Consider the following 144,179-nt stretch of genomic DNA (forward strand, 5'->3'; position numbering starts at 1 on the left):
ATCCTCTAAAATACGTGGAAAAAGGTGACCCCAGATTTCAGCATCACTGGACACATGCTATGGTCCCATTTGGATTCAGCAGTGGTCACTGGTAATACTTGTATTGATTACAACAAAAGCAGAAGCCAGTCTAATTTTGCAGAATCCAGGGACAGTGCATTGGTCACCAGAGACAATGACAGCCTTTCTATTGACTTCACTGGGCTCAGGGTACGGCTATGAAAGCTGGTCTTGTGTTGCACAGAAAGGGAAGGGCTTTGGGACTGCATAGCTCCAGGGATTAGTAATAAACAAAGAGCCTTTAACTTCTAGGTCAATGCTCCAAACCCCTGCCAAGCTTCTGGTGAGTGAATGCTATGACCGTTTGTACAGAGGCAGCTGATGAATGAGTTTGACAGTTCTCGGCGTGGTCCTGGACAGAAAATATCCATATCGTTGCAGAGTCAGTCTTCTGTGCCTTCCTTTAAGAATCAAGGGGACTTGTGACATAGATCATTTTCCTGGTGGCAATATTCCCAGATGTATGGTACCTGCTGGCAGGGAGCACAGCAGTGCTTGACCTTTGAGGAAAGATGCCTCAATTCATTTGGCTGGCCATTGATGTGGCCGGGACAACATATTCCTGCTTAGCATCTGGCCCAAAGGTTTCAACTGGTGATAAATCAGATTAAATGAGCAGTTGTAAGGACCTGAATTTCTGACCAATCCATGTTGACAGCTGTGTCTCCTCCTGGACAATCCCTGTTGCTGTCTGTTTCTACCCCAACAGGTCTCGTTCAACCTGAGCTGTATGTACGTCCTTGCAGGGCTAGGTGAGTCCTGGCTCCCTAGGGAGCAGGCCAGCTCTATAGCTGATGGTCTTGGAGCTGGTATTCATTTTTCCTTGCTCAGAGACATTGTGAACTTCCATACTTTAGCCCTATTTCATAGGATCATCAGATAATTCCTTCGGGTTTGTAGCCCGATCATTAGATAATTCGGGTTTGTAGCCCATTCATCCTTTTCACTGGGAAGGGTTGGACATAGTGGAAGGACATGAAGTGCAATTGTGGTATCAAGAGGATTCACAGTCAGGCGATTAGCCCCTAGTGAATTGCTTTTTGGCAACTGAAAGTTCAAATGTGTACTTTTGCCACCTCTTTTCAATCCCATTTCAATCCCATGGTTTCAATCCCATCCAGGATTTTCCCTTGCTCGTATCATCTCATCTGTGGCACTAGTAAGAGAATGAGATGGGGCACGTATGGAAAGAGGCATGACTATCACAGCTCGGGACTCAAACACGCAGTGCCTTATTTCATTACTATATAGCTTGAGGGTCTCACCCTTCAGCATCAGCTTTGCTGTAATGCCACGATATGGGAGATTTCCAAAGCGTATTATTCATTCAAGGTCATTCAACATTCAAGGTCAGGTTGGACGGGGCTCTGAGCAACCTGATCTAGTTGAAGATGTCCCTGCTCACTGCAGGGGGGCTTGGACTGGATGACCTTTAAAGGTCCCTTCCAACCCAAGCTATTCTATGTTTCTAGGATTCAATGATTATGATCCCTCCTGTCTGTCGCTGACAAGCTGAAGTTGTACCAGTAGGTAACCCAGAAAAGCAGATGCTTTCTCAGCCACCAGAAGTTCTCAGACTTGGTGTGATTTGTACCCCAGCAGCTTTCCTTGGTCTACCTTTTCCTTTTTAAAAGCTGGTCACCTGCTTAACAATTTTTGAAAAAGATCCAGAGCTTAGGACTAGTGAGCTGTGTGGGTCTGCCTGTGAAGTGCTTTTTCTCACCACAGCCCCACTCATGCTACATTTATTTTAAAAGTATAAGATGTCACAGAAATAGGGACAGAAAAGAGGATGCATGTGTGACAGTGGAAAAGTATCAGGTAATTGCAAGCAGCCTTTTCAGGAGGGCAGGTCTCTCCAAACAAGCGACCATGAAGACAAATCAGCACAAAGAAGTAGAATGGCTATTACCAAGAGTCAAGGTAATTGCAGGGAAGGGTTAGCTAAGTAGAGCTCTAAAGAAGGATGAGGATTTGACCGTAGTACTCAAGGTCCACCCACTGAATTGGTGCACATTTGAGCCATACTGCAATTTTCTACTGCTTGGTTTATTCAGCTCCAACCACTCAGCTATTAACTTGATACACTGTCAAATTGCAAGTGAGCCTCAGAGCCTAGCCTAAAATTACAGGCACTTCCAGGGAAGGACTGACTTTTAGTAATGGGTGTCTATGCCTTGTAGGAGGAAACCTGGAGTGGAGACTTCTAGGAATGGCATCAAACCAGTTTGTGGGGGCTGAGAGAAGATTGGTTTGGTCCAGGTTGCTGTGCAAATATCAATAGCAGCTTGCCTGTCTTCCTTGGGTGGTTGACACCTACCTGGACTGCAAATCAGATGCTACCAGCATGGCAACATGAGGTACCTCCACTGATCCACTGGCACGGCTGTGTGAGGGGGAAAACATTCAGGTTTGGATGGGGAATAAAACCACCTGAGAAAATGTCAAAGCCACATCTCTGCAAGGCACAGCCCCCAGTCCTGCCACAGAAACCCCCATGAGAGTGGGAAGGACAGACGTGTAAATGATCTACTCTGCCCTGGGAAGCCAAGAAATTAGGAGTGGGAAAGGGCTGGTGCAGTGCTAGTCACTGCGAGCCTCGGAGTCCAAAAACACAGAGCGGCCCTTTCCCTCCTCGTGACAAGGACATCTGCGTTATGCTTTTTAAGCGTGTCTCCCCAACGAGGAGAGAAATCTCCCTTTTAGCCTCGTTTCCTTCGGAAAGAGGCTTACGCAATGCTGCATGTCCCACCGAGAACCATTGAACCAGTTGGCTGGTTTTAATCGCACTCAGCAGAGAGGGGGATGTCTCCCAGGAACTTACATTCCCATGGATTTTGCAAGCAAGTGGCTGGGTAGAAAAAAGGGTCTCTAAGGGCTTGTAAGAGCCCCTAATGAGGCAAGGCAAAGTCACTGGGCACAAAGAAGCCCCGTGCAAGAGCAATGGACACAGTCGTGTGGTTCATAAATGTCTCAGACACCTGCCCACAGGGTTTAGCCATGGAAGTTGGGTGAGGAAGGTTTTTGAGTCTGTGGGGAATTGGATTTCTGTATTCTCATTAAAATTTGTTAGTCTTGCACATCTTTTTCCCAGTGAGTCTCACGTAATCGCACCACTCTGGGAGCAGTGAGTCGCGTCTGCTCCATCTCCATAGTAGGTCACATCTCTTTTCCCTGTGTTGTTTTTGACGTTGGCTCAGCTTTGTCCGGTGGCTCAAGTCTCATATACATCGCTCATTAGCTTTTCCTTAGAGAGGGGCAAAGAGCTGGCCTGGGAATTTGCATTGCATCCGCAGTGGATTGAGAAGTCTTTCCCAAATGCTGACCGCGGTGGGAACACTGCAGACACAGCAGATCTGAATTTGGTTACAGTATAACCCTGGACAGTGCATTTTTTGTTGCTAGTTTTTGCTCAACTTGTATTGCATTTGCCATCTGGCACTTTCTGCCTGGACTAATGAGGATTTTGCTGGGCATTGTGGCATTAACCCAGCTCATCTAGGCAAGGGATGGTAGGTATCGTCTCCTACGGAGACTCCCGCAGTCTTATCACAAGCGATAACCGCAGCAGTTATTGTCCCCTGGGGAATTTTCTCCCCTGGGTGAGAGTTAAGATGAGTCCTTGAGAAATACATCATGGCATCTTTGCTTGCAGCTCTTCTGCAACATGGGTTTAACCCTGCTCGTTTGAGCCAGGCTGCCAGAGAGACAGTTTTAGCTTGTCCTTCTCAATATCCCAGAGACTTCTCGGCAAGCTTTATCAACAGAGGATCCAAAGGGGGTTTGTTTTAAACACCCCGAGAAGAGGAAACAGTGTAAAGCTACATGCAAGGCTGGCTATCGGTGGATGGCAGCACCATCTTGTGTTCACTTCTGGAGACGGGACAGAGACTGTTTTCATCACTCCAGAGTCTCAATCTCTTTGGCAGCTCTCCTCAGAAAAACAATAACTATTGGCAAACCCTGGATTGACACAACCCAAAGGCATAAAGTCTAGGCCAGGCTCCAAGCCTCCAGCACCCGGGGTCTCCAGCCAGAGCTTTTCTTTTGTTTGCACATCAGAATCGATTAAAGATGTGTGCCAGTCGTATCCCAGGGGGTCCTTCAGTTTTGTGATCATTCACACCACATATGCGCCGGCGAGTCACTAGAACCACCCTTTAAAATCAGGCACCTGAGAATTTATCCCACCTTGTAAAGTTTCAATGCATAGAAACTTTGCATTATCTAGTCTGATGGGCTATATCTGGACTTGATTATCACATTATTAAATCCAATCAGCAATTCCCCCCTAGAAACAGATCTTGGAACAATTAAAGACAGTTTCATCCTGTTTTAAAAGAGACTTTGTACACAAAAGCTTTTACCCCAGGTCATTGATATGGGACAATGAGGTTAATTAATGACTCCTGTTATTTCACATTTGCATATTTGAATAGATCTCCCGAGTCTCTTCCCCCAAGTTTGTAACCTCTGTGTATCTCCTGCCTCCAGGTTCCCCATAGGCAGGATCAAGTAGACACATCCGTTTTGATGCACCAAATCACGTAAGCATCTCTATATGATGACGGAAGGGTGATGGAGAAAGGGAGGGACTGAGGTGCTACAAGTGTGCAGGAAAACAGAACAACACAGGGAGGGAGCAAAGAAAGCAAGTATCTCCTCAGGGTGTGAGATTTCACCTATCTGGCCAAAGGTATCACCGAAGTGTTTTGACCACCAGGCTGTCAGAGAAAAGGACTTAGGGGAAATGGTGGTAGGAAAGATGAATTCACCTTCCACACAGGGAAAGAATGCGTAATTTTGTGGGTGCCTGGAAAAAGTCTGTAGGAGAGGAGGTGTGCAAAGCTCTTTTGTGGCTGGGCAGGGCTCACTAGGCAGGGCAGGGCACCTTCCCAGGCTCAGCCTAATGTTGGGGCTTTTTCCCCATCCCCTGACCTCACACATCAGTACCTTCTGCACTGAAAAAGTACCTCCATGAGAAAGCCAAGTATGTACCAGCTGGCCAGAAAAGTGGGGCACTGCCAGATTAAATTTTGTCCAGTGAACCTGCAGGTATGAGAAAGGTACTCCTAGCAATTTCTGTGCATGTCATTCTACGTAATTTCTACCATGCTCTCACTTAGATGCCAGCTTTTGGATCTAGACCTGTGCTAGACATTTGCAAGAGAAACCAGGTGACATTTGGCCAGATTTGAAGCAATGACAGATTTGCTGCTGGTTGCAAAATCTGTATGTCATAACTGTTGTTTGTGAAAACTGTGAGATTAGAGACCGCGGTTTTGAAACCATGATAAGATTGGCCACGTACTGTTATCATGTTTGTTATGTGAGCTGTTTTGAGGCGTAACTAGGAATTCCCACTGTGGACCAGGTGCCCCTGGACATACCTACACAAGTATAGACATACAGTCTCTATACAGCTATGTAAATAAAAACTGGTCAAGCGTGCTGGGAACATTGTTGGCCACGGTCCATGTTTGTGAAACGTTAGAACATTCCCTTGCACAAATTTGGCCCATTTCTACTAAGATTTACCCCCAAACCATTCCCACATTTGGCAATTAGTCCAGTCTGGGGACCATTCCCAGCTGGCAGCTTGCTCACAGCCTTGTTTTGGCAGCTGGCAGGTCTGCAGCACAGAGCCAAGCCACGGCATCCAAGATGGTCCCAGTATATAGGAGCATCCCCTGGTGTGCTTAGATTATTAGTGTGGATGGTTTTAACTCCAGTGCATTGGAAAGATGGGAAGTTTTATAATCCAGATAAAAGAAGGAGAAGAGTGTGTGCAAAAAATAGCAGCCCTGTTTTGGGAAAGACCTTGTATCCTCCTCATCTCTTCTTTGCATTTGCAGAGATAATTTCAGGCTGTCTAACCTGTCTCATTCTCTGTCCAGAAATCGTATCCTATGGGAAACCTGTGATAAACTGATCCATTTTCCTAATCAACCTTTCTTGGTGCAATCTGGTTCCACCACTGCATCTGCAGGCAGCTTTGGTCATTGCAACCAGGCAGAGTTTTGCCCTGCCTGCAGGCACCTTACACTGTGCTTGCCCAGCAAGCAACAAGGCAAAAATCCCCTCTGATGAGTGGGAAGGAGGTTTTCCACTGACATTATTAGCCCTGTTGACCACCAGGCCATGCCAGTCTGGGGGAAGATAAGGCAGCTGGAGAGCATTTGTAAAAGCCTCCCCTTTCATTCTCAGCCACACAGTTTGGGCACTGCATTGGAATGACCCTCAATTATTTCTAACCTAGCGAGAGGGCAGGTTGCAATTACACCTCTTTAAAAAAAATATCTCTGATGGTTTTGCTTCAGCTGAGATTTTTCCAACCAGCTTTGCTGAAGAGCTGCTACCAAATTCCCAGGACAGAGTTAACAACAACTGTTACTGGCTGGGTTTGAGCTCAGTGAGGGAATTCAGGGGTGGAGGCTGGGGCTGAACAGATATATCCATGAGACCAATCTATCAATCTGTGGCAAGGAGACCATTTCCATCCATGAAGGTGTTTGATGCCACAAGGGCCTCAAGGAGAAGGATAAAAGGGTATGGAAAGACGTTGGCTACGGTAAGGTTATGGGTATGGTCCTAACCTGAATTGGGGAGGATGAGCAGAAAGGGAACTGGCTGCTGGAAGACAAGGGGTACATCCAACCACCTAATGCTGATAGGGGCTGGGACCCCTCTTAGGGCAGTATAGCAAAACTTGAAGGTTTTGCTTCTAACCTGCCCAGTGTCCCTCATTTATCATGAGTCTTACCACTGGCTTCTGCTGGAGCCAGGCTTTCCTAGTCCTTTTAAGTCTGCAGGACAGAGATGACAGCCTTTTCCCATGCTGTGACCCTTGGTGTCATGCTCACCTGTGATATTAGCAGCTAGGGAATAGGAGGAAGAGGCAGTGTTTTATGATCCGGGAGTGTGTGGTGCTATTAGATAGGGTTGCAATATAAAGAAATTGTAGTATTTCCCAGCAACACAGCTCTTGCACACACAGCAAGGGAGGCTGGGGGAAAAAAAGTCAGTTGTGGCCTTCCTGTATGAGAGTGCATCATCATGTAATAGTTCAGAGGGTTGTGAGCACCCTGTTGTCCTGCCCTGAGCAGGGGTGGCAGCTCTTGCTCCCCCTGAGCTCAGAGGTGACCTAGGAGGATGCATGATTCCCATACTATGGGACTGAGGAGCGATCACCCTCGCTCGTCCAGCTTCAGGCTTCTCTGCAGGGAATGATGTTAAGGTTGGCAATTATTGGTATGGTCTCTCAGCAGCAGGAACTTAGCTATGATTGCCAGCTCATTTTGTTTAAACCAACAAACGGGTGTCAGATGGAAATGACTTTCTTTCATGTCCAACCTTAACTGCATTCAGCATCTGTACAAGTGAAGTGGATGTATATAACAGACTCAGACACCTTCAGTACTCAGGAATCATGGTTCCAGGCATAAAAATACCCCAGATTTACTACATCGTGGCAATTACTGTCAAGTAAGCACCATGGATACTCACTCTAATTTCAAGACACACTCACAAGTGATATCCTTTTGCATTTACCTTCCATGCATATGAGTTTGCTGGCAGAAAATTCCACTCAAATAGCTAATTAAAGCAACATACTAGGAAAGCAGGTTGCAAAGTTGCAAGCACAAAACACAGCCTGCTGGAAGTATGCTCTAAGTGTAACAGTCACCCAGGTGGGCACAATAAAAAATGCTGTGACCTACCTCAATTGGGCTTACAGTCTCACAAGGATGGCCAGCCAGCAATCACAAATCAGCAGGCTTGGTCACCCGGAGCAACAAAATATCCCCTTAACTTCCTTGTTTTCTCAGCAAAAAAACTTTGCTAAAAACCTTTAGCAGAAGGTCACGAAGTTAGAGCTATTTCCAACCAAATGGCATCAGATCACAATTCATATGATCCACACGTCCAGTCAGCCTGAGTTTGTGACAGTCGGAAAGTGTTGCTTCTGGAAGAACTACAAATGATTCAAGGGAATTAGGCAATAACTGACCACCAGCTGGGATTCAAGTTTGAAGAAAAATCCCCATCTACTGATTTTCTGAACACAGAAAAACACAGAAAGAAACCATTTGCGAAGATTATTGATCTCATATTCTCTGTGTAGTTAGTGCTGTCCTCCACGTTAGAGCAATTTGGTAAGGACCAGCGTCTTTCAGAAAAACTCCCCTCTTCAGTATTCTGTGACTCTTTGAGGCTCTCATTGGCCAAAAGCAGAGATATGAAGTAATCTGGCAATACAGATACACTTATGGACTTGCCAGCCCGTATTTGCTAACTGGCCAGTTGGTTGCTGCAAAGCAAAAATTGCAATAGCTGAGCTCTTATTGCCTTTGTCATGAGTGAGCACATTTCGTTGCATCTGTGTGGCTGTGTCCATACTACGAAATTAAACGGTAAAAGACCTTCCTGGGCACTGGACTGCAATGGCTCAGCTATTAGAATGATTTTTTTTTTTATTTTTTAAACCCTTGCTGGCTGGCATTCTTCCAGACAACTTCCATCATCCAAAACTTAGTATGGGTCAATGGGCAATTCAAAAGTCAGTTTTGATGGGACCTTTCTTGAAGGTGAACAGGTTGAGCTTGACGGAGACGGCCAGATTGTTGCATGGCACCTCAGGACCACAGGATGGGCCCTGACCATGGTGCCTTTCCTTGTAGGCACTCTTTCCCTTCTGTCTATTAATTTTGTTTTAAATAGGCCCAGAAGTTGAATGGAGCATGAAGAAAGAGATAAGGAGAGAAGCAATCAGAGAACAGGGTTGTAAGCCTTATTTCGCTAGAAAAGGAGGAGGAAAATGAAGACTGAAATCCTTCCTTTGCTCAAATTGGTTTCAATACGGTATCTGGGGTGCTAATTTTATGGGCACATTGCATTTCACGAAGTCTGCTGAACATTTCTGCAAAACCACCCTGCTGAATCTGAGGAGTCCCTAAGTTTGGGCTACATCCTGACTTCAGCTCGGGTGCCTGAACTTTAATTACTTCTTTTCTCTCAACTGTAAAGGATGGCAGAGTCTGTCAGACTTGTGTTTTAGGTGACTGTAATCACTTACCAGTGCTTTCACGCTAGAAGTATAGAAGTCCTGTTGATAGAGTTGGATCACAGAGTTTGACTTTAGGAGAAAGGTAATTATCCAAGTGACTGAAGTTAGGCTTGGGATCAGGGTGCTATCCTGAACTGGGGTCATAGTCCCTGCAAGTCATCATGGGTTTAAGTCACATGTCTAACTGGGATTTTCCTATTTCTCTCTGCCTCACATGGAAGATGCTATGGGTTGTGTTAGGAGGACTGAAAGCAATAACCTGTCAAAGCTTCGTCTTGCAGGTTTGTTCTGATAAAGAAGAAAAATAGTTCTTGAAATAAACTGAAAATGAAAAAAAAAAAAAAAGACTTCATTCCCCTTGTGAGTCAGAGAGCAACAGCCTTGAAGGAAAGGACGGGATTTGTTTCCTTGGGGAGGTGTGACAGGAGTGCAAAGTAAAAGGTGGCAAATTGAGGCAACAGGGGCTCTTTTTCTGTGGGCGCATCCCTTGAACCACCAGGATCTGCTGGGCTTGGTCTGTCTTCTCACATCATTTAAAGTATATGTATTGCCTTCTCATCAAAGGACTCTATCTGGACATCTCAACCTTATGTGTTAGTTGCAACCACACCGATGACCAAGGTGCTCCTTCTTCCCCAAATAGATGGGACCCTCTGGGATTGGAGATGTGCTATCATAATGGTGTTATACTGGAATTAGTCTAATTTGACATCATGGTCAAAGATCATCCACCACCCCTGTCCTGGCTGCTATCTGTGGACCCCTTCTTTCTTTTGTCAGGAAGGCACTGACACAGCAGTGTTTTGAGGAGGAGAAGACAACAGTAGATGGATATTGCTGGATCTGCCCTTTTCTATGCAAAGGGGTTAAGAAGGGAGCTATTTAGAGCCAGTACAGTAGCACCAAATATGGTTGAGATTAGTCTCCTTGAATGCTTTCTCTGAAATTGTACTGGAAATGGGTTGATTATGAGCCAACTCTGTCTTGGAGAGCCTTCTTTCATGCCATTGTTTGGTTTTGGACTTGTCTGTTCTTCTTTTTGAATCTGTCTTACTATACGTAAGGGTGATCTACTTGTAATGTGTTTTGTGTTTTTCTGTTTCAGAGAAAAAAACATCTCTGAACTATGAAAAAAAAAAGGCTGGTGCCATTGCCATGTGAATAAGTAGTTGTAGTTACAAGGAAAAGGAGTTCTGAGAAGAGAGGACGTTTCTCTGCACGTAATAACTAGAAAGTTCATAAGAAGTTATCTGCAAGACCAGAGTTCAGAGGTGCAGGAACCTTCCCCTGTTTACAAGCTCAGACTGACAATGAGCAAATCTCTGCAATTTTAGCTGGTTTAATACTTGTTTTGATTTCATTGTGTTCTCAATTTGAGAAGAACAATTTCAGGAGAGACAAAATCCGTAGATGAAAGTACACCTGTACCAAGCCTCAAATCACTATCCACCAGAACACTACGGGGAAGCTTACAGTGAACATGAGTCTTGGATTTAGGTTTACCTCTATGCTCAGGCAGGGCTGCAAATAAAACCAAGAGTTTTTAATTGCTGAACACTGGGAATTCATTACATAAATATATAGTACGTAGTTATTGCTGTAAATAGGGTACTCCATTTAACCAGAAGAGATGTTAGTTCCAGTTTTTGGCTAAATAGGGTTGCCTAGAAATGAAGTGTGTTATGGACCCAGAACCAGTGAATGAAGAGAAGATTTACAGTGAGACCATCACCCAACCAGGCTAATAAAGTGCAAATGAAGACAGCTGTTGCGGAAGAACAGGCTACAAAGATAAACAATGAGATGGCTGCACAAAGCACTCCTCAAATAACTGTGACTGACAAATGAGGTGGTGAAAATTAAAAGCCTGTGCACAGATAATTCTTGAACAGAAGATGCTGTGGGTTTTTTTTCCAGTATTTCAATTTTTTAGCTGGCTTCAAGGCTTCAACAACCAGATGCTGGACATGCAGCTCTGGAGCTTCTGTCCTTGCAGGCATTAGTTACCATGCATGGAAAAGTGAAAAACTAATTTCCAGTTACGTCTAGAGAGTCCATCCAAGTTCTGAGTTTTTATAGATGTACATACATGGAGTGACTAGCTCTGTGCCAGAGAGCTTGGGGTAATTGCATTTTGCCATATCATCTAAGGTGTCTTCAGGTTTCCCGCTTCCACTTAAAGGAAGTTAAGCATCTCAATATCCTGGAAACACAAGGCAATGAGTTACAGTCTGATACCTAAATTCTACCTAATTACATGAAACTAGTCTTTCTGACCAGATAGCATCTCTGAAGGCTTTGAAACACCACTGGGAAACACTAGAAACATGGGCTGAGGAGGACTTAGGCTGTCTAATCCTGTCTTGAGTGACTTTGATCCTGTGTTTACCTGGGGCCTGGATATCTAGAGGATTCAGTGATGGGTTTTGTGGGTCACAGACTCTTCCATTGTCTAAGCACTGCTGGAAACACAACTGCAACAAGCCAGCCATGCACGGGGAAGGCAAGAGACACGTGAGAAGGGATGTGGTCCACAAGAAGTCAGATGGCATTTTGAGCTCTCATGTATATTTCCTTGGCTGGGTTAAAATCTGGCTGTGATCTTCTGTGCATCCGTAAGGTGTCTGTCCTGTTGCTTTTCCATGGCTTTACATGCTTTTTGTAGTTTTGATTTGCTCTGCATCTTCAGAATTTGTTTACAGACATCCACATTTAATGAGATTAAAAGAAAATACTGAATAATTCATTTGAATGAATAATTGAACTGCAGTGACCTTTATGTTAATAAAAGTGCCCCTTTCCTCTGTGCAAACACTTTAGCCTTTGCAAAGCAGGGAATTCACTGCATCTGTTGAATTCACAAGTGGTTTTTTTGTTTCTGTTTGTTTTGTTTTAAATAACTGCCTAATAGCTGGAACCAGCATTGTGTTCCTCCTGCTGACTCACTGGTTTCCAAAAGCTCTGCAATGAGTGTGACATCTTTAAAGACCACAGAATATACTGTTTCCTTTCAACCGGGCATAATCTGCAATGATTCAACTCACGTAAAAGAACCATGTGGGTAGAAGTATCCCAACTGAATATGTCACCCTCCATACCTCTAGCCTCTATGGCTTGCACCCGATGTGCTATGCCATTCAAACACTATTTACTATGGCAATCCATAAAAAGACTTTGCCTTTGTTTCAAAAATCATGTAATGAACGTGGAATTTGGCTGAGACAAAAAGTCCATGCTCATTAAAGTGAATAATTCCAATTCTTGCCTCTACTAGGATATGAAGCGTATTGACACTGACTATAAAGTAGTTATATAGGGTACCCTATATAGGGTAGCACATTGCATGGAGTTATGAAAGAGTGTAAGGCCAAAAATCCATGCACTAAAAAATCCCTAAATCACTGCTTGGTAAAAAGTGTCTAGATCTGAACATTGTGCAAGGATGGGAATTCAGAGAGAGTAGAGGTTAATTCTGTGATTCTGCCATTTGTTATCTAATTTAGGGCAAGCCTCTCCATTGTGGTCAACATCAGTTCCTCATCTGTACAATGAGGACAGTATCATGTCATTTTTTTGTGCACTTAGACCAAGCTCTTCAGGAAGGAGATAATTTTTCATCCTTGCATCTAAAGAGTTGAACACAAGAGGGCTTTTCTTCTGCGTGAGATTTCTAGAGAGTGCTGCAGAATAATCTGTGAGCGTTCTTGTGTTTATGTGCAAAATCTTTTTATTTGCTTTTTTGAGGCTGTTTGAGTGTTTACTTGTAAGAATGTCTGCGGAAAGTTAAGTTGTCAGGAGAATCGGTGAGAATAAATATTCATGAGAATACTCTCGTTGCAAATGCTTTTGTGGCCATCTGTAAAAGCTTTTTTATTTTTCAAACAATGCTGAGCTCTTTGCAGATAATTTGCCAACAAAAAAAAAAAGGAAAGTTTTTTTTCTTCTTCTTTTTTTTTTTATGAGACAGCTGATGCTGTAGTGGCACAGTCATCATCACTGGTGTGTGATTTAGTATCCAACATGTGGCACAAATAGCCAGGAAGGAGTAAGGAGAACACTACTGCCCTGCTATCAGAGAGACAAAAATATGTTTACACCAACTATTTTGAATAAAGAACAAATTAGTAAAACTACCACCTGTTTGTGAATAATTAAGGCAAACAAACAAAAGATTCTCAATTTATCAAAAAACTTGTTTATAGCAGCAATTCCCTCTAATGTTGGTGTGATGCCTTAGTGTTGTTACACAGCACCCTTCTGCTCAAAAGGAAAATTCTTCATTGTGGGAATTTCCCTCTTTTTTTAACATGAATCAGGAGTAGCATGACTTAACTTTTCCTTTATTGGTCTTTTCATCTGGAAGTCTGTGTTTTTCATCACCATATTAGCAGAGCATGTGGTAAAGAGTAAAGAGTTATAGCTCTATACTTACAGCACGTCCTTTTTAAAGAAGACTTGTCATCTCTGTTTTATAGGAAGGGAAATGTGGTGTAGAAGGAATAGTCACCTTTTGTTAAGATCATCCCAGAAATCTCTGGCAAATCTGGGAAATAGAATTTTACACAAATCCCTCCGGTATTGCCATCGTCACAAAACCATCTTTTCTGTTGATCATTCTATTCCTTCTTTACTTTATGCTTGGGAGCTGAAAGGGAAGAAAAATTGGGAGGATCACTCTGTTCTTAGACTTCTTCCCTATGCAAGGACTTCTCACCATGGTTGGAGAGATGTTTGTGCACCACGAGGGCTATAGATCTGACCAGCTATGGGTTTTCACATTATTTTTTTTTCCTGTTCCACAAGTGTTTCACCAAAAATGACTAAAATATTTGGTGTGCTGTTAAATTCCTTACTATCCTTCAGCAGCAAGTTCTACAAGTCAGTTATTCATTGCATGCAAAGTTATTTCACATTTTTTAATTTTTTTTTTTTTTTTTTTTGCTAATGAGAGTGTGTAGGAATTTTTGCATCACTGCACTGATCTGTATTCCAGCCTGTCCATATCTCAGATTCCTAGGTTGTGGCTTCTGCTGAAAGTCCTGGGGCCAGATATTTACCTCTACATTGAAAGTGTAAATCTGCTTGAAAAGGCAGTCTTTTGGCATCTCTTTTACTTTTTCTTTAAATGGGGACTTTTCTAAAACACCTTGAATCTGTAAGAAATTTCAGCTGAAAACATCTCAACAGAATCTGTTTACGGTATTTCAGCTTCTCTGAAACCAGTCGTTGAAAATTTTCAAGTTGTCATAGAGAGTTTCCTCCTAGCTCATTGCATCAGGGTGGGAAGAAATAGGGGGCTTCTTCATGGTGCCCAACCCCACATCGTGGATGAAAATCAGACAAATGGCTCAGATCGTTCAGCAATTAGGGGAGCCCTGTATGCTTTTGTTCAGGCCGTTGTCTCTGGGGAGATGAAGGCAGCACGATCCCAGCGTATTTCCTTCTGCAGCAGCAGTGATGAACACTTGAGGGAAGCAATGTCCTTCTGGAGGAGGCATCTCCAGCATTCCAGGGGAATGGGCCAGCCCTGCCATCAGTGTGGGTGCACGGGTGCACCTGCATGGGTGCATGTCCTTGTGCTTGAGTGTCTGTGAACGTGGCTGAACCATGTCTTGGTTATTGGTCGAGATGGAGCTAAAATAGGTTAATGTGAAAACAACAGGGAATTGGTCCCCAGGAAAATTCTGTCTTCTCCCAAACGAATAGTTTGCAAGACCCTCTTTTGTAAAAATACCCTGTTCCCCAGCTTGAGCTATCGTTATCATTTTGAACACTCCTCATGGACTGACTCAGTCTTTGCTGCAGACTTTGTCCTGATTCTGACCGATCGGCATAGACGTAAATCAGGAAAGCATTGCATTTACACCAGTGGTAATAGTAGCCGAAGCTCAAAATCATTTTTCTTTCTCCAAATCTCTTCTTTGTTGCCTAACCTTAAAATCTCAATCTATCTTTCTATCTAACACAACCATTCGGAATCATGACCATTCGGAGTAGCCGGGTACTGTGCAGTTAGCGGATGGAGGGTGTCCTGGTTTCGGCTGGGATGGAGCTAAATGTCTTCCTAGTGCTGTGTTTTGGATTTATTATGAGAAGAATGTTGATAACACACTGACGGTTTTAGTTGTTGCTAAGTACCCTGGTTAGCAGGGCTAGTCAAGGATATTCAGCTTCCATGCTCTGGAAGAGGCTGGGAGGGAGCATAGCCGGGACAGCTGGCCCAGCTGGCCAACAGGGTATTCCATACCATGTGACGTCATGCTCAGTATATGAATGGTAGGCGTGTTCCAGGAAGTAGCGGTCGCTACTTGGTTATCAGTCAGCACGGGTGGTGAGCAATTGCATTGAGCATCACTCATTTTGTATATTCTATCATCATCATCATCATCATCATCATTATTATCATCATCATTATTATTTGCTCTTTTCTGTTCTATTAAACTGTCTTTATCTCAACCCACGAGTTTTTCTCACTCTTACCCTTCCGATTCTCTCCCCGTCCCCCTGGGAGGGGGGCAGTGAGCGAGCGGCTGTGTGGTGTTTGGCTGCCTGCCTGGTTAAACACGACAGAGGGACAGATGGATTTTGAGCATGGGCTTCACAATGCTCTCAGTTCAGAAGGACTTTATACATCTCAAACATGAACCAAAATCAATAAGGATACATTTCATCCATGGCTTTATACCATGGCCTGCCTTAGACCCCAATTTGAATGTCACACACAACAGAGTGAGTTTGGGCCCAGACTCTGAATGTATGACAAAAAATAAATTTCCCTCTCTACCCTGAACAAAACTGGCTTGCACTCTGCAGCTCTTGTCCTCCTGCTCTCTCTCCCTCATCAATTCTCTTTTCCCTTTCACACATCAGCTGCAAACATCTCATTTGGCTGGGATGTTGAAGGCAGGCTCATCTCTAGCAGTTCCAGACTGTTAATTCAATCAGCTCTCATATCAGCACTAACATAAGTAAGTGAAAAAGGCTCTTGAATTTCATCACCTTGTTAAAAACTCTGATAGATTTCTGCAAGTATTATTTGATTTGCTTCACTAGGTTTTATAAAGGTTTGTACACAGCATTTAAACTATTATTATTTACTTTTAACAAGCTATTTATGTCCTACTCTCAACTGCATAATCAATACTGCTCTCCCATCTGTTCAGAGATCCTGACATCAGCAAATTTCAGTTCTCCGCTGACTGAGTAAAAAGGAAGGAATAATTTAAACACAGTGAGTGAATGAGAGAAAAAGAGCCCAAGAGAGACTGATATGAACTAAATCTCCATGTCCAAAGATGGCCAGGCGTTCAGGAATCGTGGATCCAAGTCCTAAACTTGCTAAGGACATTGCTGAGAGCATTGAAGGAAGATGCTATGCCTGGGAGTAGATTAAAGTCACTTCTATCCCTGACAAGAAGAATATTTTGATAGCCATTAAAGCTGCTTGAATGAATGTTCTTCAAAATTAATTTATTGAGACTTCTGGAGGTTTTTTGACTTTGCCCTGGAGCACACCAAGGGGCCTCACCTGGGATTTCCAGCCCCTCCGCTGCATGGCTGGCACAAGTTCACTTCTGAAACCGTTTTGGCTAGATGAAATCACCCCCCTGTATGGCGGAAGGTGAGAGGAGGATGAACATCTGCTTGTGCAGAGGGATGCAGAAGTGCAGATGGTCGATACAAAAGGAAGAGGTCCCAGTCCACTGTTGCCTTGCCATTGTCAAGGCCTCAGGAGATACCCGAAATGACGGGGGTCAAAGGATTCTGCTTTAATTTACAACGGCGTAAATCTGGAATAACAGCACTGAAGTTTTTTGGATGAGGTCACTTCAGGATGGGCTGATTTCTCCTTATTCCGAGATTGCAGGCCTAGGAAGTATCAGATTGGGGTGATATCTTCAGGCTGTTGGCATTATCACCAGCAACTTAGCTGAAGACAGCACAGAGATCACAGCAGCTGGGTTTACTTCACAATATTTTTGGTGGTTGCTATCTAGCTAATAAATAATTAGCACTCTAGGGGGAGGCTTAGTCAGTCCACATGGACTATAAAGTCCATGCAGCCACTCTGCTGCCTCTACAGCTTACAGTTTAGTTAGTGCAGGTTGTGATCTTTTTGTTCTGATCTCACCTGGAAGGGGATTCACCTCTCCTGACTCGAAGTGATTTGACTTTAGGCACGTGCCTACATGGGGAACTGTGATAGTCCATGGACACCTCGTCAAAACAGCTGATGAAGTTTAGGGTACAAATAATGCGGGTATCTACTTAAAGATGAATTGGCTTGTGTTATAAGTTCCTCTGACAGTAATAATTAGTCCTCAGTGACTATAGAGGGAGCTGAGGTTGTACTTGTTCAGGTACAAACATCTATACTATATACTCTTGTACATATATAAATCGCAGATCTGATTTCTATGGCATTTAGTTTCACATTAACCTGGACTGCAAGTGTGTCAGAGACACAGACAGTCTTGCCTAACTTTTGGTGTTTGAAGGGCTTTTAGGATCTGTTAGTCTTACAGGCATCTGGAGAGTGTTTCATTCAACTTGTTTGTTGATCCCCCATTTGGGATGGGATGAACCTCCCTCTACATGTGCCTCCACTGACGGCGCGGGGAACCTACCTGACTTGCTAGACTAGACCCTAACATCCGGCTGAACATGAGCCGGCAGTGTGCCCAAGTGGCCAAGAAGGCCAACGGCATCCTGGCCTGTATCAGAAAGAGTGTGGCCAGCAGGAGCAGGGAGGTGATCGTGCCCCTATACTGGGCACTGGTGAGGCCGCACCTCGAATCCTGTGTTCAGTTTTGGGCCCCTCACTACAAGAAGGACATGGAGGTGCTGGAGCGTGTCCAGAGAAGGGCAACGAAGCTGGTGAAGGGCCTGGAGCACAAGTCTGATGGGGAGCAGCTGAGGGAACTGGGGTTGTTTAGCCTGGAGAAGAGGAGGCTGAGGGGAGACCTCACTGCTCTCTACAACTACCTGAAAGGAGGTTGTAGCGAGGTGGGGGTTGGTCTCTTCTCCCAAGTAACAAGCGATAGGACGAGAGGAAACGGCCTCAAGTTGCGCCAAGGGAAGTTTAGATTGGACATTAGGAAAAACTTCTTTCCTGAAAGAGGGTCAGGCCTTGGAACAGGCTGCCCAGGGAAGTGGTTGAGTCACCATCCCTGGAAGTATTTAAAAGACGTGTAGATGAGGCCCTTAGGGACATGGTGTAGTGGGCATGGTGGTGTTGGGTTGATGGTTGGACTCGATGATCTTAGAGGTCTTTTCCAACCTTAATGATTCTGTGATTCTATGATTCTATGATCCTGATAGCTAAAGTCAGATGAGAGAAATACGGCTTGTGCTATCATGGAAAATAGAGTTCAGGGACCTAATATTAAACTCAGGTCTGCAGACCCTTAAGAAAAGAGATCGTCACCGTATTAAGCAACGTTTGCATGGCCTGCAGAGCCACACTCAAATAAAAGCACTTTCCAGACTGCTCTTCCACCATTCTGATTTAGTGTCTGGCCAAGGTCACTCTGTAGCAGCAGTCTCAACTGAAGAAACACCAGGTTAATTCAAAACTTCTGATCAAAGGAATAGGCAGACGTTTGCGTCCGATTCCCTGGTATAAACTGGGCATCCTACTAGGGACACTAAGAGTTATACCTGTGGTAAGACATGGTAGAAAGCTGCCTCCATCTGAATGCTTAGTTATTTCTTCCAAGACTGAAGAGCTTGATCCTAGCTTCACTCCAAGCCTTCTGTGTCAGGGTCAGTGCTTGATCGAGCATTGACAGCAAGGAAGAAATGTGCATTTCAGAGAGCTACACCATAGGGATCAGAGTTTGTTATCTCTCCATACCAAGAATAAATGCATCTTTCCTCCTGCAGTAGTCCTCTGCAGTCCCAGCCTGTACCTTGAACTTTCCTAGTCACCTTCTCAGCTATGTCTAGACCCAAAATTTTGGCAGACTTTGGGTGCAGGAGATCTTATTCTCCCATATGCTCCTGTGCTGATAAAGAGCCACTTCACAGTTCCTAAGAAGTCCATTGAAGACCCTCCATTTGGAAGATGAGAGCTGCTTCAAGGTGGTTGCTGCTGCTAAAAATAGTGGCTTGAGCTGATACAGCTGTCTCCTTTTAGTGGTTAGTCCAGATAAGCATGTGAAAGTGTTGCTGCTTTTCAGCCAAGGCATTTAATTGAAATCTTAAGGCAATGGCTCATATTAGCAGGTTCAAGCTGTGCTTTTGATGCAAAGATGACTGGTTTTCAGCCAAATCTGCTGTGGTTTTTTGTGGAGTCTTCCTATTTTTTCCTTTATTTTTTGTCCACCCAAAGGAAGAGAAGCAAATGTATGATTTGGTGTGGAGACAGCCCAGAACAAAGATACAGCTAACGTTCCTCTTCCCATCTGAATTCCATTGTCACTGGATCTCCTGAAGAACTAAAATGCATTATTACGTTTTAACACCATCCTTTTCAAGAAAGGTCACTTTGTGTCACTGCTGACTCCTACCTCACTATTTCAAAAATGCTACTGTGGTCTGGGATTTATTATCCTTATGATAACAGCGTGCTCTGTTTTCCCCATTTTGTCTTTTTTTTTTTTACTCTTTTCATTATGCCTAGTATGACCAGAACTGAGTTGATTTGCTGGGTGGATCATTGCTTCTTTTGAGTGAGGGTTGCTATTTTGTCCCTTTTTCTCCACTACTTTGGCCCTATGACATTTTGGGGGGAAAGGAGGGAGGCAATGAGAGGTTATATCTTGAAGAATTTCACCCTGCTGGAAAATACCAATGACTTAAAATAAATATATGTTCTGAGACATCACATTACCCTGCCAAGCTCATGTACAGCACAGATAAAATGGCTTTTTTAGAACTGATTTTTCTTTCCCCACGAGCTGAATGGAATATCAAAGTACACAATTTAAAGTAACTGTTAGAAAAAAGGTTATACACAATGCTATCAACAGAAAGGAGCTGAAAATTAAATGGAAATGATTACCAGAGAACTCATTTCCTTTGCTACTGGAAGGATAACAACAATAATAAAAAAAGAACTTAGAAGTGAAAGCTGAGATTCTCCCTTTGATGTCTGAACATCTCTGTTTACGTTCCTTTAAAATAAAGCACCACATCATAAATTAAATGTAATGCTTAATTTTTACTTTCTTTCCGCTCAAACAGCATGTTTTCCTCTAGGTGATATTAAAATAATGGTTCACCTCTCCAGCTGCTCTATACTGGCAGGTTTTTGTTTAGGCAGTGGAGCAGCACGAGTCGAGTGATAGCTGGATCCCAGACAGATAGATCCCAATTGCCTCTTGGAGCAGAGATTAAGGGGGTTTTTATTTAACATGTGAAAATGTAGAATGAGAAAGAGCCTGTGCCCTTAAGCGTTCCTGTAGGTTCTTCTTAACTGAGCATCTTCTGCGATACCGAAGTTTTTTAACCAAGCTTTCAACCCACTTGAGCTTTGGAGGCAACATCATTGCTTTAATGAGAAATCTCAGGCTAAGTGATTGACCATACTGCAGGGTGCCACATATCGGTTATACAGGGGTCCTGGATGTCTTTAAAGACCAGTGCCATCACTCACTACCCACAGTCACCCTTGGGTGCAGTTGCAGGTTGAGCTGCACTGAAGCTGGAGAGCCCAACACACCCACCATGTTAGCATGGACCCAGGCTCTGTTCAGGCAAGGCACATACGGGCAGAGTCTTGCTAGATCCCAACCCACCAGTGGCTGTCCCAGGACCTTACCAATTACTCCTAAAAGGACTACTCCTGAATGGACTGTGGGAAATTTCTGTGGCTTAATAGGTGGGGCTTTCTAAGCTAAGCTGCAGGCAGGCTATTACCGGGCTATATCCAGCCATATAGACAAACATGCAGGAGCTGTTTGTTTTGAAGTGATCAAGCCCTGTAACGTGAGCCTGCTTTTCAACTGGAGTGCAGAACAGAAGAAAGCAAATGTCATTCCTATCTTCAAGAAGGGCAAGAAGCAGTCTAAGGGATCTACAGGCTCGTTAGCCTCACCTGCATCCTGGAGAAGTTGATGGAGAAAATCCTCTGGGAAGCAATTTCCAAACTTGTTAAGGACAAGGAGGTGATTAGGAGTAGTTACTATGGATTTATGAAGGGGTAATCACATCTGACCAACCTGCATAAAGGCCTTCAACAATGAAATTACTAGATTGGTGAAAGAGGGGAGAGCAGTTGATGCTGTTTATCTTGAGTTTAGCAAGGCTTTCACACAGTCCAATAACAGTCTTATAGAGAAACTGATGAAATCTAGACTAGTTAGGTGGATGGTGAGGTGGACCAGCTCCTTGACCGTTCCTAGTTCTAGTTACCAAATCAGGGTGAAACAACAGAGACCTGAGTACCACGACACTCCCAGCATATTCATTCAGCACCAGTCTTGGGAGAATCAAGCCTCATTCACAGCCAGCTGAGGCATTTTTATATTCTCCGCATTTACTCAATGCCCCTATTATACCTACCTGAGAGTAAGGCCCCACTGAACCCCAAAGTGATGCACAAGGTGATGCACAAGTACACACAGGGCAGGACTTGCCTACTTTCTAGAAAGTGAAAGGAGAGAAAGTTCAGTGGACAACTCTGGGTATCTGCCTTAGGATGGGATGAATCATACTCTTAGACTCTTTCCACTGATAATAGAGGAAACCTAGATGATTATCTTGGATGAAGCTAGTTAAATTTTAATGAACTTCAAAGATGACAAACTTTTAGGCAACTCTGGATAGTTAAGCTTGAATCCCATTCCAAGAGCCTCTGCTCTGAACAACTTAGAGCAACAGAATATGAACTATGCCCATACAGAGGAAGAAAAATCAAAGCCTCGCAAGATAGCTTGCACCAGGTCACAGGAGATATGTATAGCAGAACTTGGAAATAAAGCTAGGTCTACAAAGACTTAGCAGCACCTTAACCACAGGATCGTCTTTCCCCTATGTCTTTTTGCAAAGTTGTGTTGAATATTGTTAGTTCAGTTTTGCTCCAACTTAAGCCCACTGAGCGATCAACTAGGCCTTGTTGACCATTTGAGGAAATTTCCAAAAGTGTTAAGAGTTTGCAATGCATTTCTGCACGATTTTCATGGAGGTGCCGAAGTTTTCTGGCAGAGCTTTACTTTGAATTTTTGACTCACCAGATCCTCAGATTCAAAATGAAACTGAGTGTCCTTCTGGAGACTGAAAACAAGGACAGTTCTCAAAAGACCATAAACACTGAGCTTTGTGCCTCTCTGATTGTCACTGCTTTAGCGTGGAGAAGGGAAGATGCTTGTCAATGGGAATGGGAATGCAGTGTCCTCTGGTCCCCCTTAATGAGATGTACCAGGAGGATCGAGAATTTCCTTCACGAAGTTTCTTTGGAAACTACAGAAAACATGCTGATGACTAATTTTTGACTTCTCTTCTCACAAGGCTCTTCCTTGACAGGGTCAAAACATGATGACATTGCCAGTCTTTAGGTCAGGCTGTTTCAGTATCTCAGTGTCAGCAAATGTCCCACAAGCAGCTACCGCAGCTACTGGTTGACCCAGCCTGCCTCCCACGGGGCTCACGCCATTTGCTGCCAGCAGCTGCACATTTCCTCTGGCTGGGAGGCTGGTGAGCACCATGGCAAAGCCTATTTGTTTCTGGTGCTTTTCAGGAGGTGGGTCAAGGAGATGGTATTTTTGCAACCCTGTGGCAAAAGCAAAAAAAAACCAACCCAGAACAATCGTATGTGTTGAGCTGTGACATGCTGTCCCCACCACCAGGAGTGACTCGGCTGTGGGATATGCCACAGGTTGTAGGAGAGACCCATGTTCAGTGGAAGTCCTCCAGGATACGCCAGGGTGTCTCAGAGATGCTAGACGACTAACGGTGAGCAGTTAAACTGCACTGCTATGCCATAGACAGCTGAATTCAATTATTTGAATTGGGACCTGAATCCAGATTCAGAACAGAAATGCTTGGATTTCTGGGGGAGATGTCAGGGTGGGAGTGGCTGCTCTGTGTTACCCGGGAGGCCAGATTAGAGCCATTCATCTGCTCTAGTCTCAGGCTGTCCCGTCCTCTGAAATCTCTGAAAATCCTGTGCTTCAGCTACAAAAGCAACTCTAGGATGGTATTGGTGGCTTTGAAAAAAAACAGCAGAGTTGTAATTGAAACCATTGAATGAAGGGAAGTGTTGCATAAGATTATACCAACCTGTATCCCTCCGTTCTTCCCTACTTTCCTTTTCCGAGCTTGTTTCATCTTCCACAACTCAATGATGTTTTTTCTTTGTTTCACTTTCCTTTTATTTTTCAATTATTTCATATCCTTGTGTATACAAACATTAAGGTAATATAGAGGATAAAGGACTCCATCGTGCCTGTTACCAAACAGTAGAATGGACCCCATCACGTCAGGTACAGTCACAGCTGTACAGGACCACTGGCTTGCAACCGGTCCCAGTTACAGAAGAGCCAGAAATACATTAATTCCTGTATTTCACCAGCTCTGCATGCGCTGTCTCGGCTGCTGTGATACAGCAAAGATAAAACTTCTTTGTAAGCAAGGAAGGTAGAAAAGCTTCCTGTGGTCTTCACCGAGACCTCCGCTGGCTTCACAACACTGCAAGGCACGCTTTGGGCCAGGTATTATGATCTTAGCTGCTGTAGGTGACATGCTAGCTGAGCTGGCATCTCTTGGAGTGAGAGAGCAGTTTAGGTCCCAGCTGTGATCTCTTGCTTGGGTTTTAAATGTCTAAGGAACAAATACAATAGTAAAGGGAGGAGCATACCTACTTGCAGTAGCCGCTATTTGGAGCTCTACTGGCAGACAGGGACTTTTGGTGATACCTCTCCACTGCAAGATGTGCCTGGTACCACTGGGCAAAGTTGCCTTTTCTTTCTGCATGGGCAGCAACGAGCATGGTGAGGTGCAGGAGCTTGGTCTTCCCTGTGGGAGAGGCAACCATACCCCTGGGCTGCATGCTGAGGAGATGTGAGACCGACCAACCCTCTCTAGAAAGCAACTTGGAGGTCTTTGCAGGAGGGTTGACATCAGGGTTATCACTCTCTGGTGATTCCTACTCATCCTGACCTGTTTATCAGCCTGAGGTTTGATTTGGTGAATGCCAACAAGTAGGAACTTGTGCATCTGTCAAGTGAAGCAGCAAGACTGGGGAAGGAGCTGTTGGGTGGTGAGGACTCCCAAAACTTGAGCTGAAGCAGGTGGTGCTGGAGGTCAGACCCTGATGTTTGCAGGTACCACGCTCCTCCAGCAGGGCTGTGATCCCATGGGGCTCCAGAACATGATTGGGCCTTCAGCGAATAAATAACCAAACCTGGCAAGCCCTATCTATTATGCCATAAAATGAACATTTTATGGAGGAAGGGAAAGAAAACAAACAAACAAACAAAAAATAGAAAGAAGAAAAGACAAGATGGGTATGGAGGTGCCAGGTTCAGTCAAGGCAAAGGAGCATCTCCGTGAGTACCTGGGCTCCTCATTTCCGTGCGAGTGTTTGGCTTTCAGCCCTCACCGGCTCCTATCTCTCAATCGCTGCCACCACAGGAAAACGCTTGCTGCTTACCCCGTCACTCTTTGCACACCACAGGCACAGCTGGGAGGGTTTTCAGGCTGTGGTACCGGTGAGACACGCAGCACGCACATTCGTGGTAGCTCGTACCCACCTCTCCCCGTCTCCCTCCCCCCATCCTCAATGGGTTTATTTGGTTTTTAAGCTGAAGACAGCTTGCAGAGAGAAGCAGGCACTTCTTCTTGTGGTTTGCGTCAGAAGCCTACAGTAAGCCTGACACCGTGTCTGCTCTGGCTGTTACTCAAATGTGCTCCTTTACAAGTCACTCTTACATTTGGCCGCTTTAGCTATACAGGACCACAGCTGGAGTGCAGAGAGCCCTGCCTCTGGTCACAGAGGTCTTAAACCCTGTTGCTCTTCAGTTGCTTAACCACAAGAGGTGATTCAGCACCCTCCTTCCTTAGTCTATGCTCTCGGGGTGTCCCTGCATTGGTGTCAAGCACAAACCACTGTGCCGTTGCCAAGAAAACATCCCTGACAGTCATTTAGAGTGGGATACTGCCAATCTTCAAATGCTTAGAAATGCAATTTCTAGTCTGGATCAGGCCATCCAGACTCCATCCAGAGCACGTGGACAGAGTCAGGCCCTCCCAGGACTTGGCTGATCCAGCCTCATTCAGGTGTCAAAGGAAGATGACCTGAATCACCCTCTAATAGTAACGACCTCTGCACATCTGGCTCTGCAACCCCTTTGAGATACCAGACCCCATTTACAGCTGTGTCACCTTCTGGTAGTGAAAATGAACATTTTACTCTCTTCTTGGATACCTTTGCACAGCGCCAAATCCTTGTTTTAGATACTGGTCTGTGGAGTAGTTACAGTTGTTCAAATGCTTGCTGATCCTGTGTATTTATGGGTTGAAATTCCCCTGGGGACCATCCCCCAGAAAGCGCAGAGCCATTTTAATGGCTTTTCTAAGCACCTCTGTTCTTCGACTCTATTTAATCACTTCAATGCTTGTTTTCCAATTGTACACAACATTTTATTAAACTGTACAAACAGCACTGGCATTTAAAAAACTCATGTTAACTGTTCTAATGAATGATGACCAGCTGCACAAACTGTGAGCACAGATGCCCCCTGCATTCCATGCAGCACAAACAAGGATTTCATGACAGTCACTGGGCTGAAACCTTTTTCAGGGTTCTCTGCTTTTCTTGTCGACGTTGGGCACTTCTGCTCTTGGTCCTGCAGGATTCGGTGCCTGCAGCCACTGCCAGCGGTACCCCAGCACTGCCTGCAAGGCTGCATTCATTCTGTTGGGAGGTCCAAGTTGACAGCCTGGTCCAGCAGAGCCAGAAAGGCACCTCTGAAGGGAAGCTGATTTTGGGATGACTTCTAGAGCTTCTCTTTCTCCATGGACTGGAGGGGTTCACACAACTAAGCTCCAAATGTATACACTTCAATTAGAGCCTACCACCAGCTGGGGTGACTGCCTAAGTCTAAGCTATTACAGACTCCTCTATTTGGGCTCTGACTTAATTTTGACCTGGTATTTAACTGGTGTCTCAGTGACAAGCAGTAACTGGGCGACTCTACATCTCTCCAACTTCAGAAAACAGTGCATCTTTATTTAAGAGGATCCCACGATGAAAGGATCACAGAAAAGATTTTTGGTTTAACCCATCTACAAAGGGATAGAACACACAGCAAAATGTCATGAGGTGAAGGAGAGGACCACTCCCACCCGATGTGCTGTCCTGCTCTGTGACCGTTGGGTGCAGCTTGTTGACCTATGTCTGCAATGCGTGCCAAAGAGTTGGGACATCATTTAGAACAACAGAACGTATATCAGCCTTTGCAAGGACTGATTACTACCTTTCAAGTAAAATACGCCAATGCTGTGACTGGAAGGCCAGTTTTATGATGCTTAAACAATGGTTTGAGGAAACCTCTTCCACCTTTCTCATCCAGTTTTAGGATAAAACTCCAGAAAGCCCAGTCCAGATTTTGCTCTGAGCTTGGCGTGTGCAAGGACAGTTAAAGCTTTAGATGACGGGTTCTTGAGGCTTTCTGCTGGACTGCAACTTCCCATCCTTCCTGCTCAAGTACTAAGTGTAAACCACTGGTTTTCTGTATTGGTCTTGACACTTGCCATGGCAACGATCCTCCTTTGGGGTTGAGTCCTTTGCCCCAGGGCCTCTGACTGAGATGTACAAATGCTGGAATGGGGACCTGCAAAGTCTCTTTGTCCCAGTGGAGCAAAATTGGATCCTAACACCTGTGAACATTACTTTTAAAGTGTGTAAGGAGTAAAATTGCTTCTTCAAAACTCCTGTGCACAATTCTGCACATGTACAAGTGGAGGTTACCAAAGCACCCAGCCTGAAGTCTCCCCAGATGTCCTCAGGCCTTGAGCAAACCACTTGTCCTTCTGAAGGAGATGGGCCAAGGTGAGAATTGCAGAAATGGGCACTGACATCACCAGAAGGTCAAATCTATTTGTTTTTTCTTACAGAGAAACTCATTGGCTGTGTGTACAAGTAGTGGGGAACAGATTTTGTCACTTTTTCATTTTCAGATGCTCTCAACTTCAAGTTCATTGGGAAAAGAGAGAAGAGAGACCAAAAGATACCACAAAGAAACTTCATCAATAGCGAAGTGTGGCTGGCACCTACTATGGACTGGAATAAGCTGGAAGGCTCCAGGTGTGGTGCAAACTTTCACTAAGATGTTTTTCTGGTGGGTTCTTAATAAAAACAACCATGCACAGTCTTCAGTTGACAAAGTGTTACTCAAACCATTACAGAGAATCCCTTCAGTAAGGCAGATCTCAGGAAAATATTTTCTCCATTTTAGGGTTCACAAAAGAAAAGTTGCTGAACATATTTTGGTCCATGCTGTTAATCAGTGCTCTGTCAGCACAGGACAGTCTAGGTTTTTCATTTAGAAATTCCTTGTCGAAGTTGCTACAGTCACTCGGAGATTTCTTCAAGAAAAGGAAAAAAAAATTAATGTCAAACCATTAATATTCAGATCTTCATTATAATGGTACTGGCCCTATCAGGCTGCTTCCTATGGGCTCAGCTCAACTAGTTGGGAGCAAGCTCAGCTCAGCCAGGGAATCCACAATGCATTTGCTCTTGGTCTTTTGCACAATGATTAGTTACTCCAGCCCAAACGATGCATGGTAACATGTCAAACTGCAGCGAACTGCTGTCTCAGCTCTTAATATCCAGCAGCCAGTGCTAATCACTTGCTTATTACCATCCTATTGAAGTAGTAATGGGAATAAATATTATATAGGAGGCACTGAGCCTGTGATCCAATAATTCTGCCAGGCAGGGATGTTACAGCTTTGTAACACAGCAGACTGGACCCATCAATTAAATAACACTTGTGAAGGACTGTAAATGAAAGTAGGATGCACTTGTCAAATTAAATTATATTATTGTTCTTAATAGGACTTTAATAGTTTAATAGGACTGTTATAATTGTCAGGACTATCCCGAGTCAGCTGACCACCTGGTTACATGAACTGCTTTTCCTTCTTTACCTTCTACAGTGCAGTGAAAGATAATCCCTACAGAATGGGTTGTACTTAGGTGGTTAAGGGAAGGTGTTTTAAGTGGCATCCAGACCCCTGCTATGGTAACTGAGAATGTGATGAGTGATTTATGGTTTCTCAGGTGTGGGCATGCCAGATCTGGGCTTATAGCCATCAGAAAGTAGTAGTCATGATAATCAGGTCAGGCAGCCCAGCCAACAGACGTACGTCATTCACAATTACTTTTCCGACGACTGTACAATGAGTAAGGCTGTGGTAGATCCAAATTGCAGATGTTTTCAGCTGCTCGTATCTGATGTACACGACATACCAGACAGCCTGTGAACAACTTAATCTGCATTTGGGCATTTAAGTAAGAGTCAAGACTTTCCATTCTGACTGCCCAAGACCAAGGTCCTCCATCTACTTTTAGACAGAGAGGCTGCATGTGCAGAGCAACTCCAGAAGATATCCCTGAAAGTTTGAGGGCATTTTGAAAGCCTGAACTCCGTGCCTTAAACTGTCAGTTCCAGTGTGAAGCAGACATCTACCCACCTTTAAAATGCTGACTCCGTGAATCTAAACAGGATTTGAGGTCTCTGACATTAAAGACCTATGTCTGAAGATTTTGGACAGTGCCGCTAAATAGATGGGTTTATAACATTATTGTGGGTCCTGGCTTTTGTTTATTGCTAGCATGTTCTGGAGGGTTTAAATATTTGGGGAATGAATCATTCAGGAAAGAAAGGCGTGAGATGGGTGGAGTTGAAAGAAGATGCATTCTTACCACTCTCGGTTTGAAAGGAGGCTCCATCCTTCTTTCTTCTAAAGCCTCCCAGTTTATTTCCCGGAAAAAGGCATGCTGGCGGATATTCCCTCTTGCTCCCAGCCTCCTCTCAGGTTCTCTCACAAAAAGCTAGAATGTTGAAGAAAGAGAAATACCTTAGTCTTTTATCAATAACAGTGTATTCATTAGGACAGTCCTACCAGATAGGCCGTCAGACTTCAAACTCAAGCATGATTGGTGAGAGTGTGAAGACTCTTCTAACCTACTAAATGTCTAATTGAGGAACCAGTTCGGATTCTTAGCTTAACATGCCAAAACGGAGAGACCTTGTCCATATTTTCCCTTTGTGGGAGACAGAGGACAAACCTGCTACAGCGGCAACAACATATGTGTCTGAGCATGCAAATATGCAACTACACAGGTGAAATATCTAGATCGTACTTGCAAGCTTTTGTCTGGACAATTTCTTAGAATCATAGAATCATAGAATCATAGAAGCATTAAGGTTGGAAAAGACCTCTAAGATCATCGATTCCAACCGTCAACCCAACACACCATGCCCACTACACCATGTCCCTAAGCGCCTCATCTACACGTCTTTTAAATACTTCCAGGGTCGGTGACTCAACCACTTCCCTGGGCAGCCTGTTCCAAGGCCTGACCACTCTTTCAGGAAAGAAATTTCTCCTAATGTCCAATCTAAACCTCCCTTGGCACAACTTGAGGCCATTTCCTCTCGTCCTATCGCTGTTACTTGGGAGAAGAGACCAACCCCCACCTCGCTACAACCTCCTGTCAGGGAGTTGTAGAGCGCGATGAGGTCTCCCCTCAGCCTCCTCTTCTCCAGGCTAAACACCCCCAGATCCCTCAGCCGCTCCTCATCAGACTTGTGCTCCAGGCCCTTCACCAGCTTCGTTGCCCTTCTCTGGACACCCTCCAGCACCTCCATGTCCTTCTTGTAGTGAGGGGCCCAAAACTGAACACAGTATTTGAGGTGTGGCCTCACCAGTGCCCAGTACAGGGGCACGATCACCTCCCTGCTCCTGCTGGCCACACTAGTTCTGATACAGGCCAGGATGCCATTGGCCTTCTTGGCCACCTGAGCACACTGCCGGCTCATGTTCAGCCGGCTGTCAACCAGCACCCCCAGGTCCTTTTCCCCTGGGCAGCAAGCTTCTCTTGCTATCAGGAAAATTTTTAGTGCTGAAATATAAGTATAATTTGTGAAAATACTAGTCTGGCCTATGCGGGGTTGCATTCACCTCCTATACCTTTGGACACTTGGAGCGTCACTATTTGACTCTATAATTAATGGAGAAAAACAGTCATCTTAGGTGCAAATCATCTGACCTCCTTTACACACTTAAAGATGAGATAAAAGACACCCTGGAAGTGCTTGCTTCTCTCCACTGAGTAGCTCAGATGCTGACAACTCTCTACTTTGTCAAAAACCTCCCAATTCAGACAGCTTGAGTTTGCTGCACGCTGCAGGCTGCAAGTCCTATGGATGACTAATTCTGCTGAAGGTAGGAAAAAGCTAGAACTGCGGCATGTCTTTTCACCATCAGCTACATGCAGGTATGAACCCATTCTTCAGTTTAGTGTAAACATAGCCTGTTTTGTCCTAGATGTTTTTATGGTGATGCAGGAGCCATTTGGCTCTGGAAGCAGCTGAAGTCTTTCTGGGGGAGAGTTTCAGGAGCGTTAAATGCTTCAGAGCTCCTCGTGATGATCGTGAGCAGGACGTAGTGCTGAAATATTGCTCTAACGGTGGGTGTGAATAGTTTAAAATTTATCTTTACATCTGTACTAAGATGTCTGGGGCCTCCAGGCCAGCTAGACCATATAGTGCCAGATCCCAGATCCCTCTAAAGTCAATGGAGAGGAATAGTGGCAACACTTGATAGCAGATGACCTGAATACAGCCAATATGTCCTACTTCAGAGGTAAGGGCAAATTTTCAAAAGCACTTTACTGTTGGAGGTCATCTCAAAAGGGACTTGGGTTACATATGGTAGAAGTTTCTTGCTACTCTATTTGGCCAACAGTGGGCATACAATAGATACCACTCAGAAAAGAACAAATATAAACATCTAACGCCAAAAGTGGCAGCAAAAGAATCTGATGTATGGACCGTTGAGGGCCTGTTTGAAAAAAACCCAAGCATTGGGTTTTGGTGAACACTGTGGGCAAAGCCTCAGCAAAACCAAAGTGTCCTACAGACAACTGATTACGCAGCAGTGCAGATTCTACAGGTTAAATTCTGTGCTGATAATACAGGCATTAAGCAGGGTGAAATATATAAGTATCCAGAGCCAGTGGCAATGAGAGTAGCCTATAATGGAGAAAATGTTTTTTTTCCTAAGCAAGGAAGTTTATTGATTAGTATAGAGGTGATTCCCATCTCTAAACCTGACAGAAGTACAGGTTGTTTGTGCAGAAAGCTGCTGGTGTATGTCCCAGAAATAGACATTCAAAATCTCAGTCTGCTATGGTATGTCTTCCTGAACAACCGCTTTTGAATGTCTTCATTATTATCATTTTATAGTGATACCTAAACATCTGAGCCCAGCACAGATGCTAAAATAATCATCTCCTGTCTCTCCATTTTTTTGTAGTGGAATGCTGTATGTTGCCCTGTTGCTTTGTAAATGCAAAAGTAAAGGTAGGGACTATAGGTCAAATATTACCAAAATCTAGCGATGAACAAGTTACCTCACATCAGTTGAGCCATTATAACCCTCTGTACATGCTCTCTTACCATGCTCCACCTCGAGGTAAAATGCCTTAGCTTAGATCATGTTCAACGTCAGTCCAAAGCCCGACCGAGGGGAGGTAACTTATTAGCATTTTTATCTTGCAACTTTAGAATAATTTGCACCCCAAGCCAGAAAGGCTACAAAGCTAAATGGCATGAGGCTGAGAAGGAGGCAATGAAAAAATCAGTGTATTAATGGAAGGGAACCTAAAAGACGAGGAGAATGCCATTAGAGGGAAATAGAAGAGTGCTCCACTCAGAAAGGACACTACGCATGTAGGAGATTCAAAGGGCCAAAAATCCAAATGACGTGGTGCTACTAGTTTGAGTAGCTCCACCACTTCAGGACACAGCTCAGGCTTTGTTTTCCTGCTCTTTAGCTCAGTGCAAAGACGCAAAATATTCTCCACTGAAAATCAAGCTGAACACCAAAGCAATTTACCCTACATGTCCTCATTATCTCTGAGGCACAAGGACTGCTTCAAAGCCATAATTTTCAAGGAAGTCACCGTAACCCTTAGTTTGAAGCCTGGCAGAATATCTTTTGCAGGAGTTAACATGCCTTGCACCTTAGGGATTGCTCTGCAAAGAAGCTGATCTCTGCTGGTATCTGATACCCTGCGTCCTACTTACTGGACGTGAGGAGCCATCATCACAACTCAGGAGAAAGAAGACACAAAGATGGCCTTAGGTCAAGTGTGCTTTGAGGTCCACAGACAAGAAAGTGACTCTCTCTGGTCCTATCACACTAAACCTGTTTCTCTGAACAACAGCTGCAGAGGCACAAATCAAATATGACAGTTCTGGCAAAAAGACTCTCGTTCAATGTGTGGTAATTCTTACCTTCACCAAAATGTCCTTTGCATCCTTGTCAAGCCAGCGAGGGTAGAATGGGTTATCCATACGGATAGACTGGAAAAGCTCCTCTTCATCTTGGCCATGGAAAGGAGATTGGCCAATAAGCATCTCATACAGGAGGACGCCAAAGGACCACCAGTCAACGGAGGTGTTGTACTTCTGTCCCAGCAATATCTGCCCAAGAGAGGAGTGACAAAGACATACGCAAAATGTCTGACGTCAGCATTTCAACTTCAGAAGGGTGGCCAGACCCTGACCTTTCAGCAGCCACTTCGCTCTGAGTGGGATAGCAGAGGTGCTTCCCCCTGCCTGAAGCGTGATCCGGAGCAACCTGCCAGTGGTGCAGAGGCTGTGGTTGAGGGAGCTCCAGATCACAGCCACACCTGGGTGCCAGAACAGTCCTTCGCACTACAGATAACAGGTTGCATGTTTCTCTAGTTAGTCTTAAGTTACTTGAACATATCCGTGGCTACAAAAGAGATCTGAAAAAACAAAAGTGAGGCAAGTCATCTTTTGCCTGCTCTCCAAGTTATTCCAAGGGTTCAAATCAGGTTTGTGAACTCCAAGATAAATAGTTAGGTATTAGCATTTGGGGACTGATTTAACTCACACAAGCTGTATTTTAAAATCACAAGTTTGACAGCGTAAGCGTACTTTAGGACTATCAGTCAGTGGAAATGGTGTGAATCTATCCCTGCAAAATCTGCCCCAGGAAAAACGTGAGATTCCTGATCTGTCCTCTTGAGACCAACTGAGTCATAGGTAGAGGAATGGGAATTTGTCCTCAGTCAGTCCATTGGTTTGTGCCTTTCTGTGTCAGTTATAAAGTGAAGGCTACATCCAGTCTGTGGGGGCCAGGGAGGGTCGGCTGGAGTGATGACCTCCCCTAAGAAGGGATGTGGCATTTTCTTCCCCTACAAACAGACACTAGCAAGTTCTCAAACTTCCCCTCTGGGAAAGCAAAACTAATGCCACCTGCCTTGAGATATCTGTTATGGAGATACCTAGAGCTGAACCAGTTATCATTAGCTCCTTTTATAGTCAAGGAAGAGAATTAGTCCAATTTTAGACATCCAGCTAAGTATCTACCTGCTGTAAAAATACAACCCCCTATTTGTCTCCTTTAGTTATCAAGGAGCCTAGAGAACTTGCTCATATATAGATATTTACATTGCAGATGTCTAAAGGTACATGTGATGACTATGATGTCTAGGATCCTTATCAGGATTTTGGAGCTGGAGAGGGGAATAGTTCATTGTAAGGCACAAACTTTACTCTTGAGCCTGGTTGCACATGTGATCCCCTATACTATAGCTATGGTGTAGGTATCAATGACAAGCCATGGAGATGGCTTAATGCCAGTGAAAAAAACTATCCAGACCAGTATGTATGAAACTGCTGATAGTTGAAAATTATGATTTAGAAAGGTGAACTTTACTGCCGGCTCTGAGGTACAGTGGAAGTAGGTGAGTAATTTCTTCACTGTTTTCATACCTTGTCTTGCTTGTAAATTCCCACTTCGGCCCAGATTCATCTTATTGCCTAAAAGTCACGTGACTTATTAATTTAGTTATCCAGAGTGTCTGCACCAGAGGAGGTTTAGACTGGACATTAGGAAGCATTTCTTTACCGAGAGGGTGGTCAAACACTGAAGCAGGCTTCCTAGAGAGGTGGTCGATGCCCCCAGCCTGTCAGTGTTTAAGAAGCACTTGGACAATGCCCTTAACAACATGCTTTAATTTTTGGTCAGCCCTGAAGTGATCAGGCAGTTGGACTAGATGATCATTGTAGGTCCCCTCCAACTGAAATAGTCTATTCTATTCTATTCGATTTGGTTTGATTCGATTCGATTTGATTCTAATGGAGGAAAAACGGTGATTTAACAGACTTACATACCTAGGGTAGGAAGGGATTACTTGTCTTCTACAACACTATAAAGTGCCATCAGATGCTTCACTTTTAGATTAATTTTCTCACATTAGGTGAGAAGTATCCCCCTCTCATGTAGCTGTGGCATCTAGCAAAGCAGGACCTTAATATCAGAAGTCTAAATCCAAGCTGATGTAGAGTGTTCATGACTAACACATCTGTCTCAAAAATGCCAAAAGAGGAGATGCAAAAAGGACAAAAACCCTATTTGACTATAAGAGGCAATATATACAATGTGTTTCACTCAGTCAAAAAAAAGGAAAGAGCAAGACTCACAAATACATTTATTCTGAGTTACTTATAAACAAAATCTCCCCAACCTTTCCTTCTGAAAAGACACATTATTTTTATAAGGCTTTACCTTTTAAAGTATAAAATGTCTGGAGAATGAAATTAAATGTTTTATGGCAGTCAAGGAGAAGATTTATTAGCTTTACAATTCTCTGGAAAAAATAAACTCAGAAATTTCATTTCAGGTTAAGTCTTTTTTTTTTTGTTAAATATTTTTTAAAATAAAAAATTGCTTGTCTACTGACCCAAAGTCCCCTTATTTGCACGGTTGTAGCCAAGGTGCTGGGTCTGTAACAAATTACAGTGCTAGCAGCTGCATTGAAATACTCACAAAAAGTCCAGTGCTCCAGCCTCTGGCGGGAGAGATGATCCATAAACTCTAGCAGTGCTTTCAATTTAGAGGTAAAATGTTTTATATGCACTCGTTGAATCTCTAAAATAAATGATGCTGCAGAAATAAAACTCTGAGCTATTTTAGTCTTTCTCTTTTCTATGAAGTAAAATCACAGATAATGGATTACCACTTGGCTCTCTTTTTTTTAGGATCAGAAAATAGCTTTTTTTTTTTTTAATAAAAGCATATTGAAGTGGAATAAAAGACAATTGCAGCTTGATTGCAGAGTACACTTACACCTGCTCTTAGGCAATACAAACCAATTGATTTGAAGAGACCAGAACTTGCGTCAGCAGTGGTGTAACCTAGATCAGAATCGAGCCCTTGGTGCACAGTAAAAGATCAATGAATTATAGCGGAGAGGAAAAAACCAAAAGCTTTAAAAGCTATTTGGAAAGTACCAATATCCATCATGAAAACACTAAAACCAGGAAATGGGATCTTGAAAGGCAAATAAATGGATTTCAGAGTGATGTCGGGCATGATGCATGGTTGACTCGTAGGTTCCTCGCTGAGCTGAAAAATGTTTTCTTTGGCCCCAATTTGCCACCTAATTAGTCAAAGTGTCTCCATAGTAAGATCTATCATTGTGTGAAGTCACCAGGTTAAGGGAAATTTCTCTGTTCTGGAGGGATCTAGTCCAAAATATCTAAATTTACTGGGGGGGGGGGGAAGAACAAGATTCTGTTGGGAAAAAATGGAAAGAAATCAGGGGAAGGGAAAAGGATCTCGCTATGGGCAAGCTGGAGTCTTGTGTCTGTGACCACCCAGTTTTATTGCATGGGCACATGGAGGCCAGGTTCAGCTTTTCTCCACCACGTATCAGTAGATATCAACTGCAGAAGGAGAAGAGGAACTGGCAGTATGTTTTTGCATGGAGCTTGGAGACTGTCTCCATGCAAGCCCCAGCCTTCCTGAGTCAAGGGGACAAAGCAAGACCTTAACACAAGCTACAAGCTCTGCCTTGTCTTTGCTAGCTCAAGCACAGCCTGGCCCTGACACATCTCCATCATCTTTAGTTTTAGAGCCTCCTTCACCAGGAGGCAACTTGTGGAGGCATGTCCTTCAGGGATGGACTCATGCAGTGACATGAGATGCTCTGGCACCGTGCACAGCCAAAGCAGAGAAGCAGGTAGACCAGAGCCCAGAGTTAGCACATCGGGTCCCAGCTGTCCTCCAGACAGCAACACCTATCCTCTGACTGCTGGCATTTAGAGGGGAAAAATCAGGATGTATGACCACTCTCACGTTTATGTCTCCAAGCATCTCAGTCCCTTTTACAAGCAGCTATTGGTTGTTTTTTTATTTAGACAGACCTTCAAGCCTGTGCTCAGTTTTAAGGTTATGCCTCTGATGGCAGAGCCTTTTCAGAGCATAGAGTGCCTTATTCAGCTCTGGGAGGATGCTCGTGATGCAGGTTGTGTTTGCAGCCAGCTAAGAGCCTGCCTGAGTAAGAGAGAAGTCCAAGCTTATGGGTGCCACCCCTATTCAAGCATCAGAGCATATCCCAGAGGGAAGGTGAACGCCAATGTCTTCTTTATCGTGGACCCAGCCTCTCTTCTCTATCTAAAAGGTGGTTAATCAATGAGGAGGGAGAATCAGCTGCAGGCGGGCATTTTGTCCCACCTTTCTCTATTTTCTCTCTTAGGTTGTGATGAACATCATCCCTTAGAAGCGCCCATAGCTCTCTGCTAGCTACCAAGGAGCCTGTACAGCCATGGAAGCCTACTGTTAGCTAGCTAGGGAACGTGCTTCCCATTCCTCGTGCTGTTTCTGTCCCTGAATTGCAGGGCCTACCTCTCAGAGCTTCCTCTGCCACGGTCCAAACTGGATTTCCATTAAGCGTTCTGTTTCTTGGTTAAGCCAAGCACCACTTGCTTCCCAGGCCCATTTGCACAAAAAAAGGAATTAGCCACAAAAATATGCAATGCCAGACAGCAACACAGACTCTGAGTCAAATTGAAATCCAATTTCCAGGCTGGAACTGCTCAAAAGCAGGTTATTACTCTTTGCACCCTCCACCACTGACCGACAGTCATGTCTTAAGACACGTTCTCTGTCCCACAGCAGCTTGCCGACCTCCCTGGACCCCACACCTACCTCAGGAGCGATATAGTCAGGAGTCCCACAGAAAGTACTTGTCTTCGCATCTCCAAACATGTTCTCCTTGCACATCCCAAAGTCAGCAATTTTGATGTGCCCCTCATTGTCCAAGAGGACGTTGTCTAGCTTCAAGTCTCTGTGGAGGAAGAGAAGAAAACCCCTCCTTTAAAGTGTTACAGAGCCACACAAGTTATTTTAGCAGGTTGTACTCATTCACTTGCTATCTGCCTCTATGCAGTGCCTACACGTTGCAATGAGAAAGGAAAGCTGACGGCCAAATGAGGAGCTGCTCTCTTGGACTCCAATATCCCTCTTCTTCATTTCTCCTGTCCCAGCACTGATTCATTTGCTGGAGAAGACTTTACCCAAGACAACATCTATATCTGTCTCCTTCAAGGTATGCAGAATAATGAAGCTGAAAAGGGCTTTGCGCCAGCTGGTGCTTCTGCCCTCACACAGCCTGGAGAAGGTGAGCAAGAAGGGACCAGCTAATGCTCACCTTCTCCTTCCCTCGGAGTCTCAGTACTGTCCCTGAAGCTGCTGCCAGCTCTCCCTCCCAGTGCAGGCTCTACAAATGTTGGAAGAGGTAAGGACACATAAGCCCTGCGTGGCTTGCAGAAGGTCAGAAGAACTCCAGACATCAGCAGAACACCCACCACCTTTTCACTGCTGGGCTACACTATCTGAGCCCCGGGGATTTACAAAGCCCTTCACACAGAGCTGCCAAGCTGTTGCCAGAGGTTTCAGGCTCCGAGCTGCTGTGGGAAGCAAACAGCCCAGAGAGAGAAAAAAAAGAAATGCACAAAGAAGGAAATAAAAGCAAGTGAACTGATGAATCATGGCCACTGACAGAGAACAAAGAGGTCTCCATGTGGGAACAACCTCTGAAAGGAGAGAAAAGCATGTAAAGAAAGAAAGAAAAGGCAGAAAGAAAGAAAGAAAAGGCAGAAAGAAAGAAAGGCTGGCATGGCTTCTATGTTGAATTTTTTATATCTTACCTAAACGTTTTAATTTTCATTGAAATAATGACTCAGGGAGATGTTTGGATCAGTGGTGCTGCACTTCAGCTGGGATGTAGGTAGAATTTGGGTTACCTGGTCTGAGCACCCACGCTCCTGCACTGCCTATCCCGTGCTATCAATCACTGCTCCTTCTCAGGGCTCCCAAAGCACCCAGACACAACATTGGCTTGTGCCCACAGCTGAAGAGACAATTGGTCTTTTCCAGCCTCTACTGATTCACAGCCTACACACATTTTCCACATCTCAGGCAAGAGTCCTAACCACGAGGCTGCTACATAGGTACCCTCCCATTGACAACTGTTTTACAATGTGGTTTTTTCAGAAATGGCTTTCACTCCGTCAAAGAAGGTAATTTCTAATGCATGATGCTCCTGAAATGATCACCTACAGTTGCAGAGAAGATGGCTGTTCAGGTTCCCTCTGTGCAAAGCTCCTCTTGCTTCAGCCAGGTCCCAATCGGGGTGGGGGACCTCGTAGTGTCTACACACTAAATTGTTGTCATGGGGCAATTGTTTGTTGCTGCTAGAATATGGCCCAAGAAGAAGTGGGAGTCATCCATCAAAAGAAATATAGAGACAACCGAGACATTTGCCTTCCAAGTAGCAGACACTCATGTTGTCACGATTTCCAGCTGGAATGACTTATTTTAGTTACACCATTGAGATCAGCCTCTGGCTGCCAGCACTGCTTTTATTCATCTGGTAGATTGAAGCAAAACAAAAACCCCATCACCTACAGTTCGCTTTCATTATTTTGATGAGTCTCAAACTCATTGGCTCCAGGGATTGGAGTTTCTGCCAAAAACGCCTCGGCTCATTCATTAAAATTTAAGCCAACATTTCCAAACGTGGGTGCATGAGACAGAACAGCTGGATTCATTATTCTTACTACAACGCAAGTGATGTAGTTTCAAAAATGATTTCTATTCACTTTCCTAAGTGCTTAGTGAGCTCTGACTGAGATACTGATGGCTGTGCGTTCTCAACTGACCTCGTTGTCATTGTCTTCAATGAAAAAAGGAAAAAGGAGTAGGACTGATTAAATCTTTTTTCTCAAAGCTCAATACCCAAAGCAATGCCGCACCGACTCCTGGGAATGAGCTATTTCTTGCTATCACCATGCTACCCAACGTCTAGCTATCCCAATTTGCCCATATTTCCCAAGGCTCCAGTCTCTAAACATCTCTCTCCTTTCATGAAGAAATGGGTCCCAAACCCTGACACACCACTGGTGTAGCAATGCCAAATAAAAATGTGAATTATAAACAAAATGTCAGCACTAACAGTCCTGCCGCAAACTCACAATGATATTTTTAATCAACTTTTCTGAGAAGTCTGAGTAAAAATGACAGACGTGGCTAAGTGATTTGGGCAATTCAGAAAATGTTTCCCTTCAGTCATCCAGAACAACAGAGCCAGAAACTTGCTGAGACCGCAGAGAACATCTTAGCTTAATGCCATTGATATTGATCTCATGTTTACACAATCACCATTGTTGGTCAATAAAGGCTATAAATGGCTCCCACATGAGTACTAATAATGAATAATAAAGTGAGTTTATATGAATCAAAGCTTGCGTTTTAATGGGAGAGCGGATTGTAAACAAGCCATTCACTTTCAGCATTTGTTCTAATGTTCACACTACATGACAAACATTGAAATAAGCTCATTTTGGTTTCAGCAAACGTCGTTGCTTTAGTGAGCATTCTCATTTGTTTGTGACAACTATTTGCTTCCTGCTTTTACGGAAGGCTGCAATGTAGTAACTAACATTTGCCATGAAGACGAGCTGGACTAGAGCTCCCCAGAAATTCAGTTCCTCCTTTTGGCCATGGGAAAGCAGACTGTGGCCTGATTTCTGCAGCCCTTCTTGATCCCATCTTGTCTCTTTTATACAGCTCTGAAGCACAACACTTGTGCATTAGATCAAAGCATCCGTATATAACTTTGAAGCTCCTAGGGAAGTCAAGCTAAAGCTGGAATGGGCAACTTTGTAGTAGAGGACTTCTCCTCCTCGGGATTTGATAGATTGATGCATTGTGGACTAAGTTCATAGCAGTAACTTTGGGAAAGGACCCTTCTGTCTGAGCGCAGCTGCCTGCAGTGTCCCCCCTAGTCCCCATCGGCTCCCTGTAGAGCCAGCCGGTGGGAAAGGGCACTTCTCATACACACACTAACACAGGTTTGATGAACCTAAAAAAGCTCAGTCCTCTCTGCTTACTACAAGAAGAACTCGGGCGGCTAGCTCAGATTCATGATGGTAGGTGAGATGAATCCCATCTCCCCACAGAACTGTGCACAGCAGACCTGTTAATAACCCCAAAATTAAGGTATATCACTGTCTCCCTGCTGTTGTTACTTGAGCTGAGCTCATCACCACTGTCCCAGGGTAACCAGCACAGCAGATATATCAAATTTCTCATGGCTAGCTTGATCTCATATACCTTCATACATAGAAAGCTTAAACTGGGTGCCTATGCTGGGTGCTATTTGAATGACTCAGTGTAAATGCATAAATGCATCAAAGGGCTTGTTTTAATGTTAACTGAAATAGGATGGATTCTCAAAAAGGGCTCAAAACTGCCTTTTCTACACTATCTCTTCAAAATAAACCAGCCAGACTCTGTAAAAAGGAAATCTGCACAGAAATGCAATACCAGTAAGCACATCCAAGCAACAGTCTCTCATTATCATTAGTGCTTGAGGGAAAGCAGAAAAGGTTTAGCATATTAGACACTAAACAGTAAAATTACCTGTATATTATGCCCTTGGAATGGAGGAACTGGAGCCCGCATATGATTTCAGCAGCATAAAACCTGAGTGGCAGAAGGCACAAGTTAGAATGGATGCTTCCCAACAGGCGCTTTCAACTAAACCCAAAGAGATGGAAACTTTGTCTCCACAGGAGCCAATATTTCATTAAGTTCCCAGAAGGCTTGGAGTGTCTCCAGAAAGCTTGGGGTAACTCGGTTTTACAGGTAACTGATGGATGATGTGAGATTCCCAAAAGCATGCCACACGGCTAGTAGCCCAACTCCCACTGAAACCACTTTGCGAAATGGTAGGGATTTGGAGCCTACTCATCTTCAGGGATTTGGAAGCCACACTGCATGGCTAGCTGCATTTTTTTTATATGTAACTGACCCTGAGGACATGTCCTTAAGTGCCCAAGGATGTCTCCAGATCAGCTGTGGAGCAAAAAACCACCACCCAGCTCCTACTGCCTACCTTGTCTCACCTCAAGATATGGTCCCTGTTGCAAGAAAGGCAGACCCATCCTTTATTTACATATTTAAAGTAAATCAGTGATGCACCAGACTGCAAACTGCAAATTACAGATGCCTCAGACCTCAAAAGAGCAGCTATAATTTGCCATGTTCAGTAGCTGCTGCACAAACAACGGAGTGGTCCCAGCAATGGGACAGGCAGGTGGGCATCTGGGTTTGGGGACCACAGATGGTCTCCTTGGCTTGTCAAACAGACCTCTTCACTGCTCAGATTTGTGACTTGCTTTTGAAATTTTATCCAAGATATGAACTAGCTAGCAGCTTGGTGGCCTTCCTCTGGAATCTTTTCCAGTTTGAGATCTTTGTTCTCAACATACTTCTGCCTGAAGGACACCACCACATCCTGCTGCAAAGAGGTACCATAAGGCTGAAGCACCATTGCACAATGGAAGTGCTCTCCCAGAAGGGAACGTAACCGCAGGATCGTATGCCTCTCCAGCGTTGCACAGCTCTGCTCCCTCAGTCTTCAATGCATTGGCCCTTAGTTCTGAACATTCAAATGCTTTTGAAAAAAATCATCAAATTAAACGCTGATTTAAATGAGGGGTTTTAAAATTTTTTAAATTATTAAATAAAAATTAATTCCTATAGTGGTTTCAATATTGACTTTTAAAATACCTTTTGCTCGCAGAAGGATTAAAAGCACCTTTCATTTATTCTAATTCTTCTATTTACTTTAATCAAAGTGAAATAAATTTTTAACTCCCAGTTGGTGTATTAATTTTTTAATTTAAATTTACCTTTTGCACTTTTGATAGGTTTTATCTCTTCCCCCCCGGCCCTTGAGCCTTAAAGGGAAAAAGGGAAAATCCCATTACTTCTAACAAACAATAGCTTCACTTCTGATCACTGGACTGGGAACCTCAGCTTAAGCAGGTCCTGCCGCTTGGCTACAGGCCACCCAGTGTTCTTCAGAACAAGATATTTGGTTCCACGGATGGCTGAAAATGCATCTGTAGGACTCCTTTGATGATGGTAAATCTGGGGTGGAGGTTGGGTCCACGATGTCATTACTGGGGCCTCCAGTTATGGGCTGAGCAAGAATTCATTGAGTACAACAAAGAGCAACCCCAGGGCTGCTGTAATTCACAGCAGACACCAGTAGGTTGCTTTAAAATGACCCTCATTTATGGGCCATGTAAATAAGGTCCTAGTTATGCTTGGGGCTGTTTATAGACAGAGAAGGCACTTCCAGAGGCAAGATCTCAGGTGGATTGAATGTCCCTCTGGAGCCCCTCTCCATTTGAGGGACTGCAGTCCTGAGAAGGGGACTGATCCAGCAAGCCGGGCAGCCTAAGGGACAGCTTCTATCCAGCTCAGCTCTCGGCTCTGAACAAATATTTGTGCGACTATGCTGAGGTTAGTGCAAAATATGGAAGCCAGGTCACAGGCTGGAAGGAGGTCCCTGGTTTGCAGGCTAAGGGATAAGTCTGCAGGCAGATGCAATGCTGATGAGGGTGAAGCAGCATCTGTGACGCTTCCAGACAGAAATAGCTTCCCTGGTTGACCAAGAATGCAAAGCAAGGTCACGTCTGATCGAAATCAACTGTCTGGATGGGCTCTAAAAAGCCCTCTGTGGGAGGAGAAAGAGGACAGGGAGAGGCAGTGACTTGCTCCAAGTCCATCGTTGAGTCAGGGTGATGACCTGCATGTCTATTTTGTTCAGGAGAGCGCTGGGATAGAGAGTGATTCTGCTTCCAGCACAAGCATTATCCCCACTTTGTAGCTGGGTAAGGTGCAGAGAGGTCAAATGATTTGCCCAAGGTTTCCTCTACAGGACAGTAGCAGAGCTGGAAATAAAATGAAGATCCCTGGTGTCTGCATCTGCTGCCTTTGCTTCTACCATGTGTGTGACCTGCAAGCCAAAAGGTAATAATATCATCTTACGTTGCTCTGGGAAGGTCGAACTTATGACAGCTCTGGATATGGAACATGAGGTCTCCTCCATTGAGGTATTCCATCACAAAAAAGAGGTTTTCCTAGAGAATGAGACAAAATGACAATAAGGGGTGGGGAAGGGCGAGATAAAATTGAAAAAAAAACCCACCAGAAAGCACTCAAAAAGAGGAAGGAAAAGATGACAGCGAGGATTTTGGAAAGAAAGCAGTTTCTTTTTCAGATTCCTCATTTCTCCTTTATTCTCTAAGCCCGTACTCACCCACTCTGCTCTGATTTATATAAACAGCATTAGCAAACATTGCAAATCCACTTAATAACCAGTCGGTGCCGTTGATTTTTACCAATGGACCTCAAGGCTCACTAGAAGAGGATGAGTGATTCTACAGTGCCTGTATGACAGAAGGACAGATGGACAAACTTCCTGGGGGACCAGTGGAAAAGGCAGAAGTAAATCTCAGGTCTCCTCTGGTCCCCAGCCCAGTGCATTATCCATCCAGTGGAGTCATCTCAAGCTGGTGTTACCTGCATTCCTGCACATCTTCTGTGGAGGCACACGGGTCTGACCTTTTCAAGTTATCAGAGACACTGGCCAGATGCTGCAACTTGTTTTAAGCAGTAAGTTATGCTCCTAGTTCAAACTTCTGTTTCAGGAATCTCAGCTTTTGTGCATAAATGACTGCATATGGATGCAGTATTTTTTTTTTTCTCAAAAGCCTCTCTCTGTTCCATACATATCTGAAGTTCGTCATCTCCACGCTACGTTAAAGTTTATGAATATCTTCCCTTTATTGCGTATTGCCTATCACAATTTTTTTTGGGGGGAAATAGAGTTCTTTTCACTTATATTTTTAACAGTCCAAGGAAGAGTTTTAACTATAAGATCTAATGTAAGCATCTCTGGCAGCAAGCCAACATCTGGCTATTTAAAAAAACAAAAGTGTTTGTTCCTTCCAAGTAACAGCTGTCTGCTCTAATTTGTGCAATTCCTTTAGCCAGATCCTTTTAATTACAGTACTCTTATTTAAATGGATGTCTGGCTGGAAACTCCACCTGTCATCCTACAAGCACAGGGAATAGAACACAAATTTTGCCAATAAACCAAATGGGTGCAGGTTTTCAGGTTGAAAGTCTTGCATCTGCAGAGGTCTGTGCACATAAGTCACTTTAAGCAAGTAAGAAGGCCCAATGGAGATGGGCAATTTAGTATAGAAACGCATAAATCTTGGAAACAATGTGAGCTCAGGAGCTCGTTCAGGAAAACACTTGAACAGATGCTCTTTGTGAAGGTACGCAGGGATGTGATGAGGTTTAACTAACAACAGACCAGCAGCCGCATGTATCACTGGGACAGAAGAAACCTCAGGGGTCTTCAAATGGGCCAGACCCAGCTTCAGTGGAGTGGGAAGGAGAAAAACCCTGGGTTTTCCTGGAAAGTCCACTGAGTTTGGCTACACCTTATCACACATCTTTAAGCATAAATTGAAGTCCATGTTTATTCAGCAGTCATGCTCTGCTTGCTCATAGATTTGAGCAACCATCTGATGCACCTATTTAATTGAACCGGGGACTCTAACTTGAAACTGGGGACTTTGGCAGAATCCTTCTGCCATCTGAGGAAAGAAAAGGCGGACAACCTCTCAGATTAATTGGCATCCAAAGATCATTATATGAACTCAGTTGCTCAACTCTCTAAAGCTATGAAGCTGAAGGCTACAAACTTGACTTAGGCACAATTAACACTGAAGTTCATGGTCTACCAGGTGTTACAGAGTGGTACATGAATGCTATTGAAAAGAAAGATGGCATCACTCTGAGTTTTCTGCTCTGAGAATTGGAAGTTCCCCTTGCTTCTTACAAAGGTCAGTTGTCTGGAACAGCCCATGGAGAAAAATTGGTTGAGATCAGCCCTAAGTACATCATTATGAGTAGCAAGAAGTAACCAAGCAGTGCAAGCTGCAACAAATTATTGGAGACAGCTTCCGAAGCCTGAGATCTACAGAGCCGTAGAAGACATTAAAAATGGGAAGTGGCAAAACCCATGCTTGAAACCACCGAAAACTCAACAGTATGCTAGAGGTTAAAGGGTTAGAATGGCACGGAGGACATGTTTGCAGACAGGCTCCGACCCACACTTCCTCTTGTCCTGGGAAAGTTATCTGATGGCCCCTGTCTGCTACTGCCAGGCTCTGAAGTCTGTCAGCACCTGGAGCAGGCGAGAGTGGGTTAAGTGGGTATTTCTCAAGATGTGGCAGCTGGGATGGCATGACTTTTTCATGCCCTTATCCCCTGTGATGGTCCTAGCTCAAGGACGCTAGGCAAATGAACAGGAATGCTGTTCCTCAGTGATGAGACCTACACAGCTCTGAAGGAGGCTTGGGGAGGGCCCCTCACCTTCGCCCTATGTCAAACTTCTGGTCACGGTTCCAGACTCGCACAACAGAACAGAACAAATCTGGTCTCTCGGCAGAGTTTGGGGCCATCTTTTACAACCACAGAGCTCACAGACGACTTGTAAAGGCATTTCCTGCGCTCAGCGATGGGCTCCGCCCCAGGATAGTTGGCACTGGTTGTCTTGTGGACATCCATATATCAGCCATTCCCTATTTCTAGATCATCTTCCAGAGGTGTTCTCCATTGCAGCAGAGGGAACATGACAAACCCCTCTGAGGGAGGACGAAGTGCTGCTCCAAGAGCAAACAGAATGTACAACATGATGCTGTACAACACATTGTGTGCATCCTGCACACAAAATAACACGGTTCCCTAGTCCTGCCAGGTGCTGAAAGTCTTGATTACTGCAAGAACTCAATTTCTTGCCCGATCAGTCCCTCAGTGCCTGTGCTGAGCTGAGCTTCCCTCTGCCTCTCCAGGACATGGCAGGGATGGAGTTAAACCAACCGGCTTCTGTTCCACATGCAACTGCTGTGAGAATGAATAGTCACTATCAGAGATGCTTTCAACTTTATAAACAATGAGTATAAAGCAGGCAGCATTTAAATTGATCTTTTTTGAAGGTACATCCTATAACGGGCTCTTAAAATCCTCAAAGCAGCTGGAAGCCCTCCAGAGCACTTTTCTGCAGAGATTTTCAGATTTTGTTTTCTTTGCATTTCAAAGCACTTGCATACATACAAACACACAATTTAACACCACTTACTGAAGAGCAAAAATTCTTCTTCCCAGGGCTTCCAGGATGACAAATATCAGAATAATTAATGCTGCAGGACAGTGTGGCTTTACCCTTATTCAGAGCAGTTACCCTAGCAAACGGCTCCATGTGGAGAAGGCTCCACAATGCATATTAAGTGACCTAACCCCACTGCATGCCCATCGAATTGCGTTGGCCCTTGCCAAGGGAAAGTTTTGACACCATGCAATTCCTGCAGCTGATTCTTGCCTCACATTTTCATGCAGCTCAGCCCAGCCCAGTCTCGGTGCTCATCCATGCTTCGGATTTATTTTATTTCATGGGATAAATGGGAGTCAAAGGCCTCTCAGCCCTTCTCCACCCCACCACCCTGTGCGTGTTGCAGTCCCATCACAGCATCCCACCCAGTGGCAAAGCAAGCAATGCACGTGCTCCTCGCTGTGTCTATTCCCAGCTAACGCAGGGTCACTCCTTGCTAGTAGGTGACCATAGGAAGTATTAACATTGCTATTTGCACCATCTGCGGACGCGCAAAGCCAATTTGTTACAGATTAAAGCAACCCCAGGTTTAATTTCGTCCTCTGGTTTAAAGACTTTTTTTTTCCCCTCTTGTGTAGTACCAGTCTATCTTCTGGAGACGGCAGCATTTCTTACAGCTGTCAAATAATTCAGTCCAGTCCCTGACCTCACGATTTATTTTTTGTTCTAATCTTTGCATTATCAGCATTTTTGATTGCATGTTAAACTGCTTATTTGGGATGCTTAGCTTTGTGTGCCCATCTACTTAGCACAAAGCATATGAATATATTTATACGCACATATAAAAATACATATGTATACATTAAGGTGCAGACATGGCTGGCAATAGCTCCTTTCACTTGAGTTCTGAGATCCCGGGACCCTTCCTCACAGCTCAGAGCAGGCAGAGTACATCGCTCACAGTGGTAAACTGAGTTACTATCACCAGCCCTGTCTTGCAAGAGAAGGTGGCTTTCTCTATCAGTATTGGGTGGGATCTTGGAAAGAGACTGATTTTCTCAAGGCTAGAAAAAAATTTCCATGAAAATTTGGGTATAATATAAATCACCAGACCAAAAACGAAACAAAAAGTAGTCAAATTTATGAAAAACAAATATTTTATCAGCTGAAAAATCGGGGAAAAAAAGTCATGTTTTTATTTTAAGAAATCAACTTTTTTTCAGGACAAAGAGCAGCTACACTGCAGACTTTTAGAAATCTCAGGCAAAGCTGAACGCATTTTGGGCTGATTTTCCTAAGAGCTGGACAACAGGTAGGCAATTAGAATATGTATATTTAATATGTCGATCATCTATCACTTAAAAAAACTATGCTTGCGAGCCAGCCTGCTCTTTTCCTTGCCAATATACTCCACCTGTTCATACCACATGGGCTGACACCACCTAGAAGTGCCTTGTAAAGACTTCATAATTTTGATGTTATAATTACAGCTGCTCGCACCTTCTCTGGCAGAACCTTGTTGAAATCCCAAAGCTCTGCTGAGACGCTGCTATTTCTACTAAACCATGTTGAAATTTTGGCCAGAGTGGGATGAGACCTTGCCAGTTTTCCTGCCTGCTGGTTGCAAGAGATAAAATCCCCAAAGCCTCCTTAAACTTCCCAGTTCTTCCCCAGCTTTCCCATCAGCTGGCTCAGATTTGGCCAACTACCCTTGAATCAGATGTTTCCAAGCTGACTTATCCCCCCCAAAATAGGAGGATGGAGACCTAGAAACCTTGAAGCTTCAAGCTTGTGTCTCCCAAATGGCTGAACACCAAGGCATGGGATGGTTTGTGCAAGAGAAAAATCACCGTGTTGCCCTCTACTCTCTTCCTTACCCCTCCTTCCTGGTCAATGCCGAAAAAATGGATGCTGGCTAGAAAGATATCTGGTCTGACCTCACAGGACACCTCATCCTGTGACCAAGATTTTTGTTGAGCTTTTAGTTTAGTCTGTGTTTCAGTGGTTCAGCAGTGCTGGAAGTCAAGGCTTGCAACCTCACCTCCCTGCAGGATGACTTCTCCTGCAATGCATCAACATCCCGCAGCCATGCTGTGGTCAGAGAGGATCCTGCATTGCCCGGGGAGGGCATGTGGGCCTGATCCAGGGCTGCTCAGAAGGTCCGTGGCACAGCCAGGCAATGGAGCTGAACATCGAATGGGTGTGCAACGTGCATGTGCCAACCTACACGCTCTGATTCAGGTCAAATAATTCAGCCCCATCCTTCTAATGGCAAGACAAAGATGGAAGAAAACTGAAATTGCCCTTGGAAAATTTTGCAGGAATTGCAATGTCCTCCAAGGAGATAATTTAATGAGAAATCTCCTGAAAATACTCATGGAAAACACTTCAGAGCCTAAGAATTTTTAAATTAGAATCACACTCCTTATTTACAAACCTTTTCTCCTTCCTGCCAATGCAAGAGATTTTAAAGTCAGTATTAAGCACATTAAAACAACAGAGCATGTGAAAATGGCTCACCACCAGGACTTTGAAAAGATATAATATACATTAGTAAAGCAGAAAAGAAATGTTTCTGAAACATTTCCTTTTAAATTGCAAAAGGACTACTTTTTTGGGTTGAGATAGTCTTCTGTGTTGCTATTTTGTGCTACAAGCCAAAATGCCTAAGGACTTAATTTGCATTTAGGTAAAGGGTGTGAATAAAAACTTGGTCAGTGAAGTAAAGAAACAGTTAGAAACAAAAGTGACTTTCAAAAAGTGAAAGCCTATTTTTATCACAGAAGATCAGTGAAATGCAAAAAGAAGAATAAAACATAAGCACTGGGATGCTAGTGACCGTTTTGGCATTACTAATTTTGGGATTTCACAGAATTACAAACATGCTTTTCCTCCTCTTTAACATAACAGTGTCCTTTTAAATCTAATACAACAGAATAGCTGTCTGAGCTTGTTAAAATTCACACCATATAATTATGTCAGCCGAGTACCTGGATGCAAAGATTACTGCAGTAAAACAAAATAGTCAAGTTCAAAAGCAGATCAGAAAAAAAAAACCATGCATTTGAATTTATTCTCATTTAGCAAAACATGACAAGTATTCTGAGTTTCGGAAGCACGGATCATTCAGCCTCCGCAGGAATAAAAAGGAGCATTAGGTGCCTGGTTGGGCTGGTTTTGGCTGGGGTAGAGTTAATTTTCTTCACAGTAGCTGGTATGGGGCTGTGTTTTGGATTTGTGGTGGAACAGTGTTGATAACACAGGGATGTTTTTGTTACTGCTGAGCAGAGCTTACACAGAGTCAAGGCCTTTGCTGCTCCTCACCCCACCCCACCAGCAAGGAGGCTGGGGGTGCACAAGAAGCTGGGAGGGGGCACAGCCAGGACAGCTGACCCCAACTGACCAAAGGGGTATTCCATACCATATGACATCATGCTCAGCATATAAAGCTGGGGGAAGAAGAAGGAATGGGGGACGTTCGGAGTGATAGTGTTTGTCTTCCCAAGTCACCGTTAGGCGTGATGGAGCCCTGCTTTCCTGGAGATGGCTGAACACCTGCCTGCCGATGGGAAGCAGTGAATGGATTCCTTGTTTTGCTTTGCTTGCGCGCGCGGCTTTTGCTTTACCTGTTAAACTGTCTTTATCTCAACCCACAAGTTTTCTCACTTTTACCCTTCCGATTCTCTCCCCCATCCCATTGGGGGGGGAGTGAGCGAGCGGCTGGGTGGGGCCGAGTTGCCGGCTGGGGTTAAACCACGACACTGGTGCCTACAAAAACCTGTCTGAAGCTGTCAAGCTATATTTCAGCACTCCCTGATTACCTGGGTTGAGGCCAGGAAGAAACTCATCCCAGAGCTCAGAGAACTGTCAACAGATTATATGACTTTTTTTCCCTCTGGAGACATGAGGACTACTGAGGTTCTTGTTTCAGTGTAGAAATATTCCTGTTTTTACTGTCCTTTGCAGAAGCACTCAGTATCTGAAGCAGCTCAGAAACTTTGTGAGTCAAAGCATTAGAGATTCAGGATGGCATTGACACAGGCATTTCTATCTGAAACTACTTATCTATCCACTTAAAAAAAAAAATTCAATTTTTCAATTGAAAATTCAAGTTTTCAATATTAAAGTCCAGCAAGGGACTACACAGCGGTGCCCCAGCTTCTAAAATGATTGCTCTAAAAGATATTATGACTGAACCATGCTGTCCTTTGAGCCGTGAAAGACTGTCCATGGCTTGTCACAGCTCTCCTGCTCTGAATGACTTTCATGCGTTGAGCGATCGCTGCTTGGCTCGCAAAGGTCAGAGGAGAAAAACATAAGCGAGAAATCAATCACAGCCCAGAGCGGCTTTGGCCTGGGCAGCCACATTCCAGCTTCTGTATCTGTGAACTTGAGGGCAAAATAGAGAGATCAAATAACCTTAAAGCGGCAACGTTTGGGATGAGATGGATGGAGATTCTTTCTATATGTCAGGAGGGCAATATCGTGGTGCTGTCCATAAGACAGTGTAGGAAAAGATCACTTGGGTTTTTGAGCCTGGCACCCATGAATTTTTCAAGCACTCATTACTTTTCCATCCTGCAGGTTTTCCTTGCCTCAGCCACCGCTGGAAGCACAGTCCCCCCCTTAAATGGTCAGTAAATCCCATCTGGCTCCTGGCATGACTCCATTTGGTCTCTCATCTTTTCGCTGTGGTCTCACGAGGGAAGCGGACACTTGCATGCATGCACTGCTTGAAACCAGAGCTGCAGACTGCCACTGCTGTATCCATCCCGAACCTGACCTCCAGCTTCCAGACCAGGGTTGGACCAGGCTGGACCACAGACAACACGGTTCTGCTGCTGCATGCAAGTCAGCCGCTGGCATTAGTCAACCTCTCCTCGGACACCTGGAGTTACAGGTGGCACAAGCAGCTCTCCCTGGAGTATAAGCTCCCTCATCCCCTCTGACTGTTGTGAATATTTTGTCTTTTTAATAAAGTCTTGATTTTCTTTGCTTTTGGAGTTGGGTCATTTATATTTTCCTCTGAAATCTAGTCCAAAAAAAAGGGAATTAATTCCTTTCCTCTCCAGGCAAGGATGCATTCCCAGGACACGCTATCCTCACCGACTGTCCTGAAGGGGTTAAACATGAATGCCTGGACTTAGTGTCACATCACAGTTCGCAGACGTTCCTCGTCATAAATTTAATCTGTCTTTAAACAGGTGCATCCCATGGGTGACTGGGATACACCGCAGAGGTTATATTTGTTACTCCTGACCCTGCAGAAGCAGCAAGCCTCTTGCTGAGCAGGTCCCAACCTCACACCGAGCAGTATTTTGTCTCTCTCAATCCTGGGATTGAGTGGGGACTGGGAGCATCCTAACAAAACCCTGACCAAGCAGCCTTGAGAGAGCGATGCTCCTCTGAACTTGAGCTTTGGGATAGCAAACACCTCTCAGGAGTGGTTTGGGTAGGATGGACAGACAAGACAATCTCTCAAATTTCCTTCCATCATTTTTTTCTATGCCTTGTGTGTGCTTTAGTGATAAGATGATTGGTTGTGGCTGTAGAAAAGGCTCTGGAAAGCTAATCAGTTGGTGGTTCGTTGGCATGCAGGGCCATGAAGGTGTATATACGTTACTTAAGTGTCACTTCAATTTTGTTTTGGAGTCCTAAGCAGGATTTCAGATGAAGATGCTTTGCGGTGCCCCTCTGAACTGCAGCCTTTACCACCAGCGGTCCTGCACGAATTAGGAAGAGTCTGATGCAATTTAAGAGTAACTGGGGGCAAAGAAGGTTCCCAAAGTGAATGACAGCACGTTTATTCTCCATAACCAGAGTTTCTTGAGTTAGCTCTGATCCATGCTAGTCGCTGCAGCATACTGCTTCATGGTCCAAGAGGCTCAGATAACACCAGTGCACCCTGGCTGTGGATGTGGCCTTTGCACATCCTCAGCCCAGGGTACCAGGACGCAGGTTTTAATAGTGGGTCTCTGCATAGCCACCTCAGTCTTGGATGTCATAATCCCCAAATGCACCCCCCGGGTTAATGTGACGAAGGCAGATGAAATTTCTAGAGCCATTTCCCAACCGGTTAACCTGAAGATCCCTTCCCTTAGCACCACCTTATGTCCAAGCTGTTCCCTAACATCTAGGAGACTCAAGCACTTCACCAAGTATCTGTATCTCAGCAACGCATCCTCAGCCCATGGAGGAAGGTGACAGATCCTTGTCTTACCTTGGTCTGGAACGTACAGAAGACATGAGTCAGGAATGGGTGCTCCCAAGCTAAGGAGAGGACTCTCTTCTCCACCATCGTACATTCAACGTCATCATCCATCAGCACCACATCCTTCTTCAGGGCTTTCACAGCGAAATACTGGTCTGTGCTCTTCAGCTCGGCAAGGAACACCTAGGGTGGAAACAGCTGCTCAGAAAGAGCGATGCTCTTCTCTCAGAGCTGGCAACACAGCCATGTGAGGATGGGCGCTGAGCTCTGAGGAATTCACTGGGGTAGACCTTAAAAAAGCTGATGTTTAAGGCCCAATTCTGCCATTAAGACTTTGTAGACTTTGAGTTTCTTCCCCACACCCAGAATAGTTTCATGAAGCTGAACCCTGGGGAAGGATGAGACGGTCTTGGCAATTACAAGAGCTACATGTCCGTATGGACAGGACATGTCAGAGAGCCAAACAATTCTGATAACAGAAACCATCTTTATGCAAACGCTCATGAGATACGTTTCCTGTTTTCTGACTTGAAATAACAAAACACAGAATACTGCTTTGTCAACATGTGAAATGCAAATGCCCTGCACCAGATCCTCAGCAGGTGTAAAGCGATGTCCACCAGCAGTTAGACTGATCTGTATCAGATGTGACTTTCTCCCCTTCCTTCCAGTTAACAGGAGGCCTGAGCAAACAGGCTGGGTCCCCTGTGCTTCTGCAGGACGACTTCTCTGAGAAGAGCAAAACACATCCCAGAGGAGTTAGGACGTCTACCTAGGGCAGGGAAAATGAGACATGGAGCAGCAGAGAAGAGTTTTCTAGAGACCACAGAGCAAAGAAGTCTCCGCTGGAAGGCAGTGCCAGTCCTGATCTTTACGCTAACAGCCTGTCGACACTGTTTCCCATAGACTGAATAAATACATAAGATTCATCAAAGAGGTCTTTGAAGTTCTCTACCAGACACTATTTACTGAGTAAGCTCAGACATGTTTTAGCCCTGACAAAAGTTTTATTTACCCTTTTGGCTACTGCTGCATTTCACTTTGTAGCACTAGACAGAGAGTAGAGCCTAGAGCCTCCCTCTGTCTCTGCAGTGAATGACCAGAAATGCTAACAGTGCTGATGCTGCAGGCACCCTTTTTACCCCCATTTTTGTGCACAGCACTGCTCTTCTGGGGAAACTGGGGAACACAGGACATTTGTGACTTGTGCTGTGACTTCCAAAGTGCAGGTAGGCAATGCTAGACCTCATGCAGAAGAGGCTTGGTCCCTGTAGAGCTGGAGCAGGGACCCTCCTTGGTCCCTGTAGAGCTGGAGAGACCCCTCAGGCACTGAGATCTGCACACCCTATCCCCTCTATGGGGAAGTGAATCTCGTTCTAAGCAAATAAGGGCACCAGGAGCAACACCTACACAGGAAACTTGTGGGTGACGTTTGTTGCAGAAGGGCATGAAATAGCCCATCCTCTCCACACCCACATGGTGCACCACAGAGAGATGCAGAGGCTTGCAGGCTTGGAGAGTCCATGTTTACACAGGGGGCTGAAGCAAGGTACAGAATTTGCTTCAATGGAGGTATTCAAGACTTGACTAGACAAACCTCTGAGCAACCTCATCTTAGACCTGTTTTGAGAAGAAGATTGGATTAGATGACCTCCAGAGGTCCCTTCCTTCCAACGTAAATGTTTCTATGACACCTGTGCTCTTGAGTCCAGGTTAGTCTGGGCTGTGGACGTTGGGGTATTCTGGCTTAGCTCTAATTGAGATGCCTTAGCTCTGCTTCCCATGCAAACTGTAGACATGCCAAGTATTTTCTAGTATGGAAAGCCAACACAGCAAATATTTCACCAGTTTAAGAATTGGCTTCAGCAATTGCTCCAGCTCACTTAGCAAGCAAAAAGCAGCCCTTCTTTAAGGCACAGTTTCCACCTTGGAAAGATGTGGGATCTGAGCAATGCGATACATAATGATATTCATTCTCCTTATTGGCTGTGAAAATACAATGGTGAGTTCCTCTGAAATTGCTTCATGCAGCTCTGCGCTGGCACTGAATAACACGAGTCCCATTCCAGGGGACATGTGCAAGAAGGAGGAACAATCCACAATTCATCAAGATTAATGAATCCACTGAAAACAGGTGGTTCTTGTTTTGAAAGCACAAATTCTTGGCTGTTGCAAAATTTGCTTTACGCTCCAGCACAGATCGGAGCTGGGAAAGAGCAGTTAGCATTCCCAGCTGGGGACCTGCTGCTCTGGAGAAGGGAGGTGATCCACACTCAACTTTTCAGCTAATGCTTCTGCCTCCCTCTGAGCTTGCTCAGCTACGTTGGCAGGAGTAGCTGCATGAATGGGGACGGCACAGAGATCTTTCCCACCAGCTCTGTGTGGATGCTCAGGCCCCATCAACCTGCACAGAAGGGGAAGTTGCAGCTTTACTTGGCTGCTTTCCTCTCCTGTCATGGGCATTCATGAGACAGCAAACTAACGGGGCAGAGGGAAGGGCAAGGAAGATTTTTGTCTTAGGCAAGGAGAAGACCGAGTTCAAGACTCAGCCATGCCAGAGCAAGGGTTCTTTGGGGGCTTGGAGATGTTTTTTCCTAAGTGGCCTTCAAACCACATGCTATTTAGTGCCATAGTAAGCAATATGCAGACCTGTGCAGTGGCGTCTAGTCCCCTGATGCTTACCTTGCCGAAACTGCCCTTCCCCAGCATCTTGTGCAGGACAAAATCTTCGATGGTTAGTTTTAGCTGCACTTGGTGCTCTTCCTGCTCCTGGGGCTGTTCTCCCAAGTCTGACTCTATTAGAGACTCCCCCTTCACTGTGCCCTCCACCGGAGTCTCCCAGGAGATGCCCTGTGGCTCTGCAACACACATCAAAGCATTCAAATAAACCCCTGGAAATGAGCAGAAAATCCCCAGAACACTTACAGGTATTGTGTTTAGAGTTTTAAAAGGGTATTTCAAATAAATGGAAATGCAGTGGCCACATCCACTAAGTAGGATGGCTCTGCTCCCACATTGCTTTCTCTCCAGAGAAAATTTTACTCCAGTGTAACTCCACCTTCTTCAGTGGCATTACTCCCACTTTACAAACTCCTTCATCTGTCTTTCTATTTTACGGCAGCAAAACATGACCAAACCCTTCATTTCTGGCCACTTGTGTTCTTCATTCCTTCTTGCTGGTTGCCGTTATGATGTAGTCCCATTTTTTCAAGGCCTTTTCAAGACCCTTGGCAAAGCTAGCATGTGAAAAGATGGGACAGCACTTTCATATTGGGTCCCTGCTCCAGATGTGAAGCTCTGATTAAATACTCCAGCTGTCCTGGAGTGAAACTACTCGGAGTTTCTTCAATACTCCATTCACTTGGATGTACGTGAACTTCTAAGAGATTCTGTCCCTTACAGGATTTATCTCATGTACTGAAGTGCACGTTTGCTGTACTGTCCTAAGTTGCTGAACAGCAAGAACACTACTCAGCAGACAAACAGACCCACGGGTAAACCAGATATGAAATCGTTTGGGGCTTTACTGATTTACATCAGCATAGCCAGTTCTACTTGCAGAAAAAAAAGAAAATAAGCACAGGCAGAGACATAATTTATTTCCCCTCGGGGGCCAAAGGGCACTGTCCCCTTAGCTCAGATGGTACCAAAACCAGCCTTTGAGGCTCGGTAGCCTGGTGCTGCACAGTATCAAACCCAGAGAACTGGTATAATGTGGCTCTGCCGTGCTTTAACCGGTGCCTTCTGATATTTTGCTTTAAGTCCAGTTTCTAGGATATTATCTCCACACAGGGCAGTATTAACTTGCATTGAGAAAGTGGATGATGGTGGAGCCTGGGCTCTCAGCTTGACTTTCGGTTAGGGTTGGAGCTGAGGACCCACTGTCCCAGTCCTTGCTAGGTTTAAATATTCATTCACTTGTACTCTTCTTTTTTCCCTCCCCTTTCTGGTAGATGCATTTTAAAGCTTGTGGGAGGCAGAAAAGATTGTGTCAGTGCCATCACAGGTCTGCTGCAGTTACAGTACAGTTCTTGGAGGGGTACCATGAAGCTGGAGAGGTCCTGAAATGGCCTTTTACGTGGGTCACATGGGTCTAATGAAAGATGGTGACATTTTTGCTCCTATTATCCAGAGTTCTGTGACTCAAGCACAAAACAAACAAACAAGGGATCTCCCTAGGAGACTATAATTTTTGTTTTAGGCCACTGAGCCCCCAGTAGCTTTGTCCAATGTCTGTTAATCAATGCTCTTCCCTGATCTCTCATTCACCCTCCTAAATGTCTGCTCTTGTAGCACAGAGGGCCATGACACCTAGATCAGCTCCTGGATGAATGAAGTGGGGATCTGTCAATGGTTTTCAAAGGTACTGGATGTCAACCCCCACCCAAGAATAAGAAATCAGAAAGAGAATTGGCCATGGTGATCAGAAGGACTCCCAATCTCCTGTTTAGAGCTTGGTTTCTCTTTTAAAGTTCTCAGATGTTACGTCTACGAGTCCCAAGAAGCGAATAAACACATTATTACCAGTGGAGGTATGAGGTGTGCTCAAGTACCGGGTCAGAAAGAGAGTTTAGGGGTTAGCTGAATGAGAGGTGGTTGGTGTCTCATGTCACCAGAGGTTGGGATGGCATGGGGGAAGTGAAGGTTTATAGAAAGGAAAGGAACCAGGTTGGGATCTAGGGTATCGGCCATGGCCAAGTGATGTGGCTGGGAAAATCCTGTTGATATCCTGGGATGAGAAAGGGTATGTTTTGCTCTAGGCTGGAAAGATGCATGAAAGATTCAATGGCTAATAAATTCCCCATCCTTGTCACCGCCACCTAACCATGTACAAACCAAAAAATAACAAAGCCTGCTGTCCCATATCACTAGGGGAAACTACCTTTTTTTCCTGTTGTAGATGCTGGCAATGCCTGAAGCGGTGTTACCTCCTTCACAGGAACTGGGAAGCCAATTTCAAGAGGTCCATCCCTGGAGATCTGTTCAGTGTCACGCTGACAGCGAGCCTGGATTACAGAAAACAGCAATGTCATGTTCTGAGCTTATAGACACTGTGGCTTCTCGAGCGTGACTGTCACAGGAGCCAAGATCTAGAAGAGGTCTTCGCTTATGAGAAGAGCATCTCTGTACCTAACGTTTAGTGGTTTGGTAACAGAGGAACCCACAGCCTTCTGTGAGATGTGTGTGGGTGTTAACAGGTCTTTGTATTCCCAATATAGAGAGCCCCTATTTTGCACAGGGGTCTGAGTCCCTGGCTATCCACACAAAGGGCATTTTAATTAACAACTTCCTTCCCAACAGTCCTCTTTGAAGAGAAATCTGGAAAAATACTAGAGGCTGGAACGTGCTGCAGCCTCATCCCTGTACACTGTCTGGATGTCACTCTGAAGAACACCTTGCACCAGGATGTTGCAGAAGGTAAGAGTTTGTCTGGATTCAAGGGTGATGAGACAAAAGCATGAAAGACAAATCCTCTGAGGGCTACTAAACACTAAGACTCCTCCTATGGCTCACGAAGTCCCCAAAGCCTAAATTTCTGGAGATTAGAAGGGTATTTTGGGGAAACTGTCTTCACCTCTCAATGGTGACTCCAAGTATACAGTGCAAGGAGTTGTAGAGAGACAGCAGGTAGGAAATAGGGAAGCAAGAGCAGAAAAAACTCCGCTTCGGAGGTTTAGCAGCACTACCTATCACATAAAGGTGAGAAATACACAGAGCTAAACCTGGTAGACAGCCCCTCAGGAAAGTATAAATACTTGAATAACCTAAATATGGAGGACTAGGTACCTAAGGATTTTGTCCCTCTCTGAGGTTACTCAAGAGCTGAGAGGCATCCTAACGATCCTGATTTTGAACTAGAATCTCTAAATTCTTTTATGGTTTTGGGCTTGCGACAAGCTATTTTTCCTTAATTCAATTTTCTGTGTTCATACAGTGTTGTTTCTAGATCCTCTCCTCAAGGCCCAGGTCTCTTCATGAGAGTCCATGCTCTGGGAGAGTTCCATTCCAAACAGATCAGAGAGTCACAGGACAAATTGCTAAGTCACAAGCACGAAACAAGGTAGTGACAGCAAAAAGACCCAAACCAAGCTCCTCTCGCTCTGCCTTGGACCCTGTTACACAACCTCAGTTACGAACATAATGTAACTACAACTGTACCGAATCAGAGCAAGATTCCATCCAGGTCATGTCCCATCTGCAACCGGGGTCAAGCAGACACCAGGTAAAGATATGAGAAGAGTGCAGGCATGCAAAGTCACCTCCTCAGAATATTCTCCCTATCTCCAGAGATATGCGGCTCAGAGATTTCCCAATTCAAAGGCAGTGCTTTTCTATTAAGAGAATTAATCCTTCTAGTATTCCTGAATGGATTTCTCTTCTATGAACACTGGAGATTGTCACCTGAACCCATGAAAACTTTTGGCCTCCCCAAAATGCTGAGATGAGCTTAACTACCTATTCCATGAAGGACCCATTTCCTAGTCTTTACTTTGAACTTGCTACCCACAGTGCTCCACTCAACGCCCTTATTTCTTGCACTGAAACAAACATTGAACAATTGATCGTCCTTTCTCCAGGTCACTCAAGGCTTAAAGTATTTACCTGCTGGGTGCTCTCTATCATTGCCAGAGCTTCAGCCATTAGTTTCTGGTTAACTCCACAAAGGTTTGCTACTTTTGTCTGGCACTTGTGATGGACGTTCATGCCACATGCTAAAAGAAAGAACAAGAGATGTCAGGACAACAAAGGATAGCTAAGCTGTAAACGGTTTGACATCAGGTTGGGCAGGAATATGTTGGCCAAGGGCAGAGATCAGCCACGTAAACAGCTCAAAGCCTGGGAACCGTTTATGTTTCATGAGATGGCACTCAGGTCATTTTTTGGTTCTCTATGGAGACAAAGTTTTTTATATCTTCTTCTGGGCAAAAGGTTGCATTTCCACATACATCAGCCTACATCAGTCTACAATCTATCAGCTCAGAGATAAACTGTAATCACAGAACAGGATCTCCCCGTTGGTATAGATTATGAAGATGGTGAAGTGTCTTGGATCTGTCCGATAGTGGAAATAGAGCACGCAAGTTGATACTAGGAGTGATTCTGGAAGATCAAAGTGTCACTGAGATGTTCTTTGCCTCTCTAGAAAGTGACTCTTCACCCTCGTGGACCACATATCTTTCTGTATACTGATAATTGTTGTCCTCCTTGAAGAACGATCCTCCTTGAAGGATGATCCTCTTGACCATTCCTTCACCACCCCAGATGCCATCTCATACACGTCTTGTAGAGAAGTGTGATAAATGAGACTTGGCCATTCAGATTGCAACCCTCTAAAGACAATGGCCCATTCCCATGCTCAGCTCGTGCCACATACATCAGGGACTCACCATCACACTTCAGTCCTTGCCGTGCAAGGCCCCAGAGGAGCGTGCCACAGTGCTCACAGAAAGTTGGGCTCTTGTAGTTGTAGACTTTGAAGCGGTGAGGCATGTCAATCTTGAACCGCTCTTTATGGAACTGCAAGAGAAAAGCCGTGTTGGCAATTCACTCCTCTCCACCTCAGCTCTGTATGGAAAACCAACAGCCCCCAGGCTTGTACCACAGAAGTTGGGATGTCTACTGGCCCTTTATCCGTGAATATGACCACCAAGAAGAAACCATATCATTCAGATATACAAAGCTAAATTTTGATACATAGTATCTGTGCAATTCAGTGGGAACTTAATCCCTGGTAATTTAATCCCTAGGCTTGATTTATCTGACCAGATAACTTGCATCTTGGCTATGCACCCAGAGTCCCTTAATGCTCAATGCAAAACCAGAGGTACTTCTAAAAATTATTCATTCCATCCTGAAATGGATGTCTACAATTGTTGTCATGAATCACTCTTCGGAAGAGCCTATTTTTCTTCTTTTAGTTTATAGGGAGTCAAAGGTGATGACAAAGTTGGATACATCTACCCTGGAGATGTCAGAAGACAGGCGAGATGAGTCTCATTTCTAAAGATGGTAAAAGGAGAACAGGAGCCAGAGTACGACTGGAAGCAAACAGAAGCTGTGGGGCACGAATAAGTAAAAGGGAATAGTCCTATCAAGAATTTAAATTCCACTTTTGCCCACCAAAAAAGAAAGTTTATTATAAACTGATATGAGAAAAATAAAATAAATAATAGTGGAGATGCTAGATCTTCCACTGACTGTTTGGAAATCTCAGATAACACAGAGTGGGATGTGAAAGTACTGCTCTGAAAATTCAGTGTGACGTCCTGCCTAACATCACTTAGAGAAGAATTTCCTCCAGTAAATCTCCACCTCATGTCCACCACTTCCCTCTGAGCTGTACTTTATACATTAGAAAAATGTCAGCCCTGATTCAGCAACTGCTTATTCGGTGGCTGCATTTGAGTAAATCAGAAGTAGGAGGTAACGAAACCACTGGGAACGTAAAAAACAAAGGGCACAGATCAGATCACACAGCCTTTGTTCAGTAGCACTTTTTGCTTCACCAGAAGTTGTTTTACAGCAATGTAGGTGAGATCTGAATGACGCCCAAGTTTTTTAAAAGCAGCCAAATAATAATACATACCATTGTTTCTCTGCTATTGATTGCTGATCCTGTACACTTGGCTATTACTTTATCAATGCACTTCTTATGAATGGCAGCATTACATTCTGAAAGAATAAGTATGTCATGGTGTTAATAAAAAAAATCCTTAAAAAAGGATCAGGTAAATAATGATAGTAACAAAATCAAAAAAGTTTCTTACGTCTGCATTGATAACCTTGTTTATTCAGACCCCTGAAACAAACAGAGAAATGGTTAATTCTGAATTTTCTGAAAGCCTCAACAGAGCATAGGAAGGAGAGCAACATTTATGAAAGAAACAGAATAAACCAGCTTTGCTTTTTATCGGTCTTTATAGAGCTTCTCTAATCTAAATATCTTCATTCAATCTAACTGTGGAGTGATTCTCTGTGGTTTTCTCAGCCTTTTCAGCACATATTCACATTCTGAATTTCACAATATCCAAATAGCGAACTGGGCTGATGAGACACGTTTGTGCATTTGGCCAAAGACAAAAATATTTATAAAAAATAAACTAAAAAACGAAGGGAATTTTCACAGTTGGAATTACAACTGTGAACCACATCCTCGAAGTGATGCAATAACTCTACAAGTAAGATGCCAAGGGTCCAGTCCTGCTGCCTTTACTGACAGCAGGAGCACAGATATTCACCGGAGAATCATAGAATCATTTACGTTGGAAAAGACCTTTAAGATCATTGAGTCCAACCGTAAACCTAACCCTGCCAAGTCCACCACTAAACTGCGTCCCTGCGTGCCACGTCTACACAAGAACTGGTCCCTAGGTTTAAAAGTAGAAAATGCATGGATCTGTTTTCATTTACCATACAAACTCATGACAGACAGAGCAGAAGGTGGGTTGTGGGAAGAAGGTGGCTGTGAACTCGTGACACTTGACATTATGGATTTTGGCCTGTTTGATGGCTCCCCTGCGCTGGTGCAAGGAGAAAAAGCCTTCAGTCTCACAGTCAGCCAGGTCCTTTGCATCTGGGGGGAAAGGAAACAGAAGATTTATTAGGGTACCCTGTCCTGATCAGGCGCCTTGAGAAAATGCAGCTGCCAAATACTAAGTGACTGAAGCTAATGATTCACTCAGGGAAATGAATATTTTTCAGAAATACCGTTTTCTGAAACCCACACAAGGCTTGTTTGGATGTTTTTTTATCTACCATTCCTACAAGGACACTAAAATGACTTTAAACTTGGGACTCTGAGCTCCCCTGAATATTCATAATGCTGCTTTTGAAATGTAGACCAGAAATTTCCCAAGGAGAGATAATTTGCAGTTAAACATAAAATTCTAACTTTGTTTAGCACTGAAGAACCATGCCCTAAAAAGATGAAATTACATAAAAATTAATAATTGCCTATATATGCACTCAAACACATATATATATATTTATATGTGGGTATTTAACTGTATCCTTTATGTGTGCCTGTACGTGTGTGTGAGCAAGCACTTATGTATGTTCCTAGGATATTCTTTTTCTTGTTATTTTTCCATGCCAACAATGGCTTTGCTGCTTGTTGTGTCCACGCCATTATTCACAGTTCACATTTAAACTTTGTGGAAGAGCAAACCAATTCTGACTACACAAGCATATATACATGTGCACTTATATATGTGCTTGTGTCCACAAATCTAGATATGCACACCATATCTCTCTCTCAATCTCTGTTTTGTTTTACTCATGCATTACACAGCAAGTTACGTAGGTATTCTGTGGAAACTGGCCCCCTGTGTGATCTGATGCTGATCTCGCTATTTGTAATACGAACACAACTTGCATTTTCTATGCTTTGGCTTCTCTGATATCTTGTAACATACAAGGAGGCAACAATAGTCTGCTCTATATTAAAGGTAGGAATGGATGAAGAAAATACCAGTATGGACATACTATTTGCTGCTTTCAGTACTTCTGTGTTTCTATAAATGGAAGGTCCTTCTAGATATCTACACCTTACAGCTTCACCCCACATCTTTGAAAGGTAGCGCAAACTTTGGCATCAAAGGAAGGAGAATAAGACTGAGCATTTGGATTGTAACCCACTTTCTTCAACAAAGCAAAATGCATTTCACATGGACATCAAACTCTTCAGGTAGGATGCGGTTCCCAGCGAAGACACGTAAATGATGGTGTGTCCCCTCTCCAGGGTGACTAAGCTGCTGCCATGTCCCTGGAGGTCTAGCTGGAGCGAGCAATGGAGCCCAGTGAATGACTTGGCTCACCTTGCAGCAGAAACCTGCATTTGATCAGATAAATCACTCTCCAGGTTCTTTTCCTGTTTTGCCTAGATTGCTCTTGATCTTAACAGCCCAACTAACACGTATACTTAGGTGTTGTCAACCGTAAAGTGTATCCCAACCGTTACATCTGCACTATAATTCACACCATGGTACATGTTACATACATACATACAAGCTGAATGATTTCAGAGGGAGCTGGCTCCTTATGTATCTATTCTGTGTTACCTAACGTAATGAGAAAATCTACCATTTTAGCGGTAAAACAGTCAAAAATCTGCCTTGCACATCACAAAGGAACAGTCAATCTTCATCCCCACCACACAATAAAAATTGCTTTTTCTGGAGTGTTCATTTCAAACTGTTATGATAGTTCCTATGAATAAATCAGTAATAACATAGGCACCGCCTTCAGTGAAGGCACCATGTCTGCCCCACATAACCAGAAATCACATCTATGAATTAACAAATAAAATCACTTGCCACTTATTTCCAGGAAGTATCTGGCATTCATCAGCATTCGGCCTTGAGGTTTCAGTTCTAGCTGGTTGAGATAAGTGAAAAACGAGAAAAAAAGATGAGTGCAATCATTAAACAGTCATTCAAAGAAGCAACAATCATTTCAGACGACTCAAGCTATCTCCTTTTCCCAGTGGGAATTGGTGACTGCCAATGAACGCTAATTTTTGGGTTGCTCATACCCGTGTGGGGCAACAAGGCAGGGTAGGAGCAACTATAGAGAGAGGAGGCTAGATCACCTCTTACCAAACTCTTGGAGCGGCACGATAGAAGAGATAAATGTGACTAAACCACAGAAGCTGTAGGCAGGTTTTTAGACACCAGCTCAGGAACAGCACTATCTATAGAGAAAACTTGTCGTTCCCAGTGGATCCTGCAAGCTGGAAGTGGGAGCACCTCAAAAAAAACCAGCCAACTTCAGACAGGTACTTAAAAGATGCTGAAATCTTTTAGGCACTTGGTTCTGCAAGTCTAACTTCCATTACAGTCAATGTGAGTAACGCCACAAGCTTACTCAGGCATTTTTGGGGCCTTCCCACTGGACCTGGAAATTCCCACCTATCTGAACCTCCGTCCATAGGTGCCTTTGTAAATCTGGATCCACTTGCCTAGGAATAAGAAAACCTGCATTCAAGGATTTCTTCAGCCTGAGAACCACAACAGTGCCTTCCCCTCTCCACCTTCCAGGTGAAGCAGTGCCCTTGCACAGAAAAGTGAGAAAAATGCTATTCTCTCTCCTCATGACCCTTGCAGGATGAGGTATCTGGGACCACCCTCCCCAGGTTGTACCTTGTATCGGGGAGCGAGTGGAGAGAGGATTTCAGGAGCTGCCACCAGGCTGGGACACAACAGGACCAGGGTCTCCCAACTCTACTTGACCTCGGGTCTGTCACCCTTGTGCCCCCTCTCCTCCCCTCCAGGCTACTGCCTCCCATGGCTTTGAAGCCTGGCATTGGAGTCACGCTGAGCAGAGCCTTTTGGTTTTCAATTCTGTCCCTAAATATCTCAATTCCTTCCAAGTTATGTGTTAAATGTGCAAATCTCTACCAAATTTTGCTCTGAGGTCTGTTAAGCGACCTTTTTGACTTTTCTACTCTCTGCTTAACCCAAGCAGCTTAGCCTGAGAACTGGCATGAGAAATAAAACAAACAAAAAAAAATTCCAGGAAATCAGTTTCTCTCCAAATGCCTTTCCACTTTATTGCTATTCATGGCATGGCTACTGAATACTACGTGTTAAAGACTATTATCAAGAACTTTCTTGCTTGGACTACCAGGGAACACAACGTTACATTTAGCATCATTACGAAGACTGTTACTTCAAATTTACTTCACTGTAACTCCAGCAATTTTAAAGGAGTTCCTCTGACATAACTCTGAAGTCAGGCAGAGTTAACTGTGAATTAGTTACTTGATATTAGATGAAATTTTTAAAGCTGTTTCCCCAGAGCACATAAAATAATTCACATTTAGCCACTCATATTACCATTTGTCGCCAGTGGGTTTCCTAAGCAAAGATTAATACGTGGGCACGGCTCACCTGAACCAGAATCTTTGCTAACAGAGGGCATATGTTTCAATATAACAGCAGCAGGTAATATAAATGTGCCACGGTCTTTTTTTTCTGATAGGCATGGAAGTCTTTCCTTCAAGTCATACCCAAGTAGACTTCAAAACATTATTCCTTGGATGGCAGCCAGTTCCCCCTGCCCTGCTGGTTACAGTCACAGCCTGGCACGGACACACGGCATTCTCCTACCCCACAGCAGCTCCCCATCACATCCTGCAAGAGGAGAGAACGATGCTCACCCATATCTCTGTCTTCCCATTGCTCTTTTTGCACCTCTCCGCCAGCACCTTGAGTTCCACCGTGGTCTCTGAAACCATTTCGGCACTTTTGTCCTTGACGACGATGTGCATGACCCTGCCGTTGTTGATGTGGGCATCGAAAGTGCTGTTCCAGGGTGGGTACATGGTGGGCTTCTTCTGCACGTACACTTGGCCATTTTCTGTCAATAAGAAGTGGTTTGGATTGACTGGACTTGCTTCTCATCTGCACTAAGGCCACCACTCTACAGTCCCTGAGACAGATCTGTGTTATTTACCCACTTTAAGGTCTCTCTCCAGGCAGGGTGTTAGAATGCCTTACAAGGTTACTGTGTGAAGTGAAACCTAGGAAGGGATCCATCCCACTTAACTTTAGGTGTCTACAATGTATATGCCCATATCTGAGCTGTCTGAACACTGGGCCCATTCAGAGCAAGTGAAGAGAATATAATCAATATAAATCAATGGAGTTAGGGTGTGTTCGTTTGACCAAATGCAGACATTCACCTTAGAAAAGATAATTTCCACACTTGACTCCATTAACTCTCTTGAGTAGACCTCAAATGTAGACTCTGACACCATCAAAACCCACTTCTAATCAGGTGAATCTCATCACAGATAACCAGCTCCATGTGTCATCTGTCCCACGGCAATGCAAAATGAAACAGGTTTGCTTCAATCCCCCCAAAAGCTGGATGCACTTTATCATTAAGGTTCAGCGCATGTCCAGTCAGTCGCTACATCTCAGCTAACTCAAGGATGTCCATATATGAACTGTCTTGCAGATCTGCAACCACATCCACGGCGGTGTAGAGTTTTCAACCTAGCAAGCTTTTCCTGAGCCTCTTCCTCATGCATTAATTCCTCTTCCTTCACAGCAGACACATCTTAAGACCGTGAAGGGTATCTCTGAGGCTTAGCATTAGCTTGCAGAGAGTTATCTCTAGTTAGTTCTCTCTGAAAAGAGTCTCAGCCAGCTTTATTTATTTCATACATTTTATTTCATATAGCCCTGTAAAAGTCTTGGACACTTACACGAGGTAAATTCTATTTCACAGTTACCCTCTGCAAATTTTCAAGCCATCAAATGCTGAAGCTGGTGGAATAAGAGAATAAAAAGCAGTCGTGTGAGCAGCAGACCTGTGACTCCTGTCTCCTAAAGACGCTGCTCCTATTTCCAATAATCCCAGCCTTTCCCTCATCCCATCCAGCTGGAAAAGCACATGCAGCCGACAGCCGGGAATGTGCAATGTGCTGGAGAAAATCCTTCCCTAGATGGGAGGACTAATTCCTCTGCTCGGCTTTTATTTACACACCTTCCGGATGGATTAAAACGGGTAAACAAGCTCCAAAGCTAGTGGAGGCAGGAGAGAAGAAGAAAAAAGGAAACAGTGACTCCTGATTGTGTAATATTCATCTCCAAAAAGGAAAGAATGTTTACTGGGGAGAGAACAAATATCAGGGCTGTGAGATTATAAAAAAAAATCTCCCTTCACCACCCTGTCTACTGGTTTCCTATGAAAGGAGAAACAACTGCCAGAGCTTCCTGAGGAGAGGCATGCAGGATCCTGCAACCAACACTGACTTGCTGAAATTCCACTCCACGACCCAACACCTGGCTCTCGCAAAGCGGTTTTGCGCTTGGTTCGATCACATGAACGTGATGAGAGCTGCAATCCGCTCTGACCATCGGCACCGGTCTGCACTGCAAAACCGAGCGGAGATCGTTCCTGCAGCGTAAAATCACCTCTCACGCTTGTCCTGCCCGGGATGACAAGCGGCTGTGCAGCTAAATCTTAGGTTCAAACTGAGTTTCCCCAAAGTTTAGAGCACCTCAATCCAAGGTGAATCCATCCCTATCAGTTAAGTGAGTTTGACTTCTCACATATGCAGATTTAGGCGATCATATACTGAGCATATTGTCTGCAGGCTTAATTCATTCCCATCAAGCTTGCAAATATATATTCAACGCACTCTCTCAACAAAAGCAGACAAAATGAGACATAAAAATGAGGCATAAACTTCCCAGCACCAGGGAGAACAGAAATCTCAGTAAGGACCATTATTTCTTTGCTACATCAGTGAATCTCCACGGATGCGAAACACAGCACTTGCAAAACAAGTGCTTTCGTCTGCATTGCACTCCAAAACATACGGCTTAAATAAACAAACCCTGGAATGTGAATGAACTGTCCAATATATGGGATCAGACAGTCACCCCCCAGCACATCCCCGCTGACGTCTGTGGAATTCTGCCAGGGATTAATCTAACCCTGGATTCCTGAAAAATAAAATAGCATCTGTCTTTCCCAGGCAGCGGCTTCCACTGTAGCTGGGAGCACTTCTCCTGGAGGCTTGCTGAGTTCAAACACGGAGCAGGATCTTTCACGAAGCAAATGTCACCAAGACAGGTGGTGAAATGGCACCAGGCCGGGTGGGTCATGAAGGCAGAAGCCATTTTTAAAGGGCAGATTTTTTTATACCTCAGAGGCGCCTATGATCTCTGAAATGGTTTGTCTTCAGTAACAAATTGCTATAACGCTTCTAACTACATGGAGGCGTTTGTTGTTTTTTTAAAGCTTATATCATAAAATACCGGGATGCCTTTTACAAAATGAACAAGTGGGAAAAAAAAAGACTGCCCAATATTTTTCCTGAGCTTCTGAAATTTCTGAGGGTGCCCTTGTTGTGACACCCTTGGGTCCACAGATGATGGGCATTACTCCCAGACCCTTGGGGTCCTCTGTCCTAATGACTTATCACAGCTGGTCGACAAGGGACAGCCTTTGGCATGAACCCAAAGGTGGACTCAAGCTCCCTTTTTGGGGGAACGAAACACATCTATCATCTACCAATGGTCCGTTTGCAAAAAAAGAACCTGCCCCCCCTAAAAAAACCCCAACACCTCCTCATGCTTTGCTAACGCTACACGTGGTATATATATTCGATCCGTAACAGGACACTGAAACAGTCAGAGCAGACTTTTGCAGAGCAGATCTACCAAAATGGTTCCAGCACAGAGCTTGCAGGGATTTAGGACTGGATCTATCCTGGATTCAGCTCTGGGTTTAGGCATGACCTGCCCTGCATTCGGCACTCGCCGCTATATAGCAATCATTTGCCCCACGAAATCTTAATGGCCATGTGTCAGAGCACAAGGCTGGGAGTCAGAATTGGCTGCACCGTTTACCAGCTTTGCAGCTGATTCACTCCTGCTCCTTGGACATGCCACTTTAGCCAAAATTTGCATATCGGGGCATCATATAATTTTTTTTTGAATCCCATTACCATTGAGTAGCAAGTGCTTTGTGAAACCAGAGAGCCGGAGAGCAAACTATGATCAAAAAAATCACAAAGCAGGGATGCAGCTATCTCAAATACACTCAGCTAATGTTTGTCCGGAGACCTTCATTGCCTTTTGCCTTCTCTAAGCCTGTTTGAGCATGACGGCTCCTCGGGACAGTCATGTTGAGAGCATTTCTGGCATTTAGGTGAGCTCATCTCACTGAACGTCAGACGTGTACCTCTGAGCGGACTGTCTAAACTGCCCTCGGAGTCAGGGGAGAGCTTTTCTAGGGCGTGATTCAGCAGACCCATTATGGATGTCTTCCTCAAGATGAGATGAATCTCACCACGGAAACCCCTGTTTGTTCCTCTGGGCTATAATGCGATGGTAGCTGACTTGCTGAGATATCAATATCCTTGCAGAAGACTGGAATTATAGGGGAGCTGGATCCCACCGTGGCCTCATCTTGTCTTAGTCACTTTAAGATAAAGTTAGCCACCTACACATTCAGACACCCTCCACCAGCAGCAGATTAACACCTCCCAAGGGTGATTGAACCTAAGAAGGGAGTCTGAGATGAATCAAACTCAGGAGTTTCCTGCTGCTATCATGGACATGGACGAGGAGTCCCTCTGGTTGCCCCACCACGCTCCGAGCAATGGCTAGACAAGTGGAATTACACCCCAGCAAACAGAAATCTTCTAACAGAAGGACGTAATTTTTCTTATATTCAATCCTCGCTAATGGAGAAAAGTTCCCCTAAACACATTTTTTTATTTGTTGTTGGTAGAGGTGTTGTTGTTGTTGTTGTTGTTGTTGTTGTCTCTCAGGAGCACAAAAATTATATCCCTTAGTTAATACATTTTTGTTTGTTAGATGCCAGAAAATGCCTTCAGCTCTGTGTAAGACAAATAATATAGGTCTGTGCTGACCAAATTGATTTTATTCACTTTTGAACTGACAAGAGACTTCAGTTTGAGTTATGGCTTTCAAAGGCCTCATTAAAACAAACAGCCAAGCCCTGCACAGAGCTGAAACAGGACATATTTTCAGTAAAAAGTGAGATCTTAGGGTATCTTGTCATGCAGTATTTTCCTTCCTTTTGAATTTACCAGTTACCATATCTTCCAGAATAATTTAAAGTATAATTTAAGCCAAGACAAAGTTCAATGTGATAAATGCTGACTCTTTTTTTTTTTACACAAACAAACAAACAGGCAAACAAAAAGTGAAATAATGAATTGTTTTAAAATTCTAAAATGTCTTTTTTTTAAACTACTGTACCATCCTGTAGAGGTTAGAGTAATGGGGTTTCTCAAGGTATAAAAAGGGATTTTTGAGTTGACTTAATTTTTAAAAGAATCACGGCAGTCAAGTTAGGAATTTATCAAAGATTTAAGATAAATAACAGCCAATATGAGAAATTCCCTAACACTGAAGGTCTTGATCTTCATGATTCTTGAAAAGCAGAACTGAAGAACTTTTCATCCTCTCACTGGGACTGTTTTCATGTGTAAGAAATGTTTTCCCAATGAGGACTCATCAGTGTTGTTCAATCAGGAAAAGTGTGCAACAATCCATATATCCAGACACAAAAAACAGCTTAACAGGAGGATTCACTTTCAAACATTTTACACAGTACAGCAATTACACAGAGAAATTAACTCTGCAAAGACTAGGGCTGTTTGAGAGCTATTGTTTTTTTTAAATGGCGGAAGTTGCTGGACCTGTCATTTCCTCAAAAAAATGTGATAAGCCCTTCCAGGATATTTCTAGGACACCCAGATTTCACCTGTCTGGAGTCCCACTGACAAACCAACAACTGCTCATATAAAAGTGAAACCGAATACAGCTCAGCTCATCTGCTCTGTCACAGGCTGGGACCTGCAATTCAGTCGATAATAACCTCAAATTGAAGACATAGACGTGTTAGGCATCGTCTTAAAATCAGATTGTCTTGCAGGCCGTGCCAAACCCGATCTTGCACCGTGCTGAGATGCAAAAACCCCTTCACAAACCCTTATAAAGATTTAGCAATGTGCTTCCTACACACCAGAAAGGACACAGTAAGGCACACACACGTCTTATAAAAGCTCGCACGCCTTTGTTTTTTAATACCTCCCCACTTACCTGACTCCACGGCTTCTTTAACCATCACAGCACAGTAAGGGTTAATCACCTCCCCCTGGGATGGCAGGTAAGGGCCACTGTCGTAGTTGGATAAACCAATACGCAGAAAGGGAGACATGACAAGTCCTGTGTCAAACAAAAGACAGGCGATATTTGGGAAGAGTCTAAAAATTCCCTTGATTTTAACCAGCCTCTTATCTCCGTCGGACAGGGGTACGCCGGCCGTTAGTTATCCATCCGGTGGAGACTCTCTGACTTCCTCCACCGTCTAGCTCGATGATGGACTGACCGAGCGCCGCTTCATGTGCGTAGAGTAGCGTAACTTAGCTGTCGGCTTAGCTGAACTCATCGCAGGGCTGGAAAGACCCGCAACAGCAGCTTTGAGCACTAGCGACTTGATGCCAGCTGTCAGGAACGAGAACAACAATACACAGAAGCCAAATCGGGACTTTCTTGGCTGGGATAACCTCTGCTGCAATTAATGTTGAGTCACACGTTCAAGAACCTGAATGCTATGAGAATAGCAAGGGTTTCGGGAATACAAGGCTGTTGGAAGCCTGCAAGCTGAACATGAAACCGTGAAATAACTGCGTACTATTTATAGACAGCATGGAAATGATCTCGGGCATTCAACTGCCTGGGTGCTGACCCATATTCATAAGTGAAGCTGTAAGGAGAAAATTCAGCTCATATGAACCACACTGTATAGAGAGTGGAGCAGAAAAAAAAAAATGGATCTCAGGATAATTTTAAGCAGCTGAAAACAGAAACGTATAAAATCAAGATGCCAGGAAACACAATGAAGCCTTTGGGTTGCTCGTCTCTGTAGGCTCTTTCAGAGCTTCCAGAGAGAAGATTTAGTGAAACCAGAAATTATTAACTGCTGTAGCTGGTGCCCATCATTGTGCCATCTGTGCCAAAGGACTGGGATTTACCACCCAACCTTTGCGTCAACTTCTGAGCTTGCCATTCCTGGCTCCCTTTCTAGTCAATGGGGAGCAAGAGGCACTTTGAACTCAGCTGCAGATGTCTATGTCTTGGACCACCAAAGTTAAAAGACATGAGGACTATCACCAGCTGTTACCTGTCAAATATATTGACAACAATATATTGTTCAACAACAACAGCAAAAAGTTGAATGACTCGTGGTGTGGGATGCAGCCCAAGTCTCTTCTTTTTCCACATAAAATGCTCTACCCCAAGGGCAGCTTCTCTAGCCTCACACAGAAGAAAATCCAGATTCTTTGCTGGGAATGGCATTTTCTTACCTGTAAATGGTATTTTCTTGACAGACAAGTTCAGTCTCTGGCAAGAGGGGCTTCTCTTTTCATCACAGTTGTGGACAACATGGGAAGGATTTTCTCAGCTGAAAGAACAAGGATAACTGCTTCTCTGGCTGGGCTGACTTTAAAACTTGGACTCTCTGTTCAAGGAGACAGGAGGCAAGACCATCAAGGAGAGAGGAAAACTTGAGAAACAAAGCCCTTTGCTTGAGTGTCTTCTCTCTTACCCAGCAGTGTGGAGTGATGAGTTTCCATCAGCCCCCTGTCCAAAAGTCTAGGGCGACTGTAAAACTCAGAACAACTTTCTGTTAGTGCATAGCCAGGTCACAGCAGGTTGTCGTTTTACTTGTCTCCTGGATATGGTGAGATCTTCTCCTTTTTCCTGTTTTATAAAATGAAGACAAACAGTTAGCACTGGGACTGGATCACCAACTATTCTGGACCGAATATTCACGAGTACTGAGCACTCACACTGCAACACTTTCTGACCCTTTGGCAAATGGATGGTCCATGCAGCCAACTGCAGCTATTCTCTGATAGAGATTTCAGCAGGGGAGGCTTCCTAGGAGGTTTCCCTAAATTTGTTACCCTACATAAGGCCAATCTATACAATGGACAGTATAGGAAGGCTCTCCTTCCTGTTTGAGCTCCGGGGTAGGTTAGCTAAAAACCAGGCTGAGTTTTCAGGAAAACAGCAAAGACTCATAAACCCTCTTGGATACTGTGCTTAAAAGAGAAGAAAACCATCAGGTTTCTGGGGAAGACAGGATAGGGCAGAAAGAGAGAAAAAAATCCTGTGACTCATGTCTACTGTGTATCCCTAGGAATGCACAGATCATGGGCCACCAGCAGCCACCAGACCTCCTCTGAAGACTGTCCAAGGACCTCTGCATGTGGCATTGCCCTCAACTGGGAAAACATCAGCACTTTTGCGATTTTACAGAAGCTAGTGGGAAAGGCAAAGCACCACCTGGGGCTGGATGCATGAGATTAGGATGATTCTGTTCTCCTCTGGATGAGGGCAGCATCTCTCTGAAGGGTGTTTCAGAAACACATTAGCCAAGTGCCTGATGAACTTGCTCTGGAAAGCCACTTGCATTTAGATATTCAAGCACAGGTAGTTCTGTAAGGAGAGGCATTTGTGGCACTGCATAATAGTACAGTGAATGGTTTATGAGTGGTCCATGGCACAAAAAGGCTAAAATTTCTGCCTGGACTGACAGAAGCAGAGAAATCTGATCAAATTAAGTAGGAAAAAATCTCTTTATAGGAGGAAATATAAGTATATATATTTCCCCGCTCTGTTTGATGCAATTATTCAGCCATTTTTTTGTTTCAAAAAATTAAGAAGCCTGCTTAGTCTAAAGACAAAAGGAAAACAAATCAAAGGGTCTCTGTCAGCAGAAGGGAAATCCAAGGAGTTGCATGTTCTGTCTGCACAATGTAGCATCAGTGAGAAAAGCTAACAAGAGCCAAAGACTAAGGCCAACAGTCAAAACATCTGCATCATGCCTCTCTGTGTGAACGGAGATGTATTCTCTCTGCCTCTACCATACTCCACTAATACTTCTGGTGACTTCTGGGCAAGAGAAGATTATGTATCCTCTTCCAAATCCCCAATTCTCACACCCCTGGCTTTAAAAACCTATTGTTCCCTGGGCGGGAGCAGGAGGAAGTGCAGGGAGGGCTGTAAGCACTCCCTTACCAGGACTTTCAAAACTCACCTTTAAAAACTCAAGAGTGCTAGCCAGAATTACTAGTCAACATATTGGGCATCTAAGAACATGAGTGTTGCTAAAGGAAGCCAAAGATTTTTTATCACTCCTCAGCACTAAAATGTAGTAACACTATTGGCTCAAGTACTAAAGAAACAAAATCAGGGCTAAAAGTTCGAGCCTGGCATTCATCACATTTCAATGAAATCAATGTAGTTACAACATAGTTAAAACTGTGAAAGCATCTTGTCCTGCTAAATACTCACATCACTGCTCCAAAAATCTCTGGTTGGATGTGCTACAAGATACCTGTTCAGATCTGCGGATCTGCTCCCTAAACAGTGACATTTAAAACTTTTCTTAGTCTTAAATTGGACACTCCGTCCCTCCCCTCCAGTGCAATACTTCATTTTGGCTCTGTGCAATCAAGCACTTCAGAAACAGCTTTCCCAGAGAGGTTGTGGGGTTTCCGTCCTTGGAGATATTCAAAAGCCATCTGGACATGCTCCTGGGCAACCGGCTCAAAATGGCCCTGCTTGAGCAGGAGAGTTGGACAAGATGACCTCCAGAAGTCCCTTCCAAGCTCAACCAGCCTGTGATTCTGTGAAAACATGGGTGGGACAGATCTCACCTAATCCTAGATGTCTACAGCATCTGTGTCTCCATGTGAGGCAGTTACCTGGGCTCCTGAGAGAAGAACAGAGAGAAACCAGCACCCTCAGATCATGAGCTGGACCCATTTTAGACCGCATGCGATGAACCCGCTTCTCTCCTTTGAGAGCAAAGGGGAATGCCTGGGGGTGATCTGTTCACATGGAGCACCTCCACTGTAGAGATCTGGTTTTGATCAGATTCCTCAAGCCATTAAATTTCAAAAAATCCCTGCATTGTATCAGATCTAAAAGACTTATGCTGGGCCCTCACATAAACCAGTCTATTGCGTGAGATGTTCTGCAGCCACCAGCAAACAGACAAGAATTTTCTACCCAGCTGCAAAGCATGTAGGTTTGGCACACCTAGGTGTTAGCACCAGCAAATCAACAGCTGCCCATGCAAGCCTTGCAAAGGCTGGTTAAAAGCTAGCTAAAATCAGAGTTTACTGTTGTACCAGCCTCGTGTGAGCACTCTGCCCTGGGGTGAATTTCTTCACCCCGTCCAATAAATCAGACAGATAACTGGTTTCCTGCTTCTCTCTCATTGTCTTTCCTGAAACCACCTTGGCTTTGGCCCAAACATCTGCTTTCCAGGTCATATCTCCAGCATTTGCCACTACAGGACTGCTACTTGGCTCGCATCCACAGCCATAAATAATTAAGGAACAACACAACTCAGCTCCAGCAACGGCTCACTGTAATAGCAGCAGTTTAATTTAACACTAGAAGCAGTTGCAATGGATATGGAGAGCGTCTGCTTAATTTCCCAGCGGAAAGGATACTATAAGGTATCTGAAAACTAAGGATTAAATGCATCTTTCTATAAAGGGCCACCTGCAACCTCTCCTCCAATAAAACACTAAATACAGTGTAATTGGGGTTCAGCAATACTGCACCCTGCTTCGCTGGCACAGTGGAGCTTTGCCCACTCCAGAGAATAATGCAACGTATGGAAATCATTCCCAGATGATATTAGGGAGTAATAAACTCCTTAATATCTTTAATCAATTGTGGTCAAGGAGAGAGGAAGAAATGAGCTCCTGCTCCTAGTCAGCGGAAGAGCTGCACTGAGGACAGCTGCCGTTAGTGGGATTTATGTTTTGTGTTTCGCTGAATGACAACGGATGCACGCATGATGCAGTAAAGGTGGCAATTTACTGAATGAGGGCCAACTGAGAGGGGAGGGGAAGTATTTCTGTATTTGAGATGCTGCTTTCGTAATGTCATCAAACTCTCATTTTCTAGAGGTCAGAGGGAATATTTCCAGCTCTCTCCCCTTTTTGAGGCAAAACTCTGCATGCAAAATGTGTTCATCATCTGACGATCAGCACCACCAAGAGGGAAAGGAACCAGGAGTTACAGCTGAAGGGTACTTCACTACAAGAAGGACATGGAGGTGCTGGAGCGTGTCCAGAGAAGGGCAGCGAAGCTGGTGAAGGGCCTGGAGCACAAGTCTGATGAGGAGCGGCTGAGGGAACTGGGACTGTTTAGTCTGGAGAAGAGGAGGCTGAGGGGAGACCTCATCGCGCTCTACAGCTACCTGAAAGGAGGTTGTAGCGAGGTGGGGATCGGTCTCTTCTCCCAAGTAACTAGTGATAGGACAAGAGGAAATGGCCTCAAGTTGCGCCAAGGGAGGTTTAGATCGGACATTAGGAGAAATTTCTTTACTGAAAGAGTGGTCAGGCCTTGGAACAGGCTGCCCAGGGAAGTGGTGGAGTCACCATCCCTGGAGGTATTTAAAAGACGTGTAGATGAGGTGCTTAGGGACATGGTTTAGTGGGACATGGTAGTGTTGGGTTGACGGTTGGACACGATGATCTTAGAGGTCTTTTCCAACCTTAATGATTCTATGATTCTATGATTCTATGGTACGAACTTTCCTTCACCCCCTGAAAGGCATCTCCCAGCCAGAAAGGCAGGTCCTGACCCTGCAAAGATCTCTTTACACAGCTGGTGGAGACCTGCACGTGAGCATAACTCAACACACGTCAAGGTCTTCCTGCAAATTTCAAGAGCAACACCGAACACCAGCGGTGATGGTTGCAGTCCCTCTGTTCCCTGACTCCTCATATCCCACAGACCATACAGTAAGGAACAGGGATCTAAATAACTCCCTTAAGTGACTTTCATTTTGGGTGCCTGTATCACCTGTTATTTCAAGGGAGATCAAACCAGCCTGTTCATAAAGGAGGAAGGTCAGAAACCCCCCTGGGTGCTACCCAACATTTCTCACATTTTTCTTTTACAAGGGTGTGGATCAGAGGAGGAGAAGGAAAAGGAGAAGAATTTGCATCGCCGTTTAATTTTCCCTCTCTCCACAGCCAGTCACCCCATCTGCAGCATCTCGCAAAGGCAGTGGAGGGAGAGGGCAAGGAAAGGCAGGACCAGCAGCATCTGATGGGATTGGTACAATACCAGACTCCATGCAACTAAAGAGCCTCCCAAAATTTCATGGAACGACTTGATTTGCTCTCCACGCAAAACCCTTCCCCATCATTTGCAGACACAGGCAAAGCATTTCTTCTGTCATGTGGAAATGAGGCTTGAAGACTTTTCTGGAGCCCGTGGCAGGCACAGGAATGGGCATTTCTCTTTAAAAGTCTCTGGGCCACCTTGTGATGCTGTGTTTAGAGCAAGTCGCCTGTATTGGTAACAGGACCTGGTCTCACATATAGCCTACACACACGGCTGTTTGGACGCTGCTAAGTTCACGTGGTTTCCTCCTGTTGCATTTGTTGTGCAGAAGACAAGACCGGAGCCTTAGGTTTATTTTCAGATCTTATACGTGATTTAGCTACAGTGGAGTTAATGCACATGAACAGATTTACAGCTGCGAAAGCGTTGCTATTCGTCCCACTGGGGAAACTGCAGAAAATTGCTGCTGGGAACGCCAGTGGTCATTGCATACATCCACGGACTCTAGGATGGGATCTACAACCATTCTAGCAGATATATGTATAGCTGGGTCTTAAAAACAGGGAATTCATGCTTTTCTATCCATAGGTCTCCACATAACAATTGCTTTAACCTGACCTAAATGCAGGCTACGTCCAAAGACATGGTTCAGCTTTCCACCCCATCTCACACTGCAGGTTCTCAACCTCTTCCAGGAGTTTGGTGTCTGTGTATGGTAGGGGATCAGGGAACAGATTTCTCTAAAAGCAACCCTTATTTTCTTTCCTTGACAAGCGAGTTTGCAGCTGCATCCGTTCCCTGATCTGACTGACACGGCACGGATGCGGGGGCCTGCCCTAAGCAGGAATGATGACGTGGGGGATGGTCTGCAGCAACTGCATTTTGCTTGGGATAAAGGGACTGAGAAATCGTGGTCTCGCTGTCAGTGAAGAGATTAAGGGTGGATTCACATGAATACATGCAGACAACTGCAGCGCACACATGAGCTACCACCCCAGCTCCCGACATACACAGTAAAGAGACATAAGTACTTGTACGGGTGCATCACCCCATCCTAAAGAGGATATTTAAAATAGGTTAAGCCAATCCCATCCTGGAATTGCTATTTCCCTACTATGATTATGTCTACCCCAAAGATGCCCAAAATTGGGTAAGTCCTACTAATGATGTTCTGATGTCTAGTGAAAAGGACCCAGATTGTAGGGTTTGATCCGGGAGCAGATGCATTCATGTCTAACAGTTACGATAACTTGTGGAATACAGCTGGGTGGGGACCCACACGTCCTGCCTGTCCAGGGCCATCTGCTCTGAAAGTCGCTCTAGAAGTGGAAAGAGGGTCTAGTGCTCGGGGACAGTCCTCAACACTTCTTAATTTGCTCTTATAGAAGGAGCCAAAGTCTCCCATCAAAAGGAGACTTTCAGATACGCCTTTTGTTTTCCAGTAGACAACGTGAATTTATCTCCCCCTGGAGAGGCAAGATTTTTCAAGCTAAAACCCTTGTTATTTCTGCAAACTGGAAAGAGAAGCAGAGCAGACCCACCGAATCTCTATTGGGAACAAACGCCTCCAGGTCCTGTCCGTGAAGCTAGGTCATAACCCTTTTTTTCCTCACATTTAATGAACATTTATCATGTGTGGTCCTGAAACAAAGCAAACTTGCACCTCACCTGTCCCACCTGAAACATGCACAACTATTCAGTTTACTCTCCTTTGTAGATCTTTTCTTTTTTGTGCATTTTTTTTCCCTTTGGGTTCAGATTATTAAAAGCAACTTGTTGGTTTTCCTTTCTTATTGTCCTAGAGAGCTTCTGGTTAATTTAATTTCCCGTATCACTCCATTTCTGCAACACTTGGGCCACACAAACTCAAAAGAAATGTTTTCAAAATAATTATCCCCATTGTATTTATCTATAATTTTTAATACTGACTTCTCTTTTTAGGTTTTAGTTGCCTTCTAACAAACACAGGACAAACTTGAAGCAAAAGCGCCCAGTTTTTCAAACACTGCACACAAAATGTTTTCAAAGAGCTTTTCAATGTAACGAGGGAAATAAAAATATCTTGAACTGAGACGTAGCTACACTATCTCCTTTCCTTTGGCCTCTTGTTCGTTAGCCCAGCAGTTCCTGTATTTCGGTACGATTTTGGCACTGGTTCACAGACTTCTTGTTATATTTTTTTTGTTTTGGTGTTTTTTCTTTTAAATGACACAGGTGGAGTTTGCCTCGAATACTTCATCTTGTATCAGGATGGTCGTTAATGCACTGAACTTCCTGCCAGTGCCAGCATCTGCACCTATTTTTTACTTTCCTTTAAAAAAGAAAAAGTCCAATGGCGGGGGGCAGGACCATAATGGGACGTATTAACATCCTTCCTTTTGCAGACAGTTTCATGCCTACGGTTAACTTTGCTCGGCAGTAGAGGTATTTCATGTCTTTAATCTGGAAATCTGCTAAAGGTATTTGGACCCAGAATCACAGAAATGTTGGGCTGGAAAAGAGTGTTTTTCTCATCCCTCTGCCTCCTGGCAGACTAGGTCTACATCATCCTTGACGTATCTGTCTAGCCATCTGTCAGGAACGAAGCTTCTTGTGTGCTTGGCGTTACCACATACTCCTCAAAAACATGGACAGATTTGTCACAGAGGAGCCTCGGATTGTAACGGAGTCCACATGGGACACCTACACCTTACTTCTGTGTGACACAAAGGACTTTGGAGATGTATTTTAGGAAACCAATTTTGATCTAGGATTGTCCCGTGTTTCTCCAGAGCTTGCCCTATTATTTAAGGAGAACTAGTGTTTTCTCCTCGCTCCTTTCCTGCACTGTACATTTCCTACTAGGGACAGCAGATAGGAACTGCAAAAAGATGCCTGACTGCCAGACAACTTCATTTTAGGCACACCGACAGCACAAGCCCAGCTCTGGTCCACAGCCCTCAGCTGCCTTCTCCTTCCCCTGCAGTCTTCCCAGTAAGTCTGCAGGAGCCTCTCCCCCCATAAGCGCCTGGCCCAGCTCACACTTTACAATGAACACCACCACGGATATTTCAGATAATTCAGCCTTCTCCACACCCTTGCAGTTTCATGTTTATTCTTAAACAACTTAAAAGCAGAAATACTTCTTTCGCATGGCAGAAGCTGGCAGACCTGCAGCTTCTGCCTTCATTCTCTGCTCCGTCAGTCCTTGCTTCCATGGCTTCACCAAAATGACCCTCAATGAGGTTTTTTTTATTTCCATCGATCTCAGGGCTCCCTTCTGCAGATGCCACACCTGTGCCCTCCCTTGTCAACACCATCGCAACACCAACCTCTATGTCTTTCCTGCTCCTGATGCCTCTTGACTCCAGCCACCTCCTTAAATAAACTCTTGACATATCCTTCCCTCTTCCTCAATCAGAGTAGACCTCAATTTAAAACTATACTTCTATTTAAGTAAGGAAGCTCTGGCTCCAGCTAGGCCGAAAGCTCTCTTCCCACTTACAGTTTGGTGCCCCGTTCTCAGCATCAGAGCCTCAGGTGGGTTCCTGAGAGACCATCCATGTCTGTCTCTTCGTATCTTTCCACCCCACCTACCATTTAGCTCACACCAACTCTCTGAGAGATCATTTGTCCACCAGTTTCTTTCTGTGCTTCTGCCCTTAGTTATCTCCCTGACTGGGTGGATATAGGACACACAGTGGGTGGAAGAATGTAATACAAAACACGGTCAAAATTCATTTTAGGCCAAAGAATCAGTTTTTTGTTTTGTTTTTTTTTGTTTTGGTTTCGTTTTTTTTTTTTTCGTATCACCTCCTGGTTACTTAAGCAAACCTTCATGGATTCATCTTCACACTGTGTGAAGAGCTAAGTCCTGATCATGCAGACAATACCTGCCTCCCTTCTCCCCAAAACTCACTCCCCAAAAACCGCTAGTTTTCCATACTAACCAACCCTGGCTCATGCTATTCCCTGAGCTCAGGAGGTAGCACAGAGCCTCACATAAAGCAAATTAATGTTCAGTCCATCCTACACCAGCTAGCTCAGTATTACGTGGCTCGCAGTCCCCAAGAACCTCAGCATCACTCTCCCAGCTCAGCTAAGCAATGCAGGGCACAAGAAGATGTGCTGTCCCTCCCGCACAAACCACCAGCCAGAGAAAAGCTCAGTTACGCACTCAAATATCCAGGTGCAATAGTGCAGGCAGTCCCGGTGCACTCACAAAATCCCAAACAGGTATTAGCTCAAAAGCCGTGTCGCCTCTGTGCAATGGTGCGAGTTATAGATATAGCAAAGATGCAACAGCTGATTGTTTGTTTTAGACAAATGAGGTCCCTTTTATTATAATCAGAAAAGGAATGTTTGACCAAAGAAATCAAGGTGCTGCTTTGCTCTAGAGATGACAAAGGTTATAATCAGTTACCACCCCTTCCTCACCACTCCCCAAAGGAAGAAAGTCCCTTTTTCTGAGGTGATAGCTGTTGTCTAACACAGAACTGCAGAGCTGGGGAGGTTGTGCAAGTGGGAGCTGTACCATGAATTGGTGGCTACTAGGACTTCAGCAAGCACATATGGCATTCCCTGAAAGGATTGAATTCAGAGGCTCACATCGTTATCGTGGTCCAAAGCTCATTCAGTTAACACCACGTCCTCCTTGTCTACCATGCCACTGCCCTCTGCTCACTCCTCATCCACCACCACGGCCTCCCTCTGTGTGATTAGCAAGAGAGGTCCATGAGCATATGGGGCTGTAGCTGGTGATGCTTCTACTACTGGGGTCCTCTGCCCAAAAGGGACCACAGTCCCCAAGAACCACCCTATGGCAAATCCTTGCAGAGAGATATGGGTCCATCTATTGATCCTGACAACTGGAGGTCCCCTTCCCTCCCCTCTTTGCCCAATATACGGGCAAGATAAACAAACCAATATATGGCTGGGATTCCTGACACCTAACTTTAGACATTCACTCTACTACCTACTCCGTATACATCTGCATATGGACTATTCACCCCAGGCTCCCTTCATAAATGACAGAAAGAAAGAGACCTGCTGGGTTTTCAATTTCCATTATCTCCATGTAGCTGACTAAAATGGGTCAAATGCCTGGTGACCTCAAATGCCTCTTTCACCCCACAGCCGACAGAGACCAGGCGGCTAGTTCAGGTGGAGATGTCTGTCTGGCCTTTAGGCTTGTGAGACAAGAGGGGATGGCTCCCAGCCATGGTGTCTCACCCGCCAGCAGTTAAGCAAATTCACAGATCAGCTTATGGGTCTTTGAATTGAGACCCAAATGAACTAACACATGGATTGCAGAGAGAGACGAATGAGGATACGATGATGGCTTTGCCTAAGCGCAACAGACTCTGAACCAAAACTCACTGGAACCTTTATTTAACTTTCTATGAGGTTTGAATCTGGTCTATAAATAAGGCAGAAGGACAATGTTAATAACTATGAACTGGAAAAAATGACATAAGCTGTATAACTGAATTTTCTAATTATGAGACTTGGTAAAAGCACTATCCTTTCCAATTTCACTACAAAATACATGACAGAGAACCACCGTGCTTTGACGGCAGGGCACAGGGAGACACAAAGTCATTTTCAAGAGACCTTCCCTATCTAATTTGCTCAAATGTTTTAATAACGACGACTGTCGTTGCCCTGACAAACTTGTACGAGGGGGAGGAGGGGACAGGGTTGCTGAAAACGGAAGCTGGAGGATGCATGTTCTCTACTATTTCACCAATGTTATAAATCAAAACATAAATAGCAAGTGTTACTGCAAGGGTGGGAGGGGAAAACCTGGGTAAATTCAGCTCTCAGCATGTGCACAATCTTTCAAGACAAATAACGGCGACTCCCACATCAGCATTTGTCTCTCTGGTTTCCGTGGATAAGTAGGGTACGACCTTGTCTAAATCCCATTCACAAGCCAGAACAAATCTCTATAAGCCTCAGCTGCTCTTTCTGTTCTCAACATATCAGGCCCAAAATGCTTCCTTTTTCGCTCAGACTGATTCTTCCCCCACCGCAGCTATTCCTGACTTGTACTGCTGATTTACATCAGAAGGGGAGCAGGCTCACCAGCACATAGAAACTCCAGAGCAAAATCAAATGACCACATCAAAAACCTCCTCAGAAGAAAAGGCTTGAATCCAAGTGAAAAATTAATCATATGCAAGTTTAGTTTTGAAAGAAAATAGAAGTTAAGTTTCTGCTCCCAATGCACTTGCAGAAGTCCGGAGCAAGGTTCATGGGGATTTACGGCGCTAGATGACCCCAAAGCTTGGCCTCTTCATTAACGTGACAGCCCTCCTGTTGCTGGCTGTGGAGTCCCTGAGTATCCCTGTAGATTGTTATCTGCTATTTACAAAATCATGGGGTCATTAAAAGACCAAGCTGAGTTAGTACCTCACTTGTGCCAAGGCAAAGCTGCAACAAGCCTGCAGGAAAGTTACTCCAGTCTTACACGTGTGTGTTTGCAGATAATCCTGCTGCAACTAGCAATTCTTTCTCTTTTTTTTTTTTTTTTTTTAAATAAAAAATAAAATTAAGGCCACATACCTGGGCAGTTTATTTAGGTTACAGGTTAAATTTGGCTTCTTAGACAAGAGACATTTAGCTCACAGTGAGGCTACTGCTGCTGTATGTTTGGTCCCAAGGACAGAACTGGGTCCAAATTGTTGAGTTACTGCATCAATGAGGACAGACAGGGACAAAGTAAACACCTGCCAAACCCAAGAAAATCTTACCATCAGTCCAAAGTTATGAGTACATTTGTTAGAGGGGTTCTTCTCCCACAAAACACCGAAATAATTTCACAAAACGACGAGTCAGCCAAAGTCCTACAACCAGTCTGCTTTGAGAACACATCCTCTTTCACCGTTGATCCCTGCATCCCCGAGATGAGCTACATTAAATCCACACTCTCAGCAAATGCATGCATTTGGGGTGGTGCGACAGCCCTTCTGCTTATTGGGATGGACTGGGTCTATCTGCTTTTCCAGAAAACGTGGTGGAACAGCATATGAGGGAGGAATTGCATTTCCTGGCCTGGTGTGGGGGGTGGCTGCTCTGCAATGAAATATCCAGATGTGATGACAGAAGAGGAATCTGTGTTTGGGTTGTAAGTTGTCTGCTGTTACGGGATCTTTCAAATGCCTCATACTTATCAAGGTAAGAAACAGAATAGTCCCAAGGAGTCTACGCCCTCGTAGATGACTTTTTAGGGCTGTGACTTAGTCCACAACACTTGGCCCAGACATAGCAGTGAGGAACAGGTCTATGCTGGTGACCAGGGAGGGCCATTTCTTCTCACCTTCTCTGCTGAGGTCCAAAACTTGCTATATGCAGCACGCAAGGAGAATTCATTACTCTCCCAAGTAACTAGTGATAGGACAAGAGGAAATGGCCTCAAGTTGCGCCAAGGGAGGTTTAGATTGGACATTAGGAAAAATTTCTTTCCTGAAAGAGTGGTCAGGCCTTGGAACAGGCTGCCCAGGGAAGTGGTTGAGTCACAATCCCTGGAGGTATTTAAAAGACGTGTAGATGAGGCGCTTAGGGACATTGTTTAGTGGGCGTGGTGGTGTTGGGTTGACGGTTGGACTTGATGATCTTAGAGGTCTTTTCCAACCTTAATGATTCTATGATTCTATTAGGTTCATTACCCCTTTCTGGCTACATCCCTTCCTGAGGGCAAGGGTATATCTCCTTTCTGTCCTCTGACCAGCACATATGCTGTAAGTGATTCTAGGTCATGAAGGTCCTACTAAATCCAAACTAGGTATTTTGATCTTGTGAAGTGAAGCCAATACTGTTGGAATCAGCAGTGCATGGACACACAGGTCCCACACCGAGTGGACCAAGATACTTCCTCTGGTCCCAAGAGCAAAAGCACATCCATCCCTTAGGTACATCTCCCTTCCTTGAAAGATCCTCATCCATCCTGCCTACAGGGAACACTCCCTATCACACGCTACCCCTTGAAGTGTGCCTGCCAGAGCGCTGCTCAAACAGGCCACAACCAGACGTGGGACTGTGCTGACACTTAAATGGTCTTGCTGACTGCAGCACAGTACTCAGCTCTGTTATTTTATTAGCATAGACAGTAACTCCAGACACGCAATAAAGAACGGGACATGCTTGCTCTCAGAAGCACATCCAGTGGCTCACACCAGCTATCAGGTGGAGCCGTACGTCCTACCCAGCAGGAAAGAGTGGGCAGCAGGTCCCAATCCTTTGCTTAACACCAAAGATGGGTCAGCAAGGAAAAGAAGTATCACTGCAGGAACATGACCAGGCATCGTTGCTTTAGGTTGGACCAGGACTTCTTTTGGGCTACATAAGATGAACATTCACTAAGTTGACCTGGATCTCTTGAGACCTCACCTTCCACCCTGAAAGTAAACAATGGCTCCGTATTGCCCATCAGGTGGGAGTTTGAGGAAAAGGCACGCTTGAGTTATTGCAGAGTCCAAGTGAGTCCGCTCTGGTTCTGGAGCTACACGGCCTTCTTTCCATAAAGAAGCAACAGGCAGAAAGGCCTTATGCCTTGGATATCACCGAACAGGAGGTAGTTAGCTCAGTCTGTTCCAGGCACATTTTGTGGAGGTTTCTCTTTCTTTCTTACAACGAGCAAGGAACAAGGATGCTCTTGTCTTAGCTGTTCTGGCGAGATGTGTACGCATGAAGCCTCATTCCTGGGAATGAGGCTACAAAGCCAAGGAAAAAGCCAAAGCTCCAAGAAAACTGAAGAGCACTTCCGTACAATGTGCTAGACCTAAACACAGGTGAACCTCTAGCTTAAACCTTCACCCTTCTGCAGTAGGGAGGAACCTACTAGCCACCCCCAGCCTGACACCCACCTCTCACCATATACCTATCTATCTCCTACCCACCTCGTTGTAACCAGCACCTTCTTCTCAGTCTGTCTGTCTACACAGGGTTTTTCCTGCCCCAGATTGCTGTCGTGATGAGTCTGAGGTCTACCCTACCTCCTCCACTCAGTGATCCACTTCTGCAGGCACGCTCACATCTTCTCCCATGTTACCCCCAGCGCCTGGAACGACCTTTTCAAACCAGTTTCAAATGACATTTTCCTGCCTTTCTAAATGATAAAACCCACCATAAGCAACAGGTGGTGAGCCGGTGTTTTTTGTTGCCATAGAAAATCCTGTCAAACGTATTCGATACAGAACCACTTTTTCAACTAAAAAACCTAAATATTTTCTGAAGAAAAATGTTTTTTGCTCTAGGAAAATGAGATGCAAAGTCTGAAATGTTTTGATTCAGCCAACCTACCATAATTCCTCATGGAAACTATAGATAAGGTTCCCTCATATCCTCATTCTTTTTGTCAAGCAGATTTATCCACAGGACCACATCTTCCATGAACACTATTGCCAGGGACACTGGGGATGGAGGCAACACCTTTCTGCACCACATAAAGAGGTCATGGTGCATCTTGGAAGCTCCAGGAAATCAACTGAATGGAAGAGCTTGTGCCATCTCTAACTAAATTCCTATAACACACAATAACAGCATTCAGAATCAAAACATTTTTGTTGTGGATCAAAATGTTTCCACTAAAGAACTGAAAATTGTCTGTGTCTTGGAAAGGAAAACACCTTTATTTCTCTTGTCCTCTGAAACCAACCGAATCTGTAACCCCTGAAGCTTCCAGCTTAGACCCTGCTCTTCTAACACCTTACCTGGGAGCATGTCACTATGCCCATGAAGAGCTATGATCTTGCAACACATAAGGTTGCAAGACTTCCTCCTTCCTTCCATCTCCTTCGTTCACCATTTCTACTTCCATACGTACCATGCTTTTGCTACCCTTGCTGTAACTCATTTCCATGTACAGTGTAAACTCCTTATGCATTCATGCACTATCTCACCCTCAGCTCCTGGTCAGGGCAGTAGTAATTATGGAGACAGTCCTTCTACTGTCATGTTTGCCGATAATTATAATGTGCTAAGTACAGAAGGGTTTTTATTGCCACCTTTGAATTCCTTTACATATCATGGAAGATGTTCCAACCATCTCCTATAGGCACCTCTCTTTAATGTCACATCAAATTATTTCCTTTAACTGTTCACGGTCTGGCAACCCTGGATGAAAACCGTCTGAATTTTTCATCATTGTAGGTACCTTGTCTATGCTAGATGATTTCAACGCAGCAAGACTTTGGTAAACTAATACATATTTCTCATGAAAAAAGTCACTTCTTATAATTGCTTTTTCTGTTTCTCTAGTTTGTAATCAGTGGGCATAAAATGCAGGGCTTTTTTCTTTTTCTAAACTCAGGTATTCAGCAGGCATTACTGATGAGATACAAATAAAAAAAAATAAGCCATGAAAGATACAGCTTCTCCATAAAGAGTCTCTTCTGCCCCTGGAGAAGTGGCATCATCTCCTGATGGAAGGGCAAGAGTGCCCTGGCCTTGGGTGACAGAATGGGGCAGAATGATCTTTTCTGCTCTGTTTCATTTGACATCTACACACAGCCCCAGTAACACTGCTCAGCGAAGTTCATAGCCTGGTTTGTGGCTATCCTGAGGTTTTTCACATTATTCTGCTGGCTGAGATGCCTCTTTTTGTCTGCAAGCACCTCCCATGCAGTTCAGAGCTACTTTCTCCATAATCTTTATGCAAAGCGTGGAGGTTTTACCCCTGTTTTATAGCCAGGTCCAGACTGACATGCAGGTCATCAGATCCTTGACAGCTTAGTGACAGAGTGTCAGTCAAAGACGTGTAGGTTAAAACACTTGGCCGTGCAGGAAAAGCCTTGCAGAGGACACAGCACAAAGTGCTCACGTGATGAGCTGTACCCACCAGCCCTTCTCTCCCATTGACCTGGCAGGGTGAGGATGCCCTAAACTGGTCTCAGCATTAAGACTCCCTTCACTTCCCTGATGAAATGGCAAGTTCAGTAGACGCAACAGAAGTCACAGGAGCAACAGAACCAGGCTGAGTACAATACACAGATGGCCACAAGATTCATAATGTCCCTGGTCTCACTCGTTTATCAACTGGAAATTTTTTTGGTTTTTTTTGGCTGGTATTTCCTATGCGTATGCTCTGACTATGTTTTGTATCTCCCGGAGATAAGTGGGACGTTTGTACTTGCCAATGATAAGGAAAAGGGGATACAATTCTTTTGAATGAATGCCAAGCAAATTAGAAGACATAATAATTGAGGCAGCTAATTACTTAGAAGCAAGCCAGCCCAAAACAAGTCGAACGTGATGTGGAAATGACCATTCACAAAAACCAGAAAAATGTTATGTAGAGCTTATCGCCTGTACATCTCAGGGCTCTTTACAACTCAGATAAACATCAAGAAATTCACTTTAGAGATAACTGAACCCTACATCCGCACCACACACATGGCACCGTGGTGAGAGAGATAAGGTACGGCTGTGTGAAAGCTGCACCATTTTCTTTTCATCCCGCCCTGGGTACATCCTATACAACCGTACACTTCTTCCATGCAGCATTTCTGTCCAAAAGGAGCAAACACAGGAAAGGATTCTTACACGTAAAAATATCCCCAAATGGGACGGCACAATTCTGCCCCAGCAAGCTGCTCCAAAGCAATGGTGTTACTACAAGGTACGATACAAACCAGAGGAATTATCCGTTGCTAAACCAGCTGTGCCTAATTTGGAAAGCAATCTGGGTTCGTTCCACACACAAAGTTAATAAACGTTACCTTTACTGCTGGATGTGATCTGGTTGGCGGAGACAAATGAAAAATCTCCAACAGGCCTGATAAATCACAAAATACAAGAAGCACTTTGCAATTGGCTACAGAGAAGGGTTTGCAGTTTACGCTGCCTTTGCCAACGTTCTCCCTCCAGCCAGGCCTACAACCAGGAGTCGGATGCTCTGGTAAGGATGCAAGAGCAGGCAAACAGAACAACAGCACGGAATGGAAACCAACTGTCACGGCGAGCTTGCAGGCTAACACAGACTGCCTTCTGATGTCAATCACGAACACGATCCCGTGAACGTTTCTATGTGAGAACAGGCAGATGGCACGTGAGTAACCCTGCGAGGGAACTGTGCATGCACGCTAAGCTGTAGGTACCTGTGATTACAGGATCAAGGCTCTGGTTAGTCCTATAGGTGATTTCACACATACAAGTTTTGGATGTTCATACTACCGTATTGACTTTCTCTTCCTTTTCTCTTTTGAGAATCACTTTTTCGAAGCTTAGGCAAAGAACAACACCCTGCTTACACAAATCCCGGCTTCAGCAAAACGGGAAGCAACAGCAGAATTTGCAGCAAAGTGTTTTTAACTTAGATCCACAAACATATATGCAAAAAGCCAAGAGCAGCTCCTATAGAGCAGTCCTCCTGACAAAGCCCTGGTAGGTGGTTAGTACTTCACCTCTTTCCCAGGCTGCTGCAGAGCTCTTTGCAATTAAACCCAGACAATAAGAGAAGAAACCGAAAAGTTGCCACCAGAAGTTATATTCATGATATCACCTTCTTCAGAACAAAGTGGGAGGATATACAGACACTAACCTGGAAAAGATCCCAAGGAGGACAAATAAAAACTTGTCATGCTGGGAAGCTAAGGGGCTCTCCTTCCCTCCATCCCTCCTTCCTTGTCTCTCCCTCTAAGCCTTCCTTTGAGACCTTCCACCTCTGACATGACGGTGAGGCACACGCTGCATCCGTGGGAAGCTCTGAGAGTCAACTGAGTGACTTTCTTTGAAAGGAAACACACTTGAGGCAGAAAAAAAAAAATGAGTTAGCTCCACCCTGGCAGTGCAATAACCCTCTGCTCATAGCTCTCCTTGGTGTGAAAAAAAAGGAAAAGTTTTACCCAGCATAGCTGTGTGATTATGAAAACAGCCTGGGCACAGGAGGGCTGCTGAGATGTAGGATGGAGATTCAGGAGGGGGATCTGAATCTTCGATAGAGCTTTGAAAAAAATCCCAAAGGACATGCAGAAGTGGGGAGAAAGTCTAACTAAACTCTGCATTGCCTACGCCAGTGAAACTGTGGCATCATCTTAAAGCAAGGAGTCTTTCAACTCAGAAACCTCTGCACAGGCTGAGCATTACTTGCTTCATTCATCATGTGTCCTCATAGGGGTTGGCCAAAAAGTCATGCGAGGGAAATGAGGGGTTCAGCATGGCTCAGGGAGCTTTGGCAAGTGAAAGCTGGTGGACGTCAAAGTCTCATGTCCAGCGTAGACAGCGAAAAAGAGACAGAGGCAACAATCCAGAGCTCGCACTGGGATCCAGATTCAACCCTCATGTCAGGCGCTCAGCCAACGGCAGCTCAGTGGGACTGTGAGCACCAGGAAAGCCTTAGGAGGTCATCTCATACCTCCAGCTGAATGCAGCCCTGTTCCACCGCAACCAAGGTGGGACAGGAACCTCCTTAGACCAGGTGCTCCTTGCTGGTCCCTCGACTCGGCTCCTAAAGCACATTCCCCAGAAACTCAAAAATGCCTGGTGGCCTCAACTGGGATGTGGAGTCCTTTCTTCAATCGAAAAGAAGGATAAAAAATAAATAAAAACCCCACAGGTCCAGGACCTCAAGGATTTGGCTGTTCAAAAATACAAAAGTCAGAACATTGCCCTATTCACCACAAATAGTTCTGCTTCTCCCTCCCCCCTCTGCCTTTTTTTTTTTTTTAATAGCAAGTTCAGTGAAACTTTATCTCTTCCTGCCCTAGAAACCCTACTAAATAATCTGCTATTACCATGACTCAATTGAGTGGCTTTCAGCTGCTGAAGTCATTTTCTTTGCTACTGTTGTTTCATCGGTGGAAATTAAAAAAAGAGCCCGTAAAAAGCTTTCTGCCCCTGCAAAGTATCACGCTACCGGAGATTAGAGAAAAGCACAGCTGAGAAGTTAGTTCATTGCATTGTAGTTACAATTAAAAAGGATCTGATTACACCCAAGAGTTTAAGTTCATTAGCATTCAACGCGCATGCAGGGAACATAACCCAGGTCTCAAGACCGAGCAGCCAGGCTGGGTTTTCGAGTCCCCTCCTTTGAAAGGAAATGCAGCTCACAACACTACGCAGCGGAGGAGGGATGGAGACAGTTCATTTCTCTTTACCGCTCAAATCTGCTTTCAAACTTATCACAGCGCTAGTTTGCAGAATATTATGAACTCGATCCAAAAATGATATACCCAGCTACTGAGATACAACATCGCCTCTAAACCTAGACTTTTATCTGGCTGCCTTGTTACATATTGCTGTAACCAAGAAACACCTACAAAACATCACAGAACCTAGCGGGGGAAAGTATTTTCCCTCTCTATTTTCCCCAGTTTGTTTACTGTGTTGAATAACACTTTGGTTATAGTCGGTTTTCATTGTTTTTCTCATTTTCCCCTCTTCTTTGTATTGCATGAAGGTGCATGGGAGAAAACAACACTTTTTTAAAGGCAGGAAAATGTGATCATGAAACCACAAACACTTGCAAAAGACATCAGGTGTAGAACCTGAAAGTAATTTAAACTCTTATTTAAGGAAAAAAAAAAAAAAACAAACAACTCCTCTTTGGCTAAATGTCAAGTTGACGGCTTTAAAATCCCGTAACAGAACAAGAACTGCTAGCTGAAGCAGAGCGTCCCGAGCACCGTCCCACGTAAAATGAAATGCCAACGGCACCGAACAGTGCCCCAAACTTTCTCGCTGTTGCTGCCCCGCTGGGCACAGGTTCTCCCTCCGGCCCGCACGCACCTTGCGCGCCCCGCGCTGCCCTGCGCTGCCCTGCGCCCCGCCTGCGCCCGGGGGTCTCAGCCGCTCCCCACCAGCCCCCGGCACATCGCCCCGCAGCGGGACGCCCTGCCCGGCCCTGCCCGCGCAACTTCCGCCGCCCTCCGCACCGCTCTGCACCGCTCCGCAGGCAGTACCTGCTGCCCGCGCAGCGCCGCGCAGCTTGGCTCAGCTCGGCTTCGCTCGGATTAGCCCGGTTCGGCTCAGTTCAGCTCAGCTCGGCTCGTCTCGGCACGGCACAGCCTGGTTCAGTTGAGCTCGGCTCGGCTCAGCTCGCCTCGGCACAGCCTGGTTCAGCTCACCTCAGCTCGGCTCGGCTCGGCACAGCCTGGTTCAGTTCAGCTCGGCTCGGCACAGCTCGGCTCGGATCAGCTCGGCTCGGCGCAGCCTGGTTCAGCTCAGCTCGGCTCGGCACAGCCTGGTTCAGTTCGGCTCGGCTCGGCTCGGCGCAGCCTGGTTCAGCTCAGCTCGGCTCGGCACGGCTCGGCGCAGCCTGGTTCAGTTCGGCGCAGCTCAGCTCGGCTTTGTCACGGCTTAAGCCCAGTTCAGCCAGCCTCTGCTGGGCTCCGCCCGACACAGCTCGGCTCGGCTCAGCCCGGCTCAGCCCCGCGCAGCGCTGCCCGCCGCAGCCGCCCCCGCCCCGCCGCCGCGGGGAAGCGCACCGCCGAGGCTGCCCTCGCCGCCTCTTCCTCCTCCTCCTCCTCCTCCTCGGCACCACCCCGCCCCGCGCCCCGCCGTGTCCCCCTGCCCGCCCCCGGGACCCCTGGCCTCCTCCCGTGTTTGCCCCAAAAAAGGGCCCGATCCCCGAGGGCTTGGTGCTGGCTGAGAGGTGAGCGTCGTGTCCAGCCCTGCAAGGGATCCTGCTTTGGGGCTGCGTGCACAGAACCCCCTTTTGCAGACCAGGAAACCGTGGCTGCAAAGAAATGCTCACCAAAAAGAATGAAATAATTAGGAGAACCTGAACTTTTTCAGGCTGCAGAGCCTTGTCGTTGTGGCTAGCAGGGGAGGTTTGCTGAGGGGAAGTCAACAGGGAAGTCTTTCCTTGTTCATCTGTCCCATTGTGTTAAGTTCTTGGCCATGGGTGTTTGAAACGCCTCTCTTCCAGGCAGACCCAACCTTGGACCAGGTTGTTGTACGAAAGAAGGCCAGGTGGTACCTGTTTGGTCCACCCCTTTCAGGGCTTGAGCGTGTCAGAGGTGGGTTTTGCCCAGGACATCCCCTGGGAGACCACCTCAGCTTCACCGGTCCTGTGCTGTAAGATTAGGTGTGATGCTGGGGGTTGTGGACAGGTGGATCTGGAGGGGGAAACTGGCCTAGGAACCTGAGAGAGGAGCAACAAGAAGGAAAGGAAACCCCAGAAATTCAGGGGACAAAGGGTTTTGGAGAAGCCCGTGCAGAATCATAGAATCATAGAATCATACAGGTTGGAAAAGACCTCTAAGATCATCGTGTTCAACCGTCAACCCAACACACCATGTCCACTAAACCATGTCCCTAAGGGCCTCATCTACACATCTTTTAAATACCTCCAGGGATGGGGACTCAACCACTTCCCTGGGCAGCCTGTTCCAAGGCCTGACCACTCTTTCAGGAAAGAAATTTTTCCTAATGTCCAATCTAAACCTCCCTTGGCGCAACTTGAGGCCATTTCCTCTTGTCCTATCACTAGTTACTTGGCAGAAGAGACCAACCCCCACCTCGCTACAACCTCCTTTCAGGTAGTTGTAGAGTGCGATGAGGTCTCCCCTCAGCCTCCTCTTCTCCAGGCTAAACAACCCCAGTTCCCTCAGCCGCTCCCCATCAGACTTGTGCTCCAGGCCCTTCACCAGCTTCGTTGCCCTTCTCTGGACACGCTCCAGCACCTCCATGTCCTTCTTGTAGTGAGGGGCCCAAAACTGAACACAGGATTCGAGGTGCAGCCTCACCAGTGCCAAGCACAGGGGCACGATCACCTCCCTACTCCTGCTGGCCACACTATTCCTGATACAGGCCAGGATGCCGTTGGCCTTCTTGGCCACCTGGGCACACTGCCGGCTCATGTTCAGCTGGCTGTCGACCAGCACCCCCAGGTTCTTTTCCTCCGGGCAGCTTTCCAGCCACTCTTCCCCAAGCCTGTAGCGTTGCCTGGGGTTGTTGTGGCCCAAGTGCAGGACCCGGCACTTGGCCTTGTTGAACCTCATACAGTTGGCCTCGGCCCATCGATCCAGCCTGTCCAGGTCCCTCTGCAGAGCCTTCCTACCCTCCAGCAGATCAACACTCCCGCCCAGCTTGGTGTCGTCTGCACCCCACACCCTGCAGGATCACACCAGCCCTGTGAGACTAGCGGGCTTTGCTGCCGCTAACAGTCAAACAAATAGGATTATAGCTATAGCAAGGAGACCTACAGATGTCCTTCACACCCCTGATGTACCCATAGAAGACATGAGGCCATGTTCAGGTACCTTCTGTGGGTCCTAACACTCTGGTGAAGAATCTCAAATGGTGTTTCCCTAAAAGGTCAATGCACCATTAGAGGTGCAGAACATGTCACCTGCCAAACCTGTAAAAGAGGTGTTTTGTTTGAGATCATCCAAATAAGGTGTTTAGAAATTTTAGGACCTGTAAGTGTTCACTTTGAACAGGCTGGGATGGTTCTTTGAATACTGTTGTGATTATTTTTCCCTTGCTGCTGATTCCTAAAACGTAAACTATGCATTAAAATAAAGGAAGGGGAAGCAAGGCAAGGCAAAGGGAAAGGCTGAGTATAATACATAATCCTGTTACCAGCAGGAGAGAAAAAGACATTACGTGAGGCAGATGATTTTGCATTTTACTTGCTCACACACCATTAACTTACATATCCATCCTTCCTGTCTGCATCAGAGTGCATTATATTGGGGGTGGATGGGGTGTGGTGTTGATACTGCAAGCATGAAGGCGGCGTTCTATCACCCCAAATGAAGGTGAACTGTAGATAATTAAAATCCCATGTATTTCCACCCCAAGCTTAAGTTTTCAGCTCCGCTCGTTGATGCTGTTGCTACAATTTGCATTGTAGCAAAGCACGTGATGGTTGGAGGACCATCGTATCCGCCTGCGCTTAGGCTGGATGAGTGCAAGCTTTGGGCATCGTAGTGGCGTATCCCCAGCTGCGGCGCAGCCCCGTGGTCCCTCCCCCATTCATTGACCCTATTGATATTGCCCACACACATATACCAGATCCCACCTGTGGGACAGAGCATGACACAGCAGCCGGTTACATGAGGATCACTTTGCCTATAGGAAATGTTGCAGATCTGCAAATATTTATGCTCAGGATTAGTTTCTGGATGTCACACACAAAAAAGCGTATTGGGCCACTTAGCTCCAACATAGGGGCAGAAAAAGGCTTTAGCTTGCGTTCTTTCCCAGCAAAACATTTGGCTGTGCAATGACAAGGTCTCAGAGCAGGAAGAATCCTTGGCAGGACATCTTCCAGACCCTGCCCCAAGGAAGAATCCACAGGAGCCCTTTCTGAGGAGGCATTTACTCATCTTGTCCCTCCAGACCTCTGGTGACAGCTCCACGCCTGCCCACAGCAGCCTGTCCCAAAGCTATCCTTCACTCTTGGAAAGCATTCCCATCATATGTAACCTAAACTTTCCTTGCTGTGATTTAAGCCCACTTCTTGTCCTATCCACCAGGGACACGGAGAACAGATTTTCCCCTTCTTTTTCGCAGCAGCTTTTTGCATATTTAAAACCGACAGCGCTGTAGTCTGGGAGGCAGCTGCCATATTAATTACCCAGCTGACACAGAGCTTCCACTGAAACACGCATCAAACTGCTGTATATTATTATTACCATTTAACTTGACTTGTACAACTAATCAGGCATTGCCTTCTACAACAGACGAGGCCACTCCTGTGGGTGTAGGTATTTGGAAACCAAAAGCCCTTAAAGCTGCATCTTTCTGGTGGAAAATATCACCACAAGCCATCGTGTTTTCTTTCCTGTATTTGAAAACCACCCACATTTTCAGTAAGAAAAAAAAAAAAAATCAAACTGATTGAGCGTTTTGCTTGGGCAATGGGCCTTTCTGAAGAGTTTCATTCTCAAAATATTTGGTCTTTGTTGTTTGGTTTTTAAGGATGATTATTTGCAGTTTATTGTTAATTTAAAGGAGGTGTGGGGAAAAAATAACCAGGGAACACATTTAATAACTGCTGCGAAAGAAGGTAAAATATTCCTCTTTGCTTTGTATTAATTGAAACTCTGTTAATGAGTCAACGCGCTTGAAAAATAAAGAAGAAAATATAGCAGGTTAGGTCATTTTCAATGTTAAAATAACACTACAACGGGGCTTTTTTTTTTTTTCTTTTCCTCCCTAAAGGTTTCCAGTTCTGCTCAAAGTGCGCACTGCACGTTAACACGAGGTTTACATTTCAGTCTCTTCTAGCAGTCATAAAAAAAGGGCTTGGAAAGGACCAGAGAGGTCACTTCACCCCTTCTACCATACGGTGCGTCCGACACTCCCCAAAGCACCCGTTCCCAAGAGAGGTCTGTCCGTCCGGCTGTTACACACTTCCAGCTCGGGAGCTCCCCGGCCTCTGCAGAAGAGGACAGGAAATGCAGTGAGCAAATCAAACCACTTGCAAAATAGTGTGTGACGGTGCATATCTCTCAGGCTTCATCAGAAAACGTTGAGTAATTATGGGAGAATCTTTCTACAGGGTCCAGTCTGATTTCCTTGGAACTCCTTGACTGGAGATACGTATTGTCCCTTTCAAGCTATAAAGAGAAATAAATCAACTGTGATGCTGGTCTTGTCACTGGTATCGTTGCGGTACCCTCCAAGAGTTGTTAGTCTCATACCAAGGACCAACCGAACATACGACGCAAAATGTGTTGCCAGTCCATAAAGTTTGCCCAGCTGTGATTTTATAAAGGTTCAAAGCTTTTTCTCAGTCCTTATTCAGTCACTTTGGGCTCTATGGTACTGTGGTTTGTCAGCAGCCATGAGCTGGTGGCATTCAAAATAATCAATTTAACCAGATGCATAAAATGCATTTTAGGGCACAGGTTGAGGGAGGCAAAGCCCTCACCTGCCGGTTCCCACACTCTGCCTCCCTCCTGCCTGCGTCCTGCCTCCCCACCCCAGGTTACGGCTTCCTCACTTTGCTGACTCAACCGATCGCCTCACCGTGCTCTCAGCCAGAGCAGCAAAACGGACTGGATTTAAGAAAAACAAGCAAAGCAAAACTGGAAAGAAAAAAAAAAGAAGGGTTGCCCTTTGCCTGTAACAGGCATCGTTTTCGCAGGGCACGGCCACATGAAGGGCTGAGTGAACACTGCGGTGGTGGGGAAGAGGTGGGGTGGGTGGCAAAGGGGTGGGAGTGGTTGAAAACCTCCCCAGCCGGCTCCATAGCCAAAAGGTTCACGGTGCGTGACCACACGCTCTAGTAGACACTGCATGAGAGGTGTGGTGCTTTGAAACTGCTAGAAAAATACAAAGTCATTTGTGATTAAAACCTCCTCTCCTTTCTTGGAGAATAGTCCCCCATGGCTTGTGTGAAAGCAATACCCCTTCACTGACTTCTGCCCAAAGACACCACCTCTAGTAAGTCTCCCTAAAATGGGGATCATTGAAAGCCAGCTCCAAGCTTGGCCTGTTCCTATGCCTGGCCATCAGCTGTTGACCACCCTTGGAGACAAACTGCCCGGTTTGGGAGTTGCGGGACTGCTGGAACACATGTTCTGCTATTCCTAGCTGCTTTGATAACATTAATTAATTGCACGGGGAAATCGGAAGCAAAATCAACAGTAGCCGTCTTTTAAATCACAGAGTCACAAAATGGTTGAGGTTGGAAGGGATTTCTGGAGGTCATCTTGTCCAACCTTCTTGCTCAAGGAGGGCCACATGGAGCTGGTTGCCCAGGACCATGTCCAGACAGCTTTTGAATGTCTCCAAGGATGGACCTCTTTGGGCAACTAAATGACATCATTGGGTTCTTTTTGTAATGTATTTATCTATCCTCTGTATTTACTGTCTTCCTATTTAAAAGAACTTTAGTTTAAATTCAGTTGGGATTAGTAGAAGTCATTGCCCAGGGAGGTCACAGAGGTTAAGAAATCAGCAGGATTTCAAGTGTGCTCACATTTATCTTTGTAACTGCATTGGTATTCAGCACAGAAGTTTGTACCCCTCTAGAGGAAGTCTAAAGACAAGATGACTGGGAGGTTGATCAAACTTCTGCTGCTGCTGTGCTAACAATACAGGGCTTTTTGTTTTAAACATGAGACGTTTTTTCAGTTTTAGATCTGGATGTCTGGGTTTTGAGCCTTGCTGCTGACAACTCACACCATGGTGTCCTCCCGTGACTGATGTCTATACCAAGATTTAAACTGCAGCATAACTGAAATCTGAAATAGGCATCATGGCTAGAAGATGCTTATCACGCTTGCCGAGGTGGGGCAGATGTTGTCCTTGGAGACATAGTTACCTCCTTCAAAATAATGGGCTCCAGCAGCATTTGATCTAGTGATCATGCACTCATAACGGATTTGAACCCTCCTCCCAGGATTTCAGAAATGTGGGGTTTTTTAATTATCTGTGCAGTTTCAGCAGACAGACAGTCACAGATTCCTATTTTTCCAATAAAATAGTTTGTCAGAAAGCGCGATAAGATACCATGGTGTTAATACAAATTTGGATCTTAAATGAATGTTGTCTCATGCAACGGTGAGGAGTTGAGAAGTTTTGCCTGACAACTTTGATTCTGGGTTATATACTGCAGTAACTCAAAGCAGTTTATCACTAGTGTTTCGGAAGTGCTGAGTATCCGACACAGAAACCCCTTGTGCTGGGTGCTGTATGAAATCCTAAAAGCCACCAACTCCTAGCAGCAAGTAGCCTCCTTTACACAGGGAATTCTGGAGGAGGAAAGCCCAACAGAACAGGTTGTCTAAGGCAGGACCTCACATCCAGTATATCAGTACCTTTTTGTTTTTAATGTATTTATCCTTATTGTGCCCTAAAAAGGAACAGCTTTCCCTTTTTTATAGACAGGGGACTGAAGCCTAGGGACACAGAAGGGCAATGTCTAGCTCTTGGGTAACCAGTCACACATGCCCACACTATTGAGTCCCTAGACATCTTGTCTCAAGGTGTCTTTTGCACTTGGACCCATCTGGAAAGCATGTGGTGAGAACTGACAGATCAGGCCTGGCAGGGGACAAGGTGGAGACTTGTCCCATTGGAGGGTCTTTCCTGAGGCATGGCATGAATTAATGCCAGAAGCAGCTCCAGGTAGTGAAGATTTAGCCAAAGGAGGAGCTGATTTAGCATGGGAAAGACTCCAGGAGCTGTGGTATCTGGTAGATGTACACACAGCCACTGGTGGAGATGTAAGCACCAAGAGGACTCTTTCACCAAAGGCATATGCAGATGCTCATTAGTGGTCTTCACGATCTCAGTAGTGCTTTTTCCAAGAAAGGCTTTGAGAGAAGTCATCAGTGGTTTAGCAAACTAAGACATCGCTCGAAAGGTGTGCTGGGCTAAGCCTGCTAAACCCTGACTCAGCCCACTCTGCCTCCCTCCCAACCCAACGCAGGGATGCTGAGCAGCGCTGCCATCCCACTACTCCACTGCGGGCTGTCACCTTCTTGGTGCTGCAAAATGAGCGCTGATCTACCTCCTGCACTTGGTTTGCACTAGTGCCATCTCCTAGCTGGGAGCAGCCAGCCAAAAAACAGCCCTTTCTGTACCTTTTACCTCTCCTCTGTAACCTATCCATGAGCAGGCATGAGCCAAAGATGACCTGTGAAGGTCTTTGTTTTATTTCTCTGAATTCTCTGTGTTTCTCACATGAGCTAGCCTATTAATTATTTTGAATTGGCCTATTCACAAGAAAAAATGACGCCAGCAGACAGTGTTGTTTCCCAGTGAAATTTTGCTAATAATGAGTTATTCAGTCGGGTGCTATGGTGTGCACACTCCTTCTAAATTTACCAGAAATCTGTCTTCTCTACTGCAGAGTTAATGTAAGCTGGGGAGAGCAGAGGCTGCTGACGGTAACATTTTAGACCTGACCTCCTTGTGGTGAATATTTTGGGTGAGGAGTGGGTTTGCTGGCTTGCTGTCTTTCAGTGGTTAAGGTGAAATGTCAAAACTTTTTCTTCTCGGTGCTACGAAAATGTCTGATGTGAGTGCATTTACCATCAGTGCTGGCTGATGGAAACATATCAGGCTCTGGTTAAGGGAACCGTTGTCACATCCTTTCTATTATGGTCGCAAAATTCTCAAAATGATGACTTTCCACGATAGCCTCTGTTCACTGGAGGATGCTGGATGTCCACGATGCTTTTTCCATCAATGACCTCAGCTTTGGGACACCCAGCAAGACACATGATGGACTCAATTTTCGGCAGCATGGAAGAGAACAAGATTAGATGGTATTAAACGTGTCAGCTTCCCTCTGAAAGCCAAGTGCCCTCAGGCCAGCTCTGACAGACAGGAGAGCTGGTCCTCAGAGGTAGATGCTACAGAGATCTCAGCTGGGATCAGGAGGAGGTACTTGGAGCAATTGCAACATTAGGAAGGTACCTGAAGGTAAGGTAAGCAATGATCCTCTCTTTCTGGCAATGGCCACAGTCAATGGGTTATAACCCACTTAGGTACCCAAGTGTCTGCAGCATTGCTAGCAGGAGTAGAAATGGAATTTCAGCAAGGGAAGAAATGAAAAGGGGATCCCCAGGCATTTCATGGCTGTGGCTTGGCTGCGTGCCACTGTTCATTACTACTGTCCTACGAATGACTGAAGGCCACTCCATCAACCCCTTAGAAACATAACTCTCTGCTTTGTGTGATCCTCATGTCCACTGTGGTCAAGGGGTCTGGCAGGGTAGAGAGAAGCACCGAAAACTCCACACTCATGTTAGGAGACCAGAGGAGAAAAAAGAGAAAGAAATTAAGGACAGATTAGTGCTGTAGGTGACCTTCAGTACCCTGGGTAAGCCATGAAGTGTGGGAAGATGAGAGGGCTGTGATGGAGGGACAGGAAGAGCACGCGTACAGCGTGGTGGTGATTCGGGGCAGCACACAGCTAGGACACTTGCTTTGGGTAGGTGTGACACAGAGGATGTTGCCTCACTTGGGTTGGTTTCGGGGATGCCGGTGCTGCTGCCTGCCTTGCAGTACAGTGCGGAAATACCTGAGCTCATTTGAAACAAGCTCTTGTAGCTATTTCAAGGAGTTGTTCTGTAATACTACAGATGTGGGGGAGGAAGGACTGATTGATCATATCAAGAAGTTGATATCTGTGCATTAGATCACTGTTTTCCTCCTAGATTGTCCTTACCACTACAGCAGCGAAAATGCAACTTTGGGATAACCTAACAACTGTCTGCAAGTCTTCTGGACCCCTGGCGTGCAATAAAGCCTGGACTGCTGCGGCTTCGGTGCTCTTGTTGTGTGTTGGTAAACAGACGATGGCGCTACTTCATGATATAGATCTCTGCTTAGAGAAGGTCAGGATCTGAGGGGTGAAAAGACTCCGGAGCATCCTTTCCCGTAGGATATCTCCTAGCCATGCTCCAGGGGCATTACACATTTACCACACCCACCCCGTTCTGAAGTGTTCGCTTATTAAAAGCAGGTCATCATGGTCGCAGCTCAGGCTATTTTGTCTCTGGCGGATTTGGTTTGAACACTTTCCTCTCCAGACAATGATAAACACGACTGTATATGAATCATTTTTTACCTCCAGCTTCATTCGGTTCTTAGAGAGAGCTCTTAGAAGGGATTAGATGACTGGAAGCCTGTTCAGTAGTGCCTGCAAATGAGAAAAAAAAAACAAAAGATGGAAAGGAAAAAAAAAAAACTACAATCACTTTTCTGCTGTCTGATCCAAAGTGGTTTATCCAGGCCTGTAATTTCCATCAGGATATATAAGAAAAAGCTCAAACATACCCTGAAATAAAATGACGGTATCATAGAAGGTCCCCCATGCAGGAGGCAAGTGCAGAATTCTAGTTGTACTTGAAGTCTATTTTGAAGGCTTAAGTGGGACTTAGGTAATAAGTAGGCTTTGTGTTTTATCTTTCAGTACAGCCTTGCAGATTTGGACTTAATCCGGGTGTTGTGAAAGGCATCAAGGTGCTGTAACACTAAATGCCTCAAAAGTAACAATTGAAACCTGAAATTCTTTTCATTTGTGCTTCTGATTTGTTCTCAAATGCTCTTATAATTGCTGAGCAGTCTTCCATGCATAGTAGCATTAGTCAAAAGTCCTTTTCCAGGTGAGAGAATCCAGGGCTCCGTTCATTAGCAACAGAAGAGACTTAATTCTCTTGAAGTCCCAGAACGAATAAGGCTGAAGAACCAGAGGAATCATGCAGTGCCAGAAATGATTTTAAAGGGTCACCGCACATAACCGAGAAAGGAAAGTCAGGTCCTAAACACCAACCCTAGGAAATGCAGGGGCTTGTTTAATATTCGTGGTGGGCTTTCCCTAAAAGTCAGCGCACGTTTAAAAATGTCACTGCACAAATTGTCAATTCACGTTCTTTCTTAGGCCATTGCATGTTCAGTAATGGGGCATCAGCTCCATGTTGCAATTGGAAGGTCATGCGGTACAGAGGGCCCTGACTTTTTGTAGTGTCAGTACACTTAGCATTGAAGACTATGCAGCTGGTTTTGTAATTTCATTCTAGTAGTGTCCCCCTCTTCCCCTAGTTCTTTTTGATTTGAATCTTCAAGCTCTTTGGGAGAGCAATTGTCACTTCTACAGGTCTGGACAAGTTCTAGCATCATAGCTTTTCACCATGGCTGATATCAGGATGTTAGTGAAGTATGAATGCTAAATAATAACTGTGATGATAAAGCAGTATATATTCCCTTTAGGAATTCTATCTTTGGCTTCTGAAATTCATGTAGAATTTTGCTTTCATGAAGAACTGCCAGTCTAATTCAGATCCAACTTGTCAAGATGGTAAAGTCAAAGAGACAGCTGCTTGTAAATCAGAAAAAGTTCATTGTCTTGAGCAGGGTTGTGCTCATTTAAACCACAGTAGGCACACCTCCAATCATTTTAGAAGTCTGGATCAATAGAAATACTTGCATGATTTTAGTTCAGTGTCAGTGAAAAGGATTGTTTCTCCTGAGTCTCTGGGGACAGGAGGAATGTGCTTGTGGGAGAAAGCGAGGTGGTGAAATGGCTGGAATCAGAAGTTAAATGGACTGGTCTGTGTTTGGGGTTTACTAAGAGAGTAATGCAAGACACAGGCTAAGAGCTTAGTTTAAGAGGAAAAACCACACTTTTTAAGAGCCAGAAAACTTTGAATAGTGAAACCGTTGTGCATTAGTCTAAAGGCATACAAACAACAAAAGGCAAGATATTCATGCATATGAACCCATATTCATACATATCCATATGTAATCTGCAGAAATGTTTAGATGCAGGGCTGAGGCAAGGGCATCATCTACATAGGATATCAAAAGAGCCTACATATCTATACAACACCCCCAGATACTCCAGGATATCGCCACAGGTGTCTGCATCTAACACCAAGAAGAGGGCCTCGTCATCTGCAGCAGCAGGGCAAACAGGAGGTGGCAGCAGCTTAGAGGTATAAAAAGAAATGCCCAGATGACAAAGGAGAGCTGCAGTAACAGAACAGTCTTGTGTCCCATCTGCCTATGTGAGTATTTATACACGTGTATATTTGTATTCTCCATCAGTCTCACTATCGGTTTTGCGAATATTCTTATTGCACTTGTCCAGATATTGGAAGAAAGGGGACATACTTTGTAATATCAACGACATGACTGAGCCAGGGAAGCTGTTTCAGCCTGTTATATCTGTACAGCCATTTTTCCCTCTCTAAAGTGAAAGAAGAGTGGAAGTAGACAGACTGACTCTTCCACGCTTGAACCTTTAATCCATGCTTTGGTGCCTCAGTACTTTGTCTGAGTCACCATCAGTCCCTCAGCTGAGAAGACCTATGAATGCAAGGGAAAATGAGAAAAATTGCCGAGATGGGCACAGACATGTGCAGCTAGAGATAATGTAGGCGAGCTTTCAGAAGGTGCATGTCTGTATTTGAGGAGATAGTCTGGAATATATGGAGCAGGATGTGGAGAAGATTGGTCGCACGTCAAATCCTGTGTTCAGTTTTGGGCCCCTCACTACAAGAAGGACATGGAGGTGCTGGAGCGTGTCCACAGGAGGGCAACGAAGCTGGTGAAGGGCCTGGAGCACAAGTCTGATGAGGAGCAACTGAGGGACTGTTTAGTCTGGAAAAGAGGAGGCTGAGGGGAGACCTCATCGCGCTCTACAACTACTTGAAAGGAGGTTGTAGCGAGGTGGGGGTTGGTCTCTTCTCCCAAGTAACAAGCGACAGGACGAGAGGAAATGGCCTCAAGTTGCACGAAGGGAGGTTTAGATTGGACATTAGGAGAAATTTCTTTCCTGAAAGAGTGGTCAGGCCTTGGACCAGGCTGCCCAGGGAAGTGGTTGAGTCACCGACCCTGGAAGTATTTAAAAGACGTGTAGATGAGGCGCTTAGGGACATGGTTTAGTGGGCATGGTGGTGTTGGGTTGACGGTTGGACTCGATGATCTTAGAGGTCTCTTCCAACCTTAATGATTCTATGATTCTATGATTCTAAGATTGGGAACTACAGCACCGACCCAGGCTGATGTTGCACAGCCATTTGCTTGCCACTTAAACAGAGTTGATGCAATTTTGCTTTTGCTGTTTCTGCCAAGGACTATGGAGGTGACTGCTCCTGTCCAACCTGCCCAAGTGTCCCCAAACATCACATCTTGTTCTTCAGGTTCCTTGCAGTAGAGACGGCACTAGCTCTCCAGCTGACCAAGCAGAGGGCTGTCACCTACGCGTTGGAGTTGTACCACTGTCTAATTTATGCTGCCAATCCATTCACTAACCACGTCCTGGATCTGGCCTTCCTCCTGCAACCTGGGAGGTATTGCTTTTATTCTTGCACAGGTCTCTTTGCCTGTTCTTTGTCAGAGCCCATTAGCAAACATTTGATAGTGTGCTTTTCCTCCCTGCAACCAGTTTGGGTAGGGACTGGTTTTCTGTTTGTGCAATACTCTGCAGCGTAAAGGGAGAAAGGGGAAGCGATCACTTGTGACCGGGCACTGCGCACTATAATAAGCAGAGGATGACGATACATGTGAGGCTGAAAGGAAGGCAGGAAGTGCTCGTTTGTACATGAGTAGGTTTTCTTCTAATTTATGTGACATACAACTGTGTTAGTCTGGGGTCAGCTGGTGGCATCCTAGAGCAGTGAGCACACTGATGGCCACAGCAGAATAGAGATGGATAACCAGGATATCTCCATCCGACCTGCCAGAGATGCAGTCAGGTGTTAATCAGTCTTCCAAGGCAGTTCGGTGATCAAACTGTAGACCACAGAAAAACCAAAGGGATCATTTTCACATGTGTATGTATGTGCGACTTTCGCTTTGAATCCTTCTGCACTCAATTTGACACAAAGAGAAGAACAGAGCAGCCACTGCTCAACCCATCAGGGCAGACGAAGTGAAAAGTCAAGCTCTTCACCTGCAAATTAAAAGTGATTTAATGACTGTATAAGCCAACTGTTTCATGGGTATTTTTGGAGTGCCACCCAACAACATAATATGGGACATGCTTGCTTCTGGTAGGTGCCTCAGATTTTTAATAATTGAGGCAACATCCTTGACATTAGTAAGAAGTAGTTATCATGCAGGGAGTTTCAGTTTCAGTGTGGTCGCCTTATCTGAATACAAATCTGAACCCTCCGCACATTGTCAGACATAGCTTAGGACATAAAAATACCCAGCATGCTGTTTATTGCTGTACCACCTAATCGTGTTTTTCTAAGATATTTTTTCACTGGCAGGTTGATGGTTTACTGCTTCCTAGGGCAGAATAACAGTGATTTGGGTTTGCCCTTTGCTGTCATGGATTTGAGTGTCACCATAGTCATCAGGGTCACTGGGACATGTGAACAGTCCCCAGTACAGCTCCAAGGAGGAATCTCAGACATCCTAAAAGAGCTTTTTCACCCTCTCAGCTGCTGTAAACAGAAAATAGGAATGCTATGCTTTGTCCTGGGCGAGGGTTCCTCCTTTAAAGATTATAAGCATTTCTTTAGCGATGTGCTCCTCATTGTGGATTAGGAACCCATTGTGCCTGGTGCTGTGAGTTATGAGAAATTTTTGACTCCAAAATTTGAATGTCAGATGTCTGACTCCAGCTAATCACCCAGGGCCAGTGGAGACAGACAGGTGCACTATGAGTGGTCTCACATATAGTATGGGTTTGCAAGTGAAAACCTTCTCTCTTCAGGTTAAACACACCTTCACGTCTTTCCATAGCTGTTGATCTGAAGTGTGCAATCTGGAACAGAGATCCTGCAAGGTGGATGTTAGCTGAACAACAGCTGGAAAGTGGCAGCTGCCTCACAAACTGGAAAGCTGGCAGCTGCTGAGGCTGAACCTGCAAACCCACAAGTTTCCTGGAAGTAGACTGGATCTGGAAATATTCGTGCAATCACAGCACTAGTAACCTGAGCTTGGCCACTCCCAGCAGCAGGTTAGCCTGCTGATGGAAGGAAATCATCATCCCCAAACTCTTTCTACTGGATATAGTGGCATATGAACAGTTCCAGAAGGAATTCCCTGTTATAGGTGAAGTTGAGCTCCAGTATGGAGTGAGGTCCTCCCAGTAGGTGCATAGGTGAAGCTGAATAATTCAGATGATGGCAAATTTATTGGGAGATTTTTGATTAAACTCTTGTTGTAAAACCCTCACGTTCCCACCCCCTACAAACTTTGAGCAAATGAGCTGTCTCTTCTTTGAGCATGGAAAAGCAAACATTTCCAATGGCAATTTGTTATTGGAGTTTGTGGGCAGTTTTTTGTTTTTATTCCCCCAGGATGGAAAAAAAATAACGGTGTAAAGCTATTGACTTTTAAAATAATCCTTTCTGTCAATACAGGCCTAGCAGGTTTTGACTTCAAACAATTTATAGAGATTTGCACACCTCATTTCAAGTGTCATGCCACAATCTTGACTCCATGCTGCAAGTTGTTTAATGAGCCACATTAATCCACTAAGTGATGGCAAAATGTTTAGTAATGATGTCTAACTGGGGCATTGCAAGGGAACTTTGTTGTTTAATTAGGAGATAATTGATGATAGTGCAGAGACTACCGGGTTATAAAAGGCTTTTGCATGTCAATTGGGCTTGTGCTGAGCTCAATACAATAGCTTTTAAATGGCCTGTTCGAATTAATTGCCATTATTATGGTACATAGATTTAAGAGGGTCCATTATTCACAAAAAAAATTATTTTAGCATTCCTTTAGATATAGCTAATTAGATGTAGGGATAATGAAAGGTACCTGGAAGGAATGGAGAGGTGGTGAATTAGCCATCTGACATGGAATTAGCCACAGTGGTTGCACTGACCGAGGAATCAGCTCCATGAGGGACCTTGGACATGGAACTGCTGAGGCTTCATCTTTCTACTGCTTTTAATGTAGCTATGATTTAGGAGCCTGAATACTCATGTGGATCTGGCCTGTGGAATCCAGGTAGGTCCCTGGTGCTGAGGATGGTTGTGTCGTGGCTGAGATGGTGATGCCTGTCAAAGTCAAGGTCCTCTTTTAGTCATTTCCACCATGGAAGTAATTTTGAGTGAGCTAAGCCCTCCCAAAGTCAGTGACTGTTTCTTCATGGACTTTGAGGGCTTCTGGCTTGGGGCCTAAGGAAGGCTTGAAGGGCAAAACTCAAACAGAAATGGTACTGAAGACAACTGGGAGAGGAGAAGGCCAGTTGTGGATCCCTCACATCCCTGGAGGTTTGAGACAGGAGGGAGCATCCTGGTGGGCAGAGCCACAGCATTAGACTGTCAATGGGAAAAATATCTGTTACAGGGCTCTGCTGAGCACAGGGAAACTCAAGTGATGCTATCCTTTCCTACCACAGTTCAGTGTCTTAGCTTCACTTCTGCTCCATGACCTGGCAGAGCACAGCCGCTGTTTGCAGCTTCACTGCACAATTTTCTCAGTCAGAAGAATACATGGGAGTTGAACTGGTGTTATGTGTGCTTGGCATCAAAGAACACATAGGAAAAACCAGTATTTGAAGGCAGTAACTCAAGTCATTGTCACGGCATTTCATTAGCTTCTAATGATTGCTACAGTTTTGCTAAAGATGGAAGTTTGGCAGTCCTTCTTTGCCTGGGTTGACTCAAATGGGTGGGATTCTTTTCTAACTTTAGTTATCTCCCTGTGAGGAGGCTATTGAGTCTCCATGGGTGTCATTGGAGATCTTGTCAATAGTCAGTGGAATTTAAAGTGCAATTTAATTGACTGAACGTGGACGTTTACTTCAGAGTGGGATAAACCGCACCATGAACATCATTGATTGTCTGCCTTCTTGACACATATGCAATCAAGCTTAATCCTCTTACCATACAATCTATTTCAGCATCTCATTCTCTTTACCACTAGAAAGATGATTTTTCATTAATTCCAACCCAAATCAGCTGACCCAAGTCAGCTGAAGTTTCTGACTTCTTACTCTGTGATATGACACAGACCTATAAAATCATGAGTGCCATTGTGCTGGTTTCAGCTGGGATAGAGATAATTTTCTTCACAGTAGCTGGTATGGGGCTATGTCCTGGATTTGTGCTGGAAACAACGTTGATAACACAGGGATGTGTTTGTTATTGCTGAGCAGAGCTTACACAGAGTCAAGGCCTTTTCTGCTCCTCACCCCACCCCACCAGCGAGGAGGCTGGGGGGGGCACAAGGAGTTGGGAGGGGACACAGCCAGGACAGCTGACCCCAACTGACCAAAGGGATATCCCATATCATATGTCATCATGCTCAGCATAAAAGGCTGGGGGAAGAAGAAGGAAGGGCGACATTCGGAGTGATGGCGTTTGTCTTCCCAAGTCACCGTTATGCGTGATGGAGCCCTGCTTTCCTGGAGATGGCTGAACACCTGCCTGCCGATGGGAAGGAGTGAGTGAATTCCTTGGTTTGCTTTGCTTGTGTGCGCGGCTTTTGCTTTCCCTGTTGAACTGTCTTTATCTCAGCCCACCAGTTTTCTCACTTTTACCCTTCCCACCGGGGGGGAGTGAGTGAGCAGCTGTGTGGGGTTTAGCTGCCAGCCGGGGTTAAACCGCGACAACCATTGAGACAACATGTAAGAAATGACTGCCCACAGTCTTTTCTAGTACAAGAACATCAAATTATCATCAAATTATTTGAAAGAAATAGGTTCAAGCAAACATGAAGATGTAGTTGTTCATGCAGCATGTAAGACGTAATTAAGTTATGAAACCTCTCACTGGAGGATGTTGTGACCTCTGAAAGCTTAGGCAGGTTCAAAAAGCACTTAGACAAATACACAGATAAAAATCTCTTGAGAGTTACTAAATTCCAGTAGACCCACTCTGGCTTAGGAAGTCCTAGAAATACAAGTTGCTGGAGGCTGAGAATATCCAACGAAATATTACTGTGTGTTTGGCCTATTATAATTTTCCTTAATTCATTTGCCATTAGTAACTCTCAGAGACTGGGCACCTTCTTGCCTGCACTGAATTTGTCTTCTCTTAATGGTAAATTCCTCCAATTCAGTCTACTTTTCCTTATAGATGATGTTTTCTTAGCCTCTGAGGTCTTTCTTGCCATCCTCTTCTGTTCCACACCTTTCTTGAAGAGTAGGCTCCAGGCTGGACCTCATCCTCCATGGGTACCGAGCCGACCCCACATACCACAGGTTTACCTCACCTTTTTTGTTTGTTTGCAGTCTGTGCTGTCATTTCTACACCCCAAAGTGCTGTTTCCTTCATGTATAAATATCTCTCGTGAACAGACGCAGGCTGGTGTAAATCTATGATATGCAAATCAATGTGATATAAGAACATCTGCTCTGCCAGCATGCTAATGGGGGAAGGAAACGGAGGGATCTGAAGTCCTGTGAACTTTCCAGGTAAATCCATTCCTGTGAAGATGTGGCTATCCACCCCTAGTTGTCCTCACACCATATACCATCCCGTCCCTGATAAATGTGGCTGGTTACTGAACAGCTGGGACAGAAATGTCAATTATATGGTTAAAGGACCAGTGACTGGTTATAGTACCTCTGCATTTAATTCTTGTAGCTGCTAGAGACACGATGTATGATCTCCCTCTCCTGATCGCTGAATTTATCTGATGCCTGTGCCTCCACACCTGACTTGCCTGTTGGGCTTCTCAGAGACCCTGGGTGCTGGGACCTCTCTGTGCTGCTGTTAGTCTTATTTCTAATTTGTTTCCGATGTTTTATTCAGCAAGATCTCAAGCCTGGAGCTCTTGACACTTCACGAGGTGTAAGATCTAGATCCAGACTCAAACTTTTTGGCTTGGGGCCATTTTCCAGTTATGAGACAGATGTTATTTGCATATAATTTCTTGCTTCAAAATTATATGATCCTCTGAATTAGCATAGGTCTAATGAAGAACATTTATTTCAGGACACTTTCTAATAATTCCCAGCTACACTTTATAGCAGATATTATATTCTAACAAATACCCTCTATAGAAGCATTGCCTTCCTATGCTTCTGAAATCCTTTAGTGGGTGGAATATGATTATAAGGAAAAAATACGTAAAATATGCAAAGGTTAAAGCAGACAGTTGTTGTGAGGTATTTTCAGATCTGAACATCTTGATCTTTGTGATAATTTGTATTCAGACATGCTATGTTTGCTAAAGAAAAGCTTAAAATAAAAGTTAGTAAAATACTTTACTTCGGGGACTAGCTGGTTGGCTGTGAAGTGCCAGACTGCTCTTTAACTTTTCTCGGCATTTACAGGCTTATCACTTGCTGGATTGCACTTAAATGTCACATTCTCGGCAGAAAATGGAGCTGATTTTGTAGCAGGGTGCCTGGACTTTGACGATGCTAGACAGTTGCTCTGTCATAGGTGTCTAGTGCCATTTTAGATGTGCCAGAGTATCATGCTATCACGCTCAGCTTCTAGCAAGGCACCCAGAAAGGCACAGGTCCTGTGTAGCCTTATCTGAATGTCTCAGATATCCCGTGCATCTCAGATGGCCCCAGGCATCTATGTTTAAGTAAGTGAAACAAGCCCCGACTCTTTCTCATGGGAATTCAGTTGATTAATGATGGATTTAGGAGCACCCCACTGAAATACAGAAATAAAGAAGGCAATTAAAACATGATCCATGTTCTTCATTGAAATGTTTATCTCCAGGTGTTTCCCCTTTTTGATTCTAGCTTGTAGTACCCTGTCGTCATTAGTTTTCAGAGTTGACAGTCTGTGGAAGGGAATCATACAAACTCCCTCACTCCAAGGCTGTCCAATGCTCATTGAAAATGCAGGGTATGGCTTGGGTTCATATGTCCTCCCACTTCCCAATCTTATACCTGCAGTTAGAAATAAGATTGTTTTCTCAGGTATAAACTGAAATCCTGCAGCACAATTGTCCTGGAAGGCAAAAAATTCATTGACCAATTTTCTGACATCCAAACAATGTTCTTAATCGTGTCTGGTGGAGATAACATCCTGTCTTCTTTTGTGTTTTCACTGATGATTTCTACCATGATCTTTCATGATTAGCCACCTCCCACGTTCTAGTCAAGTACACTGGTTTCTTCCTCTCCCCAAAACATCGACTGGCCTCCCTCCCCCTCAAGGAAATGAATATTTGATGTTGGTGGGGGAACCGTTTTAGACGGGGGAAACTGTGGGCTGTCCAGGTGCTGGCAGACTACACGAGAGCTGCCAAAAGGGATTTTTTGGGCTCCTTCTCTGTAACCACCCCCTACAGCCACTGTTCCATGAAAGCAGAGCTGGCAATTGTACAGCTTAAATTGTTGCACAGCAGTGCCGTGTCAGGGATAAAGCACCCAGCTCAGGAAATCTGGGGTCTTCTTCCCTTCAACAGCACAGAGCAAGTTTCCTGCCTCCGTTTCCCCTTTTCCCACAGAAGGAGAATGGGGTGGGTTATTTCCAAGCTGACAGTTTAAGGAAGAAAGAAGTCATTCCATGAATTACCTGTGGATTTGCTGCAGGGGACTGGTTTCTTTCACCCAGTTTCAGGGCCCAAGCAGCAGCACAGAGATTTCTGCTGTGTGGATTCTCCAAGGTCTAATAAGAGTTGTGTTTACAACTGCAGCCTTTGGAGATGGGGATGGGTCTCCATCTTCTACCGTCTGCCTCTTTCTGTGAAATGTGAAATACTCAGAGCTCTCAATCCGATCTTCTTGAAGCTGTCCCAAAGGTATGGAGCAAGGGACAGACATGGGACATGGCTCCACAAGCCTTATTGCTATGCGAAATGAGGCTGAGACATGGCCCCAAGCATGTGCTCCAGAGGAAGTATTGCCCCGTAAGGCTGGGAGACAGCAAAGATGCCTCCCTCAGTAATGTGCAACACTGCAATAAACCCCAGAGATGCCCCTGCAGACCAACAGCCAGGCAAAATGAGATCAGACTGAGAAATGAAACACTGGTTTAATTATTATAATGAATTGTTTCCGTTGCTGCAGGGTTACAGGTCCCTTTATTACACTGGGCACGGTGTGCTTGGGACTGAAAGAAAAATCGGCTACGTAGGTCCTTGAGGAACCAAAGTGTTCGCATGGCCAAAATGCTTTAGCACAGCCAGAGGTGGCTAGAAACACAGGATAATAATGTTTGAAAAATAGAGGTGGCTTGGAAGAAGGAACTGGGAGTCAACTTCAGCATCTAAAAGGAGTCTTCGGACCACAGATGGGGCAAGGAATAAAAGGTGGTTTTCTGCTGTAGACTGCCCTTACCTGGTCCTCCATGATGTTTTTTCTTGACCAGAATCTGGTGCCTTCTGGCCTTTGGGCTCACCAAAGTCTTTTGCTGTGTGGAAAAACACCTAAACATGTTTATTAATCCCTGATCCTGCACCAGTGGCTGTGTCTAGACTGCTAGATCAAAACAAGCACCTGGGACCAGTTCCTGGCTATGTCCACACTGCATTACACTTGGCCCTGGCTCTTCTCCATGCCATGTCTTGTGTTCCCGAGATCCTGAGACAGTTTTGTTATCTGCATTATCTTTATTATCTCCACACCTTTATTATCTTGTCTTCAGGTCAAGGTCACAACAATAAGGCTGCAGAGGAGCCTGCTAGAGTTGTGCTTCACAGCAGGAACCTGTCAGCAAATGTTTTATACCTTTGAACGTGGCATGAGGATATATTGGTGGGTGAGAAGCCTGCAGCCCACCCCTTGAGCGTACTCCCTGTCCCTCTTTCATTTTACACCATCTGCAGAGCCAGGAGAGCCACTATGGGAATGCTCCTTGCAGTCTGTCTGTTTGATGTCAAACAACAGAAAACCATTTAGGAGAGGGATAGAAGTGTGATAGACCTTCCTCGTACTCCCTCAGCCACCTCTTCAGCCTGGAAATGAGTCCAAGGTTATTTAATTGTTCCTCTTCAGGCTGCTATTCCACACTTTTTTATCATTTTTGTCACCCTTCTCTGCACCTTTCTCTTGAGCTGTAAAGCAAAGCTCTCTCTTCCATGTTTTTTTACAAGTAAGTAAACACAAGACATGAAAGGCATGTTTACAGCAAAATCCTCCTTAATGTATTATTCATTTGACTTTCTAATGGGAGTGTTTCTGTAGCCCTGATGTCCTGAGGATATAAGTAACACAAGGTTTGTAGAGAGAGCTAATGTTTTTATTGGAGCAATGGATAGATTTAGGGGGGAAAAAAATGACCAAGTTGTGGACATAGAAGCCCAGCTTAGAAGTCTTTTGGAGAAAGGTTTTTGTAAGTTGAAACTTATCTGTGTTCCAGCTGCTATCTGGGGCCAGAGAAGATTTGACATCTTTCCCCAACATTGCTTTTTCTTTTTTTAAGAGAGAAAAGAACATGACTGAGAAGCTCAATGCAAAGGTTAAAAGATGTGCAATGCTGTTGACTACCAAGCTAATCAACCTAATACAGTCTTGCCAAGACAAATTGCTGGGAAGATGCATTTCCTTCATTGACAGGCTGATATATTTTGGTTTGCCTTTAACCTGCTTTCATGGGCTACTCTACAAGAGAAGATTACCTGCATCAAAATAAGAGTGTCTATTTGAAAATTTATACTAGTTTTACTCTGTGGATTCCACTTTGCACCTTCAACAGTATCACTGTGGTGTCCTCACGCTGACAAACTTTAGGCCTGTGGATCTGAATTATAAACATTTTAGAAGTTAACAATTCTGGCTATTTTTACCACCCTCCCCCACAGCTGACCAGTGGCTTCCACTACAGATTGCTAGAATAGTTTAAAGCAGTGCAGAGGACTGATTTCACAGGATCAGGACCAGTCTTGCCATTCATTCTGCCAACTCTGCTCCAGGGATGGGAATATCTGGTGGAAACAGAGCAACGGGCAGGAAGAGATGGTGAGATCTGAAACACAGCACAACACACAGATTGATGCTTTGTGCCGCTTCCAGGGCTGCTGCAGCAAATAAATCCCGGTGGCCGCAATCCCTTTGGGTTCCTGTGAGTTTCTGAATCATCCTGAGATATTAAACAAAAAAGGGGAACAGGAACTGAAGAGGAAACCAAAATATTAGGAAAATGCTTTCAACCAAAGCTTAGTTTGTTGCTTGAACAGTAAAAATACAGCCAGACTGGATGCAATGGACAAGTCCGTCTGAGCACAGACTCCATGTGAAGGGAAAACCTGCTGTTTTAGTGCAGCCTGGGAAGCCTGTATTTAAAGGCTGGACCATCTTCTCTTTGACTGCAGTGGGTGGCAGGTGGGCTCCAAGGTTATTTGAGGAGGAGGCCAGAGGATGGTAACAAGGATCAGAGTGTAGGGAACATGGCCACGGCAAAGGGTGGAAGCCATTGAGGATGTTTAGATCAAGAGAAGTGAGCAGCAAAGCAGGATATCATAGAATTATAGAGTCATAGAATAGTTTGGGTTGGAAGGGACCTTTCAAGGTCATCTAGTCCAACGCCACTGCAGTGAGCGGGGACATCTTCAACCAGATCAGGCTGCTCAGAGCCCCGTCCAACCTGACCTTGAATGTTTCCAGGGATGGGGCATCTACCACCTCTCTGGGCAACCTGTGCCAGTGTTTCACCACCCTCATTGTAAAAAAATTCTTCCTTCTATCTAGTCTAAATCTACCCTCTTTTAGTTTAAAACCATTCCCCCTTGTCCTGTTGCAGCAGGCCCTGCTAAAAAGTTTTCCCCATCTTTCTTATAAGCCCCTTTAAGTACTGAAAGGCCACAATAAGGTCTCCCCAAAGCCTTCTCTTCTCCAGGCTGAACAACCCCAACTCTCTCAGCCTTTCTTCATAGCAGAGGTGTTCCATCCCCCTGATCATTTTTGTGGCCTCCTCTGGACCCGCTCCAACAGGTCCATGTCTGTCCTGTGCTGGGGACCCCAGAGCTGGACGCAGCACTGCAGGTGGGGTCTCACCAGAGCAGAACAGAGGGGCAGAATCCCCTCCCTCGACCTGCCGGCCACGCTGCTGGTGATGCAGCCCAGGATACGGTTGGCTTTTTGGGCTGCGAGCGCACATTGCCAGCTTTTTGTCCACCAGTACCCCCAAGTCCTCCTCGGCAGGGCTACTCTCCATCCCTTCATCCCCCAGCTTTCAGATAAGCCAACATCTTTCAGATAAGGCAACAGTGGCAAAGAAAGAGGTGTATCTCCTCACTGCGTCTGCTGAGGACAAGACATTTTGACCTGAAATTGCAGGAAGGGCTGGTTGTGTTAGACATTTGGGCATGCTTTCTAATCCCTCTCTGAATCATTGCTTTTTAAGAAAGATATCCCCAGTGGCTTCCTGGGCTGACCTTACCTTTGGCTGTGAAGGGTGTCCCAAGAAGATCAGCTTGGTTCGGTTTGGCTGATGGCTGTGGTTTGACTGATAGCTTTGACTGGTGGTTTGAACTGATGGCTTGATTCAGTTTTGTCCCAACCCTAACTGAGATCTTCAGACTGCATGGCAATTGAAATAATCCTAGGAACATAATAATAATTAAAAAATGATACTTTGGTGAGAATATTTACAGAGAAGCATCTGTAGAGTTTGTGACTGAGAAATCACATTGAACTTTTCGTCTCATGTTAGTAGTTTATACATTGAAAAAGCTCTTTAATGCTAGGACTAGTGATTATTGGAATAGCTTTCATAGGAAAGGGATGGGAACTCCACTCTTTCATTCTCTTTTCAAAATAACTTAGATAAACATTTGCTGAGAAGGTCTTGGGTAGGGCTGATCTTGCCTTGTGATAGAGGGATGGAAAGGATAATCAATTAGGCTCCTGCCAACTCCGTCTCTTGTAAAGGCGCCTCCTCTCTCCAGCCTTCCGGATACCATATTTTTCATGAGAATCAGCCGCCTTTTGGGACTGCTAAAATGAAACTAAAGATCCGTGTATATTTTGGTTGTGTTCTTGGGTAGCGATTTCCTGTGTCTGCTGTGCAATGTATCTGAACTGAAACGAGGTAGAAGGGCTGCAGCTGGCCAGCCCCAGCTCCCTCAGCTCCCGCATCTCCTTGGCTCAACTTGAACGCTTATCCTGGGAGTGGGCTCCTGAGGAGCACCGAGTCTTGGCTTCACAACTGCCAGATGTGTGTGTCACAAGGTTGTCAAAAGATTTATTAATTTTCTCCACCAGTTAAGCCTGACTTGTGGTTCTGGATGTGCTTAGGCCTCATTCCAGGTCCTCTTCCCACTTTCTTTTTGCAACTAGTATCAGCTGGTCCATGTATGTCAAGATATTGATGTTCGACCATGGGTGGAGTGTGATGGGTAATTGAGGATAGAGTGAAAGATGATAGAGACATCATGACGCCAATAAAGCCAACACAATATGAGTGTTAAAAGGGTCTTTGCAGGTTCACAGCAAAGGTTTGTGCGATATCTGTCCTCCCTGAGTTACCCTTATGCGGTGCTGCATATGGTCCACAAAGTGGGCATATCTCAGCCACATAAGAAAAGCCTTAAATGATGCAGGGATGTAACTGGAGGAAGGTGACAGTGGTCATTTTGGGCATTGCTAATGTACAACATAACAACACAGTGCTCAGAGTGAGCTGAGCCCTGGATGTCTCTTGGCGGCTTGGGCTGCCATGGGCTGCATTGGATCCAACAGGCTGGATAAATTAGAGCTGGGCTTATGCAAAAGCCATGTAGCTAGGGCTCCCAGATCCTGCAGGATATGAGGCCAACGAGTCCACAAAATTGACCTTATGGGTGAATAGCCATGGATGCTTGCAGCAAATGCAAATCATTCACTTTAATTTATTTGTCTTTTCATGCCTCAGGTGATAAGGTTAGGTCAATGTTGCTTATATTCCCTGTTACACAAAATGCAATCAAGTGGAAAACCAACCTGAAATCAGTCACTCTTGTAAGAAGTCTTTGAGGAACGCATTTTCCGTGAGAGAGTCAAGGGTTACAGCTGCTACAAAGGAAGAAGGAAGCCTGACTTTCAAAAGAATAGAGGAGTTTTTATAGTAGCTTCAAGTTACACCATATGAAGTTAAAAAAAAATAGTGTTCCCAGTTGAAAAGCCTGGGAATAAACGAAACTAAAATAAACCTCTTCAGCTTCATACACAGAGGAATATTATTCTTCTCTCAGTTGCTCTACTTTTATGCTGGTGTAACTCCAAATTATTCATTTGGGTTACTTCTGTTTGTGCCAGCTTTGGGGAGGAGAGATTCAGGCCCAAGCACTGGGTTAGTGATTGACTCATCTTTTCCATTAGAGAGAGAAAAACAGTGAATAGAGTTTTTATGGCTCAAACTGGCTTTCAAACTGCAAAAGTTATATATATATATGTACACACACATATATGTGTGTATGCTTATATACGTATGTGTACATTCTTTTGAATGCACTAGAACCCATTGGACCCTGGGTTTTTTTGACAGGCTCCTGAAATGCACCGCTTAAAGATATTTTATGTTTGAGGCAGATCTCAAATGTGAAATTTTTGAAGATCGTTTGACAGCATGACATGCCAAAACAAAACTGATGATGCAATCTCTAAAATTGCCTGCACAATGGCACATTCTGGTAACCTATTACTCATGTTGGTTTTTGAGTAAGTATGGATATTCTTCTTATTTTTTTTTATGCAATAATTCAAGGGAAGGCTGTTTTCCAGCATATTTATACAGAAATATGAGGATCAATTCAGACTTCAGCTGTTTGGTCTCATAAATCAGGCCTGGAGCCCATGAACAGCCCATAATCTTTAAAAAAGAAGAAAGATATTTCTGTGAATGAATGTTGCCAATATTTATGTGTCCAAAAGCTTACTGGAATAAAATTGCTCAAGTGTTTGCATGATAGAGCTATTAATTAAATAAGAAGTAATATAGGGTAGTGTACAGTAGACCTTGCTGTCTTTCAGAGTTCTGGCATTCTTGGAGTATGACTTTCGCTCTCCTTCCTTCCCCTTTTTAATAGTAAGCACTCATGAGGAAAAATGGGTGCCTTATTATATATTCTTCCTTTGTAAAAAAGGATCCATGCTGAAGGCAATTATAACCCTAAAATACTGAAGGGCATTTGCTGTGATACGTGTTCACTGGCTCCAATGATAGGAACAGGACTGGCAATAATGGGTTTAAACTGCAACAAGGGGCAATTAGGACAGACACTGGGGACAACGCTTCGCCTGTAACTCTAAGTGAGAAGCTCTGAACAGGTTGCTGCAGGCACGTTGCAGAGGCTCCATCATTTGAGGTTTTAAGAACAAGTCAGGTGAACTTGCACGTGTACAAGAACTTGTGGGAGATTTTAATGAGGAATTAAGCAAACTTACATAGAGAACTGAAGTAGGTAGGATTGATCACACCCTGGGACAGATGATGGAGGAGGTGGTCTCTTGAGATCCTATTTTACTGTGATTCTATGATTTCTCTGAACACACACGTACACCACCTATGAGTCTAGCTTTATATTTTTCTGTAAATATTTTTGTACAGCACAAATAAGAGCAATTACTGTAGATGAGAAACACGGTGCATTTCAGTGGGCTACGCAAGGCTTCAAACCACATAGCATTTAATGGAAATTATGTATCTGAGTCACAGACCAAACAACGGCATAGAAAGCAAAAGGTGTAAGAAGACTGTCTGTACATTTGGACGTTGTAGAAAAAAGGTTTTAATTATGGCTAGCTTAACAAAAGTTTGCTATTCCTGAGTTCAAAATCCTAAGACTGGTTACAACATGCATTTTCAACAGTGCAATGGGAAAAAGAGGCAGTGCGTGAAAAATCTCTTTCAGTGTGTAAACGACTCATTGCTTACTGAACTTCATAAAGTTTCTTTCCTGACCATAAGAAAGAGTTTCTCTGTTTTGATCTTAATATCATGGGTGATTTTCTGTTTCAGAAAGATGGGCACTAGAGAGGAAGTAGCAACATTAAATAGATATGATCACCAGCACTGAGGTCATATTTAAATTGACATTGAAATAGATATTGGCCATGAAATGTCAGAGGTATGTTCACCTGAAGTCAGACTAATTCATGCTGAACATGTCTGGAGAAAGGAGTTCAAACCCCGGAAATTCAAGACAAGAAGAAGGAAACCCAAGCAGTCCTTTTAGGACAGGACTTCCAGAAATCCTTCGGAGCTGCTGATGGCTTTTTGTGCCCACGTGGAAAGTGCATGGTAGGGACAGACTTCATGAGAGGCTGAGTGTCATCCTCTGCAAGTGAGGCTTTATTAAGATTCTTGTGCTGAGTACTCAAAAATGAAGCTTCCCAAAACACTGGCAGCTTATCAGATCTTGGGCAATGTGCTGGAGATGAATCCTTGTGAAGATTAACTCTGCAGGGCTTGAGGAACTGGAAGATGCCTGAAGGAATGAAACTCTCTCCTCAGCTTTGCAAACTTTCTAGAGCCTTTCAGGCCTTGATTTATTGGCTGACAGGGCTGGCAGGCAGCTTAAACATTATTCCAGCGGCAATCTCATGTACATGTGTATTATACATAGCAACAGAAGTTGGGTCATGAATCTCATTTCAGAAAACAGTAAAAAAGCCAATCAATATGCCAAGTGGCTTTGACACATTTTTTCACCAACAATGGGAGCCATTCTCCTGGAAGCAATATTCTCTGCATACTAGGATGAACACAGAGACATAGCCACATCACATTTACTGAAACCCACAGGTATGAGCAAGACACCTCAGGTAGCTTCGGTTAGCTTACCCCAAAATAAAGGGAACAAAGAGCTTTGCATTTGGCAAGCTCTTGTATGGCAAGCTACCATGAACTGAAAAACACAGACAATTAATCAGGAGCAGCTAATGTATGGTAACACGCTACTGCAGAGTAATTCTCATGTGTGAAAGGAGCCTAGTTGCACAATGCGAAATAATTGAAACTCAGACCCCGAAGAAAGTGGGGCCTTGGCACATTCCTTGGGAGTGATTAATGAACATTTCATGGTATAAGGAGTAAACTAAACTAATGAAAAGTAGTAATACACTGCCTGAAAGATAAGCCCGGTTATAAACCCTAAACAAACTGCACCTTTAGGGAGAGAGGAGAGCCACTGCTTCATATTGTAACACCATGTTAAAAGTGCCGCAGAAAGGAAAACAATCAGAAGGTTGCTTTATTTCTGACAGCAGCTGGCTGTAAAACACTTTGTGCTTTTAATGTTTTTCAGCTAACTCAGGCAGAGGAAGTTAACTATGAAAGTGTGCAGCAGAAGGAATGGAAGGAGTACTGCACTCCACATCAAGACAAGACATGTGAGAGTGATGCTTTAAAACAGTTATTATCAAAAGAAACTGAAAACATAGAAGACTTTATGACTGATCTAAGATTGAAGAGAAATTCTTGCTTTGAGGGAGGCTGGATCCCTTGATAGGAGATCGGAGTGTGATGGTAATCAGGAACTAAAAAGCCAGAAAGAGAAAGTATTGGCAGATTAATAATTAACCCTTGACAATGCGGTTGGGATGCATTAACGAAAAACTGGGAGGCAATTCCCTCAGAGCACAGCCAGAACTGTGACACCTGAACTTGACATCATGAAGCCCCACGCACAGCTGAGGATGTGGTAAGGGGTTTCCAGTGCCATCAACACTAGTGGCAATTGGTGTTTCCATCCCTGCCTGCAGTTTTGGGTTGTCTATGGGTCCAAGTGCTACCTAGAAGCATCCCGTGTAAGTGTACCACAGAGTTTATGTGGATGGCTATTTGATTTCAAGAGTATAGCATATGCCTACATAAATCCTGTGGAACAGTAATATTAGATTAGGTGAACACCTGTGTTGGTAAATCATGTCATTCTTGAGGCCATATCCATTACCTGGCAGCTGGAATAACCAACTGGAGCATTACCCTGTAATGGTATCTAACCAACATGGGATGCAAGCCTTCGCAAAACTTTTCAGAAGCTGTAAAGTTTCATTATAGAGTCCCGGTATTACCTGTCCAGAAGTAATACAGATAAGACGCCCATAAATACTTCCAAGAAGGTGCATGAGAACAAGAGTTCAAGTCAAACCAGTAGTAGGTCAGAGCAAGCCTCGCTGTTCCTGTAGTTGTGGCTTTATATTTAATACCTCTTCATGGATTTTTCTTCCACCATTTTATCTGGTTGTTTTTTTCATACCAGTAATCTTTCAATATTCACCACATCCCACGAGGAGAAATACGTGCATTAGCCTCCTGCAAATACAAGTATTTACCAATATCACCACCAACAACAGTGCAGTTCTTGCATGGGAGATCTGAAAGGTCAGTGACTCCAGAATCTCACTGAACTGTTTAACCAAACCTCAATAGTTAATGAATACTTCTCGTCATTTAGCGTTCTGCTTTTTGTTAGTGTTGACTATTGTTACTGTTATCATTCTGCTACTGTTATTACAGACATATGGGTCTGGGAAAGGAATACGTGCAGAACTGTGTTTCTAAGAGGTTTTGTTATGAGCCTGGTGGATCCAGGAGTACAGTTGTAACCAGGACCTGAAGTGGGTAGACCTTTGCTGAATTACTTAGCTCCAAGTCACTACCGAACAAACATCTTCCAAGGACCTCTCAGAGCTGTTTTGTCCCTGGTTCCTTTTGATTGCCGCAGATAAGTCATATCTCTTTTACACAATAACCTCGTTTCCAAAATCATGACCTTTGCCAAAGCATCTTGGACTAACTCTGTGACTCTCCGAAGCATCTCCTCATCGCACGGCTCGTGGTGACATGGTGCAGCAGTGAGGAGCAGGGCTCTGTACCACACTGAATGAAACCACAACCAACCCCAGCCCTTCCTCCACCCAAGCAAGTGGGATACCACGCTCATGGTGCCGGGGGCACCCCAGTCTGCAGTCTCCAAGAACCCAGGCTTGGGTGCAGGAGAGCTTTCACCTCCCAGCTCTCCTGCCTCTCCAGGATCAAAGAAAAGGAGCTCAAGTTGAGTTAAGATGTGGACAGAGCTGGGACAGTTATTAACTTCTGGCCTCAGAAGGTGAAATTAATAAAATAAAAATATGGGAGGGGAGTGAAAGAGAATTTCAGAGGGGAAAGGTATGGAGGGGCATTCTCTGGAAATCAACAAAGCAACCCAGAGGAGGTTGCTTTAAGTCAGGCTGAAATATTTTTTTCCTCCCCAGGTTCAGCGGTTTCTTTTATTTCCCCTGTATTTAACACCCTGTCTGTTAGTGTTCACAGCTAGCTCCACTTTTCAGAGGAAACAGGCTGCTTGAAGTCCCAATGTTTCATTTTGGAAGAGCAGAAATACAACATCTTAACATTTTTATTCCTCTTTTTTGGGGGGTGAGTTTCTTTGTTGAATTCTGCCTAAAGTTGCTGAGTACTTCTGGCCATCTCAATTTTTCCTGTCATTCTCTTCCTTGCACACCCTCACTCATCAGCTAGAGCCCATCTCTCTGTCTTCTGCTAACCCACCCCACCAGCCTTGGTCACCACTTCTCATCCTACTCAGCATTAGGCTGAACCAGAAACAACTGGCATGGTGGCTGCAAAGGTCTGGAGGGACCTGGGCCTGAGACTGAGAATCAATGTCCCTCCTGTGATAGTGACCTCCCATTTCTACTCTGCAAGACTCCCTTGGAAGCATGATTCCCAGAGCCAAATGAAATATCTGATGTCTGTGCAAGGAGCATGCAAGAGCTCATTGTGTGATATGGCCAAAGCCGATTTGGGCATGACAGCTTGAGTCCTTGCAAGCAATAAACGATCTGGGCTGCTTTGTTAGCTGCTTTGCTTCTCTCCATGGAAGAGTTTGAGATGAGATGCTGCACTGCAGCATATGTTGTTTGTAGCCTAATGGGGCAGTGCCTCTCCTGGACATCGGGAGCAATGGATTTGGATCTCCTCAGGTCTGAGGAAAGCTCTGAATCACAGACTTTTCCAGAGGGTTGAAATCCTCTGACCAGGCCTCCATGAGGGTGGTTCTTTTTTAGCTTCCTCATAAACAAGTACCATAATCTTTGATTTTCCTTCTAGGAAAAGCAAAAGCTCATGAATCACAAAGTGCATTGGTTATGAGAGCAGCTCTGTTTCACCTTTCACTCTGGGTGCCTCAAAACAGCCCTTTGATGCCTGCTTCCTGTGGCAAGTAAAAAAAAGAACAGATGTATAGGTACACATTTTTATTGTTTTTCTTTTACCCTGTTTTTGATGATTCAGTAGCACCTGTCAGACCCCAATATCCATCCCCGCCCTGCGTTACCTTTCCTGGGGCGAAGGCATGGGAGGGAAGATGGGAACCAGCAGATAGAGCCCAGCTGTGGATTCACTGGGACTTCGGGCAGCACATCCAGGAAGACTGCAGAGCCCCATGGACCAAGGTCCCAAGACGTAGCTGGGACTGGTTGGGAGACCACAGACTCCTGGACAGTTAGCTCAGGAGGTTTCTGCTCTAGTTTATTTTCCTGTTGCCTGGGCATCTCTGAGCGTGAATGAGTCAGGGGAAGTGAGGGAAGAGTGAGAAACCCTCCATACTCTGCCTCTCCACGGAGCCCAGAGGAAGAAGATATTGTCTCTGTGGTTAGAAACCCAGACACGTGTCAAACGTTTGCATTCGAGTCCTCAGAAGAAAAAATTGTCACACAAACTGTATCACAGCTTGCGGCAAAGCTTTATCTGCTGGGCCCACCGAGGGTTGGTTTGAGGTGGAAAAATGTGACACCCAAAGGCAGCTATTTGCCTCCTTGCAAAGCTTTTCCATCTTGGGGGCTTCAGCGGTCTCCCCTTGATCACGGCAGAGCAAGGGCTGAACATCAACCCTCCCTGATGTGTGGCCAGCAGCTTTGGAGGAGAAACAGATGACAGAAGGAAAGCAACTCCCTGAAAATCAGAGTTTCTGTTTGTGCCTTTAAGAAAAAGGAGTGTTCATTCTTTTTGGTTTCTTTTTTTTTTTTTCCCCAAGGGTGAAATTCAGCTTCTTGATGAACCGCTCTGTGTTGACTCTGTGCTGATAAATAAGCGCGGTCTGGCATACAATCACTTTTCATCATGGAGAAGAGGCACACATGCTCTCTCTGCAGTTATTTTGGCACATACACTAGAAGAGCATCCTCCCCACCACGGTCCCCAACCGCCAACTCTGAGTAGACCTGTTCAGTGTCCCAAATGCACCTTCTCCATGCTGGCTTATCATGTGAGAGGTTGGTCTGTCTTTGTGTGTCTTTCTTGGCTTAGACACCAGACTGGCCATGCCAACGGGCTTGGGAACATAGAAAGTGTCCTGACCCACTTTAACTCACTACTGCAGGTATAGCTTTGCATGTCTTCGTGGCTTTCTAGGACCTTTTTTAGGTCATTCCCCGTCCTTTGTTCCCTTATTGGGACTCCACATGACCCAGGACACAGAGGGAAGGACAGTTCCTATCCTTAAAGTTTTCTTTAGACAGCAAATGGTGGTAACTGGTTGAGAAGCCTAATATGCAGACAAGGTTTGCTCCTAAAAATGTCAATGAAAACAAAATTAACACTTTTTAAAAAATTATTTCCACCCAGACTTACTGCTGGGTCTCTGAAACAATAACTGCAGGACGGAGCGCGCAGTGTTTGAAGTGGGCACGGATTGTCATGTTTTGCCTCAGCAGATGGTTCTTTTACAGGAAGCAGTCACAATTTTTGTTTTGTAGCCGAACAGATCATGAAAACCCTCCCCACCGCCACCTCAGTCATCCACGTCAGTGAACCAAGTTAAAGGAACCATTGTCTTCAGCCTTTAGGGGCTTGAAAATTCGGCAGGGACCATTTTGTAAGTGTCTGTTGCATTTCCCCCTTTCTCTCGCAGTGTGCTTGCACATTGTGGAACTAACAGCAAATGCACCTCAGAATCGAGTAGTTGTGATGTTGGGGGTTGGCGCTGGCAGTGCAGGACACAGAAAAGCAGCAAATCATTCTGGTCATTTGTGCTGGAAACATCAACTTTTTAGTGGCTGGACAGTTCCTGACTCTCTAAGTCATTGAGTCACTTAGCAAGTTTTTTTATTTTCCTTTGGTGGAAATGACACCAGATGTCCAAACCATCTGGTTAGTTTTGTGTCATCTTTCTACCAAACTGTGGTTGTCACAACATCATGGTGTGAGACTTGGGCTGCAAGACTGAGCAGTGACGGTTGGAGGATATTAGTACTGTTTCTTTTCTTTTTCTTCTATCAGGGAACTAATCCAAATTGTTCTTTGGTAACAGGTGCTAGAATAGAAAATGTTAAAATTGAATGACCGCAACAGCTCAGACCATAGGACCAGACCTGGCAATTGCTTCCCACAGCCAATACCTTGTGTTTATAGGGAAGGAAGTGGGTCACCATGTAGACATTTCCAGGCTCAGGCCAGCCTGGATGTGTGCAGCACACAGCACGGCTCAGCAGGGCACTGCTGATGTGGGGTGCAATGAGTGCTTCTCCAATCCAGCATCCCACATCCAACTCAGACAGACCCTTTCTGTGGCTTCTTGGGAAGTCTAGGATGCTAATTCTAGTTCTGTTTGAGATTTTCTTCTGAGCTTTACCAGACAGGAATAACTGAAGCGCAAATATGAATATGAACTACCTTGAACTTTTGGCAACAGCCCGGAGCAACATAAAATCTGTGATGGATTATCATCTGAGTTTAACTAATAGGATCAAACACCGATAAAGGAATATTATACATCTTTTAAGTGACTGGTATTGTGGTCAGAGTGTAGTAGGTTAACCATTATCAAGATAATGTAAGTGAAATCAGCATTTCTCAAACATATGAATCCCTTCAAGACCATCCTTAATAGAAGGTAATGTAGGAATGGAGTGTGCTTTGCTTACAGATGTTCCAGATGTGGCTCCATCAGGGCTCATAGAGACAGCTGAAAAAGTTAGACACTTACTGAAGTTAATGGCAAACTTAAGCATCCTGTAAACGGCCACCAAAATAGCTTAGAGATGAGCAAGAGGAATTTTTTTTCCTCCAAATAAAAAATTTCTAAGCAAGCTGTTAATTGTTAAATGTCAATCTTATGATAATACAGATGTTTGAAGAACCCATGCTGATTCAGATGTGTAGGTTAAATGCATGTATTGCATGTATTGCATGCATTTAAATTATAAACAAATTATAAACAAAAATGTGATCAGGCATGGGATCATCATCTCCATCTGGTCATCAGCTAGAAGAAGGGCATGTGTGCAAAAGAAACACAAAATCTGATCAAGTCACTGTCAAGCTGAGGAGAAGCACTTGGAAGTTTGTGGAAATAAATTAATGTATGTTATAGGTGAAAGGTGCAGTCGTTCTTTAAAAGACCTAGTGACAAAAAGCTAATCAAATGAAAGTTATAATGACTTGAGCCCGAAGGGAGCTGTTACAATAATTATACGACACGCAGAGGATTGTAATAGTGGGGCCTCATAGAAGATGAAAGGATCGTGTCAAATGGAAGCGTTTGAATTCTAAAAGACGTTATGAAAGCTCAAAGAGAAGAGCAGAGGAAAGCTGCATCAGGAATCAATTTACCTTAAGTAGTTTTGGCCCCGGGGCTGCATAGCTTCAGCTGTTACTTGAGTGGAACATGGATTGCTTGGTGCAGTGTGGGAACAGGAAAAGCAGCTCCAGTCTCAGACCAAAAGTATTTGTGGAGGGTGATCCAGGTCTGCAGTTGGGGTGGCTAGTGGTCTGAGTCACCATCTCTGATCTTCACGGTAGAAGATTTCAGTTTCTTAGAATGTTATTCAGTGAATGATATCTCCTTTTACCCTCACACAGATCATCTTTGTCTTGCCCAAGGTGGTAGTTGCAATGTCCCTGAGTGATGCTCCCAAAGAAAAGAAGGCTCGAAGTGCACAGTCGAGTGTGGAACTAATCTGAGCATTAGCATAAAGAGGTTTTTTCCTAACATAATGCTTGTCTCTTAACTTAAGACAACCTTCTTGATTTTTCTCCATCTGTTCAACTCTGTTGCATGAACTCACTGTTGCAGCAAAAACCAGGTGTCGTGGCAAGACAGCGTATTCCTTGATGTACAGTCATGTTCTTTTATATAAATGAAAGCAAAAGGAGATAGCATGAGCTAGGGATCCATGTGCTTTAGGCAAGGCCTGTGATAAGTTTAAAGGTGTTGCACCCTTCCTATCACCGGTTACTTGGGAGAAGAGACCAACCCCCACCTCGCTACAACCTCCTTTCAGGTAGTTGTAGAGTGCCATGAGGTCTCCCCTCAGCCTCCTCTTCTCCAGGCTAAACAACCCCAGTTCCCTCAGCCGCTCCTCATCAGACTTGTGCTCCAGGCCCTTCCCCAGCTTCGTTGCCCTTCTCTGGACACGCTCCAGCACCTCCATGTCCTTCTTGTAGTGAGGGGCCCAGAACTGAACACAGGATTCGAGGTGCAACCTCACCAGTGCCGAGTACAGGGGCACGACCACCTCTCTCCTCTTGCTGGCCACACTATTTCTGATACAGACCAGAATGTCGTTGGCCTTCTTGGCCACCTGGGCACACTGCCGGCTCATGTTCAGCTGGCTGTCAATCAGCACCCCCAGGTCCTTTTCCTCTGGGCAGCTTTCCAGCCACTCTTCCCCAAGCCTGTAGCATTGCATGGGGTTGTTGTGGCCCAAGTGCAGGACCCAGCGCTTGGCCTTGTTGAACCTCATACAGTTGGCCTCAGCCCATCGATCCAGCTTGTCCAGGTCCCTCTGCAGAGCCTTCCTACCCTCGAGCAGATCAACACTCCCGCCCAGCTTGGTGTCATCTGCAAACTGACTGAGGGAGCACTCGATCCCCTCGTCCAGATCATTGATAAAGATATTGAACAGGACCGGCCCCAGTACTGAGCCCTGGGGAACACCGCTCGCGACCGGCCGCCAACTGGATTTAACTCCGTTCACCACAACTCTCTGGGCTCGGCCGTCCAGCCAGTTTTTTACCCAGCGAAGAGGGTACCTGTCTAGGCCGTGAGCCGCCAGCTTCTCTAGGAGAATGCTGTGGGAGACAGTGTCAAAGGCTTTACTGAAGTCCAGGTAGACCACATCCACAGCCTTTCCCTCATCTACCAGGCGGGTCACCTGGTCATAGAAGGAGATGAGGTTGGTCAAGCAGGACCTGCCTTCCATGAACCCGTGCTGGCTGGGCCTGATCCCCTGGTTGTCCCGGACATGACTTGTGAGCGCCTTCAAGACGAACTGCTCCATAATCTTCCCCGGCACTGAGGTCAGGCTGACCGGCCTGTAGTTCCCCGGATCCTCCTTCTGGCCCTTCTTGTAGATGGGCGTCACATTGGCAAGCCTCCAGTCGTACAGGACCTCCCCAGTTAACCAGGACTGCTGGTAAATGATGGAGAGCGGCTTGGCAAGCTCCTCCGCCAGCTCCCTCATATCCTCAGGTGGATCCCATCCAGCCCCATAGACTTGTGAGCGTCCAGGTGGCGTGGCAGGTCGTTAACTGCTTCCTCTTGGATTATGGGGGGTTTATCCTGCTCACCGTCCCTGTCTTCCAGCTCAGGGGGCTGAATACCCTGAGGATAACTGCTCTGACTACTAAAGACTGAGGCAAAGAAGGCATTGAGTACCTCAGCCTTTTCCTCGTCCTTGGTTGCAATGTTTACCCCCGCATCCAGTAAAGTATGGAGATTCTCCTTGACTCTCTTTTTGCCCTTAATATATTTGTATAACATTTTTTATCTCTTATGACAGTGGCCAGATTGAGTTCAAGCTGGACTTTTGCCTTTCTAATTATCTCTCTGCATGACCTAACGATATCCCTGTACTCTTCTTGAGTTGCGTGCCCCTTCTTCCACCAGTGGTAAACTCTCTTTTTTTTTCTGAGTCCCAGCAAAAGCTCCCTGTTCAGCCAGGCTGGTCTTCTGATCCTTCCTAACAGCTGGGGCTCCCAACATTATTCCTAGATTTCTAAGAAGAAATGAAATAGCTGTTGGAGGGCCAACAAATAATGGAAATAAGTCTGAGATGTGGACTTGAAGCTTCAGCAAGATAGAAAAGGACAATTTCATACCTGAACATCAGGTGATGCTGGAGCCAGAACCACATGTTGGATCTGTGTATTGATTAAGATCAATATCTAGCCAAGTCAGTTTTACTAAACTTTCAATTGAGGTATTGTACGTTCACAATGGTGCACAATAAAGGCAGAATTTGGCCTAGCGGTTCTGTCCATTTGGGGCTGGTGGCCATGCATAATAAATTAGTACTTGTAACCTGATCCACAGGAACCGTAAGTGTACATGCTCTTATTCCATTGTCCTCCATAGTAAATCCGTGGTAGTTTAGTCCACTTCACTGAGTAATGCATTTGTTTTTCCCTCTGTAGCTCACAATTGTTGAAAAACCCTTGTACTGAAAGGTCTGACTCACTCCTAACTAGTACTGCGTCAGAACTAGCCTGGAGTACATATATGACAGTGGATAAGAGCCAGTGGCTCAAGGCTGGCTCGGGGACAGATTGATGTCAAGTCCTGCTTGGATGGGTTCTGGATTGCATGTCCTACAGTAAAAAAATTAGCTGAAAATACCATTAAAATCTCAGTCTGCATTTTGTCTCTGTGGTTTCCTTTAACATTTCTTACTCCAAGCACTATTAATTCTGCTAATTTCCAGCTGGTGCTTTTTGAGAAACATGCACTACGATCAAGAAACAAATGTTTAGTCTCTCTTGGCCATGGTACATAGGTATTAATGGGTAGTTCCATTAATGCCCTACACCAAGGCTTTACATACTACTTGACATATGGTGTAATTTATCCCTGTTGACAAAAGGAACTGAAATCAGCACGTTCATTTTATAGCCTAATCCTGTACTTCGTATTAATTTGTAAACAGAGACACATGAGAATTTTACTGCGTGACATAAAACATACATCAGCATTGAGGGGATGTGTCCGTGTGTTGGAGGGAAGCTTTTTTTTTTGCTTCAGGGAAGACTGTTTTCTTCACATAGAAATCTTGATGAAACAAGATCAAACCACCTGCATTGGAAAAGCAAACAAATGTAATATGGAGAGCAAAAGGAGATAATGCATATCTTTTTGGTACCCTGAGAGATGCAGATGTTCAACTTTAGGGATCTAGAGTGCAAGTGCCAACCTATGAGTTTGATGGATGTTCAGCATCCACTATGGAGATTTAGCACAGGCAGACAGCAGAGCCTAAAGAGTGACTCAACAGTGACCCAGATAAGATAATTTGTGGCCTCTGTATTAGGATTCCTTCACACTTCTGGATCAGCAGCTAGAGTGCAGGTGAGTCCGACAACTGAGCTGTGCCCCATACCCCTCTTACCTACAAAAGAAAGCTCAGCTACATAATGCATGCATGGACTTTCACATCTCTACAGTCTGGGAGGAATTCAGTTCCAGATTCAAGCACTTAGATTTGAGTGTCTGGAGTTGAATCTCCCCTGAATTTTTATAATTGTATGGTTATATAGGGCCTACAGCAAGGACCTGCTCATGAATCAGCTTGATTGTGGAGTAAAGACTTGTAAAAGTCTTGTTATGATGACCATTTCTGGTGTAAATACTCTCAGTTCATATGCTGCAGAACTAATTGAACTAAATCAAGCACCCAAGAATCTTAGCATTAAGCCTACATTAGAGCTGCCTGTAACTTGTATGGAAAAATCTGGATGAAGCCTAGAACTTCTAGGGTCCATTTAGCCCATTAACAACTGAATGTAGATTCTGTCTGAAACTTTGTGTAGATTTTGGCTTGGAGGAATGGGAAGATCTTCCTTCTGCCTTGATTCACATATACTCTAAATTCTTGCCTGATTTAGCACAGATCCCCACCTTTCATACAAAAGTTGCCTGAATGCTAGACATCACCATCTCTACAGGAAGAAAAAAGCACAGTGATCAAGTTCCTCTGCCTTCTTCGTCTCGAACCTAGACAACACTGAGCCATCTGCATGCATGGGTAGGCTGACTGCTCCTGGAAAACAATGTCAAATCCATCTAAGGCCTGGAGTCCTTAAAGCAACATAAAAGCAGATGAATTTCACCTGGTTTAATTTTTCTTGGAATTCTGGACACCATTTGGGAGGCTAACATGAATAGGGATGTTGGGCATGAAGGGTGGGATTTGTCTGATCTAATTTAGGTTTTTATTTCGAGAGAAACAGGCACTTGCAGAACACATTCAACTCAGACTAATGTAAATGTGTAAAACAGGTCAGATGAATCACATCTTAAAAATGACCACATTTTCCTTTAATCACAAGTGGGGAAAGGGGGACTAACACCTACACAGGTGATATTAAGTGGGATGAATCCTGCCCTCAATGTCTCTGAAAATGAAGCCATTTTAGCTGATGAGACACAACGTTGATGTTCCAGACGTAAGGGACCATAAGCTGTATGGGATTGTCTGAAAAATATGAGACCTTCATGATTTACAAAATACAGAGAGTGACAACGTTACTGTCTTGTGTATATCTGTGTCTAGGTATTGAAATGTGTCCTCTGAACTCCTAGTGCTTTGCTCTTCTGCAGGCTGTCTTGATTGTTTTGTAATGAAAAAAGCTCTTTTTTTAATTAAAAAGAGATTTCTTACTGGCTTTGGAAGGGAGGGAAGGCAGGCTCCAGAGCTGGACTAGCCTGAGGACTTCTCTGCAACCTGAATTCTTGCTGTAGGAGGGAATGAGCCATCTGGCTCCCTGATTAGTGAGATCCATGGACAACTATAGACATCTGCCTACAAACTATGGCTCTCCTGCAAGGTTGATGGATGTGATAGGCATCTTTTTGGCTCTCACCCGTTTTGGTACAAAGCTTCATGGTCAAGAAAAATGCCATCTGTATTCTTTTATATAACCTTGCTAATATAACAATAACAGAAAATACCATTACACGACTATATAAACCTTTTCAGGGCCTTCAGCTGATGTAATTTATGTCTCCCCACCTGAGAGTGCAATATTCTGGGACTGGAAAAAGTGGGAGAGTGACAAAATGCTAAAATGTAGAATTGTTTCTCTATGATGAACAATTACATACAGTAGGACTTTTTGGTCTGGAAAAGAGGTACCAGAGAGGACATCTGATATAAATGAATGAGTGGCTTAGAGAGGGGGAACAGGGAACAACTCGTATCTAATTTTCCTAATACTAAAACCCAGGGGAGCATCAAATAGTATTACGATCTGGTTAGTTCAGAAAAAAAAGAAGATGACATATTTCTTCTAGCAGTGTGAAGTGCAGCTGTGAAACCCTTTGCCAAAAGCCAAGGGGATGCTAACACTTACATGCTTTCAAAAAGTGACAGAATATATTCAGGGAAGAAAACTCCATTAAGGGCTTTACTTACAAAATCATCCTGGTAGCTGCTGAACGCCCAGAGCTGCAAGTTGTCAGGATGTTCTTGGTTTTCCTCTTCTCTATACATTTTCTATTGGCCATTGCTGGAGAGAGAACTTGACTATGCAGACCTTTACTCTGACCCCTCACAGCTTCATGCTGTACCCACAACAGCCATGTGCAGATGAGGTTTATGCACTCTGAAGGAGCCCTTTTGAAGCAATGGTGTCCACCAAGTTCTTTACCCTGACCTGCAGCAGTAGCTGGGTAAGCTCTTCACAAACACTGCATCTGATCCCACAGAAGAAGGCCACATCGAGGAGACCATATCAAAGTCCTCAGTGATGCAAAACCTCAAAGACCTTCAGGAAACATGATACTTTGTGTAGTCTGAGGTAGGCATTGATTAATAAAGTGCTCATATGTGTTATTAGCTTTAATACACAGGGCAGGTAGGAGGACCATTTGTGAGACTTCACCAAGCATTTAACGATGAGCACGTTCAAAGAACAAAGCCCTGATTTTCCTGCATCTTTTACATCCTCTTTAGGAAGAGAAGGAAACACTTCTGTTCTCCTGGCACTGCTATCTACCAGGCACTACCATGAGGATAGGAGTCCAAATGTCCACAAGGTGCAGAAGATACCCTTTGGCTGAAGGCTTCCCAAAGTGGGGTTTATCAGTATCCCCCATTCAGCAGCTCAGTCCATCTTTGTGGCTTTGGACTCTTGCACATAATGAAGTCAGTGCCACCTAGTGCTGCTCTCCTTCAGTGCAAAGGAGCTGGACCTTCATGGACGTCAAAGGGGACAGGAATAATTTTTTCTCTACTTAAGAATAGCTGTGTTGGTGTTGTCCACTTGGCCACCGAGCCCCATTTTGTTTTGCTGAGGGAGACTCTAACTAACTGCAGACCTATGAAGCGTGTCACAGGCATGGAGCATGACACATGTACAGCTTTTTGGCTCTTGTGGCAACCTCACTGCTCTCTTCCTCCATGACCTCCTGTGCCTGGCACCAAGACACATCCTGACCCATGTGTCTCCAACCATGCACTGGATCCTTATGGTCGTGCCATGGGAGAGAGGTCAGGACACTGCGCTGCAGACAGGACTATGGTGCGTGACACCGTGGGCATAAGAAACCTTCTAGATATCCCCTGCTCAGCTGCTGTCTGGCACCATGCTCCTTCCACTACCACAAGAGCTTTAAACCTGATGCATTGCCCTCATGGGGCCTTGACATATTCAGCACTCAAGGTGAAATCACAGGCGAAGTTGACACTCAGCTGCTTTATGAGGGTTGTCCTGCCCATGCTGTGGGAGCTGGCTGCTTTTGAAAGCACAGAAACAAGAGCAGGAACCCAGCTGTGCTGAGCTGATCTGGTTTTCAGCATGAAAAATGGCCTGGAAAAAAATTTAGATGTTTCTGGCTTGTGTTTCCTTCCTTTCCTCCTCCCAGCCTCTTCTTTTGACAAACTGTTTAAATGTTTCCCACATACAAGGAAAGCCTGGGGAGCAGAAATGTTTCTGACCAGGCAGCTAGCTGAAGCGTTGAAGGTCTGAGGAATGAAAGTTTATGGTCCAGCAGGTCAGCTAACAGGGTCTCTCACAGAGGAAGAAACTAGATGAATTCAACTCCTTTAAGCTGTTTATTTCTGACAGAAATGTGGTTGAGAGCACATTCTGACTCTCAGAGTACAGATCTGCTGTTAGTCCATCCCTACTAACATCTGAGCCCATCAGCAAGGCGGACTGAAGCTTAACACCAGGATAGCAATCTCAGAGCTACTACCCACGAGCCCTGCAAGTGTTCATCGCTGGGTGCAGAGAAGGTACCCGACAGACAGCAAGAAGAACCCAAGCCCTTTGGATTATCTGTTGTGATTACATCCCCAGACCAACCCATTCACTCTCCACAGCCCATAGGAAAATAGCTGGTGGACATGAGGTTAGATGAGATACTTCAGAGCAAGGGCATTGTGATGCAGGAAGAAAATGAAGGTACCATAGCGTGGGCAAGACACTTTTGCCAAGTGAGGCTTATAGAGGCTTGGACAGAAAGCTGGAGTGACTGTGGAGGAGGAGTGTGTGAGGCCGATGACACAAAACTGTAAGAAATCAGATTTCATTAACCAGAATAATCATCCCTGGATGATTCCTGATTGCTACTCTGTTACAAGTCATGTTTGCCTCATAATTCAGGAACAAGTAAGAACCCATGGGATACTTTTTCTCATTGTATTTTCTTTAGTTAGGGACAGTTTAGCACTGGTGTCCATCCCTGGCAAAACAACTTCTCAAGTTCCTCCTTTCTTGATGTAGGAGGCATTTGTCATGTGGTGGTCTCAACATAAGTGCTAGAAGATGCTCTTGGTGTGTTTGGTGTAGCTCACCCATAGTGGTCTCACTGGCTCCGGCAGACTAGCTCTGCCAGTCTGAAGGCTGGGACTGGGGGTTTATGAATTGGGGTCCCAATGTGTGAAAAGCCCTTCTGCTACAGCACTGACCAATCCAACTGTGCCTGGCCACAAGACAATAGCTGGGGCAGAGATAAAGCCTGGCTGAGGCCAGAAAGGAGCAGAGGGAAGCCCCATCACATTAGTTCTGTCCTCAGCAAGTGAGACATGGTAGCCTGGCAAATGTGTGTGGCAGCCTGTTGAAAGGCACACCAAAGGTTTAGCTGAAAATCACGTAAGAATAAGGTTGGTAGCTTTCACCACACTACTGTGAGGAAAGGTTCCCAGCTCAGGGTCCCTGGGCTCAACATCCCCATAGGCAGGGATGGTCAGCAGAGGAGCATCACAGTGGACAACCACAGTTGGGACAGAGCATTAGCTGGGGAAGTAACGCGAGAAGGTGTCACAAAGGAGGAGGAGACAGACAAGGAGGCTTCGCATGCTCAGTGGAGAGGGGCAGACACCATAGAAGAATGATTTAAAGCACTTTGGGGAGGTAATTAGCACCCCTTTGGCCACAGAGTGATCTACAGGTGACTACGCTCGTAAGGTAGCTATCCTGGTTATCTGACAAAAGTTAGATAAGGTAAGAGTAGCCGTGTCTTTCTGGTTGAACAGGGCAGCATAACCTTCCTTCTCTCAAACAAATTACCACGGTTGTTGGGACAAGCTGTTTAGTTACTGCTGTAATGCTGTCCCTTCTCCCGTTCAACCAGAAAGATCCAAAGTTCACCCCTGTCAAGCCCTGGCTAAGCAATATTAACACAGCATCTGCCAGGCTGTTCTGAATAGCCGCTAATATCTATGCTGCTTTAAGCTAAAAGAAAAGCCTTTTCAATTGTTGCATACATTACCAGGAACAGTGGGGAAGGATGTTAATAATTCATTCATGCTCTCAGACTCCGGAATGTGCTAGATCTTTCAACTTATAACAATAGACATCACGCTGCAGGCTGTCATGTCCTGGCTTTCAACAAAGGAAAAGAAAAGAGAGGGGGTGAAAAGGAGGAAGATTTCCCGGGTGGAAAATCTGAAGCTTGATGAAGAATTAAAGCCTGTTAAATGTCTACTTGAGCCAGCAATGGAGCAATAAAACCTATTTGCAACCGGTTGTTAGAAGAAAGAGCTGCGTGTGTAGGAAAAAGCATTTGTTGAGAAGATGCTGGCATTGCTTTCCATCGGTTGTGGAATATATCACCCCCCTAAGGGCTCCTGTTCAGCGAGTTTTTCTTATTCAGGCCAGAGCAGAGATAGAAGAGGAAGGAGTTACCCTGAGAAAACATATGTGTAGAATTGTTCTCATGTGACTGGCCCATCTACTGAGTATCTGAATAGCCTTCAGCTACAGCCTACTAACTACTAGGATGTTCCCTGTGGTTGTGATACAGTCCCATACACTTGTTTCCAGCTCTACCAGAAATAAAGGGAACCAGAGTATCAAGAGGACTGGTTTGGGACATAGGGCAAAGCAGGCAGGAAAGCAGCCACTGCTGAAGGCACAGCCAGGATATTTGAGCTGGTGACCATTGCTGAAGTGTGGTCACCTCCAGCAGCAGTCACTGTGCCCATCACACAGGGAGAGCAGCCACCCATTTCTTCAGGACTCATCCTGGGTCTTTATTGCTGCCTTTCCTTCTTCATTCTGCTTCCATGAGTGGAACAACCTGACCCATCCCTGTTCCATCACTTCCAAGGTGGTAAAATCCTACCTGTCATATTGAGAAACCCTACAGCAGTCCAAGGGTCAAGGAGTGTCCTTGTCTTGGTGGAAAAACATTTTTAAAGGGAAAGACTGTGGTCCTTTATGTGGTGGGTGCTAAACTACACCCAAAAAACCCAAGAAGGTCCCTCCAGCAAAGAGTGGTCCATCTGAATAAGCAAGAGAGGGAGGCAGAACTGAAATATTTCCTTCTCCAGGCAGGAGATAAAGAAATAGAATTTAATCCCTCTGAGATCCAGCCAACTTCCTTATTTCTGTAGCCATGTCAACAGTTTTGAGCTATTTAACAAATTCTTCATTTTTCATTCTCATTCAGAATTATCCCAAATTTGATGACAAATGGAAAAGAGGGCTTAAGTCCTATCACCACTTCTAATGTCGTGATGAAGACCCTAGTTTTCATTGCATGGGCTGGCCTGTTGAATACAGTATTTTATTCCCTGGTGTTCATTTGCTGCTATTTCTCCAGGCAGACTTCCCATGGACATATTTCTCTACTTGAGAGAAGAAAAGCAATGCTTTAATTCTCCCCTTGTATGAGTCTGCACATCAACCACAGAACAGTTTTCCTGCAGAAGGAGAGGTTCCCTCAAAGTAGAATTGCAATTTGAGCACTGCTGCACATAAAAACAAATTGGAAATTTCAGCTTTGCTTCATTCTGTTTTACTCCAAGTTCAATACAGGCAGATTCTGCTGGAAAGATATTTACAGCTGTGTGCAAAGATGCTGGGCTCCTCTGAACAGAGGAGTGGGAACACTGATGCCTTGGAGAGAAAGCCAAGGGGAAAGCACTTCACAAGACAGGGAGCAAGCATGGTAAGTGGTGTTATGTAAATAGCTTAGGCAAGCGGAGAAAAACATCTGACAAAATTTTGCTGATGCATTTTTTTTTTTGTAGATATGAGTGGAAAATCCATCTGGACGGCTTGCACCTTGCATGGTTGTAATTTGAGTTCTCCCTATGGTTGGGACTGAGTTCAATTTTTGCTATTCCCACCACTCCAAATGCTCTTTTATGTTTCCTGCTCAGACTGACACCCCTTCTAAGAAAGGTGGGTGCTGAAGTTGTTCTTCATCCAGCATTTCATATCCATGGGAAAACTTCTCTCTTACTCTGTGAGCCAATGAAGAGACCTCAGAAGGTAGGGGTAAAGGCTGACAGAGTGAAGAAGCCTGCCCAAGATCACCCAAAAGGGGAATGGTAGGGCCAACCTCACATCCATCTCTCTCTATGTGCACTAAGGCTGTGGGAGGGTGACCACAGGCATGGTGCCCCCTGTCCCCCTCCTAATTTTCCCTAGTTTTCATGCCTTTGTGCAGTGGTGACATACAAGGGACCATAGAGTTGGGAATTCAGATAAAGGGTTGTGATTTCTGAAGGACTGTGACCATAAGGAGAAGATAGCAGCCCAAACGTGTCCTATCTTTGCCCTGTCCCCTCTCCATCTGCTACATGCTTCCAAAAAGGTCTTTTGCAACCTGGCAACCTGTAGACAACTCCAAGTTCAAAATCAAATGAGCCCTCTAAAGACACAAGGCCTCTCAACGGGCATTATTCTGCTGACTTCCACAGAAAAAAGACTAATTTACACTATTTGTGTGCCTGTGGTACAATCATTTTTTGTTCGTGCTACAAACAAAAGCTCCACCAGAACAACACTACCAGCTGGGTTCATCTCGTAGTGAAGGCAGTCCATCAACTGGCAGTTACTATTGAATTTTTTCCAAGAGACACTGCTCAAAGGGCTGGTTTGCAGCCAGCGGTGGACTGTGTTAGGAGTCCTACTATACATCAGAGCAGCTAATGTTTTGCTCAGGCTTCTCTGATGAGGTGAAGGAAGGGGATTTTTACATGGACAGGGTTGCACGACATACAAATATGGTCTAATTTAAGGACATTGGGACCTCTAAGCAAAGACCTGTGCCACAGTGGACTGTGACAAACATCATTTTGAAAGCTGAAAGACGTGCAGCTAATAATTCCCTCAGCTTCTTTGTCCTCAAGTGTGTGAGACCACCTTGAGTCCAGAGAAGCATCAAGGAAGTGATGGCAGGTCCCTAAGGCTGCCGTACATGGTACATAGCAGAGCTTTCAGGCCACATGACAGGGCATGGAGCAGTGGTGGAAGGCAGAAGCTGGATCTCCTTCTTGGTGCAATGCAACTACCAGCTCCCTGGCCTGCCATGAGAGGTGTCTGGTGGAGCGACAAAGCAAGGAGAGAAGCTGCGGACAGCAGGGCACTGGGGCTCAGGAGAGTGTAGGTGAGGTAACAGCCCCTTGGAGGAGCCTTCTAAGATGCGAGGCTTGGTCTTTCAGAGCTAAAGCCATCTCAGGAAGGATATGTCAGTTGTGGTGGGACCTCAGTTTGGCTGGAGCCATCAGCCCTGTAATTACGTGCTCAACATAGACTTTCCAGGGAGCTTTAAATCAGTACTTGGGATTTGTCTGTTTGACCCCTTGTCAGCCTGCTAAAGCCCCTTTCATGAGGCAGAGTTCTTCTGAGATAGAGGCAATCCCTGGGCTGTTCTGAGCCCGATGAGGTGTCACCATGTCTTTTGGGAACATGCCGGGGACCGAGGGATGGAGATAGCCTGAGGAGCTGGCCTGCCCTTTCACTCTCGTGCAGGGGGAGCACACTTCAGGATTTTTCACAACTCATCCTCACCGCACAGCATGGACATGGAGATCTTGGAGAAGGAGACAGGCATTGCCATGCCTTCCCTCGGTCCCACCATTCACCCATCTCCTCCCTGTCACCCTTGGCGTCTTCTCTGCAGAGGTGCCAGTACAACGTGACAAGATTGCAAATAGTCTTGGCACAAGAGTCCTGATTTCTTTTTTCCTTCCCTCTGCAGGGACACACAGCCAAGAAAGTGTCAACTACATAACTCTGCCCCAGCAGAGCCCTACAAACTCCTCCAGCCAAAGCAGCTGAGTAGGAAATGCGATGGAGCTGGAAACTTGTCCCTGTCAGCTGGCTTCTCCATCCAACAACTCATAAAAAACCCAATGTGAAAGCACCCGGGACCATTATCACTTAGTCCTATCTGAGAAATGGCATTCAATTCCCCGACTGTTTATTTAACTCTACGCAACAGTTGTATAACATCATGCTGCTCTGTCCTGATCTAACTCCACAGAGTGACTTTTTGGCTAAGGAAATTCACAGGTCAAACTGCCAGATCTTGTTGTTTCGTAGAGGTCTGCCATGCAAGTGATTATTTTAAAAAAGAAAGCCCTCTAACCCAGGGCTTTGGAGACCTGCAAAAAAAAAAAAATATAGTGCAGGTTTAGTTTTATTTTCATTTTAGATACATTTGTGATGAAACACTTGCATTGAGCCTAACCATGCAGGAACAAGCAGGAAAACCTAGGCCCCCAGATGTTGTGGGTTTTTTACCAGTCATCCTTGTTAAGGTAATTTTGGGACTATTGAATCCTTGGACTGGGCTATTCTTTTTCCCTGATTACACCTGTATGACTCCATTTCCTATTGAAATCACTCAGCTGAAGTCAAGGGGGATGGCGCAGCTGAGAACAAGGTTTGGTCACACATTCCCAAAACAGGACCTTGAGAACTAACGCTTCAAAACCTGCTCACTTTCCAAAGCTGAAACCACGCAGAAGGGAGCTGGCTTGAATAAAATAAATTCCCCACGTGTTTGGTAAATGAAAGGGAAAAGCTTGATTCTCTACAAAGGATGGACTGAAGAGATTTGTTTTGCGTACTGTACTGCAACATTTTTTTGTGTTTATCCTCATTTTCCAGTTTTGTCAGAATGTAAGCAAGGAAAATTTAGACCTAGGAAATTTGCTTGCATTGAGTTACAAGTACATCAGTACAGAAATGTTCACTTATTAGCTGGAAAGTTTATAGCTACTTTATTCTGCTGTGCTCCAATATCTTTTTCTTAGATTGTTTTTTGCGAAGTTAGAAGTTAATTTTTAACAATAAACACAAGAAGCACAGATGTATGTTTGATAAAAGCAACTTGCATAGCCACTGGGAATGACATTCAAATGTGATAACTAATGTGATGAATAAATGCAGAAGTGAATACATAGCATAGATTAAATAAGGTCTAAAAGATGCACATAAGGTTAGGTTTGGCATTTTCCCCTGCATAGTGTTTCTGGATGTCGTGTTATCTTACTGCCAAGCAGCTCTAAGATGAATATGCCAAATGATCGTCATAAAAACGCTAACTCTACAGCTTGATTTGTGCTTAGGTAAGCATGCAACTTTGTGCAATAATTCTCACAGTCAGAAATGAATACATGAAATATTCAGTTTTCATTTAATTGTATTGCAAACAAAACCATAGCCAAATCTCAGGGAACAGAGTTGAGGGTCAGCGATCCTCTAAACTATCTGCTGCTCCAAGGGAGCATGAACTACATTTAAGCAGTTCCTGAAAATATGAACTTAAGGTATTTTTAAAAAACACCTCCAGTGCTGGAGAGCCCAAGGCTTCCTTGGGCAGGTGATTTCTTTGCTTTATCAGTCTCCTGATTGAAATTGCTACCCATTCCTGCAACGTTACATGCAGGGAGCGAGCCACAACACAGGGCTGTCTGGCCAACTCGGAGGCTGCCGGCGCTGGCTCCGAACCGATCCGTCTTGTGGCTGCTCTCGCAGAGTGCGATGAAGGAACAGCCTTCCACCTGCAGCCCTTTTCCCCACTGCACACATGGAGCAACAAATGGTATCTAAATATATGACAACCGATGGATACAACAAGCAGATGGTGGGAGAACGAGGGCCCGGATCCATTAGCAGAAAACTGGATCAACTCGTGGATGATTCACCAATGCAAATCAGGGGTAAATACAGAACAGGCACTCCATGTCAGCCATTCCCCCAGGAGCTGAAAGTCTTGAGCGACAAATCCAGGGCTCTTGCATCCTTGCATGTGTCTTTTTGCAGTCGTACACAGGAGGGCAGCAAACATTTACTCAGCGTTTGGCACCGCATCTCTTCCTAACCTCTGCCATAAATAGATGCTGTTGGGATAGCATAAACTGTCCGTCATCACGAGCGGATGCCTGCTAAATAGCCCCATAAAAAACCCCAAAGTGACTGTAATTAGACGGAGTGCACATTTCACTGTTATGACTAAGACAAAGGTTGTCTTGGAGTTTTGCCTGCTGTCGGGCTAAATTCACCCCCCACCAAATTATCTCTGGATATTCCTTTCTTCCATCTCAGTTTTATAGAGTGTTTGCTATCACTTGTGTAAGTTTTTTGCAGTGGTTTTCATTCTCCAGGGAAATTACACATTTATTCTTCCCATTGAGGTGCTGACACAGGCATTTCAAACATGTCCGTTCCCCGTGTTTCCTGATGGACAATATATTGCGGATGGGGGAAGAGGAGAGTGTGTTAGAAGTGTTCTCTAATTCCAGCTAATGAAGCTTGTCAATGAATATGAAAATCATTATTTAGGTTTTGAAAATGAAGACCTGCAAGAGAGTGTTTCTCAGCAACGATTCTCATTTTTTTTTAAGTGGATGTAATTAAAGCAATTGTCTTTAGTCTGCAGAAATACCCGCTGCCTCCTTCCTGCTCTCAGCCCTGCTCCATTCATTGCTTTGACTTTGGATTCTTGGTAACTTTGTCCATTATCCAGCACCAGCAATTCTTTTCTGCATATTTATGTTGATGCTGATTCAGATTGAAGCCTTTCAGGTGTAGCGGTGTATTTTGCCTATGAATTTGTTCTGGCTGATCCTAATTAAAGTATTAATTGCCATGTCATTAGATTCTCTTCAGCTGCCTAAAAGGAGTCCAATATGGGTGTCTAAGGTGAGATGAGCTACCCTCCACAGTCTCATTGACTACAAGGGGAGTCGATGGTGGCTACCCACTCTCAAATATCCCATTTCAGACATCTAAAATTAGGTAGGATGAATTCTGACACAAAGGTCCATTTTCTTTCCATTTAACTTTATGTACCAGACCAAGGGCACATGCCTGGGGTACAAAGCACCTCTACAGACCAAGGAGACAGTTAGCTCTTGGGTAGTTTGCACTGCCCTCTGAAAATAGCTGTAGAGAGGAATCTTCGGCAATCACACCCTCAGGTAGGTGCTTAAAATTAGATAGGGTGATCTGTGCCCAAAAGCCAAATTTTACATGATTTTTGAGCACTGAAATGAATAGGATTTAGGAACTTAAGTGCTTGAAAAAAACCCAGAGTTGATTCATCTACCCATGATCATGTCAGTAAATGTGTGATAGGAATTGAACACAGATCTGTGTCCTGGTCTAATCCACTAAGAATAATCATTCACCCCATGAGGTTCAACAGCCTCACACGTACGGAGCAAACCCACCACAAGCAACATGCATCAAATATCATTGTGGGAAAATGACTGAAAGTCTATGAAATAGTAACGCTGCCCGTTGCTGTAATCTTTAATACGATAATGTCATTGGGGACTGCGATTATGAGAGATGCTGTGTGGAACGAGGCTGTCATATCACAGGAGTTCACTAAGGCAAAACATACAATAAGAAAAATCCTGACCAAGCAAAACCCAGACATCATCCAGCTGTGATTTCATGGCAGCAGATATGATTGGGGATTTTGCTTATCTAAAAGTTTTGTCCTGCCTTTTGTCACAGAATTACAGCCCAAACCATGAATTCTGATTTGGAGAGTTCACTTCCTGAACCAGAAATGCGGAGCCTGGGGGTGCCAGGAATACAGGAACAATCTCAGTATTAAAATAAAATCCCTGGCATGGTTTACTCTAGCGGTTGAATTGGGAATGTAATGTTAATTGCTGGACTAGGCTTTGGGCAGCTAATGAGTAAAGAATCCTCAATGGACTGGGGTCTTAATTACCTGATTTCCTTTAACCTGATTTCCTCTAACCCACCAGGTCAGTGGGACTATTCCCAGAACAAGACACTA

At 44.7% G+C, this 144,179-nt stretch overlaps 1 protein-coding gene across 1 annotated transcript; it reads right to left on the reverse strand.

The window, feature by feature from the left end:
• Positions 1-25,693: 25,693 nt before the first annotated feature.
• PRKCQ (protein kinase C theta) lies at positions 25,694-92,924 on the reverse strand. Its single transcript, XM_075143131.1, has 20 exons — positions 92,420-92,924; positions 72,985-73,139; positions 72,743-72,897; positions 71,475-71,600; positions 66,041-66,240; positions 64,197-64,257; positions 62,293-62,455; positions 61,650-61,681; positions 61,469-61,554; positions 60,270-60,399; positions 59,485-59,594; positions 57,764-57,887; positions 55,564-55,739; positions 52,891-53,064; positions 43,532-43,623; positions 41,111-41,173; positions 37,334-37,472; positions 32,605-32,793; positions 29,004-29,132; positions 25,694-27,658 (listed from the first exon to the last, which is right to left on the reverse strand). The coding sequence occupies exons 4-20, from the start codon at positions 71,590-71,592 to the stop codon at positions 27,503-27,505; spliced, it is 2,142 nt and encodes a 713-aa protein (XP_074999232.1). The 5' UTR covers positions 71,593-71,600; positions 72,743-72,897; positions 72,985-73,139; positions 92,420-92,924; the 3' UTR covers positions 25,694-27,502.
• Positions 92,925-144,179: the final 51,255 nt, after the last annotated feature.

Source organism: Calonectris borealis, chromosome 1 (assembly GCF_964195595.1).
Source record: "Calonectris borealis chromosome 1, bCalBor7.hap1.2, whole genome shotgun sequence".
NCBI lineage: Eukaryota > Metazoa > Chordata > Aves > Procellariiformes > Procellariidae > Calonectris > Calonectris borealis.

Coding starts and splice junctions, on each gene's coding strand:
- PRKCQ (XM_075143131.1), bottom strand. CDS start 71,592: ATGTCTCCCTTTCTGCGTATTGGTTTATCCAACTACGACAGTGGCCCT. Junction 59,595..60,269: donor GCAAGGACTGAAGTGTGATG/GTGAGTCCCTGA, acceptor TCTTTCTTTTAG/CATGTGGCATGAACGTCCAT. Junction 53,065..55,563: donor GGAAGGGCAGTTTCGGCAAG/GTAAGCATCAGG, acceptor TTTCCACCCTAG/GTGTTCCTTGCCGAGCTGAA.